The sequence below is a fragment of the Lepidochelys kempii genome, chromosome 10 (assembly GCF_965140285.1).
Source record: "Lepidochelys kempii isolate rLepKem1 chromosome 10, rLepKem1.hap1, whole genome shotgun sequence".
In the NCBI taxonomy this organism is placed as follows: Eukaryota; Metazoa; Chordata; order Testudines; family Cheloniidae; genus Lepidochelys; species Lepidochelys kempii.
In genome coordinates this window covers 78,169,764-78,309,228 of record NC_136389.1, presented here as the reverse complement: position 1 = coordinate 78,309,228, position 139,465 = coordinate 78,169,764, and the positions used below count along the sequence as shown (strand labels likewise).

The window sequence follows — 139,465 nt, the reverse complement described above, 5'->3', positions numbered from 1 at the left end:
GGCTTCTGTGACATTAATCCCTATTTGCAAATATGGCTGACATTAAAACCAATACGTTGGCATTATTATTGCATTGCAAAGTTTTACTGATTAATCAGTTAGAGTGTACCTGCAAGGGACCCGATCTGGCTAACTACAATACTTTTCCTACAGCCCTCACCCTTTCTCCCCAGTAAATCGCAGAATGGCCTTCTGCCACTATATCACATGGAACAAATAGTTATCCTACCACCTTTTCCTCCAGCGAATATGTCTTACAGTTCTTCCATGGACTGCTATAGTTAACTGACATTATCACAGTGTAACTTGGCATGTTAATTATATGTAGAACAATCAGATAAAAATAAGCAAATTCAGATTTGGTGTGTGGGATGCCCAGCACCTCTAAAACAAGGCTTATGTACCTCTTGTATTATTGTTAACAATAATAATTTAGCTATCTCACCTTTCTCCACTTGTATGATGGGGATAAATATGTCCCTGCCTCCCAGGGGTGTTTTGGACTGTGTTTATTAACACAGTCAGGTTTGTAAAGGGCTTTGAGAGCCTCAGCAGGAAGGTGCTATAGCAGTGTTGTTATTATCTACAAACACTGGGCAACACCTGTAATGTGTCTTTTTATGACAGTGGTGGATTAACACACGGGCCCCTGGGGCCTGTGCCCAGGAGCCCTGGGAAGATCTCATGATGCTAGGGCAGGATGATTTAACTGCTGCGCCCTCTGCTCTGCTGGCCAGGCTTGGGGCAAGGCTTCTTGGATGAGGCAGTGGTGGCGAGCGTGGTCAAGGGAGCAGCAGCAGCCACTGCCTCTTCCTCACCTGCTTGTTGTTTTCTTCGCGGCTGCCCACAGCTTCTCGCCGCTGCTGGTGACGGGCTCCCCCTGCATCCTCCTGCGCCTGGCCGGGACTAGGCGGCGAAGGAAGATGGGGACCACCACCTCCTCCCGCCCCAAGCTGTGCCAGAATGTCCACTCCCGGCTGGAGTCCTACCGCCCCGAGCTGTGCCACTAGGGCATGGACTGCAACCTGTACCTTAAAGTTATGAATAATAGAGTCATTTTAGCTCAGGTTAGGATTATTTCTTTTAATTAAGTTACTTTCTGGACTTGTGCCTAGTGTCTTTCAGACCTCTTCCTGTCACAGTAGAAAAACTGAACTGTAACAGGATCAATAGGTGGAAAAACATGCATAATGGTCAGGTTAAAAAATATTGGGGGAGGTGAAAGAACCATTTGTTGACCTGTGGACAACTGATTCTTGAAATGCCAGTGTTGTCCAGATGAGCTGCGACCACCTTTGTGTGCTGGTATGGATAATATCTAGCCATATTAATTTTCTATGTGGCAAAATTGAGCAGTTAATTTAGGCATAATGAACTGGGATATGATTTGCTTTCTTAGTAATGCAGTGTGTAAACACTGAATGGAGTCTTTGTATTAATGCATTTTGATAGAGTCTTATTTTTAATGGGATGTTGGGGGGGGAGGGGGAGGGGAAATGTTCTTTGTGCCCAAGGCTCCAATACGTCTTAATCCACCTCTGCTTGTATGGTTTCACATAACGAAGGTTGAGCCACGAAAACCACATCGTGTAATTTTTTTTTAAAAAACGGAGTACTAGGTTTCAGTATCTAGTTTTATTCAGAGCTCCTTTTTCATACTGATTATGCCAACAACTTGAGTAAATAAATGGAACATTCTTAAAGTTCATCTTGGGGGAAAGTTCATTCACCCTGTGTTGTAAATGGAACCAACAGCAGAGGGTGGTGTTATTTTCCAGGACTTTGAAAAACATACCTATAGGTTTCTGCTTTCCACATGATTACGAGCAGCAGAATGAATCACTGTGTGTGACTTTCAGACCGTCAGAGCAAAGAAGATCTAACTGCTGATGTGAAGTACTGAGAGGTGCTCAGCCGAGCACATCAAAGCTGCAGATGGCAAGATTTACATAAGAAACGTAATTTCCCTTCCTCCAAGAACTACTGGCTTTCTGGTGAGTTCATGTTAGGTATTTTTAAAGGAGATTTTCTTTCTTTTTTAAGTTAAAATTATGGGATTTTTTTGAGATTTTTGTGTACAGCCTACATGATATTCTTAAGAAAAGTTAGTGTATCCTTTTATCAATAAGAAAGGGACCCATATTCAAATGTTTAAGCTCCTATGTATAGAAAACCAGAATAATACTGTGATTGAAAAATGTTGTGTAGATTTGCTCCTAGATTTCCAATTATGGAAAAGTTTAAAAAGTGCCTCCCTGTTTTAATATTTTTTCCTTTAATATGTTAAACAATTTTGCTCCCAAGTGCTAAAAACTTTGGGTTGAAGTGATTCCATAGTTTAACTTTCTTGGACACAAAAACATTGGCTTCTGTTTACAAGGTATTGCACTGTGTACACAAATTTATTACTAGAGTTAGGATGAGAGTATTCAGATCCAATATCTGGGATGACATGCAAAATTTAATGCAATTAATACACAGCCATCACCATAAACTGAGTCCAGCGGAACAGAGACAAGAGAATACAATTTTCTAAGGTGCTTAATCCCAAAATTTGAGTATCGTAATTGTATTATAATATATTGTAGGATGATAGGGCAAGGAGACAGAAAGGACATAAATCATTTTTTATCAAATAGTCCACATAGATGGCCTTTCTGAAGGTTGGACTGAGCCTTTGTTGCCGGTATCAACAAGATAAATCACAGATGGGGTTGGAGGACCTTCAAGGCCTGCTGGCCAGCTGATCTAATTTGTCAATAGAGTAAAAAAATTGGCATTGCGCTTTTATGAGCATCATTGGGAGTTCTACGCCCAGACTGAGCACAACATGTCTCCTAGTAAATGGCCTAAAATGTTAATGCCCAATAAAAGTCAACATGCAAAATAAAAAGAAAGGGTATATTTGCGACATTCTGGAACAGATTTTGATTGTGCAATATGGTGTGCCCAACCGGGGGTGGGGTGGGGGGGGAATATACTCTTGTGGGCCAGATCCTCAGATCCTAATATCTAGAGCCTGATTTCACAAACTTACTCGTAAGTTGATCAGATTGGCTGTATAGGTGCTGGAACTAGAGCTGCTGACCGTGCTGCTGCATGCCCTGGCTTGAAGCAGTTTCCATCACATACAGGGTTTGCAATTTGGTTCAATGGCTCTCAGCACCCCCACAGTACAAAATGTTCCAGCTCCCCGATTGCCTGCATGCCTAAGGATTGCTATCATGAGTAAGGTTTTGCAGAACTGGGTGTTGGGTTGTATAAAATATTCACAATTAATGTGAGTCTCACCATTTGATTTTCCACATTTCATTGCAATTTAATAAACAGGGTGCAATGGCATGACAAAACCTGCAAAATTCCATAGCACCTGGTTTTGAGTGGAACCTTGAGGTTTTTTGAAATGTGAAAGTCCATGCAGATGAGCATCCGTGTTTTCTCTGACTTGCATATTTCAGTGAGAAAATCCAGGTTCTGAAAACAGTATGAAATTTTGCAGGTGTAATGTCACCCAAAATAACCTGAGGAAAAAATGTTCACCAAACAGGATGAAATATTGACCCCATTGTGCACAGGCCTGAAATTAACAAAAGCTAGGAAAATTGGGAAACTGGCTTTCTCTTTCCTGAGTTCCCCAAATTGTACCAAAGTATTAAAGGCTTCAGAGTAGCAGCCGTGTTAGTCTGTATCCACAAAAAGAAAAGGAGTACTTGTGGCACCTTAGAGACTAACCAATTTATTTGAGCATCAGCTTTCGTGAGCTACAGCTCACTTCATCGGATGGACCTCTGCACAGTGTGCGGTGTCTCCATCACAGACATCAGGAGGTGAGTCTCTAATAGGACTGCAAACTTAACTCTGAATTGGTCACGGTGCAGCTCCAGCGAGTCTAGCCCAGTGATCTAAGGCTGTATCTACACTATGAGTTAGCAGTATGATTCCCCTGTTTGTATACACACATTTGCATTGGAGCTCATTGAGCTAATGTCAGTGTACAAAGCAGTATAGCCACGGAGGCTTAGCTGTGCCGAGTACAAACCTGCCTGAACCTTGTGGGTATGTACTCAGCCTGGCTAACTGGTACCTTCACTGCCACTACCCATGCTACCATGGCTACGCTGCTGTTTAGACGCACGCTCGCTCAGTGAGAGGTAGCAGGAGGATGTGTCATGAGTGAGGGCATTGCATCCCTAACTCCTCGTGTAGACGTAGCCTTAGTGACAGCAACTATGGCTGTGGTTTCAGAGTAGCAGCCATGTTAGTCGGTATCCGCAAAGAGAAAAGGAGGACTTGTGGCACCTTTGAGACTAACAAATTTATTTGAGCATAAGCTTTTGTGAGCTACAGCTCACTTCATCGGATGCATGCAGTAGAAAATACAGTGGGGAGATTTTATATACACAGAGAACATGAAACAATGGGTGTTACCATACACACTGTAACGAGAGTGATCAGGTAAGGTGAGCTATTACCAGCAGGAGAGGGAAAAAAAAACCCAAAAAACCCCACAACCTTTTGTAGGGATAATCAAGGTGGGCCATTTCCAGCAGTTGACAAGAATGTGTGAGGAACAGTGGGGGGAAGGGAGGGAAATAAACATGGGGAAATAATTTTACTTTGTGTAATGACACATCTACTCCCAGTCTTTATTCAAGCCTAATTTAATTGTGTTCAGTTTGCAAATTAATTCCAATTCAACAGACTCCAAGGAGAGACCAGCCCCCGGCTTTTGGTTATCGAAGCAAAAGAGCCAATGATTTTAAGCATGAAATGCTGCACATCATAATACCTGTGAGAGGGCAGTTTACAAGGCTGTGGTTCAGGCTTGAAATGCAAAGCTCTCTGGAACCATATGCTCAGTTCAGGCTTTCATATGTTGGAGGCAGATAAACGGAATTCAGTGAGTTTATTTTGTGTGTGAGAGAGATGAATGAGGCTTTAAATATGGAGCTCCTGTCAGGAACATGTGGACGTAAAAGATTCCTTCACCGTTTCCATAATAGCAGGGGGTTTGCCCTAATGTCCTTTACCAAAATTTCCCCTTCTCCCACTCATGCGCAAAACACTGCTTGGTTGCTGCTCTCCACCCCAGAGGTGGTTGCTGTTCATTGGTATTTTATGGGGCTAAATCCTCTGAAGCCACTCTCCTGAATTCGCAAAAAGAAAAGGAGTACTTGTGGCACCTTAGAGACTAACCAATTTATTTGAGCACAAGCTTTTGTGAGCTACAGCTCACTTCATCGGATGCATACTGTGGAAAGTGTAGAAGATCTTTTTATATATACACAAAGCATGAAAAAATACCTCCTCCCACCCCACTCTCCTGCTGCTAATAGCTTATCTAAAGTGATCACTCTCCTTACAATGTGTATGATAATCAAGTTGGGCCATTTCCAGCACAAATCTCCTGAATTCATTGCTGTCCATGGGAGTTTGATCTGAGCAAGGACTTAAAGATTTTGCCCATAGTTTATGAAGCATTTTGGGATAAAAAATGCCATATAAATGTCAAATATTATTATTAGAACATGCTATTACACAGAAAACATCTCTTCACGATTTAAAACATTCAGTGTTGGACTTCTTGTTTGGAGGTAACATTTAGATAAGTTGCTTCCTGTGGCACACCGTAGTTTGCTTGTTCTTTCTATGGTGAATGATCTATATGTAGGCATACAAACTTAATGGAGAGTGTGGTAACTCGTACGTCCCTACAGGGGTTTCAGGGGTTTCATTCTCTGAAAGGCCGTGCTATTGTAAAACATAACATTGCAGAATCCCATTTGCACATGTACTGCCTATAGCATGACTGTCTGTCACGAGGAAATGAGCCTGCATGCTTAGCTGGCCATAAAATATGAACTTTGAATTGTTAAGACATTGTAATCCATGACCTAAGGCCAGAAAAAAGCAATCGCTAGGTGAATAACCAGTAGTACAGATTTTTCATGTAATAGTCAGCAGGGTCCTTATTAGCATTCATTGAGCAGTGTAATGTGTTGGTGAGCAATTGACCAGGGGCAGTTCTGGGGTCAGAAGAAATAACATGAGCTATTGCACCTTAAAGCAAGAGTGTGCAATGGATGCAAAAATCTCTGTGGTTATAATAGTAATTAATGAAATATGAAGACAGAGTAGCTCAGGGAATGGGATGAAGAGTCATCCCAGTGATGGGATGAAGAGTCATTTACCTAGAGGTAGGTCACAGTTCAAATCCAGAGTAGTTTGGGAATGAAAGTTTTTACCATCTAGTGGACTGAATAAATGAAGTCTCATGGGCTCATTCCAGACCTTAACAGGCAAGTATCCCCACCTCAATCCCTCCAGATGGGACTGAGGCACACTGGTGGTGGGACAAACAGGCAGAGTGAGTGTAGGAGCTGAGGACTTCTTAAGGGGCGGGTGGTGGATGCTCAGTCTGTTCAGAGGAGTGAGAGGTGCCTGCTTCTAGGAGCTACTCAAGGAACAAGAGACACCTTCCCTTCAGCCTGGTACCAGGAGCTGCCTCCTCCCCCTTCTGATAGCTGAGTTCTCCACTCTCAAGGCTTGGTCACTTCTTCTGCTTTCCTCTGACTAGCAGCAGATGCTCTCACAAGACGTATCTCTGGTGCTGAATGGCAGGGGAGCCAGTGAGGGAAGCAGCTGCCACTTGAGGAAGGAACAGAGGAAAGGAGCCTTGCTGGGAAAGGAGCTGGCTCCTAGCAGCAGGCCAAGGGGCTGCTCAGGGGATGGCAGCTCCCTGGGTGGCTCTTAGAATCAGCTCTGCATCCCATCCTGTCAGCTCGGCCTGGTGTAATGAGAAGAAAGCAGCACAGAAGTCGAAGCTGGACGTCAGAACATATGTCTGAAAGGGCCGATCTAGCAGGCAGTGGAATGGGCTGGATCTCCCATTGCTCATGTGTTTAAAATGAGACGGAAGAGAGCTCAGATGCTGGACACTGGGAAATGGACATGCTGGCCTAACATCTTTGGTTCTTCTGAGCCTGTTACAGCAGCGACATTGTTTTGCATGGATATGGGCAGTGACCTCTACTACTATCAAACTACGACAACCCAGGTTCTCAGGGTGTCAAGAAAGTATCCATAACCTCTTGGCTTTTTTACTTTCCCAGGTTTCCAAGTACCATACTTCGAAGAAGGCCTCTCCATTTCAGACTAGTACCTACAACTATGAAGTCACTCTGGATAATCCTCTTTCTACTGGTGCAAGGTAGAGTCTCTGCTTGGTGAAAGGACAGCGTACGGAGCAGCCCCCCCATACCGAGACAGCTCCTGGGCTTGGACTCTTACCCACGTCAGGCTGAGCAGGCGGCACTGACAATCAGGGCTACAAAATGAATCACTCTGGGGCTAGGTGCCCTACTTAGATGCACCATTGCTTCCCTATATCTGCATGCCCAGTTGCCACATCTGGCTTGAAAATGGGCATTGGCACCTGAAGTGGCTCTTTCAATGCCAGTCTGGCCATTGGCAAACAGAGGTTCGGTTTGAGTGTGTGCGTGCACACACGATACCTGCGTGTGTAAATATAAGTGTGCTATTGCAGTCATGTTTTACACAAGTGGGGCTCTAGCTCCTTGATCATTTGGCTGTCTACGTTCTGAGCCATGGGCCAGTTCTCCTCTAGTCCATATTGGCGTAAAACTGGAGTAACCCCAGTGACAGTTACTTCCAAATTCTGCCCTCAGTTAGGCTGTTGCGATCCCATTGACGTCAGGGTCGTTACCCGAGTGTAACCATGGGCACAATGTGACCCAAAGTCATTCATTATAGGGACGAGCTTTCTCGAACTGCCCATAGCAGAGATGTGCTAGGACTGAAATACCCAAGATTAGCTAGGAACAATAAAAGGTCTAGTAGCTGAACTTGATATTCCCCCCAATACCGAGAGAGCCAGATCACAGATGTAGCTGAGCAGTTGGGTTGTAAGCTGGGGATGTTAATGAGGACATGGATAACCTCTTCCCCCAACTGTAGAGCAGCAGCTTATAAAGGACTGCAGTGGGTTTCCTTCTGATCTGAAACACTTAGGCTCCTTAGAACAACAACAGGTTGAAATCCCAGGAGAGCTGACTCAGTCCTTCCAAGAGAGGGAAACTGAGCTCCATGCAATTCACTGCTTGTGTGGCTTTTGCATGAGTCCTGTCTGCTCCCTGTAGACATTAATAGATTGCTTGACTTGATTACTGTCTGTACCATACTTTGTAGATAACCGTCCCATCCGTACAGGATGACTGTGCTCAAGCTCTGGTTTCTTTGCAGGCACACAGGGTTTTCTCATTCAAAACGTTAAAGTCAAGCTGTGTTTACAAGCCAGCACAACAGATGAGAATTTACTTTTAGAGGACTGTAATCCCACTTCAGAGTTCCAACACTGGTCTTGGCAAGACAACTCCTTGATCAATCAAGGCACCAGGAAATGTCTGTCTTCAGATGAAGCCAACAGCGTGCGGTCAAGTCCCTGTGAAAGTGCAGCACATGCAAACTGGGAGTGTGTTAATTTCATGCTGCACTCTGTGGGCAGCATCCGTATGTACCTGACTGCAGAAAAGAATAAAGCCACTCTGACGAATACAAAAAGCCCAAGTTCCCGATGGCGAGTCAGTAGGGGGCAGAGCGTATGCGATCAGAAGCCAGGTAAGCATCAGACACCAAAAAGAAAAGACACTCACTAAACTCATGGAACGCTTGCTAATAATATGCAATGAATTTGCTGCGTTCTTGCCATCCTGTGTATCACACACAAAGGGGATCCGCAGTGTCCGCCAATCAGCTGAAAAAAACAACACTGTTCACTGGGCAGCGTCTCCCACAGATAACAAAGGGCTTTAACAAGCATGCAGATAGGTATTGATGCTATAGGCCCCATAAGGTAGAAAGTCAACTTCAGATTTCTCAGTCCCTTTAGGTAAAACCTGAGTATAAAAGAACGAGATCTGGTCTCACTGAACTCAAAGGTCAGAGTGTCACTGACTTCCTGATTTGGCCATAAGTAAGAAAACCTGACAAATAAAGATCTATATGGAGCACAGACATTTTTCTCAGATTCCTGTTCCTGGGATACTCTGAGCCACATTTTCAGCTGTAGACCCTGTTTGCAAGCTTACTTTTGTGCATGCAATGGCCTGTGCCCACAAAACCCCATTTTGCATACTTGAGTTGCACCCGCACAAGCATACATGAGAAACAAGAGAAATTCAGCCCTGTGAATCAGTAGCGAGGCTCTTCTATCTTGTGCATTTGCAATGGAAACAGATGTCCCGTCCATCTTTCTGTTTTTTCACAGCAAAGGCAGAGGGCAGTAGATATTTCGCTATGGCTCTTACCACCGCACAAATGCATGACGAGGTGGAAGGCAATCCCATTTCTGGAATGTCTCAAGAACAACTACAGGAGATGTTGTGGTTTTTCCGGACAGAAGATTGTAAGTACCATAACTTAACATGGTAGACGGCCGGGGGCTGCAGGGGAAACAAATGTCTGGTTGTGAACCTTGTTGGCTAGTGGCAGATAGCAAGGGGAGTTACTCCAGCCGTAGAGGATGGCCAGAAATGGTTTTCCTGTCCCATGAGAGTTTATGAGTTTCCAAGATTTTTTTTACTTGGGTGATTTTTAAAACCAGCTCTTTCCCACGAACAATTTCAGTGTTGATAAATCAGCCTTTTCCCAAAACATGTTTCATCAGAAAATTCCCGACTAACTCTCTCCAGAGGTAGCTGCCTATGTTACAAACCTAGGTCCTTCCCTGGCTCTGGCAGGGCCTCTAGAATCAAGAGGCAAATACCAGTGGGATGGGCGACATCTTATTACCGAGATCTCCCTTGCATATTTCTACATCCCACATGGAAACGGCTCCAGTGTGCTGACTGACCTTTCTGCCGAATGGGTCTTCCAGCCATTGGAGCAAAGGTCTGATCAGCAGCTGCTTCGGCAGAACAGGAGGCACGGATGATGCGGGCTGGGCTGAGGACATACGGTCAGTCCCACACCCACTGAGGTCAAGGGCAAAGCTCCCCTTGACTTTTGTGGTGCAGGATCAGAGTCCTAGCACCCAAGGGAAAAAGCCAGGCTATCCTGGGCTGGAGCTGGCTCCAGAGACTGGTACAGAAAACACTGGGATTAAATCCAATAAAGAGTGTGTAGAAGAGCTCAGGCATGCCATGGAGTTTGATCATCAAATATTAGCTTTTAATGGGCCAAATCCCAAAGTAAATGGAGTTTTGCCTGAGTAAGGACTTCAGGTCTGGACTGCTTTCGATTACTTGCTGATAACACACCAGGACAAATAAGTTCTCCTCTCTGCTTCAGCCCTAGACTCCCTCCTTCTCTTTGGGTAAAAGCCCACTCACCCATTTTGAGGTTTAATTCTGCCAGGTTCTTTTCACTCCTGACAAGCAGCTGCCTTGGGGTGCTCCTGAATTGGGGTACACAGCCTACGTGATGTGTCCTCAGGAGCAGGCCACGTAAGGGCACGTTAGAGGTCCTGCAAGGTCACAGGGGCTACCCTGCCTTTCACAGCACTTGTGAAATCAACAGGGGCAGAGGGCGTTTATGCATTTTGCAGGAGACATTCAGGCCCGGTTAAGTGACTAAAAACCTCCGAGGATCTGGCCCTCAGAGCTTCAGCAGATTAGGCTCTCATGCAGCAAGCTTATGAAAGAGCTAGTTTTCTTCAGGCATATAATGTACGCACGGTGGGCCAGATCCTGAGCTGATCATCCTCCGAAGCACTAGGCATGGCCATGGCTGGAGATGAGGAGGCCAGGGCCCTGAGGTGGCAGCAAGCAGTCACTTTCTCAGGTCCTTGGCTGGCTGGTTCTTGCTCACATGCTCTGGGTCTAACTGATCGTCATAGGTGGAGTTGGGAAGGAATGTTCCCTCAGGTCAGACTGGCAGTGACCTTGGGAGGGGGGTTTTCACCTTCCTCTGCAGCATGTGGGTACGGGTCGCTTTCCCGGATTACCTGGGTATAGCTCATTAACCATTTCCCTGCCAGTGCAGGGGCCTGGGACAGTGGTACACCCTCCTGTTCTTTCCCAAAGACACCCAACAGTCTAGCCTCTTGTGGGCTGTAATCTGTTGGTCTCATTTCGGTGGTTGGGTCAGTGTGCGGGTGCAGGGTGGGGCTGGTGGCCTGGGATCTACAGGAGGTCAGACTGGGTGATCTGATGGGCCTTTCTGGCCTCAAACTCTATGACTCTTTGAAGGGAGCTCAGCACAGGCCCCTTTGCACTCCCCTAATCCTGCAGCTGATCTGCACCAAACTCATCGACTCCGCACAACTTGGAGCACCCCCGACAGAACTTGGCTGTAACGTGGTTGTCAGAATGGCTCTGCACACGCTGACTTCACTTGTCAATGCTTCTCCCCGCCAGCATCCACGTGGAATTATTCCATTCTAGTCCTGTCCTTTGTGGTTCTGTTTCTGGGCCTCCTTCTTCTGGGAATAAACATCATGGCAAACAGGTAAGACACACAGAACTTTAGGGGTACAGGGAGGCTGTAAGACCCACTGCTGGGGCACAGGGGAGAGCAAGGCCATGGAGACACTGGGACAGCACCTGCAGGAGGGACAGCTGCTAAACCCTGTACAGAGTGCTCCATGGATGTGCTCCTGAGCGGGACAAGGCTGTAATCCCCTCAGTGCTTGTCCTTAGAGGCAGCCAGGGTAGGGATAACTGGGTTCCCCCTCCTTAGGTGCACAGGCTCTCTGCATGTGGAATGCCAACAGACCCCAGTCGTCAGCAGGCGGGATCGAACCTGGAGTCTCTGGAGCTTAAAGCATGAGCCTCCCACATGAGCTAAAAGCCAGCTGGCTGTTAGCTAAGGCTGTAGAGCAAAATCATTTAACTCTCTCTTTAAGTGGTCTCGGTGCCACTAGATGGGACAGAACAACTCACCCAGGACGTGTGTGGGTTACACATGCCCCCCCCCCGACACGCCCGCGCATCACCAGCCAGGACACAGCCTGTGGGATTTTGGTTGAGGAACATGCTGTTTTAAATGGGATCTTTATTACGATTGCTTTTAAGAAGAGGTGATTCAAAAAATCATTCCAGTGGGTGTCCACACAAAGACAGAACCATTTTCCAACCTACTCCAGTTCTTACTTACTCACTAGGCTGCTAATCTGAATTCACTGCAGGGCTCTAGTGACTGAAAGCTGTTGCCATCTGATGGCTGCCGAGTGGCCAGCAGAGAAATTCTTACGATTGTGTGCCAGGCACCAAACAAAATCACTTGCACATCTGAAATATTAGATCAATAAGAGTTAACAGTTTGCATTTCCATCATGCTTTGGACCTGTTTCCTGATGTACTGTGCAATGGCAGGCAGTTGTTATCCCTGTTTTACAGATGAAGTAAATGATGCCTGGAGAGGTTTAGCATCTTAATACCCCATTCCCACAGTGGAAGAAATCCCAGATCTGTGCTCTTTCCTTTAGAACAGGAAGGAAGGCCCAGTGGTCAGTTCAGTTTCTTGTTCTGCTCTACCACCAACTTCTTGTATGACCTTGGGTAAGTCACTTAGCCTTTCTGTGCCTCAGTTTCCCCATACATAAACTGGAGATAATAGCATGTCTCCAACTCACAGAGCTACTAAGAGAAAAGATCCATTTAAATAAGATTGCGAGGAGCTCAAATACTCTGAAAATTTGGGCTGAATAGGTACCTAAGATAGATGCCCCTTTGCCTCGCCTATTTAAAATAATCTTTCACACCGTTTGGTTTCTAGAGCAAAAGTAGGATTTAATCATTGTCAGATACAGCATCAGAGAATGTGTCAACCCTCATAATCCAGGTTCTGCTGGGATAACAAGTATTACACCACTCTGCTGTGCTAAAACACATTGGTCGAGTACCACAGAGCTGAGAATGAGTCTTCTCCTCAAGCAACAATCTTTGCACCACACTCAGGTTATATAATAATAAGAGTTTTCTCTTCATCTAAAAGAAGAAAGAAGCAGCAGCAAAGTGTTAGGCATTTGATTTAGACCAGGGGTCTCAAACTCGAATTACCAGGAGGGCCACATGAGGACTCGTACGTTGGCCCAAGGGCCGCTGCCCCTGCCCCCCACTCTACCCCTGCCCCTGCCCGCGTGGTGCAGCAGGGGGCTCAGGGCAGGGGGTTGGGGTGCAGGAGGGAGTGCGGGGTGCAGCAGGGGGCTCAGGGCAGGGAGTTGGGGTGCAAGAGGGAGTGCGGGGTGTGGCAGGGGGTTGGGGTGCAGGCAGGGGGCTCAGGGCAGGGAGTTGGGGTGCGGGGTGCAGGAGGGGTTCAGGTTCTGGCCCAGCGCCGCTTACCTTGAGCGGCTCCGGGGTGGCAGGGGTGCGCACCGGGGCCAGGGTAGGCTCCCTGGCTCTGGCCCCAGCCCCATGCTGCTCCGCTCCACTTCACACAGTGTCACCAGCAGCTGCTGGAGTCAGCAAGCTGGGAGCTGTGGCCCTGGGGAGAGGCGGTGGCAAACAGCTGGGGGCTGCAGGGACGGCCACTGAGAGTAAGGGGGGGCATGCCTGGGGGGCACATGACTCAAGCTGTTGGGGGAGACAAAGCTTTAAATTGTGCCCCCCCTCCCCCCAGCAGGCACCAGTTGTCTCTGGCAGAAGTCCCTAGCCCCACTACCCCTGCCCCAGGGCAGAAGCCCTGAGCTCTCCCCCACCCCCCAGTCTGGTGGATGGAGAAGGAACGGGCGGGGCAGCTCTGCGAGTTGCACTTTAACTGTAAAAGAGCTGCAGGCGGCTCACAAGCCATGGTTTGGCCACCCCCCGATGTAGACAACTTGGTGTATTATGTTTTCTCGTTGGATTCGCTGTAGTAATATAAACGGCAGCTGTGTGTGCTAAAACACTTCACTCCATTTACACGCCCGGACGCCTCTGGGGTTTTCTAACCACCATCGGCGAATGTACGCACCACGCCGAGCCGTGCATATGCCAGTTCCACACCTGCCGCACGGAAGCCTGCGGTTTCACTTCTTGATTCTTTTTGTATCCCTCCCCATTAGAAATAGGAAGATTATCCTCATGTGTGAACAAGCTGCCAAACCAGCTGAGCCGGAAGCCAAGCCACCCTTTGTGGATTTGAAGGAAGATAATAACTTGAATCCTTTCATGCAAGATTTGCTGCCCAAAGGACAAAGACCAGGGGAGGTTTTGGTTCAGTGGAAGGATGGCAGTGTTACAGCCCTGTATGCAGAGAAGTCTGAGGAGGACATGTAACCGTGAGCGCAATCCAAGTCTAGACCCCAGACAAATATTTCACCAAGTGTCATGTAGCTAAATTCATGCTGACTGGCGCTTTGAAAGTTAAGCACAGCTTATCAAAGGGAATAAAAAGAAATGGCAGAGGAGATTTCTTAGCATGAGCTGCTCTTGACTCAGATCGTCTGGTCTGGTCCCGCCGGCTTTGATGCCAATACGGCCTGATCCTTACCTGCTGCTGTCATTTGGTTCCAAGGCTACTCCTACATGCCAGCCTTGCCCACCCTCTCTCAGCTGTCACTCGCTTCCACTGCAAAACAATTATATGAGCCAAACCAGACAAGGAAAGGGGGAGGATTTTCCTACAGTCAGCCAGGGAATGCATGCTTTTAAAAAAAAACTCTGCGAAGGTTCATCGAGAAAATGCTGAAGCTAAGCAGATAGGCTGACGCCTCGTCAAAAGTTGCCTTTATTAAAATATTTTCCAAAGTAGTTGATTGAAATTGTGTAATTATAGATACATGACTTTGCAGAGAAGTGCAATTCCATACAGAAGCAGAGCAGTTACTGTCCCCAAACCATGGACAACAAGGAAAATAAAGTACATAACCTTTCTTAAGGAAAAGGGCCTGTTCATTGTGAATATTGCTCTTGGTTGAGTGTTACTGAGCATTCTCCACAGAGAGCATGGACTGGAGACACCCACAAATAATTTAAGACAAATGGAAAATATATCAATCTTATACACAAACGATTTTGTTTAAATCCACCCAGTAAAGGAGTATTCCATTGGCTAAGTCTTTGAAAAGGAACATTGCATTGTAAAAAAAAAAACCTTACTCAATATATTTTTGGTACAAGTTATTTCAGTGTGCAGGCTTTTGTTTTTAGATACCTGGAAGTGTTTATTCTGCTGCAATTATAATTTGCAATTTGCAATATTTATATTTTTCCATTTCATTTGAAAACCTCTCCTTGCTTATTGCTTAAACAGCAAAATGCAAACACTGCTGATTTGATTTGATATGCATGCCATCAGCTTTGTTTGAATTATTTAAATCACTGTGTCACTGGATGGGTAATAAGCACTGCTTTCCTTTTTCTGTATAGACTAGACTCCACCCTGTGTACATTTCTGGATTCTAGTTGCGGTTGTCCTTTCATGAGAAAGGCATACCAGTTGCAGCGTGCTAACATTCCACTAGGGGGGGCTCTGTGGTCATTAAATGATATTTATTGGCCTTGGAGCACACTGTCAACATTTTGCTAGCTTTTGCTGAACACAATACTGGCAATAAGGACTTTCATCTGCACACGCGCTGTAGCAAGTTACCTGAAATGGGATTTGTAGATCTCTAAACAATGGACCTGTTCCTGCTCCCATGGAAGTGAAGGGAGTGTTTCCACTGATTTCAATGGGAGTCACACAGGATACAAACTCTGGATTTGCAGACCAATCCAGTTAGGGCTGTAAATACATATCAGTAATTTTAGGGGACAGAACCTTAGAAGAACACTGACATTTTAAAAAACGCTGGAAAGCTAGGAAATTTTCAGTTACAGAAACCCTTTAAAAACGTCTAAAAAACCCCAAACCCCTAATGTTGGAAAGTATGGAAATTCAGTCAAGATACCCCAAACAACCTTATCTCCAACATGTATCTCTGACCACCTTCTATCCAGATTCATCAGACATTATGCCTTCACACTGCAGATCTTCAGCACTGACAACATGAGCCAAATACTACAGCTTGTCCGGAGTACAGCCATTCCATGTTGTGGTAACTTTCAAAGTTGCAAAGAGAGAGCAAGGTTCCTGGGATGTGGGAGCCCTGGGTTCATGTCCCTGGTCTGCCAGAGTCGAAGTGATCTCAGATGAAAACTCTGCTGTGAATCAGCCAGAAGCAGGACTTTAACCCAGGCCTCCCTCATCCCAGGACAGTGCACTGACAACTAACCTGCTCTCCCCCATGCCAGCTGAATGCCTTAGCCACTCGGCTGCTTTCTCTCTCTCTCTCTAAAAACTTCCGGGCGAAAGTTTTGTGAAAACCAGTATGTCTCCACAAACCATCCTGGCTCTGATGAAGTCGTATATTCCATCCAAATATTCCCACTACAGGGTACCAAACTGGGCAATACATTTGTGCCCTCTACATGATCACTGCATTTAGATACTCTGGACCCACTTATTACATGGGCTGCACTGCTTGTCTAATCAGCTAGTGTGTATTTAAGGGAGCTGATTTTTCAAGAAGTGGTGATACACACGTACAAGCAGAGGATCTGGCCTCTTGGGAGAACAATGTAAAGTTTATTTACCCTACGCACAGGGCGAGGGCATTCGGCTTCTCATCCTGCTGACGTGCCGAATATAACATAGGCTTCATCTCTCCCTCTCTCTGTCCTGCTTCTGCTATAACAAATAGCTCTACCAACACCCAGTGCAAACGCTAGGACTAATGTGCAAATATCATGTCAATACTGAGCTATAGGGACTGGACAAATAGTCAGTGATTTAGAAGGACGTTATGACAAAGTTTCAGACTCTTCTGCACTCAATCCCAGGCCTGTTCGCTGCATTCCTACCAAAGTGCTTGGCTGTAGATCTAAGGCCAAATGCATTGTCAGTAAATCATGGAAGATGGTCTGTAAGCCAATGCTGCCATGGAGATTGTCAAATATGCCACTGCAGAAGTTGGAGAAGGTTCCTCGGGATGCCATGAAATCCAGTGGCTGCTTCTTTCCCATCCCTTGGAGGGGCCAAGGCTTAAAATATTTTAAAGCCCTTCAGTAAGGTCAACGTGGGAGCTTTCCTCTTGCTTTGAGCCCGTGACGATTTCACCGTGACCAGCTTGGCTTGTGCCACGGAGGGAATCTCTTTGTAGTTGACCGTGGAGAGAGTGTTGAGCGTGCAGCTGGCCAGGCCATGCTTGGAGGCCACGGCAGTCGGGGCAGCAAGGTGTAGGAAGGGCCTCTCCTCTGTGATGAACAGCGGTCGGACTGGCAGGTTCCTCTCCATCTCCCTCCTCACTTCCCGCGCAGCTTCATGGAACACATGCTGTACAGCCTCAAACTCCAGGCAGGCAGAGACCTCGTAAAATGAGCACCCATGCTTGGCAGCTAGAGACACCCCTTCGGCTTTGGTGACCTGTCTGTCAAAGGAGAACAGGAAGGATGTGAGCGGAGCAGAGACCACAAACCATGACAGCTGATATGCACGGGCTCAGGGCCTGAGATCATCGCTCCCTCTAATGGCCAGCCTTAGCCACTACAACAGCCTGATACAAAGTGGCAGCTTATAGAGAGGGTTTGAGCGCCAGATAAAGGAATTTACGCTGTAGTACCTGATCCATTTCAGTCAATGAAAAGACTCCCATTGACTTCATTAGGTTTTGGTTTGCTTCACACTAACTACCCTAGTGCCTGGATATGCACAGCCACAATTTATTACACTGGTACCCTTCTAAAATGAGGGTTCAGGCCCCGATTCAGCCAAAACTCAACATTAAACATGTGAGTAATCCTATTAAAGTCAGTGCATTTAAGCCAATCGGACTATTCCTATGCTTAGTTAGGCATGTACTGACTCAGGGCCTTGGATGCCACAAAGTTAGGAAGTCTGGCAAGAGACCACCCTGGCTTAACCAGGAAACCTTCAATGATCTGAAACTCAAAAAAGAGTCCTACAAAAAGTGGAAACTCGTTCAAATTACAAAGGATAAATATAAACAAACAACAGAAGTCTGTAGGGACAAAATTAGAAAGACCAAGACACAAAACGAGATTAAACTAGCTAGAGACATAAAGGGTAACATGAAAACAGTCTAGAAATGCATTAGACGCAAGAGGAAAACGTAGGACAAGGTAGACTTGTTATTTAATGAGGGGGGAAAAACAATAACAGGAAATGACAGAAGTGCTAAATGACACTTTTGTTTCAGTTTTCACCAAAAAGATTAGTAGCAACCAGATGTCTAACTTAGTGAACACCAGTGAAAATGAGGTAGGATCAGAGGGTAAAATAGGAAAAGAACAAGTTAAAAATTACTTAGACAAGTTAGATGTCTTCAAGCCACCAGGGCCTGATGAAATACATCCTAGAGTACCCAAGGAACTGACGGAGGAGATATCTGAGCCATTAGCGATTATCTTTGAAAAGTCATGGAAGACGGGAGAGATTCTAGAAGACTGGAAAAGGGCAAATATAGTGCCCATCTATAAAAAGGGAAATAGGTTAACTTCAGTGCCTGGAAAGATAATGGAGTAAATAATTAAGCAATCAATTTGCAAGCACCTTGAAGATAATAAGGTGATAAGTAACAGCATGGATTTGTCAAGAACAAATCATGTCAAACCAACCTAATAGTTTTCTTTGCAGAGTAACAAGCCTTCTGGATATGGAGGAAGTGGTAGATGTGGTATATCTTATCCTTAGTAAGGCTTTTGATACAGTCCCACATGACCTCCTCATAAACAAATGAGGAAAATACAATCTAGATGGAGCTACAAAAAGGTGGGTGCATAACTGGTTGGAAAACCGTTCCCAGACTAGTAGTTACCAGTGGTTCACAGTCAAGCTGGAAGGGCATAATGAGTGGGGTCTCGCAGGGACCAGTTCTGGGTCTGGTTCTGTTCAATATCTTCATCAATGATTTAGATAATGGTATGGTGTGTACACTTATAAAGTTTGTGGACGATACCAAGCTGGGAGGGGTTGCAAGTGCTTAGGAGGATAGGATTAAAATTCAAAATGATCTGGACAAACTGGAGAAATGGTCTGAAGTAAACAGGATGAAATTCAATGAGGGCAAATGCAAAGTACTCCACTTAGGAAGGAACAATCAGTTGTACACGTACAAAATGGGTTACAAAATGACTGCCTAAGAAGGAGCTCTGTGGAAAGGGATCTGGGGGTCATAGTGGATCACAAGTTAAATTTGTGTCAACAGTTTAACACACTTACAAAAAAAGCGAACATCATTCTGGGATGTATTAGCAGGAGGGTTGTAAGCAAGACACGAGACGTAATTCTTCCACTCTACTCTGTGCCTCAACTGGAGTATTTTGTCCAGTTCTGGGCCCCACATTTCAGGAAAGATGTGGACAAATTGGAGAAAGTCCAGAGAACAGCAACAAAAATGATTAAAGGTCTAGAAAATATGACCTATGAGGGAAGACTGAAAAAAATTGTGTTTGTTTAGACTGGAGAAGAGAAGACTAAGGGGGGACATGATAACAGTTTTTTGTACATAAAAGGTTGTTACAAGGAGTAGGGAGAAAAATTGTTCTCCATAACCTTTGAGGATAGGACAAGAAGCCATGGGCTTAACTTGCAGCAAGAACGGTTTAGGTTGGACATTAGGGAAAACTTCCTGACTGTCAGGGTGGATAAGCACTTGAATAAATTGCCTAGGGCAGTTGTGGAATCTCCATCATTGGAGATTTTTCTGAGCAGGTTAGACAAACACCTGTCAGGGATTATCTACATAATGCTTAATCCTGCCATGAGTGCAGGGGACTGGACTAGATGACCTCTCAAGGTCCCTTCCAGTCCTATGATTCTATGATTAAAGTGTTATGAAAGTACTCATTAGGAACAATCGATCAATCTGTCATTGCCTTCCAACCCAAACTCACTTTTCAGAAAATCAATAGACTCTCTGTGTGTAACTGGGAAGGGAAAAACGAGAGGGGAAACCCTAGTGATTAACTGAACTCTTCTTAAAAAAGCCCACAACAGGTGTCCAACTGCCTGGCCCCTGCGGAATGGAGGGCTAAGGCCACCTCAGCTTCCCCTCCTACTCACACAAATGCTATGGGCAAGGACATTACTGGTGAAGGTACCTTAGGGGAACCACACCCAGGGGCTTGGGGCTGGCTGGATCCTGAGCCTGAGGAGATTGCTGTCTGCCCAGCAACCTCAACTGCTGGGAAGGTCGTAGCTAGCGATGGGCCTGCCCCAAGCCTTGAATACCAAAGCCCTGGATGTCCTGACCAGGAGCCAGACTTTGACCTGCTCTCTCGAACCCCTGGAGATTTAGGGACAGGCAGACCTGGACTGCCCAGGTCAGGCTCATCCATACTCATAGCTGGAAGTCAAAAGGAGCTCCCTGAAACCCACCGAGCCACTGTTGTTACATCAGACGTTGCACCTAGCACATAACAGCAGGGAACAGTCAAGCTGCTGAGCTGATGGCATTGACCTGGGTTTGTGCTGGAAATGGCCCAACTTGATTATCATATACATTGTAAGGAGAGTGATCACTTTAGATAAGCTATTACCAGCAGGAGAGTGGGGTGGGGGGAGAGAAAACCTTTTGTAGTGGTAAACACCCATTTTTTCATGCTTTGTGTGTATAAAAAGATCTTCTATACTTTCCACAGTATGCATCCGATGAAGTGAGCTGTAGCTCACGAAAGCTTATGCTCAAATAAATTGGTTAGTCTCTAAGGTGCCTCAAGTCCTCCTTTTCTTTTTGCCAATACAGACTAACACGGCTGTTACTCTGAAAGGTGTTTGATAGAGGATCTGCACCCCAACAGTGTGCCTAGGGATCTCAAGACAGGGACAGTGCCTGGACTCTGTTCAGACTCTGGGGGCTCAGAGAGGTGGGCGCAGTCTGGTGGGTACCAAAGACGGGGTGTTAAACTATATCTGTGACAGGGGCTTATCTGGACTTCAAAGGCTGGTAGGGAGCTTCGCAAGCTCCAGCTGTGATCATCTGCAAAGAGAGCAAGGTTTCCAGTAATAGCTTGGATTTACTTGCAGGTTATTGTTCTCAGCTTTACGGGGGGGTGGCGGGGGGGAGTGGCTGGCACTGGTGTTCCAGGGACACCCTGCAGTTCCTTCCAGCTTTAATCAATTCAACAGGGAAAATGTAAAACCCCTCCCTCTGCGTGCAGTGGGTTCCTGTGGTCGGAATAGACACTGGTGCCACCAGGCTCTAGAATGAGCAAGAAGTGGGGAGTATCGGCCTAGAGTAGCATGCAAGGCCAGCAACCACATCAAAGGCATTTAGCCCCCTGCTGAGAGAACCACAGGATAAAGAACTCTGCGAAAAGGAGTCAGACAACGTAACAGGAGGAGCTGGAGGAGGTTCAAATGTACGGTTACAATGCAGCCTAAAAAAACCAGCTAAAAATAACAGCAACCTCAAAATAAGCAAATCACCTTCCAGCCAGTGCCCGGACACAGGGCAGGGAAGAGGGTGGGGTATGGGGGGGAAAATGTTCGGAACAGGAGGCAAGGTCACAAAGAGCAAGGGGTGTCCTGACCCACATCTACAACTAGCAATTAGGGACTATGGGAAAATGAACAAAAGATTCAGCATTGGATTGTGCATCTTAGCGCTACAGAACAACCGAGCCATCAGAACTGAATCTGTGGGCGCCTCCCTACAGCGGGAAGCCGATCACAGGCTGCCATCCGGCCAAGAAAGGGCAGAGGGGGAGCGACAACAGGGCAATGGCAGCCAAGAGTCAGATAACAAATGCCCTGTCTTAAATATAACAGAGGGAGTGTGACTGAGTGTGTGTGTGTGTGAGAGAGTGTCTGAGTGCGCAGAAATTCAAAACAGTTAGCTAAACTCGAGTATCAGAATAAGCCCTCAGATGCAATAACGAAGGCATTTAATATAAGTTAATGGCTCTGCTTCATTTTTAAAACAGATCTGCCATTTAAGAAGGTCTCTACTGTACAACAATGGACCCTTCGGCCATTTTAGGCAGTAGCTAGCAGGATGCACATTCTGAAGCTCATAGGAGTTAAGCCCCAACAGCTGATCAGCTGCGCTCCCCCCACCCCACACACACATCTGTGAGATCTTCAGTGGATGACAGTGATGTGTGTTCCCTTCAATTCACCTTAACAGAATAAACATACATCTATCTGCCTGGCTGCCAATCCTACATCAACTATGCAGCTAAATGTTCCCCTTTCTCGGCAGAGAAAATCATCAGAAATGACAATCTCACATTCATGCTTTCAGAGCCTCCCCCAAACATTAACATCAGAGCCACGCCTCCAGCCCTTCCGCGAAACCCATTGACTTCAAGAAGACAATTAATGAGTGAGGACAGCAGCATCTGGTCCTGGGGATTCAGCCAAACATATGCTCCTTGCTGCACTTTTCAACCCAAAAGCGAGTTCATTTCTGAAGGAGAAACACTCCATGGCTCAGTGTAAAATAATATCATATTCTCAGTCCAGAGCTCAGTGAACAGGTGTTCACGTCACAGAATCACCACGATCATCGGGACTAACTTGTCCCCTTTTCTCAGCAGAGACATGCAGGCCTGGCTGGAGCCCAAACTCCCTTGTCCCCTCCAGATCAAGTTGAGCTACCTTGTCAGGGAAGCTTGCATTGCAGCTGCCCTTCTCTGCATAAAGTGAGGACTCTGGGGCTAACAATGGGGCAACTTGAAATAAATTAAAGGTTAAAGTCAGCACAGAGCGCATCTCCACGGGACCATCTGGGCTAAGCAACGTCACCCTTCTGCATGGAACAGATCGAAGATTGTTACCTGTATTGCTCCAAATCCAGCTTATTTCCCAGCAGGAGGATGGGATAATCGTGCTGAATGCCTTTCGTGTGGAGGGAAATGATATCCAGGTACTGACGGCAACCTTCAAAGCTCCTTTTGTTGTCAATGCTGTAGACGACCATGAATGCATTGGCCCAGTTGAGATAGCGTTCGCAATTCACTGGTACATCCTAGAAGAGTAACACAGGACAGCATTAGCATAGGCCCCCAGTGCCACTGTCAGAGCCCTTCTGGGGGCATTTGCTCGTCTTGCGCTTTGTACATTGTTTCAAAACTAAGCTTATTTCAAAAGGCCGTTTAAGAACAGACTTGGCTTGGCATGAAAAAGTTCCTTGTGCAACGAATCAATGATATGAAACAGCTCACGCTGCCCCGAATCAGAGCAATCAAAAGCACGCAGTGGTGGAGTCAGGTTTTCTCTCGGGCAGGCTTCCAGAAAGACTAGCCTTTCAGGCAGCCTTTTGCATTGATTCATTTAATCGGTGGGTTTTCTTTGTAACAAAGAAATTCTGTTTGTGGCAGGGAGAGCCGGTGGGAAGGCCTTCTGGGATGGACTCCAGGGGGCCTGATCCAAAGCCCAGTGGAAGGCAGTGGAAATCTTTCCATTGACTCCAGTGGGCACTGGTCTAGGCCTTGAGCATGGGGGAGGCCCATGAGAGACAGGACTATCTGTGAGCGGAGGTGTAAGGTTAAATCTACGTAGTGTCCCAGGGCACAGCAGCACCAGGACCCCCCTGTAAGTTACTGCACTATGTGTTTATCCTGAGACTTAAGCCTATGTGACCCGATTCCCCAAATATGGATGAAATACACACAGTACAAATCAGCAGAGGGGAGGGTGTGCAAAGGTGGCTTAAAGCTCACTTCTCTGTGGCCCTGATCCTGCTGCAGCTGACAAAGAAAGGCCCCCTCTCGCCGGGCCCCCTTTCGCTGGCGACGCCAGCAACTGGAAGGAGTCTGGGATCAGAGCCCCTGCCCAACTTGCGGGTCACCAGTACACAGACACGCCAGCTGGTCTTGGTTAAACATAGAATCTGGAGTTACTCCATGAGCTACAAACAATAAAATATATATCCACAAGTGAGTCACTGTCTGTGTCGCGCTGCAGAGACATCGCTGATGTATTGTACAAGTGAAATTGGCTAGCCTGGACTTGTAACGAACAACAGAACAGCCTGCCCTGGGGGCCGTGGGAGATTGGAGAGCGTTCACTTCAGTGGCAGGAGCGGCGGTCAGCACCTGGGCTAAAGCTCTGCCAGCTCTTGATGGGACAAGCAGCCCCAGTGGTGTTAGGGCCCTTTCGGGCTGGAGGTTTTTCCAAGGAGCCTCCGAAAGTTGAGCGCCCAGCTCCCACTGCACTTTGGTGAGTTCCAGGTACCACCAGCTATCTCGCCTTTATTACTCACAGTGCTCTCCTAGGCAACAGATACAAACCCTCCACCCCTAGCAGAGTTTTCACCCCAGCTGGGAAGAAGAACCAGAGATGTGAGGAAATCACTAGGGACCTTGCTATAACTATCAGTTTTATGTGGCAGGCGCCCAGATACCACAGTGACAGGCAGCAGGATAAAACCCTACCCTTGATTAACTTGGGTAGAAATAGCTGATTCGCGTAGTCAGCTACTTGTAGCTCTGACCTCCCTGCTTGCTCCTTTTCTCTCTCATGACGAGGTCGATATTCGGGATGAAATTGGCCCCTGTGCATCAGGCCAGAACAGGGCCTCCGCACTGAGGCCCCCTGGACATACGCCTCGTGCTGGCCTCTGCACAGGGGCAACGTTCACTCCTGGTGAAATGTGAGACTTCACAGCAAACCATGCAGAGACGGTTTCCCCATTCGTTTCACAGTCACCACCCCGTTCTATTGAGATCCCTGCTGCGTGCTCCACGGGGAGCAGGAGCCTGCCATCCTTTCTAGAGGCACAGAGACTTCCTCCTTCGATCCCCTGGAGAAGCCCTTCGCCATTACCTGGTCAGCTGTGTCCATCACTTTCATCAGCACTGGTTGCTGGTCCACAGTTTCTTCTGATGTGTAGGTGTCCTCTGCAAAACAGATGAGCTCTTGTGAGCGGCTGGGACGAGAGCCTTTCACATTCTGGGCCACACACTCCGGGAAGGCTGAGCCCCAGGTATTTACATCTTCCACTCAATGAAAGTGGAGACACAGGCGCCAACTCTGTGGGTGCTCTGGTGCTTCAACGCCCATGGAGAAAAACTAGTGCGTGCTGAGCACACACCAGCCACAGCTGTTCGGCGGCGCCACCGGTCAGCTGTTTGGTGGCTGGGGAAGGTGCTTGCGGGAGGGCGGAGAGCAGCGAGTAGCAGTCGGGTGGGGGGTTCGGGGGAGGGGGCGGAGCAGGGGTGGGAAGAGTCGGAGCAAGGACTCGGGGGAGGGGGCCTCAGGGCGAAGTGGGGGGTGGAGCACCCCTGGGGAAAAATAAAAGTCAGCACCCATGAGTGGAGGTCCCTGGTCCTGGCCCCTGAAGAACAGCACTGATCACAAGGCTCTAGCCACGAGATCTGCTAGCAGTAGGTGAATCGGGATGGCATAACAAGCCATTACTTCTCACTGCTTAGCACACCTCCCACACGTTCCATCGTTTTAAGCACGACTAAGACGAGTCAGTGTTGAGCTTAGCCATATAATTTGACTAGACCACGGTTATGCCTGAACGCATTGCTATTCTTTCATAGCTGCATCACCGTAGTGCCTAGAGGCATTACTCAGACTCGAAGGCCCATTGTCCTAGGTCAGGGGTTCTCAAACTGGGAGTCGGGACCCCTTAGGGGGTCGTGAGGTTATTACATGGGGGGTTGCGAGCTCTCAGCTTCCACCCCAAACCCCGCTTCGCCTCCAGCATTTATAATAGTGTTAAATATAAAAAAGTGTTTTTAATTTATAAGGGTGGGTCGCACTCAGAGGCTTGCTATATGAAAGGGGTCACCAGTACAAAAGTTTGAGCACCACTGTCCTAGGTGCTGTACAAACATGTAAAAGGATTGTCCCAGACCCAAAGAGCATACCCTTGAAGACAGGTGGCATGTGAAGGATGCAGGGGAGTGAGACGCAATGAAATCAATACAGTTGTTACCTAGAGATACATTTGCCACGTGTTTATTACTACAAAGAGACAAAAGAAGGCCCAATTATTCCCATTGGCCCCTGAAGCTAGTTGATTGGGTGGTTTCTGACAGGACTTGTGCCAGAAGTGAGTATGGAAAACAGAGCTTTTTGGACAGTTGTCTGATTGGAGATGGAAACATCCCCCGTTTTCCTAGATTCTTGGAAAACAATCTACTCTAATTGCTTGTTGGTATTTATAAAGTGCTGATCGGACTGATCTGGTCACAGGAGCAAAGTCACCGAGCTGTAACGCCAATGAAGGCAATGGCAGTTACTTCAGGGATGGTTTTGTTCCACAGATGTTACTGCCATTAGCCCATCACAGTTTCCCTGTAAAGAACACTGGGCCAGATCCTCTGGCACATATGGACACTTTGTGCCGCACCACAGGTGGATGCTGGCTGTAGAACCTGGCCCCAGGAGGGTCATCCCAGTTCAAAATGGACCCTTTGGTGGCTCAGAGTCAATCATAGACACATGCCTTCAACACGCCCTCCCTGCTGCTGTCATGTGGGCTGTGACCAGAGGAAAGAGGACATGTCTGGATGTCCCCATCTTGTGCCAATCGCTGACTGGTTTCAGCCCCCTCAGCTGGTGAAAATTAGAGCAGTCTAGAGGCTGCTCCAGCCTGGTGCAGGGGGCTGGCCCTGCATATAGCAGCCCCAGGATCAAGGGGATGGACTAGGGAGATTTCTATGTCCTTCTCTGAAGCCTCCACCCCGCAGCTGCTGCCTTCTGTTGTGAGCTCCTTGGCGATAGCCACAGATCCAGCCCATTATTGGTACAACAGCCTCCAAGGAATTTCAGTGAGATTCTCCTCCACAGTCCTGTCTCTGACCCAACAATGAGGCCTTTGGTGGCCTGCACCGCCAGCATCCCTCAGTCTCTTTTGTATTGTGCAAAGCTCTCCGTTGAGTCAACGCTTCCGCTGCACAAGTGTCCTGAGCCCTCTTTCCCAGGTAAAATAAAGGCTGTATTTTCACATACACATCTGTGTCTGCACCCACAACCAACACATGTCACATTGCATGTGTACCCATGTAGCCTGGGCCAACCTGCATTTGCATATGCAAATCAGGTATCAATGCACTCAGCTTACCCATTACACTTCTTAACAAGCCTTAAGATCTAATGTAGGCTATACTTCAGAATCCATAGAGCTCACAAGGACCTTCTGCCTACCTACCTATCACTGTAGTACCTATGGGCCATTGCATACATGTACATGCATTCTATGGTTGGCTTCTCATATGAATGGCCACACTGGGTCAGACCAAATGTCCATCTAGCCCAGTATCCTGTCTTCTGACAGTGGCCAATGCCAGGTGTCCCAGAGGGAATGAACAAAACAGGTAATCATCAAGTGATCCATCCCCTGTCACCCATTCCCAACTTCTGACAAACAGAAGCTAGGGACTCCATCCCTGCCCATCCTGGCTAATAGCCATTGATGGACCTATCCTCCATGAAGTTATCTAGTTCTTTTTTGAACCCTGTTATAGTCTTGGCCTTCACAACATCCTCTGGCAAAGAGTTCCACAGGTTGACTATGCGTTGTGTGAAGAAATACTTCCTTTTATTTGTTTTAAACCTGCTGCCTATTAATTTCATTTGGTGACCCCTAGTTATTGTGTTATGAGAAGGAGTAAATAACAGTTCCTCATTTACTTTCTCCACACCAGTCATGATTTTATAGACCTCTATCACATCCCCCCCTTAGTCGTCTCTTTTCCAAGCTGAAAAGTCCCAGTCTTATTAATCTCTCCTCTTATGGAAGCCGTACCATACCCCTAATCATTTTGTTGTCCTTTTCTTAACCCTTTACAATTCCAATATATCTTTTTTGAGATGGGGTGACCACATCTGCACAAGGTATTCAAGATGTGGGCAAACCATGGATTTATATAGAGGCAATATGATATTTTCTGTCTTATTATGTATCCCAGGGATCGACAACCTTTGGCACACAGCCTGCCAGGGAAATCCGCTGGTGGGCCGGGACGGTTTCTTTACCTGCAGCATCCGCAGGTTCGGCCGATCGCCGCTCCCACTGGCTGCAGTTCGCCGCTCCAGGCCAATGGGGGCTGCAGGAAGCAGTGTAGCCAGAGGGATGTGCTGGCTGCCCTTCCTGCAGCCCCCATTGGCCTGGGACAGCGAACCACAGCCAGTGGGAGCCGCGATCGGCCAAACCTGCAGCCGCAGCCGCTAAACAAACCGGCCCGCCCCGCCAGGAGGCTTACCCTGACAGGCCATGTGCCAAAGGTTGCCGATCCCTGATCTACTCCTTTCTTAAGGATTTCCAACAATCTGTTTGCTTTTTTGACTGCTGCTGCCCATTGAGTGGCAATTTGAAGGTAATTTTTTCCATTGAATTCTACTACTATGGTTTTACTTTTTTCTTTTGGACCCAATAGAACTCACTAGCTCCTCCACATTCTGAGCTTGATCCAGCTTCTATCAAAGTCAATTGAAAAAGTCCCTTGATTTCACTGGGAGTTTGCCTGGGCACTGTGTCAAGTGAAAATAACCTCCTGCTTCAGCTGTATCCTTCTGCTAAGTGGCCATCCCTCTTAAACCAAAAGTTGAATCTCCTTTTTAGGTTGAGTAAGAACCATCGTTTCCCCCTCAATCATAAACATTTCGACATATCTGCTAAACCTGGTTTAACAAACAAGTCTACAGTAGGAGAGCAGCATGTAGGTCATGTTTTGCTGTTAAAACATCAGCTGTCAAAATAAATCCTGTCACAAATGGTTCAGACCGGAACTGGAAAGAGTTTAACCCATTTCAGAATTAATGTGTTGCTTACTTGGCAATAGCAGAGGTTTATGTAAGTGAATGTCGCTATAAATTCATTTGATGAACTTCATCTGTTGCACATTTATTCAAGGAATGACATATCTCTGGCATGGGGGCTGCAGCTCAATGCAGGCGTTTGATCTTACTTCACCTGGGTTACGAGTTCACATCTCAATTATCCTGATGAGTTCGGTTTTGAGAAATGAGAGCAAAGGAAAGAGGTTTGCATGCTGCTGTTCGCCAGGGCTGGAAGTTTCATGGCCCAGGACAAGACTGTTCCATGCAACAAATATCAGGAAAGAGCAAGCGCAATAAGGGAAGGGCAGAATAGAAACATTCTGTTAACAGAAGGGAGAAGAGCGAGTACTGTAGGATCTCCTCTAAATTAATCAGCCAGGAGAGTTTGCCCATTCTAGCTCCTCTTGCTGACTAATATTCAGATTTCTGTTAGCCGGCAGCCATAACATTCCTAGGCAGAGGTACTTGGTAGTAACGGCCATGGGACTTCATATGTGCACAGACAGAGGGTACTTCTACACAGACAGGGGTGCTAGAACCATCTGTATCGTGGGGGGGCTGAGAGCCATTGAACCAAACTGTAAACCCTGTGTATGATGAAAACCACTTCAAACTAGGAGGTGCGGCAGCATGCCCAGCACCCCTAGTTCCAAAAGACCTGTGGCATGGCCAGGGGTGGCCTGGGACAGCTGACCTGGGCTTGCGAGGCTCAGGCTGAGAAGTAAACATGGCTGTGTAGATGCAGGATCCCAGAGCTCAGGCTCCAGCCCGATCCCAGGTGTCTACACAGCAATTTTTCAGCCCTGGTCAGCCGACCCAGGTCAGTGGCAGGTTTTTATCCCTGTGTAGACATGCCCAGGGAGTACGGCAGGCTAGTAGTCTGAGTGCAGGTGTAGACACCAGGAATTCCTGACACTTGCTCTGCAGCCTTGTCACATAACCTTTCCGCCATCATTTCTCCATCTGGAAAATGGGTCAATACTTTTCTTAACAAGTCTGTGGCCACCTAACACCACACGAGAGATGTCACTATGCTGTATGCCATCTCTTCTCGAAAATTCATGCTGACAGCAGGGATAGATTGCAATTCTTTCTCCTCCAAACACAGATGCCACTCACACTTGAGCTATAGGAAAATCTCCTGTAACTGATAGCAATAGAGGGCATATGACACACAGTCAAGCAATTCTGATCCTATCCTGTACAGAGCAGTGGTACACACATACACACTCAGAGTAGCCGATTCTTTACAAAGCTTACTTGCCTACTACACAGAGGAGTGGGAAAGCTAGTGGGCCTGATTTGCTATTGCCTTATACCAGTTTTGTGTAACTTCATTGATTCCAGTAGCATTAAACTGGTGTGAAACTGGAGTAACAAAGCAATGAATCCAGGTCAGTGTCTCCAAAGCCTTGTGATGATTACCAGTGCTAGGTATTACAATACAGACAAGAGCGTCAGTATTTTTCTCCAAAAATCCAAATAGCACAAATCAAGAACTCATCAATATATTTTCTTTTTTGGCCATCAGTAAAGGTAAAAAACACCAATTCAACTGGAAATCAAGGGTGTCTATTTCACAGTGGACCTACGGCTCAAATGCACATGTGCATATTCTGACAGGGGAGAGCATAGGCCAGCTGTCGCACAGATATGTTCAGAAAAGGTTTGATCTGGTAAGAAAAACAGAGCTATGCAGAATCAGGAGCCGGAGGCATGGTGGTGTTCTTGTCTGTTAACTTATGCTGCAATGGCTGTCTTTTTTTTTGAGAAATGGGGAAGAAGAGATTAATTGTGAAATAACAATTGTGACAATAATGAATGTTCAGCAATTGCTCCAACTAGATATTTACAGTCATATTTTTGAGAGGTTTTAAAATATGGGAGGATTTCTCTCTCTTCTCCCTTCTTTAAAAATGAGTTCTTGAACAAGATCTGAGGAAAGGATTTTTAGGAACACAAGTTGCTGAGTTATTAGGTCTTTAGTCCGTTCTTTGCTAATGGCCACAATAAATCATTTGCAGTTCTTTATGATGCCCTGGATTTGGGCCCATAAAAATAGTTGTTAATTACTCAAATAGAGATTCAGTGGAAAAAATGCCCAGAACATTTAACTGCAGTCAGTGCAAAATACAGTTATCTTCAGACTTCTGCATCTGTTGCTCATTTCTGGGATATTAGTTTTCTACCAAAGTTAACACATTCCCCAAATTGCTAGCTTGCAATTTCAGATGGAGCAGTGCACAGCTGAGACAGTGAAACACACTACAGGCCACATCCAAAAGCCACTGGGAATCTTTCCACTGACTTCTCCAGGCTTTGGAGCAGGCCTTAAGGGGAAAGAAAATAAATATGTTTGGAAGCATTGTTTCTCTGAGCAATGATGCTGCCTCTCTTAGGGCCTGACTTAAATCCTTTGAAGTCAATGGGAATCTTTCCATTGACGTTGACGGGCTTTGGATCACACACTTTTGTTCCAATGCAAACTCATTTGCCCATGTGAAGAGGGCTTTGAGTAAGCGCAGGACAGCCCAGAGGTCAGTGGATGTGTCTCCTAATTTAGGATAGTTCAAGCCCCAGATTTGCTCTCTCGGTTTTGTTACAGAGAATGTTCATTTTCATCTGTAGTACTATCAGGTTTGTTCTAGGCTGGTTCTCTGCAGCAAAATTTTGCTCTGTTTTTGTGTAGCTCATTAAAATGAATGAGTTGTTTTGGGTTTACACTCACGCGCTTAGGGATTGTTCAAAAGACGATTGCAATGAACCTGAGCCTTTCCCTGAAATCAGCCTGAGCCTTTCTAAACTCACGATTGGATCCACTCTACAATAACGAGCCAATGTGTATCCATGTGATAGGGGATGAGCAGCCTGGCGAGGATATAGAATACACTATCGAGATTTCAAGAGATTATTCATACACAGCAGATAATAAAGGAAAAATGATGTGAAGGATACAAACCCCCCTGCTTCAGGGCATCACCAACTTCTAACTAGTGGGGGTCAGGAGGAAACTTTCTCTATGGAGAGATTATCCCATCACTGCCTACTGCAGAGTACACGCACCTTCCTCTAAAACCAGTGGTGGTTGCCACTTTCAAAGACAGGGTAGGGACTAGATCGTCTGATCCAGTCTGGCAATAACTACATTGCTTTGCTAGTGTCTTTAACCGTCTTTCCCCCGTTATGAATTTTTATGAGTTTTCAAACAACTCTGGCCAAGTCCTTATTCCTGACGAACACTGTGCCTCTGGAACAGAAGCCTTTCCATGTCGCCACAGTGAACGCCAGGCAGCTACGTATTTTTCAGCTGTCCTCTGTAACTGCTTCACAGACATCTGGATGCAGACTGAGAGGGAACCAAAAATAAGACAACTTGTGCCCATTCTCCCCTAGGTGGAGGAATCCCATGTAGGAACCGGGATTCTCTAGGCGTTCTCACCGGCAGAAGTCCCTTTATTCTTTTCTCAGGGTTGGGGAGGGAGGTAGAGACTTAAACGGTGCATAGCCCTGGTGCTGACCTGCTGTGCAGGGGGAATTTTACCGCTTTGTGAAAGATCACTTTGTAAAGGGGGAACATATTCCTTGTGGCCCCCTGCTGATGAACATGAGTATAAGAAAAAAGGTTCTCAAATGCTGGGCAAAATCGTATAGTCCTTGCTCAGGGCCAAATTCCCACCCGTTTCACTGCTGCTGACTTCACTGGGAAGTTTATCTGAGGAAGACTGCAGAGGGAATATTTCTGAAATCATCTTGTCTTTTAGAGTTATTAATTGGACTAGTAATCCAATGCTACCTCCATAACTATGGAAGCTGTTCTTCGTATATTTATATATCTCTGCTGTCTGTAATGACAGTTTCAGTTTTCCTTTCTAGTCAATTTTCTGGGACAAGAGTTGTGATTTCTGTCATCTAGCCTGTGGCGAAATGACAAGCAGAGAGCAGGAATAATCCCTTTTTTCTTAAACAAATAAGGCGCACATGATCTAGTCTATTCTAATCTATTCTATTCGCTCCTCTGGCACAATGGCGCTCTCTTCAATATGGGTAAATCTCGTCTGTGAGGAAGACAGGACGTTCCCAGGGGCTGGTCTGAGACTGTGGAGTGAACTCCCCCAGGATCTAAGGACCACCCTCACTTTCCACTCCAAGTGCACAGTGCATTTTTTTGACCTGCCATCTCTGACATAATATAGAGCAACGTGCGCTTGTGCGCACACGCACGCACACAGAGACAACACCCTACCAAAACAACACACTCTACTGCCCACATTTCTCCCACGGGGGAGAGGATGAGAGAACAAACAACGTGTGACTGCGGTTAGTTACGGTTCTGAATGCCCTCCGGGAAGAGGCTCACGCACTATAATGATGAGCGTAGTATAGTAACCTACACACAACAGAGAACAGAACAGAACTGGTGTAAATCAGCGTAGATCCACCGACACCAATGGAGCTATGCCCGTTTATACCAACTGAAAATCCGACCCATGGTACCGGTCACTGACCCACAACTAGTGGGGCAGATTCTGCTCTCTCAGCGGTGTAACCCCATTGACTTGATTTATATTGGTGCCAATGATGGGAGAGTCAAGCCCATTGGTTTACTCTGAGTCTAAAGCAGATTTATCACCCAAACCTGCCTCAGAGCCACTGCTGAACTCAGAATTGACACCAAAGGGCTAATTTGAGAGTTGGGTGTGCAGTACATGGCCAAACAAGGAAAGGTGAAGCACCAATGATTGGAGAGAATGAGGAGGAATCATATATATTTTTTGGAGATAGAAAATAGAAGTTTGTGTTTTCCATGATTTCCATGAGCACTGAGAAATACAATAAAGAGGAGGCTAATTTCATCAGCACACACCCTTAGCGATGACATTCGGAAGCACCGATGTAAAGTGCCTGGAAAATGAGATTTATATATGAGAAAAGTGGTTTTCAATCGGCATTTTTCAGTGTAATTAAGTTCTCGTGGTTTTATATTTCCCAAGTGTTTAGTTGTTTTCAAAGTATCATACTTTCCCCACCCCCCTTAAATGCCATATGTATGGAAACCCTAGACCTAGGGAAGAATTACTGTCCACTTATAAAGGAAGAATGTTTTCTCATCTGCCAGTGTAGAAAGCCAGCTTGGTACCAGCTGGCTAAAGAAAGCTGCAGAAACTAACTGCTTGATTTATATCACAACAATAATAGGACAGGCACAAAAGTGTTCCCAGAAATGGCATGTAGACAACAACCAAGGGAAAAATAACTGCAAAGAAAATGTCTTACCCAAATTGGGATCATATTCACTTATAAACCTCTTGGTTAGAAACTTCACAGTCAGTGCTGTAAAAGGTGAAACAAGATTCGTTTAGTCTCAGTTTTGTTCGCCTCTGTGCAACTCAGCTTCACACCAGTAGCAAGTAGCTCTTGCAGCCACGTGCAAAGGGAAATGGACAAACTCTCCCTTGAGAAATGGTTCAAGGGCCGGTTTAGTTCTGCTCATGAAATTAAAGCATCCCGACACTTATTCTTTCCCTCGGGGTTAGGCTCAGAGTTCCCATCTGTCGAGTGATACAAACTATTACACAGTATATTTATACACACTCATTTCACTTTTGCTGAGCTGCAACACACTTTCGAAGGATCACTGATTAGATTTCACCAACACAATTCCCATAGGAGTTTTTCAGAAATGGGGTCTGAGCACAGGACTGGGAACCAACAACTTCTACACTCTAATCCCACCTCTGACACTGACTAGCTGAGCCTGCTGGAGACTGGCGTAAATCCACCAGTCAATGGCACTATAGCAACATCTACCAGCTGAGGATCCGGCTCCAGGATTCCTTTCCTCCAGCGACCCCACCGACAGAAAGATTTCACCCAAAGTTTCTCTTATCGCCAGGTGTCAAAACCAAACCAGCCCTAACTTATTACACCTTGCAACTAACCACAGCCCAGATAATGTCACTGGGCCCTCCTATCCCCAGCCAGCATGAACCAGACTGAGTTTAAAATGCACAGTAGGTACTGCCGGGAAAAGCACAGCTACATACAGCATTTCTGAGTTGGACGTTTGTTGTCCCAGGACATAGTCACAGACCCTCCATATTGTCTGAGTGCAAAGCCACGGGGAGGCTTGGGGCAGAATAAAGTCATTTGCATTAACTAGAAATTATGGGATGGCTTTTCTCATGTTTATTTACTTTATGCAACATTGTACAGACAGAAAATATGGAAGATGAGTGGCTGTACTTCCCATGTGATAATTGTGGTTATTCACTTCTGACTGCTCCCTGAACTCTGCCTACCCATCTAGCTCCACCAGGCCTTATGTTACCCTTCCAAACCTTCCATCAGGCACCAGCTGCTTATTCTTTAAAATCAACCTACCCCTTCTTCCTTCAAATGTGGAATTTCCTCCCTTGCTGCTCTCCAGTTACTCTGCTCATTTGCCACTGGCATCTGCAGATACTGACCCCTGCCATGAAACAGTAGCCAGGAAACAAAGGCTATGATTGGGCAATGCACCCCTATTCGGCAAAGCTCTTGAGGCCTGATCTGGCAATGCTGACGGGAATGGGAGCTGCAACATTGACGTCAAAGAGCACAGGGCTCAAGCCCGTAAGCGGGAGCGGAGAGTTAAACGTTTGCTTAAGAGCTCTGCTGAATGGGGCTGAACAGTAGCCTCTCCACAGCACTCCTGTGCCACTCACAACTTTCTCGCCATGTGCAGCGCAGGCTGGGCAGTACTCAGTCTGCAATAGTAAGAGGTCGAGGGGCTGACATCTTGTGGCTGGAAATGGGACCTTTCCACCACGGGCGAGAAGGTGGCTCAGCTCCCAAACCTGGAGCTCAGAAAAGCTCTCCTGGGGCGTTTTCAGATGTGTTAGCTACAATTCTTCTCCTCCCTCTCCATGGCCTGCATGGTCAGACCTGCAGTACAAAGGCCTTTGGCTTTACGGCGATGGAGTTACACAAAACACACACCCAATCAAATTGTTGATAACTCTCTCAACCAGCTTTCCTGCTCAGTAGCCTACGTATTACCTGTGGGGCGGGTAATACAAAGGGTTTACTGGCGTTCCTTTGAGACAACCTTCATAACTCTCTCACGGCTCGGCCACTCGTGTGTAACACAGCCACCCCAAACTACTGCTCATCATTTTATACCATGCTGCCATGCCGTTATGGCAGAGAGTGTAACCAAGTACATAGGACACTGGCTGGCACTTCAGAGACCTCAGATCTAGTCCCAGCCTGGTGGATGCTCTGCTGCGTGACCTTAGACATGTCATTTCTCCTTTCTGTGCATTAATTTCCCCATCTGTAAAATGGGGAGAATTATACGTATCTCCTTTGCAGAGTACTTTGCAATCTATGGACGCAGAGCACCATATAAATGGAGGTAGATAACAGGATTAGGATCATATAGTCTGTATAATATATGAAAGGAGAAAGATATATTATACATCAGGCACTTGAGACTGATCCTGCAGTCCTTACTCCCATATTCTGCTTAACTCATAAAATGATTTTTAGATTGTAAGCTGTTTGGGACCGATACCGTCACTTAGCATGTGATTGTACCATGCCTCGCACCATGGTGCTACAAATGATAATCAAAATCAATGGGTGTTTGGTCTGTGTAAGGAGAGAAGGATCCAGCCGGATATTGAGTAGATTCATTTTGCTGCTTGTTATGGGTTGAATTTAGAACGAGGCTAGTCTGTTAAGAGCAGCCACCTCTATTCACATGTTTCTCAAAGAATGCAAGAGACATTTTAGTAAGGAAGCAGCAGCTAGCTGGGTGTCAAAATTCACCCAGGGAGCATTGTGTTGATGCAGAAATTAGGTCACTTTAATCAGTTCACTCAAAGAACAAAAGGAATGAATGAAAGTCGAAGGTCTTTGCAGTTCTTTGGGTTTGGGTGGAAGGCAGAGCAGATCAGATGTTAATCACAATTAGAACAGAGCAAAACATTTTCAGTTAATAGAGAAGTAGAGAAAAAATGCATTTTCCTGAATAATTTTTCTGAAATTATTTCCACATTCAGGTCAAAGTCAAAGAATAGTTTTGACTGAAAAAGAAAATGTAAAAGGAAATCTGGAAAAGTTGAAACATTTTTTTCTGACCATTTTGAAACATTTCATTTTGACTTTTCGATTCAAAAGGGCATTTTGTTTAGACATGTGGGCCATTTAAAAAAAAAAAAGGGGGTGGGGGAAATCACCCAAAACAAAACACCAAAGTGAATTGTTTTCAGGGGAAAACCCCGCTGAAAATATCAGTTTCAGTTCAAACTGGACCAAAATTTATTATTCACTCAGTTCTAGTCAGAATTGTTTAAAGGTCAACATGTAGAAATGGCCATTCCAGAGAGAAGCAATTTCCCACTACAGATTCACCCAACTTTCCCCAGGATTTCTAGCAAACCTCTTCAGGAGCCATATCCTTCTTGCCTTGCAAGAAGTGTGTTGACTTCAATCGGAATAATTGCAGGATGGTGGAACAGGTTTTGTTGGAAAATTGGCTACATACTATAGAATCTACCAATGGCCAACAAGCGAACGCTATTTAGTTTACGCTTTAGCAGGTAGTGTAAATGCAGCCATCATGGTTACAGTAAACAGAATCTAAAGGTTTTGAGCTGTAGGTCCAACCCAGCAAGGCACTAAAGCACATCATAACTTTAAGTGCATGAGCAGTGCAGTTGATTTCAATAGGGCTATTCGCGTGCTTAAAGTTAAGCATGCACATATGCACTTTGTTGGATCAGGGCCTTAGTTCTGATCATCACAATTTCTTCTCTGTGGGGTTTCACCCATCTGGAGAAGGACAAAGGGAATGAGGAAAGTTCTGTTTTCCAAAAGCAGCTCTCCTCACCTGGAAGATTCCTGGGCCACATTTTATCCTGGATGGGCCACCTGGGTGTCTGGTGTGACTGCTGTGAAACCAGCGAGATACGTTTGGCCCTGTGATGAAGGCTCAAATACAATGGAGTTCCTACAGAACTACATTTGATTTCACCCAGACTACTCTCCCGGACAGCTTAGCACAATTGACGTTGTTCCAATGGAAGCTGTGAGGATCTGCCACTTTCATAACTTCAGGTGAATTAATGCCATATTAGCAGCACTTTGCTATGTTCACCTCCAGAATGAGCGGGCATTGGCTTTTGGTTCCCTGGGCATGATCATGGGAGGCCTGGGAACCACAGGGCAGGGCCAGGATCAAGGCAAAGCTGAGTCTCTATGGTAAATTCCCATTTATTACCAGGTGGAGCAGCGGGGCAAAGTTTTAACCCTCTTGCTTGTTTTTACACCCATAGATTCAAGGAAATAATAACAAGGCCTAGAACTTATATAGTTCGTTTCCTCTATAGATCTCATAGTGCTTCATAAAGGATCAAAATCCACACTTTACAGATGGGAAAACTGAGGCACAAAGAAGGGAAGTGACTTGCCCAGGGTCACCCAGCAGGTCAGTAGCAGAGCCAGGAATAGAACTAAGGGTCCCTTGAGTCCCAGCCCAATGCACTAGGCCACACTGCCTAAAATGAACATGAACCGAACATGTTTTACCCCAAAACCTCTCAGCCCAACCCTGGGGCTCTCTCTTGCCAGATGCATCTTTCTCTCTCTCTCTCGGTGTCACTTTCCTCTCACCTGATTTGCCAGATCCTCTGCATCCTAAGATCGCCACATTGCACTCAGGCAGCAGGCTGGGGAGGTGACGGTCAGTGGTGCTGGGGGCGGCCCGTGGCTTGCCAAACATCGAGGACATTCTCTTGCCTTTCAAAGAGAGCGAGGAGAAAGCATGGGAGCATCACAGGACTGATCACCCTATGGGGAGGAGCTCAGGTTACCGCTTGCGAGACAGAGCGACACAAGTGCTGAGTGTTATCCCCTACACCAGCTCTATCGCCCCCAACAGATTCTGCAGCACAGGTCCACCTCTGCCTCAGCGGGATCGAAGCGCATGGGGGGGACGTACGTTACTGGGGAGACAGGCACCCCCTCCTCCTCTCTCTCTCTCTCCTTCCCAGTTCTCTGCAGCAAACTCATCTTCAGCACCACCTGTCAATTTCCAAGCCCCCTTGCAGGGCACCACTAACTTCTTCCCAGCCTGAAGAAGTGAACAGCTACAGGGCTTGGGAAATCAGGGCCGCAAAGTGTCATTGGAAAGGTGCACAAAAGAAATCTCCCGTTCTTCTGAGTGCAATTTCTTTTGCATCCTTTAAATAAGCAGCGGCCCTGCAATGCTCAGCCTCCCCACAACACACACCTCCTTGCAGGAAAGGATTCACGTTAAGTTTTGCTGTGTATTTCCTTACAATTCTCCCCCTCCCCACCCCATTTCAACCAAACCCGCCATGAACACACGGAAAAGGATGCTTGCTTTCCAAAGACAAAGCTGCAACTGACCTCTACCCCTATGCCCTCCCCTCCCGCTATTAGAAACAGAAGATAAATTAGTCCTCTAACCTTGAAATCAGAGCTGGATTTTCATGAGGGACACAGAGAGGATGAGTTTGCTGGGCAGGCTTTGTTGTTTATATCCACAGATCCATGGTTTGCCCCCTACACACACGCTCACACTCACACGCACGCACACGCCTCCTCAAGGCAAGGCCAGGGCTGCACCCACACACCGAATCCAGAGGAAGAAGCCAGCCACCAGGCACCGATGAGCCGAGTGAATCATTGGGAACTCAGCGTCTGCGCCGTCCCCACGGCTGCTGGCTCCGGACCTCAGCCCCGCGCGTGAATGAATGAGGCAGGGAGGAAGAGAGCTCAGGCTCCCTGCAACTTTCGCCAGCTGAGTCCCAGCCAAACTCCTTGTAAGGAAAGCTGCTGCCTCTCTCAGGCTCCGCTGGATACAATTTCCCATCAGCACAGGGGACTTTCCTCACAGCAAACAAATAAACCTGCCGAAAAGGCCTCCAGGGCTCATGGTTAAAGGGGATAGAAACACAGCAGCTTGTGGTTCCCCTGGGGGCTTCTGTATGCTACAGTCCTGGCCCCTCACCCGGACACTGCAGCATCACCCTGCACTGGACGGCATCCATGCAGCACACTCGTTACTAATACTTCCGTTATTAATAAAGGGCGGCAGCAAGAAGCTGTTAAAAGGAGAAAGAAAAACCTCTCTAGGAACCCACCCTCTCCTCTTTCCAAGCCCTCCTCAAATCACACGGCTCCCCACGAGCCTATCAACTATTTCAGCCGCCACCCAAGGAAGTGCAGTGGCTCTGTAATAAATACATATGTATATGTGATCATGTCATCTCCTCTGCACGCTGTGCTGTCTGGGTCCAGACTGCATTATCATCTCTCGTACAGAAACACAGGGAGACCCCAGGCAAGATCCGGGTGCCCACGGTCACACAGGAAGTCTGTGGCTGAGTTAGGGATAGACCCGAGGCGTTCTGAGCTGCCGCCCAGTGCGCTACCCACTGGGCTGCCCTTCTGACCCGTAAATCCCTTCTGAAATGTAGCGCCCAAGGAGGTTTTGCTTTGGTCCACAGGAAATGTCTTGGGTAATTATGGGGGCGCTTGTCTAAATAAACTCAGAGCATCCGAAGAAAATAAGCAAGTAATAGCATGGGACTTGGTTTACCTGGACTGGGAGTGCTGGGGCGCTGGGGGAGGGGGGCAGGAACCAGGTTTTTGTTATTCGTGTGTCCGGTGTCTAGCACAACGGGGTCCTGATCTCTGTGTGGCGCCTCCAGGGGCTGCTGTAACACACAGAGTACATCAGCAGTATTGTCTCAGCTATCCCAGATGCTTTGGGAAGTGAATCTGCCCGGCCCAGTTTAATGCAGCTCAGCTGGCGTTTATATATTTTTTCACGTGACAGTTAGTTGAAGGTCAACAGAGGCCAACTTCTTCTAGAAAGTGACCAAACACAGCTGAAGACAGTAGGTCCGATTCAGCTCCCCATTAGGCCAGTGAAAATCCAGAGTGACTTCCCTGAACTCCATGGAGTTCCCCCCAACTCCGAGCTGAGTCAGGAATAGAACCCAGGCAGTCTGGCCCCCAGTCCTAACCACTAGGTCTCACTGCTTCCATTCATTCATTTGCTATAAGAGATTTGTAGCATGCCTGTTGCTGTAGCAACTGGCTGTTGCTGTCATCTCTGAAGCTCCCTGCTCCAGCAGGTTTCAAAGGGGCTAATGCGTCTGCCAACCAAAGTGCCAGCTTGGGGGCAACACAATAAGCAAAACAGAGAAACCTCCCCACCCCACCCCACCCCCCCAAATCCCCTAATATTAAACTCAAGCCATCAATTAAAAGCTAAACAAAGTCAGCTGGTGTAAATCAGAGTCAGTGGGGTAAACTGAAGTCAATGTTGCCATGGTGATTTATACCAGATTGGGATCCAGCCCTGTCTCCTTGGATCACACAGACGCGTGCTCTTGTTTGGGGATCCGTCACACAGTCCTTAGGCCTGGTCTACACCGAAAATTCAGGGCGCTCAGTGACAGCACTCAAGGCTATAACAATCCGCACCCCTGAGCACGGCAGCTATGTGGGTGTGGACACGGCTAGGGTGACAGAAGAATGCTTCCGGAGAGCTAGCTACCATCACGTGAGGAGGTGGATTACCTACTGTGAGGGAAAAAATCCCTTGCATTGCAGTAGGCTGCGTCCACACTCCGGGGTTATGCCAGCCTTGCTATGGCACCATAGCTACCCGCTATAGCTCCCCTAATGTAGATAGGGTGGCCAGGTGACCCGGGTGTAAGGGTGGGAGGGGAAAAGCAGTGAGCAATGAGGGGTGGGGGAAGAGGAGTGGACAGGGGCGGGGCCTCAGGAGGAAGAGGCGGGGCAGGGGTGGGGCCTCGGGGGAAGAGGCGGGGCAGGGGAGGTTCCAGCACCCCTACTGGAGTGTCCAGTTTTTAAATATTACCAAGTTGGGAACCCTAAATGTAGACATGGCCTTGCTCACACAGGGCTGTGAGGGATTTCATTGGGAGGGAACGCAGGACTGGGCTCCTGCTTTGGGCTCCGTTGGGACCAACAGCTCTCTTTTAATATACATCATTACAGCACTACTCTTCTGATTGCCATCCAGGAAAACAAGGGAGTTATTTTTAAACCTGCCAGAAATAGTCTGTGATCGCAACGGTCCAGCCTCTGCCTTGGAGACAGGCTCTGGTGATACTATCTGCTAGGTGCATCAGTTAGCTCTTTTTCAGTACTGGGAATCCAGAGGTCATGCTGGGACCACCATAGAGGCAGTCATTTTTTCATACTGACCTCTATTTCAATAAATATGGTAACTGGTCGTTACTGCCACTCCCATGGAAAAATGGCTCATTTTTCTAGCAGCTCACATAAAACAGTCTTATCAAAACACCCGTCCGTTAACTATAACCCATGACTGCCACTGACTGTAATTTACGGTGCAGTTAGCAAGGCCCTTACATAAACACGGCAAAGCACTGGAAAAGTCCGGTCACCAGGCCTAATTAACGCAGGGCCTAATCCTGCAGCCTTTAGACCAACAGCCCCTCCTTTGGGCCCGGCCCGGCCCTGATCGCACACTTACTTAAATCAGGAGTAGCTCCAAAGGGAGCTCCGAATCCAGCCCAGTGGGACTGCTCTTATGAGTAAGGTCTTAATGAACACAACACAGGCCAAAACTCGTTCTTGGCAGCACACACAATTCCATCCATTTTCACAGCCTTGCCCTCAGCTGGTGTGACTCAGCTTTGCTCTGGTGCGTTCAGAGCAGCAAGGCCGATTTGCAGCCTTCTGAAAAGGTGCCAGGCCTAGCATGAGGTCAAAGGAGCCAATTCTGACCTCACTCTACCTTTACATCACAGCTATTCCATTGGCGTCAATGAAACTAACACAAGCCCCCAAATGCCTCCACTCCAATCACCCCCAAAACATGGTATGGGCTACCCCCATGCTGCTTGAAGCAGCAGTAGTAGACTCTGCCGTCGTTTGGCGACTAGTCAAAGCCATTTATTAATTCATCCTCACAGCATCCCCGAGGGTAGTATTGCGCACACACCCCGGAGAGGGGTACGTTGAGGCTCAAAGAGGGCAAGTACCTCGCCCAGTCATTGTCAGGGCTGGGAAGAGAACACAGAGGTCCCCACTCCCAGAACCCTGCCCTAACCATTAGGCAACAGATTCATAGATACTAAGGTCAGAAGGGACCATTATGATCATCTAGTCTGACCTCCGGCACAACGCAGGCCACAGAATTTCACCCACCCACTCTTGCGAAAAACCTCTCACCTATGTCTGAGCTATTGAAGTCCTCAAATAGTGGTTTAAAGACTTCAAGGAGCAGAGAATCCTCCAGCAAGTGACCCATGCCCCATGCTACAGAGGAAGGCAAAAAACCTCCAGGACTTCTTCCAATCTGCCCTGGATCAAAATTCCTTCCCGACCCCAAATATGGCGATCAGCTAAACCCTGAGCATATGGGCAAGATTCATCAGCCAGATACTACAGAAAATTCTTTTCTGGGTAACTCAGATCCCACCCCATCTAACATCCCATCACAGGCCATTGGGCCTATTTACCATGAATATTTAATTACCAAAACTATGTTATCCCATCATACCATCTCCTCCATAAACTTATTGAGTTTAATCTTAAAGCCAGATAGATCTTTTGCCCCCACTGCTTCCCTTGGAAGGCTATTCCAAAACTTCACTCCTCTGATGGTTAGAAACCTTCGTCTAATTTCAAGTCTAAACTTCCTGGTGGCCAGTTTATATCCATTTGTTCTGTGTCCACATTGGTACTGAGCTTAAATAATTCCTCCCTCTCTCCGGTATTTATCCCTCTGATATATTTATAGAGAGCAATCCTATCTCCCCTCAATCTTCTTTTAGTTAGGCTAAACAAGCCAAGCTCCTTGAGTCTCCTTTCATAAGACAAGTTTTCCATTCCTCGGATCATCCTAGTAGCCCTTCTCTGTACCTGTTCCAGTTTGAATTCATCCTTCTTAAACATGGGAGACCAGAACTGCACACAGTATTCCAGGTGAGGTCTCACCAGTGCCTTGTATAATGGTACTAAAACCTCCTTATCCCTACTAGAAATGCCTCTCCTGATGCATCCCAAGACCGCATTAGCTTTTTTCACAGCCATATCACATTGGCGGCTCATAGTCATCCTATGATCAACCAATACTCCAAGGTCCTTCTCCTCCTCCGTTACTTCTAATTGATGTGTCCCCAGCTTATAACTAAAATTCTTATTATTAATCCCCACCTCCCTTGTGTGGGATTGCTTCTGTGTAATGGTTTTTGCCAAATGTTTGTAACAACTGACTCATGCTGAGAGTCCCATGCCCACTGGCTGTGCCAGTAGCCAGTAAAGCCAAAATTTGCAGCCATTCATCTGAGTGCCCTCCTGTCTGAGGGCTCTGTTCACCTTGCAGTGGAGGGGCTGGGTTTCTACACCAGCTCTGAGAGACAGGGCCAATGACCCAGATGCTCTGCTGTGTCCAATTCGTGGTAGCTGCAGCTGAGGGGGATCACAGTTATTGTCTGCAGCTCCTTCATCCTGAGCCCACTCCTATACTGGCCCAGTCCCCAGCATAGTTTAGAGCAGCCTCAGCGCTGCTCTAAACTACCCCAGCTGGCTAGTATGCGAACTGGGGATTACCAGAGTGTAGCAGGGCTCTGGCCATGCCATCTTCCTCCCAGCCTTGTGAGCAAAACAGTCCTTACACCAGAGGATGGAAGTATAAGTGTTACGTATTCCCACTCTAAGATGATCTAGGGATGCCCTCACCCTAGGGGAATGCCCAGCCAGCTGGCTCCACTGGTTTACAGCTGCTTTGCACTAGCCCAATGCAAAAGGATTGAATCTAGACCGGTGTCTTTGAGAGCGCAGTAGGGAAGTGCATATAACATCTATAAGAAGGTGTAGGGTGCCAATCAACCCATCCCTATGGTGCTTCTAGTGACTCCATCAGAGCTAGGGCCCCGAGTCCTTGCACGCTGGGAGAGCACAGACCAAGGCTGCATTTGGTCCTTGCACAGCTCACAGGATAAAGGACCCAGCTCCTAGCACCTCCAGACCCCCCAGCCCTCATGGCCCCACTCATAGCTAGCCACAGTCTATTCCCTGCCACCACTTTGCTACAGGTGGACCGAGGGAAAGACATTAGCAGCCCTTCTCTTTCGGGAAAGACAGGCTGCATGTGTTTAAAATTAATCACAGTTCAGAGCTAAGTGTTTTTTCAAACCCCAGCCCTTGCCAGGTATTTGGAGAGATAAATCACCGCAACAAAAGCAAAGACGACATGTCACAGATGCTGCTGCATGACAGAGCTGCACTAATCGTTCCTGGAGCCGAAGGGGGAAACAACTTTATGGGGCAGAGCAACATAAATATTTATATGATTCCAAAAGGTCTTGCAAAGATCATCATAAAATTCCCCTGTTATTAAGGCTTTAGGTGCTAGGGTGGAATTTGTTTACCTTACATCCTGAAACTGTGATTCTTTTAGACGCTAATAGCCTGGTGTTTTCCTTTGTCCCACGTGTGCCTGCGAGCATGAGCTAGACTCCACTGTGCTGATATCAGATCTGGCAACCTGGGTTTGCAAAAATAGCACTTTATGGTACATGTCTTTATATAGCTATTTTACCAGAATAGCAAATATTGCAAAATTGCCCGAGTAATCTTACAAACAAAATCCCTAGGATTCCCAGGGGGAGTGAAAGGTTTGCTCTTTAGATCGGTCTTTAAATTAAGCCACGATGAAGGGACCCACTAGAGGATGCTTCCAACCAAATGACTTCCTTCCTAACGCACACTGGAGGCAGCCTGGGCTGGAGGAATGAAGGAACACGTGGCAGAAGATACCAAATTCCCATCTGCTGCTGGGTGCTCTCAGGTGAGCCACTTTAAATGGTGACTTACCATATGTATTGCAGCAGCATCTAGTGACCCCCACTTGAGAGCCGGGACCCACTGTGCTTGGGGCTGCCCCTGCCCAAAGAGTTTACAATCTAAACAGACAAGGCAGACGCAGGGGAAACAGAGGTGAAGTGATTTGTCCAAGGTCACACAGCAGCTCAATGGGAGAAAGCCCAGGTCTCCTGACTCCCAGTCCAGTGCTCTATCCACTAGCCCAAGCTGCTTCTCCACTCACTGCCTCTGTTTTTTTCTCCATTCATCAGGGACAAAATGTAACCACCTCCTTCACATGGAATGATTGTGAAGCACTCTGAACATGTGCGTGTATATAAATGTTATAGATTATTATTAGGAATGTTTGGTAAGTGTGTAGGTAATGGCCTTTGACATCAGGTAATCTAACATTGACATTAATGCCAAAACTCCCATGGATGTCAAGGAAAGCAGGACTGGGCCAAACGTTTGCAAGTGGGCTTTATGCTCCACTGATCTACTAGTAGCGCTGTTATTCTGATTGCTTTCCTATCACAACACTGATTGTATCTCTGTGTCCCAGCTGTTCTGGTATTTGGGTTAATAATACAAAAAAAAATTGCAAGGGACTTTAAAAATAACATCCAGCAGTGAGATCACTTGCATGAAATTACACAGTAAATACAGACCTCGACCGCAAGCAATTATTTAAAGGACTCAAAGGGTCTTAATTCTCTGAAAGCCAGCTCCCGGACCAGATCTCAGCCGATGTAAATCAGCAGAGTTGCACTAAGACCAATGGAGGAATCTGCCCCATGTGAATCAGTGCACACATGAGCGACACACAGGAAAGACCACACATATTGCTTCTGACTCACAAAATAGGACTGGTGCACAAGATGCCAAACCACAGCAAGGGAGCCAGTTAAAACACCCAATGTCTATTCTGGTAAAGAGCACGCAGTATGTGGGGAGGGACTATCCCAGCTTTAACTGTGATAGGAGGAACCATGTGGGTGGAACATAATTAATTGTTCTTCCCATGATGTTTCCATAGTATTTGATTTGCTGTAGAGCCTTATCTTCCCCAATGCTGTCAGCACAGCAGTGAGAGCTGTGGGTCCTCAGCACCTCTTGGGATCAGGCCCCTAAACTGCACCTGCCATCTCATGGCCCTCCAGAAACAAAATTAACCTGGCCACATGGAATCACTGCCCTGCATTCTGCTGTCCACGGCACTGGTGCGGATGCCCTTGGAGGTAAAACAGCATCTTCTCTGTTCTCCATGTCTGATGCCACAACATAAACATGCTCCAAGGGGAGTCACAGGGCAAGTTGGTGCATGATCAGAATTTGGAACCTGATGCCACAGCTCAAAGAGGTGCCCAGCTGATAGCAAAGAGAAAAACACACCCAAATTCACCCCTAACATCAGAGGGCCTTGATTCTCTGCTCCCTCCAAGCTAAAGTGGATCAGAGCTGTTGAGAAAGCAGGGTACATTTTTACAGTGTTGCTGTTCTGACCCTCATTTCACTTTGTGCTTTGACTTTACTGATTTGGGGCATCCATGGCCTTCATCTGAGTTCTCCCCATGTTCTTTCATAGCACTTGGTTCCCCTTAGTAAACAGGCTTCTTCCTCGCTAGGTGGACCTTTAACACCAGGGCGAGTGAAACACACACACCTCCTGGGTGTGGTGTTCTGTCCCATCTAGTGGCACCAAGACCACTTAGAGAGAGATTATGAGTCTACTCTACACCCTTTGCTAAGAGCCAGTCAACTTCTAGCTCATGCAGTAGCGGCTCATGCACTAAACTCCAAAGGTCGCAGGTTCGATCCTGCCCGCCGATGACTGAGGTCTGTCGGTTTTACACTAGCATGACATGGAGTTATGACTGTTGTAACCAATTCTTCCCTCTTCTTTGGGTTGAAATTGACCGGGACTGGAACCAAGCCGATGGCAAACGATTAGATTGTTACAATCGCTGCATAGCAGGACCCCAACCAGAAACAACCCGATGTTTTTCTAAAAGATCAGATCTAGTTCAAACAGGAATTATTTCAGGGATGTTCTAGAGCCTGTGTTATGCAGGCAGTCAGAGTAGATGATCACAGTGATCTCTTCTGGCCTTAGAGTCTATGACCCTATGAAAACCTGCCTTATGGTTTTTGTAATCAAACCAGGTGTTTGTTTCAAATTCTGAAGCATTGAACAACATGATACAAATCAGCAGATGGGGGTCATATATGACAGCTGTTCTCTTAATAGATTACCAGGCCCCACTATACTCCAACTTCAATCTGCTGCTCTCACTGCAGACAGACCTTCTGAACGGCTACATAAAGCTGCTCAGGGAGAGAAGAAAGGTTTTGACAAGCTGGAGAGTGTAAATTATGATATATTAGAATAATGTAACAAGGCCATGAGATCTGGCTGGCAATACGTTGAGCATGGTCATTCATGACACGACTATTTTGTAGAGCATCAGAGAGAGAAGATGGGTGACAGAATAGCTTTTATTGGACCAACTCCTGTGGGTGATAGGTACAACTTTCGAGCTACAGGTCTGGAGAATGAAATCGGAGTGTCTGTCATACAAAACTATCTCCCCAAGATTGCTTTACAGAGTTAAATACTGGTAGTAATGGGAGAGAGAAGTTAAGAAGTGAGGCCTGGGGTGGGGAAGATCTGTCATTCATCTATGATCTGAAATGAGGTGGAGAGTTGATGATGTAAAGAGACACAGGAAGTCTCCGCTAAATGGCTAGAGAGGAGATTCACCCTACATCATAACGTAGCAGTGCTGGGGTTTGGATTCAACTGTGCTGTAATTTCGTGAGCTGTTCTGGCAAGATTTCGTCTCATGTTGTTTTGGCTGCATGCAAGTCTGAACCAAGAACCAAGTCCCTTTTGGATCTGACATAGACGTAAGATTCCCTAGGATTCAGGGATTCAGATCAGAACCCTCCAAAATGGAAAGGGTCCTGGACTGATAGCTGCACATCCAGCTATTGCAATTCCAGTGTCAAAAGCTTTATATGCACAAACCAGGCATGAATCTGCTCCTGCATCACCTACAAATAACATATTTTTCCCATGTAAAATGGTGTGCATTCAGTTCTGCATGTGCTGTAACAGCTGCAGTGCAAAACTGGGCAGGACAGTGCAGAAGCTGGGGCTGGAAATGTGATCCACTGTGGCTACTGGTCAGTTCTAGTGTCATTTGTTTAACCAGATACACATGCTATCATAGAATCATAGAATAGAATCATAGAATATCAGGGTTGGAGGGGACCTCAGGAGGTCATCTAGTCCAACCCCCTGCGCAAAGCAGGACCGATCCCCAATTAAATCATCCCAGCCAGGACTTTGTCAAGCCTGACCTTAAAAACTTCTAAGAAAGGAGATTCCACCACTTCCCTAGGTAATGCATTCCAGTGCTTCACCACCCTCCTAGTGAAAAAGTTTTTCCTAATATCCAACCTAAATCTCCCCCACTGCAACTTGAGACCATTGCTCCTTGTTCTGTCATCTGCTACCACTGAGAACAGTCTAGAGCCATCCTTTTTGGAACCCCCTTTCAGGTAGTTGAAAGCAGCTATCAAATCCCCCCTCATTCTTCTCTTCCGTAGACTAAACAATCCCAGTTCCCTCAGCCTCTCCTCATAACTCATGTGTTCCAGTCCCCTAATCGTTTTTGTTGCCCTCCGCTGGACTCTTTCCAATTTATCCACATCCTTCTTGTAGTGTGGGGCCCAAAACTGGACACAGTACTCCAGATGAGGCCTCACCAGTGTCGAATAGAGGGGAACGCTCACGTCCCTCGATCTGTTGGCAATGTCCCTATTTATACATCCCAAAATGCCATTGGCCTTCTTGGCAACAAGGGCACACTGTTGACTCATATCCAGCTTCTCGTCCACTGTAACCCCTAGGTCCTTTTCTGCAGAACTGCTGCCTAGCCATTCGGTCCCTAGTCTGTAGCGGTACATGGGATTCTTCCATCCTAAGCACAGGACTCTGCACTTGTCCTTGTTGAACCTCATCAGATTTCTTTTGGCCCAATCCTCCAATTTGTCTAGGTCCCTCTGTATCCTATCCCTGCCCTCCAGCGTATCTACCTCTCCTCCCAGTTTAGCGTCATCTGCAAACTTGCTGAGAGTGCAATCCACACCCTCCTCCAGATCATTTATGAAGATATTGAACAAAACTGGCCCCAGGACCGACCCTTGGGGCACTCCACTTGATACTGGCTGCCAGCTAGACATGGAGCCGTTGATCACTACCTGTTGAGCTCGACAATCTAGCCAGCTTTCTATCCACCTTATAGTCCATTCATCCAGCCCATACCTCTTTAACTTGCTGGCAAGAATACTGTGGGAGACAGCGTCAAAAGCTTTGCTGAAGTCAAGGAACGACACGTCCGCTGCTTTCCCTTCATCCACAGAGCCAGTTATTTCATCATAGAAGGCAATTAGATTAGTCAGGCATGACTTGCCCATGCTATGACATGCACCACCAGGTTCGGCTACGGCAGAGAACTCTGAAGAAGGTTGAAGGTGGCTTTGTTGGCATTTTGTTCCCCACACCCTCTGAAGACAATAGAGAAAAGACTGCTGAATGCCCTCTGGACAAGAGAGGCCTGTGGTGGGTCAGAGACTGGCAACTAATCCCACATTTAAGAAACAGCAGGATCATACGAACAGACTTCTCCACTTCTTCTCCAAAGAGAGGAACATCTTTGATAGAGGCTACTACCACCTCCAGAGATAGTAGGATCCTTCCATTTGTCAGACCTCTAGTTCCTCCTGCTTAGCCTCACTTTCCTTCTGTTGCTGATGTTGGAAATAAGGGGCATGTTTTCACAATTGAGGATAATTAGCCACTGGAACAGATTCACCAGGAATGTGGGAAATTCTCCATCATTTGGGGTCTTAAACCAAGACTGGCCATCTTCCTCAAAGGCATATTCTTGTTCAGCCACGGGTCTGTTGAACTTGGCACAGGAATTTCTCTGGCCTGTGCTATGCAGGAAGTCAGGCTAGATTATCAGGACAGTTCCCCTTCTGGCCTTAAATCTATTAATAAGATGGACCTTGCTTCATCATAAGCCTCCTGGGTGAACTGAAGTGAACTCAGAACAATTTTTTTTGCTGCTAAGAAGCAAACATTTGCTCTGCTGCCCGTGTGGATATTCCAAGCTGGAGTAATATAAGAAACTGCTGCTGCTTAGATTTGACTTCTTTTTTGGAGGGAGGGATTTTTTTTTCTTTGAAGGGAAGGTTGAAGGACACCAGCCCAGGAAGCCATCTTCAGATGAGTCCCTTTGTTCTCTTCCCAGCAGTTCTACTTAGATAAAGACTCCATTGTGCTGTTGTGCAGCAGAGCCAATAAGCCCAGATGCCCCATAAGTCATTGATTTAACTACCATCAACCGTTAGATTAAAACGTGCAAGCCAGCCAGCCCAGTTTGGAACGTCCAGCCACCTCCACATCAACATTTACCTTGGGGTGTCTTCAGCTTGATTGAAACTGACACCCCCTGCTCCTTCCATCCGCTCTTATTCCTGACCTGCTGCTTAGGGTCAGTCTCCACTAGTTATTGCTTCTGGCCAGGCACCAGGTTTTCCTTTCAAAGGAATGGTCCAAATAATCTTGGCCACAGAAAAGCACTTTCCTCGCTCTCCCATGTAATAGATCTATGTAAATCATCACTGCTCAGCCTGGCTGGAGCTCAGTAGCCGTCTAGCTGCAGGAACAGGTGCACACAATCAACAGCGTCTCATTCAGACCATGGGCCCGAAAGGCAATGAACTGCGTATAGCAAAACAAAAACCACCCCTCCCCCACCTGCATTTAGCACACCTAAGACTCCCAAACCGGCTGATAAGCATGATTTAACTCCCACAGCTACCCTCTATGACAGGTAAGTCATTTTAGCTAGCTGCTTTGAAGTCAAGGAAACTGATTTACACCTGCTTACAACAGGTCTGAATTTGACCTGGGAGACCAGATTCTGAACTGCACCTCTCAGCCCATAATAGGGGGTAAAGGTAGTTCCAAGCCACCTTTGCGCTCCACCCACCCCCCAATTCTGGGAGCCTGCTCAGACTCCAGTATAAGTTAGAGCAACCCTGGGGTCTGCTTTAACTTATAGCAGCTTCCTATTGCTCAGCATAGCTGGAACACAGAGCACAATAGATACACCCCCGCCATCTGTGACACACGCCTGCACCCATCCCAGCATGCCTGCGTGATGGAGGCTGTGCAGGGGAGTGGCAGAGAATCCTCATGCCAGCTTTGCACCAGCTGAGGAAGGTTCCTGCTCTGGGGTTATTACCTGGGGGCCGTCTCTGCCACTTGTCTTTTATGCGAATTAAGGCGACTCGGGAGTTTAGGTGGCTCGCCCAAGGTGACAGTGGCAGAACTGGGGTTAGTACCCAGGAGTCCTAACTTCCCGTTCTGTCTCTCTCTCATCAGATCAGACAGCTCCCCAGCGCGGCTCTAGTATTTATCCAGGTGGCAGCATTGTATTCCAGAGTAAAACACTATAGACCGTTGGAAGTGTTCATCCTGAAGCCTCTTCCCTGTTTTGTACACTGCTCCAGGGTGCGGAGGGACACACACGACCTTTCCTCTGGTCTGTTTCAGTTTGAGATTTTTTTATAGCCATGATTTTAGAAGTGTAGCAGGAAGCCTTTGGCAGCTGCCCCTTTTCCAGCTGTTAACTGGTCTGACGGATCCCTTTTATGCCTTTTGCCATGGCAACCTGAACAAGACATAGAAGCTGTTTGAGGAGAAAACAAAACCGCTGTTATTTTTAATGCACCAGCTCTCTTCTGGCAAGGATCCAGTGGGTTCTGAGCATAAAAAACTAATACCATGTTACTCAGAGGCACCCAACTGCACATGTGGGGCTCTGCAGAGCATCCAGGAATGGCCAGATCACATGCACTAAGTGGGGCAGAGCTGACTTTTCTACCCTCTCCTCTGCCCCATGTTTTGGGGACCAGAAAATAGAATGTCCTAGTTTTACATCTTTACAGATGTTGCTAATCCCCAATGGGTCTGGGGCTGCCCCTGCAGCAAACTGTCTCATGGTAGGAGATTAACCGCCGGCTCCCATCCAGGAGTTTGACAATCACATTCTCCAGAGCCCCTTCCCACCCAATGGAGGGGCTGTGTCTTCGAGGGTGCACTGGGGGAGGGTGCAGGGGAATGAGGCTGCTCATCCCCTCTTTATCCCATTAGAGAAAAATTTTCAGTGCTTGTTAAAGGTACTGGCTTAGGTCATGACTAATTGGTAGGCAGACACCCCAGCCCCCTGACAATCTAGGCCCATCCCCGGCCTCAGGAGGCCAATAGACACAACCATTGCAGACTGCCCACTCACTGAGAGCTTTTTGGATACAGATATTTTCTCTTGCTGGAGGGGCAGCATCCCTGTGCTAACCGTGAAGCATGGGTTTCAAATGGCCTCCGTTTAATAGCACACTAGATGGACTAGGGCATTCTATGGTCATTACAATGGTTAAAGAATGAGTCATCTGATCAACAGTGAACTGTGTGTTCTCACTTTGAACAGAGTCATCAGCAACCGAGACCAAGAGACCAAGAGACACAGGGAAAGGGAGGCACTGGACAGCAATGATATAAAGCTTTGCCAATGAACCAATAACTCACAATACATTGCACCTGCTCAGCTCCTTTCAACCCAGGGGATCTCAAAGCATGTTCAAAGGGTCGGTTAACTATTACCATCTGCATTTCACCAATGGGGAAACTGAGGCACAGAGCAATGAGGTGAGCAATTTGCTCAAATCCATGTGGTGAAACAGCGGTGGCGCCCAGAACCAAACCTGAATTTCCGGAGTCCCTGTCCCCTGCCCTGACAACTGCCTCCACAGACCGTTGGCCACTTTTCTCTCCGGCATCTTGCATATATGCTGCTTCCTTAGCCCCGGCAGATTTGAGGTGCAAGCAGCAACTACAATGCTGCCAAGCGTGACACCCACACATCTGGTGGCCCTGTCATACATTCTCACCGCACAGCTGGCTCCTGACGTGTCCTGCGGGAACGGGGTCAGGTTGCATTTGCTCCTCGCAGCTATCAGGGGTCCAGCAGCAATTGCTGTGGAGACAGCCTTCCTACCTCTCCTCTCCCAGCTCCTGGTGGGGATCTGAGCAGGCCATAGCAGCAACAAAAGCAGGAGGTGCAGGCAAAGGCGACAGGTACAGCTGGTCAGAGTAACTTAGATGGAGCCACATTCCAGTGCCGCTGAAATCCAAATGCTTTGTGAAGAGGGGTCGATTCTGCCGCAATTTCACTCTGGAAGAAAAACCAGGAAAAAAATGTTCTGTCAGTGTTAAAATGTTTTGAAATTATTTTTTCCACTTAAAATATTTTTGCTTTGCATTCTGCACAAGGACATAAGACCTGCCCTGCTGGGACAGACCAACAGTCCATCTAGCCCAGCTTCACCTCTCTGACAGCAGCCAGCCCCAGAGCTTCGGAAGGGGGTGTGTGTGTGTGGAATGGGGCAATCTGGGTGAGATCCATCCCGGCTTCTGGCAGCCTATTGTAAAGTACAATACCAAACAGAAGACAAGCAAAATGAAACGTTTTGTGTCATCAGAACACAAGTTTGGGGAAATTTTGCTTTGCGGAGAATTTAGCCATGTTCCATTTTAGTTCTGCTTCAGAAGGAAGCCAAGTCTCAAAACCCTTTGCAAAATGGAGCTTCTGTTCTCTGCACGGCGGTGATGAGGGGCTCAACATGGCCCAGCCCCAGCTCCCCAAGGACACCCCAGCGACCAGCCCCCTAGCGCCCACCAGACACACCCTTCCCCCATCTCACCTAGCAGCCATTCCACTCCAGCAGCTTCACCATCCTTGACACACTCCAGCACCCAACTGACCCCCACCTGCCAAGTTCTGCGCAGTTCCATGCCCTACCCCTGCCACTCCGTGGGGCAGAGCGTGTTGACCAGAAACATACGTCTCCATGCAAATTCTTTGCACATAGGCAAATGATTCCATTAAATAACCTGCATAAAATGCCACCCATGGAGCTGCACAGAACTTGCCAGCTTTGCAGCCAAGCATGACTCAGAGCTGGCCTGAACTCAGGTGAACTTGGGGAAGGGAACTGCAAATAAATTCTCGTCCTTTTTTGGAGGCAGAAGGCTGAAGGTTCCTGACTGAGCAATGCCAGCTCCAAGTCCAGGTGTTGACAACAAGGGGCTGTTGTTCAGGAGCAAGGCTGAAGAACAAGAACAAAGTGGGGGTGGGGGTGGGGAGGTTAGAAAAACGGTACGGCAGCCTCAGCAAAGTACCACCATGTCAGCGGATTTGGGTCAGGAACGGCTCCGACGGGCTCAGCAGAGCAACGATCCCCTGGGCGCTAATTGCCTGTGGTGATTTTCCTCTTCTTGCTCCTCCGCGCGACAGCCACAGCCTTGGTTTTTTCCCAAATTCTATTTTTGTCTCTCTCCCCTGCAGGCAGCACAAGGCCTTTTCAGGCTTACGGGCTTGACCTCTGGCTATCCCTTGGGGTCTACATCCCCGTGCCCCCACTGCAGGCTGATGCTCACCAAGAGAGGGAGGAGGCAAAACTAAAGGCATGAAAGCAGCAGGCAACCTCTGCCCTCTGCCAGGAAGGCTCTGTTGAAACTGGAACAGCTCAGCTAATGCTGTTCCTAACTGGCCTGTTGGGGGAGCTGTAGATCAGTGCCTCCCAACGCATACCGGCCCCTCTGAATGGGAGGTAAATACACTGGGCTCCCGCTTCCTTCCTTAGTTTGTGCTAGCTTGAGGTGCCACTTGGACACATGTTGTCCAACCGCAGAGTGTGTGCTCTGCTCCAAATCCCCTCTCTGGAACTGTGAGCCTGGATCAACCCAGTTCCCCATAGGCTGGAGCTGGATGGAAGGCAGCAGAGCCCAATAGGTCGAGTGGAGACAGAGGAGCAGGGGAGTTACCCTTGCAGACCGGAAAGCAGTGTTGCAGAGGGATGCTGACTGCACCCTATCTACCTACCAGCGTGTTAGGAGCACCCAGTCCCCATCTGTGCCCAGGCAAAGCTGGGGCTCAAACCTCTACCTTCTTCTTAGCGCTTCCACTCACTGAGTCGGCAAATTGGGGTTTATTTTAGCTTCTGCTTTGCTATATTGTGATCGGCATAGATGTGGATAAAACCACTAATAAGTGGGGGCAGTCATTTAAGGTTAACCTCCATTGATTTCAAAGCTCCCCCTCCAAAATATAAATCACCTAATTTCGGGACAAATTTGATTGCTAATTCCACCTTCTTGATACTCCTGGGAGACAAAAATAGAACCCCTCCCCCCAGGGAGCTTTGCAGGGATGACTGCAACCATGGCTAGGCACATAGATGTGAAATCTTCCTCCTGTATCTGTCCAAGCCCCTGAATGAAGCAGCTAGCTGGACTATGCCTTGAAGGAGGCACTGAGGTTGTACAGTGGATGCAGTCCAGCTGTCAATCCAACAGCTACTGTAATAGCAAAAATGAATGATGTGTTTTTTCACCAACGGAGCCCACTTCTGTGGAACTTTCAAACCCCAAGGCCAACCGTTCACCACGCAGACCCCACGCTGCTTTTGCATTGTCTCTCCCAATATGCAAAATTAAAATAAAAACCTGTAATAAACCATCCCTACTGCTTGTCAAACGCCCTTTGGTGTGTGTGGCCTGCGGTGCTGGCAGACGCACCGTCCCATAATTCGGGCTTAAAGACTCAGGGATTTACGGAAGTAGTTATCTCATTGAAGCTATAAAACTTACTTTTATGAGGGGGGGAAATGTACGCTCTTTCCAGCAATACAAAAAGCCACAGCTGTGGGATGAAAGGCGATGAATGAACAGCAGGATTAGAATATCTATGGTCGTTTCTGCACTAGGGTCTGGCTCTCCCCCCGGGGAGATCGCGTCAAACAGTCTGTATGCACCCAGTAGAGAAGCCGCCTTTGGAATTCCTAGAACTGGGTTTCTCAGACATTCTCCTCCTGCAGACCATATCTTAATAGAGAGATTTTCTTAAGGACACCTCCTCATCAATTCACAATTGTGCGGATTGCCTCCCCGCCAGTTTGCAGTCACATAACTTTCTTGTGGCAACTCCAGCAATCGCTGACCTGTAAAAGGTCACTTTAGGGAAGCATTGAATGTATTTTTAGCTACTTTTAAGGCATTTTAACGTCTGGAAATTAGGAAGAAGAGCCGGTACTATGTGACTAGCCAGCTCGCCAAGGATCACCAGCAGTTGCTCTGTGGACCACAGTTTGGGAGCCTCTCCTAAGACAGTGGGTCAAACACTTAACACCTGTGTGTTTCCCTGGTAGAGCACCTCGCTCCCCCAAAGAGGTAAGCTCAGTCTGTGAGCCCCAATTCTGCTCCCTGATACAGTGGTTTAATTCTGGAATAAAAACGCTGACCAACTGCACTCCCAAGAGCAGAATCTGGCCTTCTGTAAAGCACTTAGAGGTCCTCACAGCAAAGTCCAAAGTATGATTATTACAAGCATCTCACTGTATAACTATTTCTAGTTCAGTAGCATCTATGGGTCTTTAGGAGCCCACAGGGAAACCTGGCAAAGACCCCAGGCAAGATTTTCAGAAGTCACTTGTGATTCTGGGATGCCTTCAAGGGGCCTGGTGTTTAGAAAGCACTAAACAGCCAGCCTCCTAAAACCAGGGCTCTTTGTGGCCTCAAGCGGGACACACAAAAATTGAGACACCAAAAAATCACTGGTTTCAGAGTAGCAGCCGTATTAGTCTGTATTTGCAAAAAGAAAAGGAGTACTTGTGGCACCTTAGAGACTAACAAATTTCTTTGAGCATAAGCTTTCATGAGCTACAGCTCACTTCATCGGATGAATTCACTAGTTACTTTTGGAAACCTTCACCACCATCTTCCCTAGGTAACCTTCTGCCTTGGGAGATCACCTCACGTCATCCCCTGAGGGGATTTCACGAGTTACAGCTGGGATGAATTGGACCCGTCCAGTACGATTAAGTTCCACCTTTATTTGATGACCTCCCCTCCCCGCACCGATAGGCAGCTAAATGCTGCCAGTCCCTGGAGTGGCTACTCTGTGTTTCATTGGAAGCAGTGCTGCTGGTATCAGCTGGTAAGAGAGCTCCATGGATGCCAATGACAGGCTCTGCTTATGGCTTTCATTGCTGGCAACTCCGATCACATGGGCCACAGCTATCTTTAGCTGGAGGTATTTATATTACAAGTTAGCAGCGTCTTAGCTGCTGGGGAGGCTCAGAAAGCTAGCAAACAACCACAGAAGAGATAGGAACAGTGCTCTGCTTGGGAAGCGGCCGACATACTGAGAAAGGCTTTGGGTTCCATTGTGTCCTTGCCCATGCATTGAGACACCATCACCACCTGCTTCCCTGGTTCAGGTCCCCGGCATTAGAAGGCTGACTCCGGAGCAGACCATGCAGACGTTCCTGCGGGGAAGAGTGCGTATCAAAGTGGAGGAGGAGTTTTTCGCCACGGACAAGGCTCTGCTGGTGGAACACAGTGAGTACTTCCGCGCGCTCTTCCAGTCTGGCATGAAGGAGAGCACGCAAGATGAAATCCAGATCCAAGACTTGAGTGCCATGGGATTTCTCCTCATGCTCCGGGTCCTGGCAGGGGAGAGACCCGTGCTGACCTGTGAGGAGAATCTCAAGGCGGTTGAATGTGCAGCTTTTCTTCAGGTGAAGACGATGACCAAGTATCTGATTAATTCCATCAATTCCGATAACTGCATTGTCCTTTATCAAGCTGCTGCCATGTTTGGCCTGCAGGACCTTTTCCACAGTGCTGCCCTGTACATTAGAGATGGCTATTCTGATTTAGAGGAGTACTTAGACTGCCTTTCCGCTGACCTGCTGGATTACGTGGACTCCCTTCTGCCCAGCACGTTTGTCGCAGTGGGAGCCCATACGCCAACCTTTGAGTTTCTACAGGACCTTTCGAGAACCATCTGCTACCTTGATGAGGACGACAACACGTGGAAGACGCTCTCCTGCTTGCCACTGACGGCCAGCACATTCCTGGCCGGCATGGCAACACTGGATAATAAGATCTACATAGTGGGCGGAGTCCGCGGAGCGAGCAAACAAATCGTGGACATCAGCTTTTGCTATGACGTAGATGCTAACAGCTGGAGCGAGTTTCCCAGTCCTCAGCAGCTCCGGTACGACCTCACACTGACAGGTCATGAAGGTTATCTTTACGCCATAGGAGGAGAATTTGAGAAGACCTTGCTAAAGTCTGTGGAGAAATACAATGTGTCCTCCAACACCTGGACTTTTGTCGCCGATCTGCCCCAGCCAACAGCAGGTGCGCCCTGCGCCCAGGCCATGGGGCGGATATTTGTCTGCTTGTGGAAGCCACTAGACACCACGATCATTTATGAGTATGAGATCCAGAAAGACGAATGGCTTCCTATTTCAGCCTTAAAGAGACCTCAGAGCTATGGCCATTGCATGGTGGCCCACAGAGATAATCTCTACATCATGCGGAATGGGCCCTCAGACGACTTCCTGCGGTGTGTGATAGATTGCTTCAACCTCACCAGCCTGCAGTGGACAGCTTTACCGGGGCAATTCGTGAACAGCAAAGGAGCTCTCTTCACTGCCGTAATCAGGGGGGATACGGTTTATACAGTCAACAGGATGCTGACCCTCCTCTACTCCATAGAAGAGACGGCATGGAGGTTCAAAAAGGAGAAGGCTGGCTTCCCAAGGAGCGGGTCCCTACAGACCTTCCTTCTCAGGTTCCCAAGGAGAGACCACAGCATTGCCACTTAGTCAGTCCCTGCCACAAGGGGGCGCTCTAGGATACAGGAGCCAGTGAAAGCTATTTAAAAATGGATCCTCAGCTTTCTCCTTTTCTTTCCAAGCCTCCAGCTGCTCAGTAGAATTCCGTGTATAACAGGAGGCTGCAGCACCACTCGGGTCCCAATCCACTAAGTGCTTCTAGCTCCTCCTACATTTGCCCTTCCAAGGAGCCAGCGTGAGGAGCTGCAGTTCTGCTGCCAAGCCTGCTGATTGCCCTCTGCTCCTGGTTACAAAGCATTGAGCGCTCTGTAATGCTCACCCTTTATTTAACCCGAGGTTGTCCTAATGTGTCTGGAGTTTGTAGAGCCCTTAGAGACCTCCAGATGAAAGACATTTCAGAAATGCAAAATAGACAGTGTGGCCTAAGGGACAGAACACCAGACCGGAACTTGGGTGACCTGGGTTGGATTCTCAGCTCTGCCACTGGCCTTCTGGATAACCTTGGACAAGTCACTTCCCCTCCATGTGCCTCAGTCTCCCCATCTTTAAAATGGGAATAATGACATTGCCCTCCTCTGTAAAACACATTGAGATCCATGGAGCTGGGTATAGTTCGTATTGACCGAATTCGTCAAATGTTTATAAAACCATTTATTCTAGGTACTGATGGGAAAAGATCAATTATCTTGTAGAATTAAAGGGAAGAGGTTTTTTTTAAATGTAGGCACATGTTTTAAAAGGGTCATTGTTTCAGGGAAATTGAATGAAATAACTTGTAACGCTGTTTATAAGTGAGGTTTTTATACTACCAGGGAAATGCTTTTCTGGCTGCCAAACATGTACTTCGGAGTGTATTCCCTGCATTGCTCTTGAGATACCAAAGGAATATATCCATGGACCTGTTTCCAATTTAAAGCGATAGCATGGACTGGAACCAGGTACCTGGAAAGTCTCTGAAGGACAGTGTGTAGAGGGGGTGGGGAAATTATACCAGTGCGATGAAGGGAAGAAAAATTATGCTGTTCTGAATTGATTCCAATAGGATTCCAAGTGAGACAATCCAATAACTGTTAGAGCTGGACTGACAGCAGGTGGTATCTGGCACATTTAGGCTGAGAGTTGGCTGGGCGGAGTCCGAGCACTAAAGCTTGGCTTCCGATCTGACATTCCCCGCATCTTATGAGCCATTAGTGTAGGATTGTGGCTCAAAGTGGTAGAAATCTCCCAAGACCAGCTGATTTCGTAGCATTTCGGGCTGCTTCCAGCGTGGATTCTGAACCAAAACCAGGGGGTCAGGGATTGGGTCTGGAGGATTCTGATTCTGCAGATTACAAAGGGTGGGGGGTCAGGTTCAAGATCCTGTTTCGGTGCATCTCTGGTAAGAACATTTGTAGGGTGAGTCTTGAACTGGAATCATCCGGATCCAAACCCCTGCCTCATGATTTTGGTACCAGATGCGGAGCTGGAACTGTTCTATAGAATTTCTGTTTAATACTTAGGGCCTTCCTCACTCATATTAGCCTGCCCTTCATGTGCTTAACAGCATCGTCCCCAGAAAGAGCCCTCAAGAAAGGTTTACCTCTGGGAATGACAATGCAGCATCAGTCAATGCTGACTAGCTGATCATGTGACACCTTTCGGAATGGTGTTGCTGGGACAGATATTAAAACTGTGGGTCAAATATCTCCCTGGTGTAACATCATTGACTTAGTATCAGAGGGGTAGTCGTGTTAGTCTGTAGCCACAAAAACAACAAGGAGTCTGGTGGCACCTTAAAGACTAAGAGATTTATTTGGGCACAAGCTTTCATGGGTAAAAACTCCACTTGTTCAGATGCATGGAGTGACTTAGGTGAGTTACAGTAAGGATGAATCTGGCCCAGTCTGCAGCCCTGGGAATGTGGGACACTTGTGGGTGCTGGGTTCAATATTTCCTTCTCATCCCGCAGTGCTTTACATCCTGCTTGTTAACGCTCCCTGCTCTCATTGGCAAGATTGCTAGCGACACAGGGCAGATTCCTAAGCCAGTCTGGAGGGGCCAGCAGAGGAGACTGGAAGTGCCGCAGTGACCCCTCCAGCCACTTTGGGGGCAGGGTTTATCTGCTCTTGAGAAGGCCACATCCAGCCCCCCCTGGTCAGGGACACTGGTCACTGAAGTACCCGTCCCTATGGGCAGATAGAGAATACTGCTGTTACAACAGAGGAGCCTGAACCAAATCTCTCAAAACTGAGCATCCCTGGACTTGGGAGTGCTCAGAATCTGAACCCAGGTCCCAATCCACATTTTGCAAGTGGCCCCCTCTTCATAATGGGCTAAACCAGAACGCCAGATCCAAACATTCATGAACTGTGGGGTATTTGAGTTGTCAGTTCCGAGGTGGAAACCTCACTAGGTATTAATCATCAAACCTCTTTCTGACTGGTGTATTTAGCAGATGGACTCTTTGTGTTGGGCTATAAACAAGGTGGACTATGAAAGGTTAATTGGAACCATGAAAAACCCTTCTCCCTGGAATGAGAACATATGACCACTCTCATTTGTGACTTATGCCAGGTATTCAAACCAGATCTCTGGCCCAAAGGACTAACCCCCTCCACACCCTTGTACGCCAGTCAGCTCTTTCAGGCAGGCAGGCAGGATCTCACTTTCAGTTGTCCTCCTCCTCCATTTCCAGTAAGTGAGCATTACAGTAGCTGCCTGCATTCAGTTCAGTACTCGCGCACCCAGCAGCACATAGCCACAAGCTCAGTAAGAACATGATACAGGTGGACAGGCTCCCAGGCTACAATGGGAGTTGTATCTCCGGGTGGATCAGTTTCACAGCAACAGCGGATTCTGCAGTGGAAGTACAGGCAAGTCAAGAGCTGTGTGTCCCGGGAGAAATCCTGAAGTGGCCCATACGACTTCACAGTAATGGGTGTGTTAGTGTAAAGTACAGGGATCAAAATACAGCTCCCCATTCCACCCTCACTACAAATCAATGGGGTTATATGGGAGGAACTGAGAGCTGCATTTGGCTCACACTACTGGACCAGAATAGGAATGATGGGTCCAGTCCTCAGCTGATGTAAACTGGCATAGCTCCTTTGTAGTCAATGGTGCTATGCTGATTTACACCAGCTGAGGATCTAGCCCTGAAGCACCTTTATAATGGTCAGGGCATCTGGGTGCTACTTTTGTTATAATTAAACTGGCCTTGTATTGCACACTGGCCTATACTGGGCACAAGTACTTACCCTGGGGGGATTCCACTGACTTAAGTTTCTTCAGTCTTACCCCAGTGTTGCGGAGAAGGATCAGGCTCCCTGGGCCCAATTCTTCTTTCACTGTAACACACTGTAACTGTGTGAGGTATAAATGGCCCCGCTGCCTCTCCTGACATTATGGAGCAAGAGTGTGTTTTTTCCCATTTTTTGGTTTTCCAGTCTAACGCCAACATCGCTCTCATAGGCAGCCTTTTCTCTACAAGGTAGCCACTTGAGCGGTTCAGTAGCCACTGTTGTGACCATGCTTCAAATCAGAGAAGAGTTTTTAGCCACCCAGGATTTTACACAGTTGGGTATTGCCAGCCTGCAAATGGAGCTAAAATGGGGGGAAACTACTATGAGGAGCAATATGTAATCCCCATAGTATAGGCGTGAAGCTGCCTTCCTGACAGCATTGCTGAGGTGTCTTGCTGCTTGTGAAGTCTCAGGCACAGATGTCTTTATTTCCTGTCTTGTTTTCTCCTGCCTGGCTTGTCATTGCTCATTATTTTATATCCATCACAACAGAATTCTATCACCTTTCCCAATGCGAGAGCTGTGTATCCCCACACAGAAAGGCACAGCTCACGGGACAGGCTTTCGATTTGGAAGCGTGGCAATTTCAGCAGCTTTTAGTTCAGCCCCAAAATGAAAGCGTTAGCTCTTGAACCATATCAAGGTGTCTCCCATGCATCAACAGATTCATTGTCTCTAGTCACAAGTCATTACAGGCTTTGCTCTTGCAGTTCAACAGCACTTTGGCTAATGGACCAGAGAGAATAGCATGGAGGAGATGAGTCCATCTATCTGAAGAGGGGCAGCAGAGACTAGCTAAACTGCTGACCCTTTTCCCTGTCATGGAAATACTCATGCTTCCCTGGCTGAAACAAGATGTGTAGGTTCAGGATCAAAGACACGGTGCAATGTGGCTGACAGAGCCTGAATTATGACCAGAAGAGATGCACATTTACCTACTGCCCACTCTGTGCCAATGCCAGGAGAGAGGTCCTGGAGGCCACATTTAGGCTGCCAGGTAACAGATTGATGTCTAGGACCTCCATGGTAGCATTCTCTGAAATGCATCCACTTCCATGTGTAGTTAGACAAACAGAACTGCAGGGTCTCAATGTGTGGATGAGACAATAGGGTTTGGAGGAGGGATTTAAGTTTATTAGGAATTGGGGAACCTTTTGGGAAAGGAGGAGCCTATACAAGAAGGATGGATGCCACCTAAACCAAAATGGAACCAGATTGTTGGCATGTAAAATTAAGAAGGTCACAGAAGAGTTTGTAAACTAAGGGCTGGGGGAAAGCTGACAGGTGTGGAGGAGCACACAGTTCGGACAGACACATCCCTTATGGAGGATTTTTTAAAAGGGATACTCTATATCCTCGTAAAGAGAGGACTGGAATTGATAAAGTACAGGTAGGAACTGAAGAGAAACAGTCAAACCAAAAAGAGTCCCATTCAATTCCAAAATTCCAGAGAGAGTGATTCACAGGGTTGGGATCTGTACAGGGGCAGAGAACAGGGATTGGGCAGTTGTATGGGGACACCAGACACATATAGTACACTGTATACAAAGTAATTATTTGGATTCACACCATGGTTTTCAGTCAATGATTTCAAAATATTGCACAAAGCTGGGTAAGTACCAGGATCCCCTTTTTACAGATGGGGAAACTGAGGCCAAAGAAGTTAATTGATGCTCAGCATCGTTGAGTAAGGAAAACGATACCCACATCTTCTAGCTCCCAGTTCCATCCTCTAGCAATGATGCTACCTCCCTTGAGGGAGACTTGAGGAAAGTTTTATTGTTGCCTTAGAGAAGCACAGAGGCTGCCTAGTGTGAACCCCACAAGGTTTAGGGAGAGTTAGCTTGTTGACATTGTCTTATTTTGAGATCCCAAAATGAATGTATTAGTTCAGACGGTGCGCAATACATTCCCTTTCCGTAGATACAGAAAAAGGCATAAATAAGCGCTCTCAGTGGCTACCCACTGACCTGCTCCTAAATTTGAACAGCCTCTTAAACAGAAGAAAATGAGCATTTCCTGTTTGCATAACAGAGCCTGAATCAGACAGATTTAAAGCTCTCCCAAGAAGTTTCCCACACCTCAGTGCCACGATCAGGCTATTTAAAAATAAACAGAGCATCAAAAAGAAGGGGAAAATACTTCTGGAATCACTGAAATCGCGTCCGAGCATGGGAAGAAGGCCCCAGTCCCACTGACGACAAACTGGTAAGTCAATAGGATCAGGGCGGGCACTGGCAAAGGATGTGTATGGTGGTTGGCTGGGCCTAGGGTAGATCTGTGTTTCAGTTGTACAAGGAGAGGGAAGACTAGGAACTTCCCTGGTTCTCTCCGTGAATTGGAGAGGGGCCAAGGAGATGGATTTACCCTGGCCCCTCTCATTGTTAATTGTGGGCCTGAGTATCCACTGATCCCATTGACTGTGACTGGATTTTGGATGCTCAGCCCTTCTGAAACTCCGGCCCTAGCTGCATTCCAATAGCGCCAAGAGGCCCCTGCAGAGCTCAAGGCCCCATTGGTGCTTTCTGGCATTCCTGGCACACGGCTGCTGGTGCACACTCACACCCCCAACTGGTTGTGCAGATGACAGCCCGGGTGCTGAAGTGCCAGGGTTGGTTGAGCTGCTGCCCCTCGGCAATCAGCCCCATAGTGTCAAAAACTGCACCGGCTGATTATTCCCTTTTCTCTGAGACACCTGCTAAGTTGCGGGGCCAGCTAAGTCAAGGATTTCAACAGAGGACAAGGCTATTTATTCAAAAAGCCACGGTTTAGCCAAGAAGGATATACTTAGGACCTGATAAACTGGGACAGACAGAGGCTGCTGAAAGTATAAGAAAGGAAAAAATATCAGTAGAAGAGCAGTCTGGGTTCACCTTCAAACTCAAACATTCAGTGTTGTCAAAGGGACCATTATTTCCAGATACAACGAGCCAAACGTGTAGTTTTTATGCTGTACTCAGTTTCATCAGGCAGGTCACTGAACACTTAGATGTTTAATTTCCACCCCTGCTTTCCTCCTTTCTTGGGTTCTGAGGCTAAGAGCTGGGAAAATCATTACTGTATCACACCAAATTAATACCCTTTTATCTGGAGTATTTGGAGAACTGTTACCCCCCTTCTCTCTCTCTCATTTCTGCAAACCTTACACACACAGCATTGCTAGAAGAGCCCTCAGCTGGCTGGATTGACTCTGCCTATCAGTGCATATAAAGTGGTGATCAACACGAAGAGCCAAAATATTACACAACCATTTTTCCACAAATTGAGTAGACTCCTAACCCTCCATGACTCCAGAATCTAAATAGAACAGAAAAGAATGCCAGCTGGCACACCTCAAATTCTTGGATTTCTAGCTCTTGCCAAGTTCCCTGCATTTTCAAGTATGCAGCCATGTGGGTCATAACAGTTACTGCCTTTTAAAAAAAAACAACAAGGATTCCTTGTGGCACCTTAGAGACAAGTTTATTTGGGCATAACAAGCTTAGTCATGGGCTAAAACCCACTTCATCAGACGCATGGAGTGAAAAATACAGAAAGCAGTGTAAATATTACAGCACATGAAAAGATGGGAGTTGCCTTACCAAGTTGGGGGGGGGGGAATCAGTGCTAATTAGCCTCATTACCTTGGTAAGGTAATTCCCATCTTTTCATGTGCTGTAATATTTACACTGCTTTCTGTATTTTTCACGCCATGCGTCTGATGAAATAGGTGTGTGGGTGTAGGTGCCACCTAGGCAAAACTCCAGGTACGATCAGGGTCTCAGTGAGGTTGCCTTGACTCCTACACTGGAAATTTATTTTTTCCCTTCCACCATTTTCTGCTTCCAACTTTACTCTGTGCTGCAAGTTAGCATTCTCCTTGCACAGGACAGCTATCTGTGCTCATCACAATGTCGTCGGAGCACCTCATGTCATCGGAAAACCCAGCAAGGGTCCAATCCTTGTTTCTCCTGCCTCTGAACAGGGAGTTCATTATCGAGCATTTGTTCATTATTGTTCATTATTATCACTTCTTACTGGGTGGGGCCCCTCACAGCTGCTGCCTCTTTCCCTCCTGATAAAGTCGTATCAGCACAAGCAGTCCCATGGAAGCCAAGAGATCTCTGTGTAAGCAGTGACATTCACCCCTCTGCAGCAGCACAAGGCCTGTAGACCACTTTAGCCACACTTAACTGTACTTCAAAAGCTTAAGTGTTGCATGGGCCTTAACTCACCATTAGGTCATGTCATTTGGATGTCTGCCCAGAGTGAAATGCCAGATCAAACCAAGTTCAATACTACTGATGAGTTTGCACTTGCCGGTTGTGACTTTACCAAATTAAGAAACACAAAAATAGCCATCTCACCTCCACTTGGCAGAAAAGTTTCCACCTCATGATTTAGCTTAGAGTTCTGCTCATTGAAACAAGATCTACACCACAGGTGTGAACATTTCCTGCTAGTATTGTCTTAAAGTCATGCACAACACGACAAGGAACTTTCCAGCCCTCAGCTATGCACTTTCAGGATGAACATTTCAAACAACAAAGAGTTACACGGTCAGTCACAAGCATGACGTTTGAAATGGGGATGCACAAATATTGCAGGTGGCAAGAGAATCTCTAGAGTATGATTTTTACTACTTCTATTAGAGGCCCCAGTCAGGATTGAGGCCTCATTGCACAATGCACAGAACGAGTCTGCAGCAGTATCTGGTTGCAGCTGTTACCCTACCTCCTCAGAATGTTAGCATAGTTCTGCACAGGAATGCAAGGGAACTGTGAAATCCAAACATTTCCCTGGTCCAGACAGATCAGACCAGACACGTTCTGGGCAAATTTTAAAAGCCTGTTTGTTCAGTTCAAGACAAAGATGCCCAAAACACTTCATTTACTGCCTCTATCCAAATAGTCAATGTAGCTCCATTCCAACTGTGTCATGTTTTGGCCTGGAAGCAAAATGGTAAGGCTGCAATATGAATGCTTTGGTAAAGAAGTTTATAATGGAAATGCCAGTGAAGCCAATAATTATATAGCTAGGCACTATTTCTATATATTTCTGAATCTTGAAAGGTCTGTTGTGGAGGGGGGATATTGGTGATCATTACAGAGGTGTTATGTCTGCAGATTTTGCATGTATTGTTATGGCAGGATCTGGTGCCACTTTGAGTTGGTGTATCTGTGGGGAGCTTGCTTTGCTATAGAGAGACAAGGTAGGTGAAGTACTATATATCTTTTATTGGGCCAGCTTCTGCTGGTAGAAGGTATACGCATACAAGGTTCACAGAGCTTTTCTTCAGAACTGGGGAAGGTACCAGAGCATCTAAGCTAAATATAAGATGGGACACATTGTTAAGTGTAAAGGCTTCACCCATGCCATAGGAGACCATGTAAAATGAAGTGGGCAGTTAAGGGTTAGCAGGCAGTGGGGAATGTTACAAAATGTTGTAATGAGCCATAAAATCAGTCTCTCTGTTGAGTCCCTCGTTTTTAGTGTTTAGCACAGTTACGACTTTAAGTTCCCAGGCCTGCCTTTTGAAATTGTTATGCAGATTTCCTTTGAGGATGGGGACTGAGAGGTCAGATAAGGAGTGATCGCTTTGTGAAAAGTGTTCGCCCACAGGTGAGAGGGTGGGTTTGTCTTGTATAATTTTTCTGTCAGTTCATTCGGGAGGTTAGTGGTTGTCTGGTATCACCCACATGAAGCACATGTTTGGTGTTGGGGCATCTGTTGCACTGGGTGAGGTTCACCACATGCTATGATAGGCATGTGTAGGACCCATGAATCTTGAAAGGTCTGTTGTGGAGGGGGGATATTGGTGATCATTACAGAGGTGTTATGTCTGCAGATTTTGCATGTATTGTTATGGCAGGATCTGGTGCCACTTTGAGTTGGTGTATCTGTGGGGAGCTTGCTTTTGATGTTGAGCTTGGCTAAGTTAGGGGGTTGTTTGAAGGCCAGAAGAAGGGGTTCAGGAAACATTTCTTTCAGGATGTAATCCCCATCAAACATGGGTTGTAGTTGTTTGATGATACCCCATGTACGTTCCAGTGTGGAGTAGTAAGTGACAACTAGGGGCATGTGGCCAGGGAGGTTTCTTTTTCCTGTATGGAAGCAGTTTCTCCCTTGGCATTTGGGTGGCCCATTCCACAACGTGATCTACTTCTCTCATGGAGTGTCCGGGTTTAGCGAAGGTGGTTTTAAATGTGCTTAGGTATGTCCCCTAGACTTTCTCTTTGGAGCAAATTCTGTGGTATCGGTGTGCCTGGCTGCAGATAACAGATTTCTTGGGATGTCTGTGGTGGTTGCGGGATCTGTGAAGGTAAATGTGGTGATCCATGGGTTTCTTGTTTATAGTCATTTGTAGGGTTCCATTGTTTAAGCTGATCATGGTGTCTAGGAAGTTGATGCAGGTGTGGGAGTGTTCTAGAGAGAGTTGGATGGATAGGTGGTGGTTATTGAAGGTGTGGTGGAAATCTATGAGGAAGTTTAGGTTGTCTGCCCACAGGATGACAATATCATCAATGTAACTCAGTCGATCATGGTGCATTTTCTGGAAAGTTTTCCTCAAGGTGGCCCATGAAGAGGTTGGCAAATTGGGGAGCCATCCTCATACTCCTGACCCATGGCTTAGACAAAGTGTTTGTTGTGAAATGTGAAGTTGTGGGTGAGGATGAAATGGATGAATTTGGCGATGTGTTTGGGGTGGATTTCTGAGCATTGTATTTGAGACAGTCAGTGATGCTGCTGTGGTGAGGGATGTTGGTGTATAGGGAGGTGACATCCATGGTAGCAAGGATAGGGGAAGATTGTTAATGTTGCAGTGTTTCTGGAGGAAGTCGGTAGTACCTTGGAAGAAGCTGGCCCTTAGTGTGATGAATGGTTAGAAGATGGTTTATATGAGTCCTGTCCCTCAGTAAGAGTGCAGTGGCCAACTATGACTGGTTTGCTGGGGTTCCCTTATTTATACGTCTTGGGAAGCATGTAGAAGGTCCCTGGGGTGAGTTCACGGGGGAAGAGGTTGCAGAAATTGTCTTGGAAATGTTTTGGGGAAGGATTTGATGGTATCTTTAAATTTCTGTGTAAATTCTGTGTAAATTGTTTTATGGGGTCTTCGAGTTCTTTATGGTAGGGGTGTCAGAGAGTTGTCCCTTGGCCTCATAGATGTAGTCATCATGATTAAGGACTACGTTGCCACCCCTTTTGTGTGCTGGTTTGATCGCTATCTAGTGGCTGGATTTCAGGGGCTCTATAGCTATCCTTCAAAAGGCAAGTGTAGGAACTTTAATTCATAGCTCTCCTAAACACTAAAAGCCAGGGACTCAGAGATATTGATTTTATGGCTCATTACAACAATTACAAACACCCCACTGCCTGCTGATGCTTAATTGGCTGCTTCATTTTAAGTAGTAGAAATTATGCAATCACAAGGCCTTTAGTCTCAGGTCAAGGCATTTTTAATTTGTCAGTCCCTGCATGTCTCTCTCAGGTATCCTGAAAATAGCTGGTTGCTCTGAAAATGAGCCAACCCTTCTCTAGAGAGGGAGTAAAGTATCTGCATTGAAGATATTCATATCCACTTGTGAATTCGCAGAGGACATTCAATTTAGTAAACACTTTGTTGACATGATTTTATCTTTGGACTCCCATCATCCTTCCTCTCATTGGTTCAGTTGCTTTTCAATTCAAATAATAAACAGCTTTGATTTTTATATTTTTGCTTTTTTATTTTGAAATGAGATGTTACTTAGTACAAGGATGCTAAAGATCGGTAGAAAGCCCTTTTGATATGAGACCATGTATGACAAAGATAGAAAGCAGAGTGCTCCTCCAGTCATTCTGCTCCATTAACCTTTTTATAATTGCACGCATTATTTGACAACAATGTTACGAGCGAGAAGCAAGCTGTACCTCTGTTTGCATTTAAACCTCCAGTAGAGAACTAAACTGTTACAACTGGAAACCTGCCACTATTACTTGCAAACAGGCTAGTATAAACTCAGTGAAGGCAAAGTTATGTCCTATCTTAGCTGAAGTCAGTTAACACTTAACACAGTTGTCTCCTAAACTAACAGCAGCACATATAGGTCATTATGTTTTAAAATCACCTTAAGCTGAGTAATCCGCATAACCCCCTTTTTAGAGTAATTAAAATAACTATTACAGGCTTATGTAACTCATCCAGGATAGTTTAATACAGCAGGCTTTTTCCATTCCTTATAAGTATAGCCTCAAAGAGGCCAAGCAAGACAACTTCTAGCCCCCGTGGACACCTTTTCTTCCCTTCATTTGTTTTTGTCCACAGCTTTTAGATTTCCTGAAATACACATGACTAAAATACAGAGTGTCCTAGAGTTGTAACATTTAGAGAAGAAACCTGTGTTGGGATTCAGTGTGCAAGACGTGATGTCGCAAGGCAAGAATACATTGATTAACTTAACTTGTCCACAAAGCTAAAGTGAAAGTAACACTCAACAAAGTAAAACTGATGAGTCAGCTACCCATTGCCTCTATAAGCCACCTGAACATAGAACGGCCCGCTTTGGAGGGCTGAAAGGAGAATTGTTCAAAAAAGAACAGGTGGGGAAAAATCAGCTATACAAAGCCAAAAAAAAAATCTCAACACAAACTTTCAAACACAGACCATTAGGCACAGTCACCCCTTCTACCATAAGTGGGCACAAAACCATCTGCAAATTTTATTTCCTACCCAAAAGATACTGCAGTCAGAATGTTTTGTAGTCATTGGAGAGGAACACACAATGGTTATCTATTCCTTTACATCTTAATTATGTGTACTTCTCTGAATACAAAGTTAGATTTTAAACTGTTTCTTTAATCATATGTTAACGTTTTGCAAGACTTTTTTTTCCTAAAGTGACATAATCTTGGCAACAATAAATGGGATGAAAAATTCTGTCTGTAGAATGGACTTGCCTTTTAAGGACTGTGTTCAAAAATAAATGTTTGTGTAACTAAGTGAAAAACTTCTGCAAGGAAGTGAAGAAAGGAAAAGTATGTATGTGACGGATACGGCTGCAGAATTCCTGTCACACACAGAACTAACTTACTGGCCAAACTAATTTTTTTTTAAAGCATGTGTTCTGATTTGGAGACCAAGTGTTAATATGCAGATTTAGAGTTACTCACTGAAGTAGTCCCTTTGATCTCACTGGGACTACTCACATGAGTAAAGGTTTCAGAATTGTCCCTGTTTGTTTCAGTGCTTTGTACTTACAACATATATCGGTAGCTTGAGCATCTCTCCAGTAGGACAGCCATATTGCTCTCTGCAGTTATATACCAAGGGAAGGCATAAAAAGCCTAGGAATCAAAGCGATTCCCTTCTAGTCTGTGATGAACTGCGGGTTCTGTCTGTACTACTTCTGAGTGATGGATGACTTTATGACATTACTGTGTCATGGAAGCCTACTTGTACGTGGCTCCACCATGAACGAGCAGGGTTGTGTCATAGTTTCTGCTGGCCAGAGACCACGGTGAGTGAGCTGCAATCATCTATTCAAAACAGAACACCTAGGGACAACGGGTTTGTTTCCTCTAGCTGGGAGAAGACACTTCCTCCGGTTGTCTGAAGGGAGTAGGGTGGAAGTAATGGAAAGTTACCAGGGGAACAAAAAAAGTAGGTGACCCTAGTGGGAGTCTAAAGAGACTCACTGGAGGAGACTGGGCGAGAGAAACATTTTCCCCCAGATGAAGGTGAGGAAGTCTGCTGCAGGGGCAAGGTAGGCATGGGGGTGGAGGACATTGCCTGCCTGAGGGAAGACAGATGATTCCCAAAGACCCCAAGGGAAGCTTAGGCCCATGAGGGACACTGTATTTAGGAGGGTTTGTATGATCTGTACTCTCCTGTGAGCTTTATCCGTTAAGAGCATAGCAATGTTTGACTGGGCAACGTGTGTGTTGACTGCATCACAACTACTGCGAGCCCTTGAGAGAATTAACCTGTAACCTAGAAGCTTTGCACCTTTTGGGTGGACTTTGGGAGAGGCAAAAAGAAAAGGAGGACTTGTGGCATCTTAGAGACTAACAAATTTATTTGAGCATAAGCTTCCGTGAGCTACAGCTCACTTCATCGGATGCATGATGAGGCATGTGTTTAAGTACCAGGAAATCTGGAGGGTCAGTGCTGTGCCCAGAGGGGTTAGGTGAATGGTCAGCAGGTTCCAACCCTTGGAGAGGGTGCCAGATAGAAGGTCTGTGCATAGAGATTGTGCCTAGGGACCTTGAGATTGGGGCAGGGGATGAGCTCCGTTCAGGCTCTAGAAGCTTGAAATACCTCAGGGAGCCAGAGGACAAAGGCTTAAAATTCCCCTCACAGCAACCCTAGCATGTGGCCAGGCAGGGGAACTCATTAGGATCTGTGACGCAGGCATAGACGAGACAATCAAGACTTCCTGAGAAGTGTACCTGGTCCATGGCATGCCATAACAAGAGAGAGTCTTTGCCCCAAAGAGTCTACAGTCTATTTAAAACAGACAAAGCGTGGGAAAAGTTTACCTCCATTTCATAATTGGAATTAAGAGATTGTACAAGGTCCAACAGGAAGCCTGTAGCCGAGCTGGGAATTGAATTCAGGTCCCCTTGTTCTGGTCTAGGGCCTTAACATGAGATCACCCTCTCTTTCAAGAGCCGGTGTTCCAGCCCTGCTGTGACACCTCAGGAGGGTGGTAGGATATCAAGCAGTAACAGAGGGGCATTTTCTAAACAACGATATTTAAAACTATAAATGGGAACATGGGGGAGAAATGTAAGGACAGATTGTTTAACTCAGCTGAAATAGATTGCACTATGAAAGCTTTTGGAAGGACACAATGGAAAACGGTAAATATTCTGCAGCTAATTAAGGACTGTCCCTGCTAAGTTGTGCCAGTTGGCATTTTCATAGGAAAAGACACAATAAACATATTTAAGAAAAAAAAAGAAAATATCCCTTGCTCACAAGCAATTACATCTATGACTAATTCAAAGGAAAATCAAATGCTTGAGTTCATCTATGTGACAACATTATCCCTGTAATGTTGCAAAGGGCAGAGAGGTGATTTGGATCAGTTACATTCTTTGTATGTCAGTTACACCAGAAAAAAAGCCTACATCCAAATTTTCCAGATCTCAAAGACTGTGCAAAACTTGATTATTTGAGCCACCACTTCCCACCTTCTGGAATTGTGCTGCTTCTCTGCACTTTCTTCAATTGGACACAGAGCAGAATCTTTCCTTCAGTTCTCTTCCAAATTTCATGAAAATTCCTGTTCATGCAGGGCATACGTCTTGCATAAGCCATATTTCATCTTACTCGATAAACATGATATATTAGTTATCAACAAAATTACAACAGAAGCCTTTGTTCTTCTCTTACACTCAGTTAAATATTGTATTCATTTTACCTTTATCCTTTTAAATGGGAAGCCAATGTTATTAGGCTGAAATCTAGAATTTGGTTACACACTTCAGACAGGAGGACTCATCTCAAGAAAACAGGAACTAATTTTCTGGGGAAATGTCCTGCTTTTATAAAAAAAACAAACAAACAGAAACCTTTTCTGTTGGCTTGTGTTGTGTAAAGTTCACATCTGGCTATATTTGCTGGTATTGTACTGAGGAGGCCATGTTTTGCAAAGCCTTGTAAGCCATGTCCCGGTTTTTGCAGAATTTAAGCCACATGGGGGCTTGGATCCAATTCCATTTTATCCAAAACAGTGAGATAAGATAGTCAAGGTGCGCATGTGGAAAGTGGGGGTACGGAGAAAAGTTTCTGATATAAAGCCACTGCTATGGTACAGTGACAAAGCCACTTGTAATAGATGTTCACAGAAAGTGAGGCGAGAATGAGATGCAACTTTAATGGCTTATTTCTGAGGGGCTATAGTCATGTCTTTCACTAAATTAACAGCCTGCATCTAGAATGAAACTGACACACATGGGTCTATGGTGGTGGTCAGTCTAGAGATGAAAAGATGTCACTGTTACCAGAGATTTGATCCCTGTGTTCGTGTCATCAGCTCTTCAAGTGCCTTATCTCTATGATTCTCACAAAGCAGAAGAACCTCTTTGATTTCAGCTTGCTGGAAACCCATATCCTTAAATTGCACTAAAAGATGCAGGAATTCAGCTGCCTGGGGGGGGAAAAGGAACAAGAAGGAAGTTATTGTATCATTATCGATTCAAGGAGAATTCATTGTAAGGTTTCAGCAGAAGCAGCAGTATGTGAAAGGATGCAATCGATCTATATGATCTAGCAGGATTAATTACATTTAAAGAACAATGTTGAAATCAATGGCACAGAATGTGGATGGTAAAGCCCTGATTCTGAATGCTGCTCCTTACAGGTGAATTCCTGTGCTTAGGCAGGGCCCCAGGGAAGTCAATGAGGCTCCATATACTTGCAGGGGCTGCCCATGCAGAACCAGGAACAGAACAATTTGAAAACCCTGGGCCAAATTCACCACAGATAAAAGTGGACACCTGTCCACTGATTTAATGGAGTGACACCTGCCGGCACCAGTGGTAAATCTGGTCCCATCTCTCTAAAAGAGAGAAAATGTCCTTTTTCTGGACACACGCCATGGATGGAACTGACAAAGAGGCTAGCTTTTAACGGCAGGTAACAACTATTGTTTCTTTATTTCAATACTGTTTGTGATAAAACAGTCACTCACTTCACCAATTCCAAAAGGGGGTCAGTCTGGTTCTAAAGTGGCCCCTATCCAACAGAACGGTGAAATACTCCTAGTTTGGGGGAAAATTATGACTATTATCGAGTAACGAAATAGAATTTCAGTCTATATTAGGAAATAATTACATGAAAAAGATACATCAAATCAGAAAAATATACTAAGCACAAGCTGGTATTTATTTCCCCCCCCCACCCCATACCCTTCATTCTTGCACCAGATCTTTACTGGCCTCAGTATTTTCCACAGCCTCTCATCTGCAACTAAATCAGCAGAAGTGAAAGGTACAATCCTGCATGTTGTGAAATTCGGGGTTCTGCCAGACAGTCCAGACCCGAAGGTAGGTAGTGTTTCTCCTCTTCCGTGCCAGCTTTTCACACTGTTAGGGGCACCTCCCAACACCCTTGGCCAAAAGTGACTTCACACACAGTCACGGTGCCATGGCTCGGCCGTCTGGGGAAAGGAAGGCACAGAGTGGAGAGCCTGCATAGGGGCCTTGGCAACTCATTGTGGAACTAGTAGGTAGATGGGCCACAGGGGAGGCTGGTGCCCAGGCAGTATAGAATTCATCAGTGCAGGGGCTATAGAACCATAGTGTTTCCACTGCAAGGGGCGGGGGCAGTAATGGAGCCATTCACAAATACTCTGCACTCCCTGTGTGAGGCAGAGCTGGATTCCTCAACAGCTCGGTGTAGCCCACAAGGAAAGGGGTTCTGGAGGTCGTGCTGGGAGTTTGATTCAGTCCCACCTCTAATACAAGGCCTAAGCAACATGACTCTTTGCTCTGAAGGCACCTAACCTTCTTCTCCGAGTACTGGAACATTTCCATGGCTTCTTCCACCTGCCCCTCTTCATAGCCCTGTTTCAGCAACCTGTCGCAGGCACTAAGGTAACTGAGAAACTACAACAGAGAGACAACAACAAAGAAACTGAGTTAATATAACCTCAGGGAGAGAGGGTGAGCAGCAATCAAAATCTATTGCCTGTATATGAAATCTTTGATTGAAGGAGTCTGCCTGCCCACCACTCCAAAGCCCTGCAATATGGAGGCTCTGTCTTGGAGGTTGTTCTTATGATTGAGGTGTTACCAGAGCTCCTCGAGGGGATGAGGATCTTATTACCCAGAGCCAGATGTACAGGAAGGAACAAATTGTTCCATCGTGGTGGAAAATCCCTAAAGGCCTCGAGTGCAGCTTTCCTGGTTGAGAGGCTGGGTCCCCTGCTTCGTAAAATTCTGGCCATTGACTTCAGTAGAGCCAGGATTTCAGCCCTGGTGTTGTATGAGGCTTATTTATGCACACATTCCCTCAGGGTGGGCCAGATCTTCAGCTGGTGCAAATCAGGGTAGCCTGAGTAAGCTACACTGATTTATATCAACTAAGGATTTGGCCCTTTACTTAAAAAAAAAAAAAAAGTGTAAAATTGGATGTTTTTCTTAATCAGGCCTAAATTCTTAGGTGCCCAATGGTGCTAACGCTGGACTGTTCAGATTGAATTTGGGATTGGAGAATAGACTAGGATTGTTACAAGAAAAGCATGGAATATAAGTAATTTGCGCATTGTACCATTATCCCACAAGCTGGCAAAAACTGTATATTACAGCCACACTTCAGGAAACTAGGCCTTTTGTCTTTCAGTCTCCATTAAGGTCAGCTGTATTTTTGCACCAGTTTTTAGTAGAGGGAGGATCACAAATTTAAAAAAAGAGATGGGAAAGAGTCAACACAAACTTGTTCCATTCAGTCCATTGCCTAATGTTTTGTTCCTACGAGTTTTCAGTGACTCAAGCAGCAGGACTTTCATCACTTCCCTGGAGAAGATAATCATCTAAGATCTTCCCATTCTCTGGGTGTGGGAAATATGAACAAATGGAGAGACTTCCCCTCCCCCGGGGAATCCAGAAATCTGAACTCTACTTGATGTGGGGGGAAAAAAGTATTTTAAAGTTTGTTTTTTTAAAGACTGTACCATTAAAGAGCTAGGTGGTGCTGAATTCTAACCTGCCATGCTCACAGCGTCACTCCTGATGTTCAAAACTTCAACCCTCTAAGGGCTTGCTCCAGAATTCTGAGCAGAATATGCCCCTCAACCCAATGGAGGCCTGTTAGCTGTCATTACTGAAAGCAAACAGTTATTTTTGGCTTTCCTCATTGTTCTTGGAGTGCTGACAGCACAATTCCCAGTGGTATCTTATAAATACCACATAAGCCATTCACTGCCCAAAAACTTATGTGACAAACAATAAATGAAATATACAACGGTAAAAATAGCCAGGGCCAAATTCACCACTTGATGTAAGCGGGTGCAACTCCATAGACTTCACTTGAAGTTGTGTCTGTTGATGCCAGAGGAGAATTTGACTTATAATCTACAAAGTCTTTACTACTAAAAGAAAACAAGTGGCCCTCCGCCAGACTAACAGCATCAAAGCCAGTAGAAGGATTCACTAAAAGATCATAAAACTTGCTAAATGTCCAAAAAAAAAAAAAAAGCTTTCTAAAGCTAAGAAAAAAATTTGGCCGAATACTCATTTCTCCCGCAGTGCGGTAATGAGGATTAACAAGAACAACCTAAATTCACTTGCTATTATCAAATCAAATATTACAGCCTCTATTTGCTTCCCATTTACGTGAATAACTTGCTGTTTTTATTGGTCTCATGACCTTCCTTCTTAAAAAGCCAGTTCTGTTGACAATATTTCTTTGACCATTAACAGGGACATTGGCTTACAATGTTCACTGCAGAAGCAAACAATTCAGAGAATCTGACATTTTGTGTAAGCATGGTGTGGAATTGTGCAAAACAGGATGATTTCAGCATTATAAAAAAACATCAGTAAGACTAAACAAAAACAGGTTTCTAAATATTGTGACCTATCAACCTTCATGGTACAGTATAGACTAATCTTTTGCCTGTGGAGGTGGAGAAAGAATGTAGCTAGCTTATCCTGGAGGAATGTATTTAGGAACAACAAGTTTTGCATTTGGTTTTCAAGAATATTAATGCACCCACAAAACATTAGACAGGCATGTTCTCCAAAACTAAAACTAAACACATACACAGTTTTAATGCTTGCATCTATCCTAAGCTGTTCTCTCTGGGTTTTTTCCTGTGTCTTATAATAAGGTTAAGGATGGTTATAAACACCAGGTAGCCTCAGTGCGAGCGTCTTATATCAAAGAAAACTTCTCAACAGAGTTTTTATTCTGGCATTATAATCTATGGAACATACTAAGGTACAAACCAATTTTGAAGTTCTTCAGTACACTTGTAGCTTGGTAATTCATCTGTCCCCCTGCCCCCCCTTCATTATGTTACCTGTCATGCTATGCAGAACAATATTTGTTTTTTCATATCAGAGAAAAGCAATGCAATGACTCAAACAAGTTAACAAGCCCATAGCTTACACATTCACTTGAATGTATTCTCAAGATTTCCATTACAAGTTTGTTTGACCTTCACAAAAAAGGCCTTTCTCTCCTAGGCCACCAATTTCTGATGGTTCCACAGGCGGCTGCTTAAAACAGGATGCACTGTACACTGGTTTTAAGTGTCTTGCCAGCCAAATCAGAGAGCAGCCTGTAAGTTCCAGCATCACAGCCAGAGATGAAGCACAGGAATGGCATTGACTGCAAGAATAGGTCGAACCAAAATGGAGAAAAGTGATGGCTTCAAAATGAAGGATGGGGGAAAACCATTATTCTTCCCTGGGAGCAAGCTCTGGACCAAGGGTGGGGAAATCCACTGTTAAAAACTTCCCTAAAGTATTCTGTGTCACCAGAACAATAAGACAGTCAAATAAGTGGAATGACAGCAAAATTTAAAACTGACAGAACTTTTTTACACAATGCATAATCAGCCTGCGGAACTCTCTACTACAACAAAATAGTATAATTGAGGCCAAGAGTTAGAAGAAGTTTTTTTTAAAATGGGCATTTAGGCAGATAATGAGAACAGTTACATTAGAAACAAAAAACATAACAGCAGCCATACTGGGTCAGACCAAAGGTCCATCTAGCCCAGTATCCAACAGTGGCCAATGCCAGGTGCCCCAAAGGGAATGAACAAGGACTATCAAAAAGTTTTGAAGAACTGTTACTTCTGTCAGCCATAAGCCACCCACTAACTGATAGGGGTTAGGAAGAGACTTCCATTATGGGCAGGTTATTCCACAATTGTCCATCCACTTTGGAATTCTTCCATATCCCTCAGAACCATGTGATACTGGTGACTGGTGGAGATAGGATACTGGATTATATGGCCCACTGACTCATTATAGCAATCCCTATCCCTGTATGAGCCTTTTAACCATGTTCTTTTGTCAAAATTGGGGTGAATGTTGCCTCTTTAAGGCTAAAGCTTGAAAAATCTTGCTTTGGGAATCAGGGTAGTTTCTGGCAGATTTACTCAACACCATAAAGAATGCAGTGATTTTTGGCTACCATATGATGTTACTGTCAATCACCCTGCCTGTAGTTGTCAGCACCACACTGCAGCCCAACATGACACTAAGGAGCAATGAATAGTCTTAATTTTTCTTTTCTTTTTAATTTTTGGTGGAAAAATTTTTCCAGCAAGGTCTTTAGCCTAATTTGGTCAGACTTACACCGGTAATTTGAGCCTGGAAGTCTTCATAGCTAACCATTATATTTCATCTGGGCTGTGCCCCTACACAACCAGAGAGGAGAGAGGAAATCATGCTGGTGAAAGAGAGAGACCAGTATAGGGAGCAGAAGGATACAACCACATATTTAGCTAAGGGCTGCACTGGTAACTTTGTGAGAACCTGAGTGCCACAGACAATTTGCATAAAATGGAGCAGATTGCAGCCAACCTCATCTGTAATATGAAGCACTGCCTGCTGGGATGTATAGCCTCTGTGGGCTGTACCCTCCATATTAAAGATGATGGCGGCACCCATGGTCAGGAGCACACTGCATGACTCCATTAACTACATAGGGCATGTAGGCTGCACTTTGCCCACTTCTCTGTATGTGGCTTGTTTTAAGTCTTTGTGAGTAGAATAAATAACATTCACCAATTTGGATTACAGAAATACTTGCATTAAACAGCAGAATTGGTCTGGGAAGGATGATCTAGTGGATAGAGTGCTAGCCGGTCACTTGGGAGACCTAGTTCCAATTCCCTCCTCTGCCACAAAATTCCTGTGTGACGTTCAGCAAGTCACTCTCTAGGCCTCAGATCCCCATCTGTAAAATGGGATAACAGTACTTTCCCGCCTCATAGGGTTGTGAGGATAAATACATTAAAGATTGGCATGTGCTCAGATATTAGTTAGTGCAGAGAGGCATCCACTAAGATAACTATAAGTGATATGTATGCATTGGTGACAAATTAGAATATTTCATGACCCAGTATAATGCCAAGGCATTATTTGTACGTATCCAGTGACTAATCACCATTCTGAAACAAATTCTTTAATTCTGGTGAAAAAGCAAGAAATCTTAGTGGGAATTACACACTCCAGTTCTGACTAGATGAGCCACGGCGATAAATCATATTGATCCAATGACTGAGAAAAAAAAAATCTGTTAGCAAAAATGTTTCCATACCATGAACACAAAAAATCTTCACTTCAAAATAACACTGTGCTTTAGGTCACCGATGTAGGTTTTTGGTTCTATATAATAAATAGAACACTATAAAATAGTAAAACAGCAACTAGTATTACCTATGGGAATGTGGCTGAACATAATGCAAGCCAATTTTATTACTTAAAAACTGAAGATCTAAGGCAAAAATCCTGAATTACTTCAGTTCTTATTAGGACGTATGATAAACTACTACAGTTTCCCAAAAGCAGAACTGGGCGTCTCTTTTAAGACTTGGCTAGTTACCAGATGATATTGCACTAAGAAGCTTCTTACAGGATTGTTCTTTATCAAGTATTTTCCATACCATTTAAGTAAAGCAATACTGGCTCCACTAACCTGACCTAAACTTTGTCTTCCAGTCTTCTGAAGGGCGAGGATTGCTCTGCGTATCGGATAACCCAAGGCTATAACTGGCTCAATAAGGTCACGTTCCTCTTGGCTTAATGCCGAGAGGAGGTCAGCTGTTGAATCTGGATGAGTTCTGTGGGAACTTGGATGTCGCAGAGCCCCAGAAGGGGGTGGAAGACAGGAATAGGGGCTGAGGGACTGAAAAATAAACACAATACTTTATGTTCGCTAATTAAAACACATTCATTTACAAGATACTAGCATTTAGTACTATGTGGAACTATTAAAAGAATACTTTTTCTCCTCTTCTAGAACAACAAGGTAATTGTGGAGGTTCAAAAGCATCATTTTGGCATTTGTCATTTAACATAATTTCATTAGACAGGGCAACCAGAGGAAAATTCCAATAAATGGAACAATTCCCTTCTGGTTCTGTATGAGAGCGTATAAATAAATGATTACAGTACAGGTTAGCTATCATGCATGTGAATTTGTGTGTTATATATCCTGTTCAAACATATTCTAAAGTTAACTTCAAATGACCTTACTGAGATCAAAATTTATGTTTCCAGGGAAACTCTGAACAGACCGAGATGACAATGTCTGCACACTGGAAATTTGGGAAAACTTTAAGCTGTGCACTCTAAAAATAAAAACAAACAAAAGAACCCAATCTAGTTATTACGTGGGGACAGCTACAACAATTTGTCCACAGGCTCTCCCTTCAAATGAGACTAGACTTAATTAAGTCTAGGCATGGATTCAAATACAGATCAAAGGATGCTGATATGGTAAACTGATCACATCCAGCTTCTAATTCTCAGGGAATCCTGTTCCTAACTCCAATAAGCTCTTTACTTGTCGTTGGTTGGCCAAGCAGGAAATTATTATATCATCAATGAGATGATAGCCAGGTGGCGAAGACTTAAAAAAAGTGACCGTCTAAACACTTGATCTCCTATTTAAGAGTGTGTTGTGTGTATAAAGATATAAAACCATAAGCAAGAGAGAAAGACAAAGCCATCTGAGATCCTAGAAAATGTCTCATGCTGAGAAGTGCTCACCCCGTTTAGGGGCTTACGGAATACAGTATGATGTATGATAGCTGAATAGATTGGGATGATGGATAAGTAATTAAATTTAACAATGGTTTAGTTTACAAGAGTACGCATAGGCATATAACCACCCCATAATTACTCTCTCTAAATCTCATGCAAGTAAATATAACTTGAGGTTGCCTTTCATTTATTTGGTCACTGTACCTGTGGCTTTTAAGTAACAAAAGTCTGACATCTCTCAAGTAGTTATGATAGAATTTGAAAATTTAAGATGACAGAAACTGCAACATTCATTCTGTCATTTTGTGGTACTTACTCTATGCTGACATGATCAGACATTATAATGTAACTATGGAACTAGTTCATAATTATTTCTTTCCTGTTTAGACTTTTTAAAAGTGAATTTTGTGCAAGTAAGAGGTGCCAGAATTGGCAGCAGTGAAAGTTGAGGTCTTTCTACCAACGAAACAGGGACAAAAGAGACAGTTATAGTGTAGTACTTCCACCCTGAGCTGCACCTTAGGGGTGAGAAAGTAGTTTAGTCTTCATGTTCATTCAATCCATGGCATCCCTTCTGAGACTGCCAAAAGAGCGAACTGAGGAGGCAGCTGTGTGTGGGATACAACAAGAGATGGTTGCGAAATGTATTTTATTTCCTGCCAAAAATGTCAAAGAAACAAAAATTGTTTACAGTTTCAGGTTTTCATTGAAAACCAAAAAAAATTTCCGTTGTTGAAAACTGTTTTTTCATTGCCAGTTGGCAATAATCAAAATGGTTGTAGTTCTTTGATGAAAATGGAAACCGTCTCACAAAAATGTCACCCAAAAGGCATTTTTTTCATTGAAAAAAATTTTCAGCAAAAAGTTTAGACCAGCTCTGGTGAAAGCCTGTCCCCCAACCACTACTCAACTTTCCTCAATTAATTTTTTCAGTGTTTTCAGCCTCAACATATAACGAAGGCCAAATGCTTATGATTTCCTCAGCTCCTAAGTTTGGGAAATACTGCTATATAGCTTGCATTGTCCTCTTTCTCTCTCACACCACTTTACATGGGGCTGTGTGACTACTATCGGTAGCACTGACAAAGGTACACGGTATCAAAAAGCCGTATCTTACCGCAACTGTGGGTTTATGGTTTCTTATTGGAGGTATTGATCTAGCAGCAGAAGTTGTCCTGGGACTACAGCAAGGGGTAGGTGGAGGTGTTGGGGTTAAAGTTCCCATCAAGGATACATCCGAGGCAGGTCCGTATCTAAGATTTCTGCTACTTCGAGAGCGCTGGTAGAGAGAAACCGGTCTTGGAGCCAGTTTCCTTTCAACAGATGCTCTATTTAAAGGATGCACTAAAGCAGCTAACTTCTTTTTGGCTTCTTCCAACTCATTCTTCATATTATTAAATAAAATCATGGATCTTCTCTGCTTGATCAGATTTGCGGTAACTGGCTCATGGCAGCAGTTTTCAGAAGGTGGATCTAACAATACCGGAGAAGTCCTTGGTCTAAACTGGTGAACTCTGGAATGCTGAGGCATGGCGCTTTCAACAAATTTGTTATCCAAAATGTTTTCTTCTTCTTTGTTGCTTTCTTCACCAGTAGTTGAGGAATACTCATCGTCCTCAGAATACTCATTCTCTTCAGAGTACCAGTCCTCACTTTCCGTCTCAGATGGGGCACCTCTGGCTGTGGAAGGGCCATATTTCACATCAGCAGCACTTAGGCTTACACATCTCCGAACAGAGGTTGTGTGTGTCACACCATCCTTTGCTTTCCCATCAGCTCTCTCCTCGTTCTGTGTATTGATGACATAGTTTTCTTTAGGATCAACCAAAAGCAGCCAGCAAGGTGGAGCTGTTGGCACAGCACCAGTAGTAACTCCATACCAAGGAGTTTCTTGCCCAGAAGCAGCCTCAATCCAGTAAAGCACCTTTCTTTCTAATGAGAAATCATGCTGTAAAATAGCAGTAAGCAGAATAATTCAGTATTTAAAAAAAATAACCTGATGTGATGTCAGTTAAAAGACTTTTATGGGTTCAAACCTTCACTCTTACTCACCTGAGTAATGCTTAGAATAGAACTAATTGCAAGATTAAGGGGTGCAGGACTGGACACAATGGGCCACATCCTCTGCTGGTGTAAATCAGCAGAGCTCCATCTCAGGCAAGGGAGTTATGCCAATATCCACAGTCTGCCCCAGTATCTGTAATCCTGAACATAGACCTGTATCCGCCTCTCAGAAATAATTACATCCAACTCAAATAAATTCACACTGGAACTTCGGGGTTTTTTTTTTTAATCTTTGAGTAATGCTTAGAAACCAAATAGCTTCCAGAGTTGAGCTCACAATCAAAACCTTATGCTTTGTTTTAAGTATTTATCACCTACAGTACTGGGGAAGGGGAAACACAGAACTGTGGACTGAGGGTGTTGGCATAGAAGTAGAAGAGGTACTATTTTCATATACTTTGTTTTAAAATGTAAATATATTTGTGATGTAAGTCTAAAGACCTGATTGAACAAATAAATCTTATATCATGCCCTGGAGCTCGCCAGACTAGAACTCTCATGGGCTGTCAGACCACAAGTTCTGTTATTACCACTTACATACAATTAGGCCCAGTACTTGCTAGAGTTACGACTGGAGATGGACCTGAACCAAATCCCCAGAGCGAAAACACACCAAACTTTGAGGAAAGATTTTTAGATCCAATCTTGCAGCTTTTATCAAATTCAAGTGAAGAATAATATTGTTTTTTTCCAAAGTAAAATATGAAGGTCAGAATTTGAGAGAAGGAGGCAACTGGTATGCCTGTGCAAACACAAACGTGAAAATCAGGAGACTGCACACCTCTCAGCCGTCAATTACCAGTTTTACACATGGTGCATAAGGCACAGATGCAGCAATCTCCTTCAAAAAACTATTCTTAGCATATTGGAGATATTTAAAATAGGGAGCAAAGCAGAGCTGAGCAACAATGAACTAGTGAAGAAGTGCGATGTGGTTTTTAAAACTTTGCAGCTCCTCCAGGCAAGAGTAAACAGCATCAATCTCTGTTACGAAGAGTCCTACATAAGACAGGCTTGCCAAGAATAAAGTGCAATGACTCCGCCTATTGGTGAGAACTTGTGGGACATCTCTGAAACCAAAGCAGTTCTTTTTACAAAGAGGACTCCAATTAAAATCCTGTCCATCCTATGGTTGAAACTGTGCTAGCAACAACTGTAACCTAGGAAATCTGCCCTAGTGGGTTCTGGAATAACCACCACCAAAACGATAGTGATAAAAAAGTACTACAGCCAGCCAATGGGGAAAATCCACAGTAGTTTCCTATGACGGACAAAACTGTTCTAGCAATCAATGTGTGCATTTAAACACAATGTTCAACTGTAATGTGAACAGGGTCTAAGTCTGTCAGAATACACCACACTGCAGCATATGTCCTAGCCAGAGTGGGTAGTTTTGGCTGGCCAAAATTCCCTTTCAGGTCCTGGGGCACAGGCCAAAGCAGGATCTGGGCTTTGCCCTACCAATCTTTGGCCTTGTATGAGACTGCAAAAACAGGTGTCTGTTTAGTCCAGGAAAGAAATATTTCAAGGATTTTTTTTCCTTTTCAGTGGGAAAAAAATATTAAGCTACTCTTAATATCATGGATATTAATATGAGATCAAAATTAACAAAGGCTCTAAGAACAGAGACTAACCTACCAGTGTGCACATTAGGATCTCAGTGCAGTCAGGAATATCAAAGTCGGCTAAACTGATTAAGTTGGTGCCTTCCGCAGAGTCATCTTCAAAGCTCTTGGACATTTTAAAAGGTATGTCATCCAGACAGCTCATATTGTCTCTTGATATTTTGCAATCTAACAGAAAATGAGTGAATAAAAAGAAGTCTCAGTAAATTTAATGTGAAACAGTAGGGTAATAGCATTTCACATGCCCCATCCTTAAAAAGACATGAAAGGAGAGGCAAAGTAGATATATTTTAATGACTGTGAATAAAAATAATTTAGCTTTTGAACATAGTTTAGAGAGAAGTGAAAAGCACTATATGCTGCCGATTCTGGTAAAGTAGAAGAGCAGTGTCCACTATGAATAACACTGAAAATCTTAAGAACTGTATTTGGTGTCAGATACTAGAAATATTTACATAAAGGACTAAACTTTATTATTAGATGAAGGAATTTGCGATGTACACAGAATAGGGGCCAAATCTCAAGGGTTCAGGTTTTGGATGATAGAAACTGTTGCAGAACCCAAATGTGATTCATATTGAATGAACGTGTGAACACAGTTTCTTCACTTCACTCACAGAACTCAGACTGTTGATCTTACGCCCTGTAATTTTGCTGCACATGTGGACATGCCTGACCTATGACCCACACATGGTCAATGCTCAACTCTACATTAGTGACATACTGTTCTTGTGTGGAATCAGGTCTGTCCACTCACACACACACACACACACACACACACACACACACACACCCCTTATGCTCGCTGAGGAATGGACAACTAAGCTCTTGCCATGGATAATTAAAGGAGACAAAAAGAAAAGGAGTACTTGTGGCACCTTAGAGACTAACCAATTTATTTGGAGCATAAGCTTTCGTGAGCTACAGCTCACTTCATCGGATGCATACTGTGGAAAGTATAAAAGATCTTTTTATACACACAAAGCATAAAAAATGGGTGTTTACCACTACAAAAGGTTCTCTCTCCCCCCCAGGTGCCACAAGTACTCCTTTTCTTTTTGCGAATACAGACTAACACGGCTGTTACTCTAAAGGAGACAGGTTTTTTTCCATTTGCCAGTTTGCATTCTGCTAAACAGACTAAGTTCCAACGCAGTGCACATCTATACACATCCAGAACGTGCCTGGAGCCAGCTGATCTACCTTCTTGGCCCTATATTTCTAACCTCAAAAGAAGTTCTTATGAAGAACCAGCATGCAATTATTCTTTTATCCTCTTTCCAGAGAAGAGCCTGTAACTGCAACTCATTTGATCATTTGCATATGTGAACTTTCAGTTTGTTAGTTTAAATGGCTTTCCAAATCTTTGACAGCCAACAGTCCTCTCTTCTATCCACTGATCAAGTGTTCTTTTTTGATACCTATGGTAAGTGATAACTTGAACAGGTGGCATATAGTCACTAAAAGTCACCTAGACTTCAGCTGCACTTGCAGCATGATCAAGACTCATTCATTCTCCACTTCCATCCGCCACTATGTTCAAGCTTAATTCCCCACATATTTTCAGTACTCTCCATCCACTTCTCTTTCTTCGTCCCCTCACTATTCCCAGTCTATTCTCAACTGCCACATACCTCCTCACGTCATCCATCCATCCACCCACCCACCCACCCTTCTTCCTTCCATTCCCTCTCCCAACCAGAAAGCGGAGAACAGGGAAGGAACCAACTGGCAGTTCTTCTGGAGATGCAGGCTAAAATGGCATCTCAGGAAGCCACTGCTCAGCCTCTCCACCCTTTATGCAGTTTAAGGATGACCCTGGGTTGTGGGGAGGGGTAGGCAGTTTCAACCATGGACTGGTAGCCAGTGGCCAGGGAACAGTAGAGTGGAAGCACAAATAGATGTCCTCCTAGCCCAGTTGACATGACCCAGCAGCAAGGTCAGAGCTCCGCAGCACAATCCAAAGGGCTTCCCCGCACATGGTTGTCCCACTAGGGGTTTAAAGAGCAGGTGGAAGGTGACTGCTGAGATGGCACTGGGGCATCTTAACCGACGCACACAAATCCAGATGAGATTACTGGAAAGAGGAGAGAATTGCTGACATTACTATTGGGCGCACACGCATCCCTTTCTCCAGCTATGCCTCATGGGGAGAAACGCCCGCCCCTGACTCAAATGTAGCACACTCACATTTATTCCTATGAGTTATTTAAATTTAAAAAAAGCAGAATAATGAGGGTCAGCCCATACAGTTTATTTCTACGTGATTTAAAATCTCTCTCTGCCATACCGGTCATTTTTTGGAGCCCTTCATTTGGGAGGTTTTGCCCACATTGTTTTCCAGACCTTGCTATTGTGAGGGCTGAGATAACAACCACACTTCTTGTTAGAGGGATGTTGCTATTATATTATCTAGATAAACTTTACAAAGAAATCAAATAATGTTTAGTGTGGTAAAGGTTTTTTGGGGTTGGAATGGCAGGGAGAGAAGGGCGGAATCTGGTGAACTGGGATTAGTGGCATGGAAAGTATTCCTACAATAGTGCCAATAGATTTAGGCTATGAATGACTCAGTTAAGTGAAAAATAAAGATTCTGTTGCATAGGCAGATGAAGAATCCCAGTTCCCTAATGTCTTATCTATGATGGGCTGATAACGTTTTGCATAACGTTAACTGGCAAGTCTTGATAGCAAGACTTCTAACAAGACTAGGAATCTAAAGTCTGTACTTATTACAAAAAAAATCCCTACACAGCAATTGCTTATAATCTTTCTGAAAAAATAAAAAGTAGCTGGAATCATGTCAATTTTCACAAAACTGTTCTGCCCATAATTTTTCCAAATAAGAGGGAGGGTTTATTCATTAGTAAGGATAAGTACATCAAAAAAGAAGCAGAATTTATACAAAGAGGACATAGCAGCACCTATGAACAATGTGGATCTCACAAAGAAGAGGCACCTAATCAACTCACAGCCAGACTTCCATTCGTTAGGAAACAAATTTAAATACTGCTGTTACTAGACTAAAATATCAATGTTCCTATGCATAATTCCTAGGTGCAACTGACCTAATTAACATACCCAGTTTATATTAACATTACAGAAGGGTTGTTATTTGGATCGTTAATACAAGGATTATGTGCATCCAGGGCTGTAGTTGTAGCCAGATGGACAGTAACCAGCTTTGCAATGCTACACGTGTATTTTCATTAATACATTTCACGTGCAACAAGTTGGAATCCTACACAGGCATAGACCATCTGCTCCATACTTAAAAGAGGTTCAGCATAAGCTACAGCTTGCGTAAGTGTCACAGAAAAACAGAGCCAAACTGTATCTGAAAAGAAATGATTGTGAAACATTGCTCTTTCAGTTACCAGGACTACATATACTTAAGAGTCCACACTTATGTAGTCCACACTTATGTAATATTATGTTAATATTATCTTGCAGACATTGCATACTGCAGGAAGAGAAGGATGTTCCTGTAGGGTTAAATAATGAACAGTCTCTCTCTCAAAATAGGTGCAACTTCCATTATTGTCAATGGCAGTCAGGTATGTATATGGGAAAAAAAGGACATTTTGTTACCTTTTCCTAAAGAAAGATTTTTAAAAGTCACTTTTATGGATTAAATGAAGAGAGTTAATGCAATCCCTAAAGCCACTGTGAACATAACAATTGGTGTTCTGACATCTGTCTGAAATATTTGCTATCCTGGATTTGCCAAAACATGGGCTTGTCTATACACAAAAGTTAATCCACTTTAACTATAGTTAAAGCAGTACAATCCCCTTGTATCATACAGTCATACTCATATAAAAGTGCTTTATACCAGTATGGCCATTCCCATACAAGGAGAATGAAATATACTGGTGGAACTGTATTCATAGCAGGAGTTGTACTGGTATCACTATTTTGATTAAACCCCTTCCCCCATTAAATAATTATACTGGTACAAAACCTGTGCGTACATCAGACCTAAGAAGTGGTGACTACTAGAGACACACTAGATAATGGTCTGTCAGTACTACAAATATTTTCAGAGGTTCATAGCTTAGATTATAATGCCAAATGGACCATTATGATATACTATAAAAAATATATATATAACTGAGGCTTCCACTTTTAAGATTACAGGGAAGCCTGCCTGCCTAAAAAATAAAAGCAGAGTTACCAGTAAATACTAATTTATACCAAAACACACTTGTAACAAGGATTCTGAACTCATTCATCCAGTGACATCTTCACATCACTCTTAGTCAGTTTCACACTAGAGGATCCAGGTTGACAGATTAATTAATACACATCAAGTCAATTAAAAAAAGATGACACTTAGTACAGGAGTGGACAGAATGTCTTACAACTATACAAAATTGAAATTGTATTGCGACCAAACATGGAATTGGAGCCAAAGGAGCCATGAAAATTTATGATCAACCTTCTTTTGAGCCACAGTATTTTTCTAAACCTCACAAGGTAGCAGGAAAATGCCTTTCTGGACTCAGCTCAGTTCATAGGTTTCATCAGATGAGTGTTTATTTGAAGACATTCTTTTAGAATCAAACCACAAACTTGGATATAATAGTTACTAAGTGGCACAATATTTTAAGAGTTCCTCTTCAGTTGTTAGCTCAAACATCAAAACACGTGTTCTTCATTTGAAAAATCAAAATATTTTAACAAGGAAAAGGAACAGACGTCTATATGAACTATATTAAAACTACATAACTGGAGTATATTTTGCTCTATAGTATATCAACTGGCATTTTAAATTTTATGTTTATAAACAAGATAGAAGTATAAAGTTATGCGTACCTTAAAAAGAAATCATGCAGCTTTTCCCATGAAGTAGAGAAACTTGCGCTGTTTTACATACGCTAGCTGTTTATCCACTGCTCAATTCTTTAAATGCTTGCACACACAAAGTCAGGTGTCTGAGTTACGTTTCTACAATTTTAGATTATAGCTGTCTAATCAGTTAGCCTGCATCACATATCCTCTGACACAATAAGGAGCCTAACCACTTATGCTGAACATCCTCTGGTCACTCATTACCTTTTATAATTTGAGGGTGCTGCTGCCACTGTTTTTATAGAACTGAAGTTTTGTTTTAGAGCAGAGGTTCTCGAACTGTGGTCCGTGAGCTCCACTCAGGTCGTCCGCGGATAATTCCCTCTAAGGTGTACGCCTGGATGGCTGCACACAAGAGAACAAAGGGCCACCCACCTAATTAGTGGAGCTGCGCAGGCGTGGCTCCGCTAATTAGGTGCATGGACCCTGGAGAAGACACACATATAAGGTGAGGGGGTGGCCTTGGGAGGAACAGGGGGGAACAGGGGGTAGGTGTGAGGGAGCAGTGGAGTTAGAAGAGGGGGTGGGGGGAATTTGAGATGTGCAGGGCTGCGGTGGCCAGAGAAAGAGGTGACTTTCCCAGCTCCAGAGCTGTGGCTGCCAGGGAGAGATGGCCCTCCTTCCCAGCCTCAGCTCTGTAGCGGGGGAGAGATCCCCCCTCCTTCCCAGCCCTAGCTCAGGGGCTGCTGCGGTGGGGAAGAGAGGGCACATCCATTGCATTAGAAAGGTGAGACTATGAGTTGTGTGCTTTTATTTGTAGAACAAAAAAAAAAATTAGATTTTTTTTTTAATATAGTGCTTTTATCCAAAGTGCTTTACAATAGTTAGCTAACGGTACAAACATTTGGAAAGATCATTAAGTGGTCCGCCGAGACCCTCAGCAATTTTCAAGTGGTCCGCAAAAAAAAAAAAGTTTGAGAACCACTGTTTCAGAGCAAATACAATTCTAGGGTAAAGATTTCCTGTGTAACAGGAAGCTATAAAGAGCCAATTTTTTCCCCCCTTTTGTAAACCAGAAACCCTGGCATTCCCTTTAATTACTTTATGATATATATCATCATATGGTGTTTAAGGTAATACACATGGAAGCAACAATTGCTGCATTCTCTCTGGCAAAAAAGTCACACTCTCATTTTAACCCTTTCAAGTAAGTAATTCTCAGTGTGCCCATACTGACAGATCTCAACTCTGGGCACAAGTTTCAGTTAAAAATTATGAACATTTACTTGTAAAGCCACAACATAAATGATGTTGAATATGCCACTATATTTTAGTCAACCATATGCTGATTTCCTGATGCAGTTTTAGGGTGAAATGAATTTCATCACATGGAGTCTGAGTAGATACTTTCTATACAGTTGATGTAAGTGAGTTGGAAAGGTTAAATCCACTCCCTCGCGTTGGGGCCAAGATACAGGGTTGAAGCCTATGGGCTGGAATAGCAACTGCAACTCCGAATCACTTGCATAGATCTGGTACGTAGAACTAGAACCTGCATAAACACGGATCCCATTCCATGCCCCCATCACTGTCCTATATATTGGCCTGTACACAAAACAGCTGCAAAACAGAACCTTCTGTAGTGCTTAGGGAAAAGAGCTGTGGAGGTTTGCCTGTATGGCTACTCTGCCAGCAGCCCTCCCCATACTATGGAGATTAAGTGATGCAAAGGCTTGTGCTGGTCCTCTGGTCCATGGAAAATTTCCCCCTCAGAGAACAGGTATTTATGACAGTTTCCATTATTTTTTATTTCTTTAAAGTATAAAATGCACTTACAAAATGAGAGTTGTATTTTTGATCAAATTATATTTTACAAATAGTATCTACTTACAAAGAAAGCAAGTAACTAGCAAGAACAATTACAATAAATTAGACTTCAGCTTTTATTACATTTTTTTTTCTAGTAGGCTTATTTATCAAGCTATATACAGTCACATGGCTAGTCTACCTTTTTGAGCATGATGGTACAATTATGGATTGTCAAGATACTTATATTAGCACCATACCCAAATACAATGTCAATGGAACAGGTATCACATGAATATTAGGCTCGAGTGTCTAGTCTATAGGAGATTGAGCACATACAAAATTTCAGGTTTTATAAGCAAAGCGTCTCTTGGACACAGTGCAACACATGACTATCCAGAGGGGGAAAGACCTTTTCATTCTTATAAAAAACCTGAAAACAAGACTTTAAGCCCTTCATTAAGCAAAAATAACTGATTTTGAACAGGAGACAATCAAAGAGCTAGATTTTTAAAGCTGCATGCATTATTACTGCATGTATAATGCCCAAAAGCTGGCTACTAACCTGCCTGAAAGAAAGAGGCCATCTGTGGAGCTCACACTTTTTATTTGGGAAAATAATCTTAAATTTGTGAGCTACGTTTGATGTATAATGGCTAAACGGCATATCAATTCAAGTAATACTTAGCATTTTAAACTCACTATACAACATTAATCCTTGTGAGGTAGGAAATTATTCATAATTTTGCAGTTTGCTTAAATAGACAAAAAGAGCTTATTGACTGCCAAAGGCCACAAAGCAAGCCAGTGGCAGAGTGAAGACTAGAACTCAGGTTGACCACAGTGACTCTTAGAAATGTCTACACTTCTATAATTATGTGGTGTTGACTGTTTGTTTGTTTTTTGTTTTAAAAAGAGATCTGGAACTTCAGGGTCAAACCTTAGATCGAGAGTGTTCACTGACTTTGATACTACTTTTGGAATAGAAATTTGTTTCAACACTAGTTTTCTATGGAAATTCACCTCTTTTGGCGATAGTCATTCACTATCTCTACAACCAGAAGAGTTCAGAGAGAAGAGATGACTGCTGAACTGAAAGCTTACATGCTAGGGAAACAGCTAAATCTGATGTCCAACGTGAGCATTTTGATTGCACACACATGCTCTGCAAAAGTATCAGCCCACTTACAATGCCCTCAAATTGTAAACAAACTCACTCAAATCCAAAGGCTAGTTAAATAAAGGCCCATAACAGAACTGTAATTCTATAGCACCACAACATTAACAACAAACATGGCTTATACTATCTTTTACACTTGGATATTTATCTGTTAATCCAGGAGGTGGAAAACATTTTTCCCTTATTGTTTTTCTTCACGAAATTCCAACTCCAGTATCTTGCCACATGCTTTACAATTAAAAAAATGAAGTGGTGGTGTAGATTTCAAGGAAAACTTGGGACCTACCTACCTATATGTGAAATTCCTACCACTTCAGACTGACTTCTTATAAAATTATCTAACAGCAGTGGCCCAGGTGTCACTGGTAGGGAGACTTGGAAGGACCCAGCCTGGAGGGATGCAGCTTCCTTCAGGATGATCAGCTGGTACCAGATACTGATCCCATTCATGCCTTTAATAGAAAAAAAAGATTAAGATAGGCATTTGTTCTGTTCCATCTCACACACCTTAATAAAATACATTCACATACATGTTCTTTTTTCATACTGTTTCATATACAAACACATTATAAAATGTACTTCTGAATTACATCTTCAAAGCAAAAACTTGAAGATACATTTTTAAACCAACACGAAATGAGCATGAGTGAGCATGCAAGTTTCTAGCAATTATATATGGAGATTCACTACACTTTATGCTGAAGCCTACAGCATATTTAAAGAGTCAAAAGCATAATGTTCCTGAATTAAATTTAAATGACATCAATATATATTTTTTTTAAATCACGTACTTTACCCTAGTAAGTATGCTGCCTTCATTTTATAGGTTGCACCATTATACACAGTTATACAGTAGTTTAGGATCAGGAGGAGGACACGGACCCTTCATTTCCACACTGGTTTTATGGCAGCTTGGATATTGCAAGTCTATGCACTTTATAAAATGTAAAGTTTGTAAAACTTAATTTTAAACTTCCTATGAGAAGGTAAGCATGCTCCCATGTAAAAGCAGGTCAAGTGTTCCAGGAAGATTCACAAGGTTTTTTTGTGTGCAGAGGGCAGTAATATTGTTGACTTGAAAACGAGGTTTTTAGCAACCACAAGTGCGTTGGTGTGATTATATATTATGATTGTAGTGAGCTAGTGCTTTGAAATTAATATTGGGTGTGAAAGTTGCCTTAATTTATTATTTGTTTGCTTTTTAATGTTCAGGGTGTTGTGAGGAAATATATTTCAGCAATTATAACTATGTTAATGAAGTTTTTTGGGTGGGAATACATTTATGTTAGCTGAAAACGGAGTTAGGCAAACAGAGCTGCCAATTTTATAATCAAAGTCATCTGATGAGAATTCATGGTATAAACTTTATACTCTGGTGGGCAATGAAACAACAGACGATGTAATTTTATCTTCACAAATCTCTACATGACAGACTACCACCTCATTACCACTAATAAACTAAAGATGTTTGCTCTTACCTTATCTGGATAAGGGCTGGTACAGAATGCTCAGCTTGTAAATAATATTGTCTAAAGGGTTGCAGTAGATGATTAAGAGGAAACTCATCTGTTAAAACACATACATAAGAAAACTGTTCAACAAGATATGACCTTCAATATTAAAAAGTGTTAGGATCCTTAAAGGTGCCATATCACACTTGTCACGCCGTGATTACTGTTTAAAGTTATTTGCTAATTAATATATTCTTGTTACAAAAAGTATTATGGGATTTCTGATGCCTACAAGTGGTTAGGACTTTCTCCACTCTTACAAAAGACAATACTTCCAGTAGCAACCTCCCTCCCTCGGAACACACTGGTATTGGGGCTGTACTAAAAGGAGTAATGACACCTGCTGAATCACCAATACTAACGTATCAACATGTTGTGGGACATCTTCCATTTAAATACCAAATTCAGACTAATCCTGCTTGGCTTGTAAGGTTTGGTGAAATCATAGTTTGTGATACTGTGACTATACTCCTCCTACATAAAGTAATTTTCCAATTCTATGAACATGATAATGAAAGGGCATGAATGAACTTGTGTATCTTGTCTCCTGCTCTTCATAGTAATTTCAGCACATGGCAGCTTTTCCAGGCAAAGTTGTGTTTACATTTTAATCTGACTTGTTTTGAAAAAAACCTCCCCAATACTGAACTAAAATATGCAGAAGTGTACCTGGATCCCCAAATAACTTGGAATCAATGTCACGTTTTTGCTGTAGAAGCTTTTCCCTTTCTTTCTTCTGTTTCTTTTCCATTTCTCTTTTCCTCTCTTCTTCCTGTTCTCCTTCTAACATAACTCTTAATGCTCTCTCCTCAGCTTCATACAGTTCAGAGCGTTTTCTGATCAGTGTCCTCAGCCTCTGTATGTGATGTTCAAAGTCTTCATCTGCTGAGGGTGGAGGACAGACACCTATACAGACAGTGAATTAAGTTATAATTTTCAATCACAGAAATGGTACTAATTTCAGTTTCATACTGAGAGTGGAGTTTGCAGAATCTCCAATTAACTTATATCTGGTCACCCATTTTCCTCATGACTATCCTCCAATAAAATGACGTGGGTCAAGAAGGAGTTTGGAAAGAAACGTATATCATGCAGAATACTACAGTTACACACAACAATCTTTCAGAGATACTATCCTATAAGAATGGAATTTAAGGTAACTGCTCAAGCAGTATCTTCCGAATCCTCACTGGCCAGGTACTTTATTCATGACGTTTATTATTTATGTACAAAATGGTGCCGATAGTCTGGTTATTGGGTACACTCAGCACATACTGCTTAAATAAATATAACTTACGATTGTTAATAATACCACCTAATATAAAGTAATTATTCATTATTATTATTATTATTATTACTGTAAAAGTTTTATCATTGGCACATTGGGAGAATGGGAGGTGCTGATAAGTCAAAAATTCTGGTTAACTAAGAGGGAGTGAGTTTTGGTGCGGGAGGGGGCTCGGGTTGCGGGACGGGTGTCGAGGTGCCGGGTCCTTGTGGCTCCCCGCAAGTGGCGACGTGTCCCTGCTGCTCCTAGGTGGAGGTGTGGCCACTCCTGGCCAGGCAGCTCTGTGCGCTGCCTCTGCCCGCAGACACCACCCCCGCAGACACCACCGGCTACGGTCAATGCTCCTTGGTGGAGGCACAGCAACGCAGCTCTCCGCGCTGCCTCCGCCCGCAGGCACCACCCCTGCAGCTCCCATTGGCTGTGGTCACCAGCCAATGAGAGCTGCGGAGCCAGTGCTCAGGGCACGACCTGCGGGCAGAGGCAGCCCGCAGCACCGCCTGGCTGGAAGTGGCCATGCCTCCGCCTAGGGACATGTCGCTACTTGTGGGGAGCCGCCTGAGGTAAGTGCCTCCTGGATCCAGCAGCCCAAAACCCCTCCTGCGCCCCAGCCCCCTGCCCTGAGCTTCCTCCTGCACCCAAACTCCCTCCCAGAGCCCACGCACCGCACTCCCTCCTGAAATGCCGATTTATAGAGCTTTCCGATTGGTAAAGTGCCAGATAACACAGCTTTTACTGTATTAGCAAGTCATTAAGAAAGTCTCACCAACTGAACCTGTTAAATAAAGCATTTGGAATAAATGCAGGAAACCTATTGAAGTTACTAATTTGGCAGAGTCAGGAGCAAGTAAAAAGACACTGGTGCTACTGGAGAAGTCCTTATCAAAATACCTTCGGAAAACCCACTAAAGGCCTGATCCTGGGATTTGCTGAATCAGGTCTCCAAGAGCTTATTGTTCTTAGAAATATCTATTCTGCTGAAATATCCTGAGAGCAGAACAGTTTTACCCAAACAGTAAAGAGGAAAGAAAAAGACCCAAAACCAAAAAAAATACCTTGCGACCCAAGGCCCTGATCCTACAAACACTCACGCACATGCTTAGCTTTACTAGAATGAGAAGTCCCACTGATCTGTGATTTCAATTAAAATCCATGGGACTACTCACAGCAGTAAAGTTAAGCATAAAGTTGCCTTATGGGGACCTCTGCAAATAAAACCCCCAAGTGACCACCTGGGTATTGTCTACGCTGCAATTAAAAACCCACGGCGGGGCCATGTCACCTGACTCAGGCTTGTGGGGCTTGGGCTGGAGCCTAGGTCCTAGGATCATGGGAGGTGGAACAGTCCCAGCTCGTGGACACCATAATTAAACAACCCCATAGCCCGCCAGCTGCGGGTTTTTAATTGCAGTGCAGACATACCCTTTATTTACGAAGCGAGGGCACCAATTCATCTTATAGGCTATTTGAAGTCTCCATAAACTTAACAGAAGTTTTAGAGCTTGGAAGGCACCATTATCATATCCCATTTTTAGTAGAGAGTTTGTATTACACAGATAATTACACAGGGCAAGCTTTTGCCAGCCTTACTCATGTTGCGTAAGCCTTTAATCCATAACAATGAAATAGGGGTAATCATGAAGAACGGAACTACCTAATGCAAGAATGGAAAATTCTCAATATTATGGAGTTTTGCAAAATTAAGACATTTGCTAGCTATATTTGAATCCCTATATAATATTTGTCTAAAAATATTTTATTTCTTGTATTTCTGCATAGATCACAAAGTGCCAATAATTTACCTTTTCTTCCTGCTGCCTCTTTTCTCAGTTTTCGAAGCTTTTCTAAAGCACGCAGGATGTCCACCATTCTCTTTGTGTCTGCCTGTTTTTTCCTTACTTCAGATAAGACACTGTCTGCTGCAGCTTTAAGTTCACGTTCCTGTGAACAGAAGAATGTACAGAGAAAACATGAAATTACATACATGGGCAAGAATTAAAAAGAAAGCTCATATAGAATAAAGGGAAAAATAAGTGAAAACAATATTCCAATGATGGAGATGAAGTAAATCAGTCACCTGCCTATTGTGTCACTTTTAATGGAAAGAAATAAAACAGGGCAAAGAAGCCTAAAAAATTGGAGAGCAGCAGAGTAACACCAAAGCAATGGTATCAGAGGCTGCTGGTAAATTCATAAACCGTAATAAATTCTGTCCTCAGATCATCAAAATGATAGATAATGTATGTAGATTAAACAAAACTGGGATCCAAGTCCCATGGTAGGATGCACTATGGGGTAATCAACTATTTTTTGTCAAGATCCAAATGTCTTGGTGAACAAACTCCAGATTCCAAAGAAAATAATATAAAAATAATAATAATAAATGATAGTAATAAGTAAATAAAAAATTTCCTGGTCCATTCAAAAGCATCTGGTGGTCCGGATTTGGCACCCAGGGTTGATGTACTAGTTTGTAAGTAGAGCACAAGGTTAAATGTATAGGGTCAGATCTTGAAACTTACACTGCATGCTTTGTAGCATTCTAGTAACACAACACAACTGTATAGTGAGTGGATCTGGTATCCTAAGTAACTCCTTGGTGGCATAGAGTTAACATTGTGGCTCTTATGACACCCCTCTTCAGGCCCCTAATGCAGGATAAATCTTTTGCTTTAAGAAAAAAAATTATATAAATAAAATGGAGAGCTAAAAAAATGGGAAACACTTTTCCAAACTGCTTACAGTGAGAATTATGCTATGGAAATGAATGGAGCTTTCAGTTGGTCAACAACAGTATTGCCAAGCCCAAGTTTTCAGAAAAACATGGCGTTAAAAAATAATTCACTCTAGGTTCTTCTTCTTTGCCTTCTGGTTTCTAAAGCCTGATATATTAAAATTTAGCCTTACCCAGCTACATCACTCAGGGGTGTGAAACATTCACATCCCTGCATGCTAGTTAAGCTGACCTAACCCCCAGTGTAGACATGGCTCAGTCAGTGAGAGAATTCTTCTGCCAACCTAGCTACTGCCATTTGGAGAGGTGATTAACTATAACGGTGGAAAAACCCTTTCCATTGTGTAGGAAGCATCTAGAGTATGGCGCTACAGCTACACAGCCGAGCTGCTGTAGTGCAGACACGTCCTGAGCATCTAGAGGATACTCGGGTCACATTCTCAAGCTTTTCTCTGCAAGCACAAGGGCTAGAAATGTACTTTAAAAAAAAAATTTGAAAGCAAGGATTTTCACATAATCCCTTGACTCCAGGAAGTGGGGCTGTAAGAATGTTACTAAATTTCTTGCAAAATTTCTTGCAAAACTTGCAAAAAAAAAAGAGAATTATAATTCCTGGTTTTAGAGTAGCAGCCGTGTTAGTCTGTATTCGCAAAAAGAAAAGGAGTACTTGTGGCACCTTAGAGACTAACCAATTTATTTGAGCATAAGCTTTCATGAGCTATAGCTCACTTCATCGGATGCATATAATAATTCCTCACACTTCTTGGAACTTTCATTAAAGAAGGGCAAAGCATGGAAGCATACGAGCACGCCAGTGAGGTAGCTAAGGGATACAACAAGGATCAGTGCACTCTCCAATTTAGCCACTTGGTACATGGCAACACAATAGTTTAGGACAAAAAAGGAAGAACTGTGTGCAGGGAAAATTTTATGTAGACTGAATGCAATCAGCCATGTCAGGATTTGGCCAGAGCAGTGGAGTCAACGCCCACAATGGATCTTTAAGGCCTACCAATGGTCAGGACCATCTCAAAAAGCACAGCACCCCCACAGGTGCTGGAAGTCGGGGTGCTGCCGCACTCCCTGGTTTGAAGTAGTTTCGGAAACCACTTCAAACCAGGGGGTGCGGCAGCACCCTACCAGGGTTGCCAACCCTCCCGGTTTCACTGGGAGTCTCCCGGAATCGGGCTCTATCTCCTGGAGGCTACTGAAACCAAACCAGTAGATTTTAGGCTGCTGAAAGTCTGGCAGTGCAGCGGGACTAAGGCGGTCTCCCTGCTTTCTCTGGCCTGCTCCCGGAAGCGGCCAGCACATCCCTGCAGCCCCTATGGGGGGCCCCAGAAGGTCTCTGCGCACTGTCCCCGACCCAACCGCTGACTCTGCAGCTCCCACTGGCCAGGAACTGCAGCCAATGGGAGCTGCGGGGGCAGCGCCCGCAGGCAGGGGCACCACGTAGAACCCCTTGTCCCCCTCCCTGCCAGGGGCAGCAGGGACGTGCTGGCCTCTTCCAGGATCGGCATGGGGCCAGGGCAGGCAGGGAGCCCACCTTAGCCCCTCTGTGCCCACCAACCAGGAGCCATCCAAGGTAAGTGCCACCTGGCCGGAGTCTACACCCCTCACCCACTCCCGCAACCCAACACCAGCCGTGAGCCCCATCCCAGAGCCAGTACCCCAAACCCTCTCCTGCACCCAAACTCCCCCTCCCCCCCGAGAGCCTGAATCTCACACACCACCCCTGCACCTCAACCCCAGCCCGGTGAAAGTGAGTGAGAGGTGGGGGTGGACAGAGCGAGAGGGGGTGGACAGAGCGAGAGGGGATGGAGTGAGCGGGTCTCAGAGAAGGGGTGGGCAAGGGGGCGGGGCATGGGCGTTTGGGTTTCTCCGCAACAGTTGGCAACCCTATAGACAGGGTTTATAGGTTGGCTCAATGGCTCTCAGCACCCCCACGGTGTGAATGGCTCCAGCACCCCTGAGCACCCCTCCATGACAGCCCCAGGCAGTGGTACGGGGGGAGGGGGGGACGCAGTACCCGGGTCTTCTCCTCCACCTCCTGGACACACTTGGCTCGCCACTGGTCGATCCTGGCCTCCCTTTCCGCCGCCCGGGCCGCCTCCTCCTCCCGCGCCGCCTCGGCCTCCTGCTTCCTCTTGTGGAGGCGCAGCCGCCGCTTCCGCGCCTTCTCCGCCTTGCGCCGCAGCTCGCCCAGGTAGCCGGGCTCCCGCAGGGGCCGCACCCGCTCCTGCAGCTCGCTCAGCAGGGCGCGGGCCCGGGCCTGGGCCTGGGCCCAGCCCGCCTGGTCCCCGGCGGCCTCCTGCTGCCGCATGGCGCGGCACAGGCCGGCGAGCTGGGCCACCGGCCGCAGGGCCCCCGCCGCCAGCTGCCGGGCCTGGCTGAGGCTCGGGGCGCCCGGCGAGGGCGGGGGGAAGCCCCGGGGCCGGGGCCTCCTCTGGGCCAGGAACTGGGCCAGCCAGAGCTCATCGCGCTGCCTCAGGGCGGCCTCCCCCTCGGCCGCCTCCCCCCGCGGCTCGGCGCTGCCCTCGCCCCACGGCGGCGGCGGGCGCGGCGGCCAGGCCGGCGGCCCCGGGGCCGGGAACAGGAGCCGCGGGGCCGCCTCCCGGCCGAGCGGAGCCGGGCCGCAGGCGCCCCCGGGGGCGGGGAAGTAGGGGCCGCTGCCCCCCGCGGGGCGGTGGGCGGGGGGCAGCTCGGGGGCCCCCGGCGGGGGCGGCAGGAAGGGCGGCGGGGGCTGGGCTCCGGGGAAGGGGCCCGCGGCGGGGGAAGGCGCGAACAGCCCCCCCGGCGGGGGGAAGCAGCGGTACTGGGGGGGGGGCGGCGGCCCCGCAAAGCGGGCGGCGAAGGGCAGCGGCGGCTGAGCCATGAGGGACCCGGCTCTCCCGTGGCCCCGGCGCGAGCGCTTCCGGCAGGGCTGCGCCGCTCACAGCGCCCCCCGGCGGCGGGGAGGAGCCAGCACCGGGGCCGCCCCAGGAGCGGTCGGGGAAGGGTTGATGGATATGGACGCCGGGGGGGGCGGTGCCCAGCCTATGAATATTTATGAAGGGGAGGGGTCTGAGCAGAGCCCTGAGTTTAGATGGGGGGAAAGGTGAGAGGGGCGATGCAGGTGGAGGAAGAAGGGTCTGGGCAAGGGCTGTGAATACATAGATTAGGGAACCTAGAAATACGTGTGAAGGGAGAGGTGTGTAAAGGGCGGATGAATGGGCACCACTCACCCTAACCTCTTCCCCCATCCGCTCCCTTCAGCCAGTGACAGCCGAAAGCAACTGCAACAACAAAGTCATTTCTGAAACCGGGGCCCAGCCTTTCCTAACTCACCGCTACTGCTGCAGCCTGCTAGAGGCGGTCCCACATTGCAGAGAGCGCAGCGCGGAATGGGCGTGATCCCTTCCCACAACCCAATGAGACCTTGTGCTTTAACAGCAGCTCCTACTGTATTACAGGACACCTTAAACCTATCCACATCACAAGCCTCTATCTTCCTCAGCACTAGAGCTGCTCCTTATAGATGCTGGGAAGTTAGACATCGAGTTGAGCAACCAAGACCCTGCATTGCTCCAAGAGATCTGCTCTACCACACCCATAATGAGGCAAATGAAATCACATTTTCTTGCCACCCTTCTACCCCTAACGTTGTCACTCAAGCAGACACAGGGTCAGTTATTGCAAACGAGCAGAGAATGATCCTGTAGCCTGTGCACTCTGGCACCTACCAGTCAAGCACCTACCACCTCACGCAATCAGCCCTGGAGTAAGTGTAAGGCTCTACCAAGTTCACTGCTGTGACAAACATGTCATGGACCATGAAATCAGGCCTCCCCCGTGAAATCTAGCTCCTGGAAGGGAGAAGGGGTAGGGGTAGGGGCACCCCATCTGAGGGGCTACTATCATGGCCCTGGCTCCAGCTGCTAGTCTGGGAAGGTATAGGACTTACTCTTCCTATGCACAGCCATGCTCACAGGCACATCAGAGCCACCTTCCTGAACCTACCCCACTTACAGGAAGCTCTTGGGCTAGACAGCAGCCCCAGAGCTTCCTGCAGCCGCAGGAGGGTGCCAGAGGTGGAGGTAAGTCTGATCTCCCCTGTGCAGCTGGGAGCACCCTGCAGCTGGGGGAGGTACCCAGAGGTCGGTCTGATCTCCTGCAGAGAACCACAGTGTAGGCAAAGAGCAAAGCTCAGCTGGGACTAGCAGCTAGGAGTCTCTAGTTGTGGTGCTCCCAGCAGCACAGGGGAAGACCAGACCCACATTTACCTCCTGGAACCTCTTGCAACTGCCAGAGGCTCCAGTGCTGCTGCCTTCAGTACAGAAGTGAAGGTGGCAATCCTGCCCCCCCCACACAACCGCTTTGCAACCCTCCTCCCTCATGACTCTCTTTTGCATCAGGACCCCCAGGTTACACCACCAATGAGTTTTCAGATGTAAACATCTGAAAACATGTAATTGACTAATTTCCAACTCCTATGGCTATTAAATTGACCAGAATGGACTGTGAATTTGGTAGGGGCCCAAGTATATGGCATTGCCTTAATTGACTCCACCTTGGAGTTGGCCAACTAGAATCACAATGGTCAAGTGGGGCTACATAGCTGGCCTCAATACATCTGCAATGCCAGCTGCTTGAGTGCAAATTCTCTTCCCCTGACCTAACAGAGTGCAATGATCAGACTATTGCATGTGCACAGATGCAGCAGGCAACAGTAGAACGTCACAAGAAGGAGCAGAATTAATGCACAACAGAAGTAATTACAAAACATTATGTAGTATTTGACTGTTACAAGACATTTAATATAGCCAAGTCAGAAAAATACACGTGTTGACACGATTCGCTACTAGTATGGCCTTGTTTGCTTCAGAGAAGTGATCAAAAACTTGTTATAGTGTACCAGTCTACTCCCAGCTGCTTCAATATGTTCATTCTAGCCAAACTAGCAGTTGAAGAACTGCTCTGCTGTAGGTTTGCCTGGCCCAGCCACACTCCTGCTATTCTAAATCCTTTCAGCTGCAGAGTATGGATATCTATTCCATTCCCATAAACCCCATCCCCAGCTCAGTGTCCAGGAGCAGTGAAGCTGTGATTGCACAGACAGTACTAAATGAAACAGTGAGGTGAGGGTCTAATTGAACCTTTTCAGTTTCTCGATCCACAACAGTGCAGAACCGATTTGCTTTAATTTGAAACGTTTTTGAAGCCTGCTGAAAGTCTTCTCCAGCTGGTTCCTAGAATTTCCCCTCACGCATTTGTGTCCCCAGAGTAATGAACAAATAGTCAAATTTGTAAAACTCTTTGCAAAAAGCCAAATCCAACCTCTTCTCCTAGACCTTTGGTGGGGTCCATTATGCAACTCATTCCATCACAGTGCAAGGAATTGACACAGATAACTGCCACAACTGCTAATACAATGTACTTTCTCAATGGAGATGTATACACATGTAAAACTCTTCTTCCCTCTTTCCATCACAAATATTGGTTTGATGCGTTTCAAAAAAAAAAAGCAGCACTGATCTTCACTTATACCATCATTCTAGCCTTTTTATTGCTATTCTGGACACAGCATTTCATTTAAGTCTGACATTTCTCTTGGCTCAGTAGTATCCGAAGAGATAATAGAGCAAGCATTTCAGTAAGGCAATTACTGACTGTAACTGACTATACAGAAGGCAGCTCTAAAAAGGCTCACTCCCCACTATATCAACTTGAGAACAAGATTTCAAATGAGCATGAAGATGCAAGAGGGTGGCCCTTAAGAACCTATTATAATTAGGTAACTTTTTAATTAAACAGTTAGTAGAAGAAGCATTTACCTGGCAATAATAATGGGGATAACCGAAGGCAATTTATATTAAACAGATTTCATTTTCCCAAGTTACAGCTACTTTGCTTTTTTATTGTACTTTTGTTATATGTACCTTTAAATTTTAAGACTATGAAAATAGTTGTGATTAGCTTGCATAACTCCCAAAGAACCATTATTCTACTACATAGATTCAAAATTGTCTAAAAATATGTAAGTGGACTCACAACTGTGAAAGCTCAATATGTAAATACTGTATATAACTTAATTCAGCTTTTTAATAAGGATCCTGAACTCAAAACATTTCCCAGAATGCGTAATCATTTATGTGCCATTACTTAAGTCTCATATTTCATCTACCGAAATCTGTAATTCATGAATATTTGCTTTGTTTTATTCAAATGCCAAACCTATTTTTGAAGTACAAATTGTAGTTCTACTGCATTTGTTTAAACACATTTCTTGATTACACATTAAACTAAGTTGTTTAATTATTTTCACTAAAACATTTCTCAATCATTTAAAAAAAGAATTAACAGAATTAAAATTTGAATTTTCATTCTACAAAAAGGAAAATGAGGTTAAAGTTACCAAAACTGTCAGATAAGTCTATATTATAATCTACCATTGCTTCTCCTGGAAGTATCCTGAACCCTGAGAGCAGCCTTTCCTGAACCATTACTGGGTAGTTTAACTAGAAGAAAAACAGAAATTGCAACAGAAATTCTGTTGCATCTGATTAAATCTCTATTTATTGTGTCCCATTCTATACAACCATGTATGTATTACCTGACTGACTTAAACCATGTTAATTCTGAACTACGAGTGAAGAAATGAAGGCGTGGGCCAATAGAACAGTACCTGTTCTGATCTAAAACATTCACTGTATTTCTAGCCTAAAAACAGTAGGGGTGTTTTAATTAAATTAACTAGCTTGACTCAAAACTTAACAAAAAAGTCAGTATAACTTAGAGCCACATATTGCTAGGAAGAACAAAACAGCGAAGTTGTCAGCATAGATTTTAATTTCTGAAATAATCAAAAAGATACAAGTCCCTTAGTGTTTTACAAATGTTTTCCTAAAGGATCAATTTAATTAGAGTGTAAAACAAAGTTAGGGCTTTTTTTGCTTTGCTGAAAGTCTAAAACCAAGAAAAAAACCCACAAGATGCAGCATTTAAGCATGTAACTTAAAAAAAAAGCACTGTCACGTGAACAGTCTCTACTGATTACATCAAAAATACTGTACATTCACTTTACTTTCTTTCAACTCTTAATGTTATAAGAAGATAGGTGGGCAAATATCTGGCATCAAAAAACTGATGCATGATATCATGTTCCAATACTTTAAACAAAATGTACTATATAGAACATTAATATTTAAATTTTTAGGCCATTTAAAAAGTTTAAATGCACATGGTCTACTACTTCCTGTAAATTGTTTCCTTCCAAAAGAAATTCAGACTTCTGGTTCCACTTGCTTTCACAGTATTCTAAAGGATCCATTAAAACGTACATGTGATGCTAAGGTAAGTAAATAATGATATGACATTTGGTACTGCAGCCAATTATTGTAACAAGTTAGTGTTACATTTGAGCAAAGCTGCATTAAAAAGTAATAAAACATCTGATTTTTTTCAAAATCTAGTTTCTAGGGAATTTTTCATGACAAATGTAACAAGTCTCTCCAGCATCCATCTGGGTTCCAAATGGACATAAATCTAACACTGACATTTACAGTGAATGAACTTAACCCGAATGAAATATATGCAAAATTAAGTTTGCTTATCCTCTATTTTATATTAAACTTGTTTTCCCATTTGTAGAGTAACATTATTGTAAAATGTAACTATTTGCGACACCTGCATCGTTTAAGCAACACTGTCTTTGCTTTCTAGAATTGTTTGTTAAAGCACATTTATTTAAAAACTGAACAAAACGTAATGTACAATTTATATTTGAACGTTATGCTACTGAAGTCCATATAATGTCCACTGAATAAATCAAATGTGATGTTACAATACATGATCTGATTTTTTAAAAAAATATTTTAACTTTTTTGACCATGTATTATATCCAGGATAGATCCAATGCCTTCAGTATCAGACTGTAATGCCAGATAATGATCTTAAAAATAACCAAACACACTATATGCAGGAGAACATTGACACTATTTAATTGTTTGCAGCATCTGCTTGACGAGGCCAGCCTTCCTCTTCAACTCCTGAGTCATACTCTTCTTCAGAAGTATCTTTAGTCGGAGCCCTACAATTTAAAAAAACAAAAAACAAAACAGGTATTCCAGAAAGCATCGTTTCAAGTTGGATATGACATGTGTGCTGCTTTAAATACTGGTCTCAAATGTCTCTTGGGAAGGTAATTCACTGATTAAACCTTATTTACTTTCTTGAAAAGGAAAAATTATTTACATTCTTTATCACAAATTAAATGATCAGAAATAAACAGGGTAAAGTTTAACTTTCCAATAAACACTGCAGGCTCCCAGTTATTTTGCAGTGCACTTCCTAACACTTAGCGCAAGTATTACTGAAGATAACACTTCGCGCTTCAACAACCCCCTCTCTACCTGCAGACTGAGCTCCTCAGAATTAAGCCCGAATACTGATTTGATAAATAATAGTATTGTCTCCTATGATGTTTTTGGGAATCTGTCTACGTACAACTTATGACTGCCGGTTGATGATATGAAATACTTTAATGTGTTCAGCAGAGGTCTCCAAACTTTTTGCTGGCATGACACCACTTCAGTGAAATATTTCCTCATGGGACTCCAGACAGCATGGAGGATGCCATTTTGAAGAGCATGACCTCACACATGCTCATGCATGCAAGGTCATGCTGTGTGAAGCAAAATGGCATCCTCTGCATACTAGGGATTTCTGCGCCCCATCAGCTGATAGCGCAACTTCAAATCCCACAGTTCAGGAACTGCTGGTGTAGTGAGTCAGCCACCAGTTGGCAGGTGCTGTGTCATGTACCTTCTAGCTCAGGGATGGTGCTGAGTTGTTAAATTGTAATGGGTTGCCTATTCAGGCGGGAACCCATTGGGACAATAGGCTGGCTGGAGCTCAGAGGAACAGTTCCCTGAACTTCTCTGCAGGGAGGGGAAGGTGGAAAAATCACCAAACGAGACAAAGGGGCAGGGGTGAAAAGCAGGGGTTTAAAAAGGATTCTCATAGAACCAAGGGAAAGGCTTTTGGACAAAGCATTGGTCAGGAGAGAGGGGCATGCCTTTGTAACAGGGAGCTGTTTTACTGCTGGATCTACTGAGGATGGAGGAAGCTAGCTGCATTAGAGGGGGCAGGCAGAGAGACAGACACTCCATGATTTTGAGAAGCCATGTGCAGAAGAATACTGGGCACCCCAGAAACTTTGTCCTGAGACCAGAGAATGCTCTAGAGCGGTGAGGAAACTGAAACAGGGGACAGCATACAGGTTATAATGTCTAGATGTGTGTCTCTCATTCTACCCAAGTAAAAAGTAATTGTGTTTAGAAACCCTTATAAAGCCTGGGAGAGTGTCTGTTTTTTCTCACATGTCCCTGAAGAGGTGACCTGTAAAACCACAGTACCTTCCAGGTGGAACTCTGGAGAAGAATGTGCTTAAGCCATTGTGGAAAAGTTAAATGAATTCTTCACTGCACAGGATGTGAAGGATATTCCCACACCTGACACATTCTTTTTAGGGAGTGTGAAATCTGAGGAACTATCCCAAATTAAGGTGTTAATAGTTAATAATAAATTGATAAGTTAAACAGTAATATGTCACCAGGACCACATAGTATTCACCCAAGAATTCTGAAGGAACTCAAATATGAAATTGTAGGACTAACAACTGTGGTATGTAGCCTTTTACTTAAATCAGCTTCTGTATCAGATGACTGGAAGGACAGCTAATGTGATGCCAATTTTTAAGAAAGGCCCCAGAGATGATCCTGGCAATTACAGGCCAATAAGCCTGACTTCAGTACCAGGCAAATTGGTTGAAACTAGAGAATCACAGGGTTAGAAGGGACTGCAAGGGTCATCTAGTCTAACTCCCTGCCAAGATGCAGGATTTATTGTGTCTAAATCATCCAAGATAGATGGCTATCCAGCCTCCTTTCGAAAGCCTCCAGCAAAGGAGCTTTCACAACCTCCCTAGGCAGTCTGTTCTGTTGTCCTACTGTTCTTACAGTTAGGAAGGTTTTTTCTAGGATTTAATCTAAAGTAGTAAAGAACAATTATCAGACACATAGATGAACACAATTTGTTGGGGAAGAGTCAACGCTCCTTTTATAAAAGAAAATCATACCTCACCAATCTATTAGAATTCTTAGAAGGGGTCAACAAACATGTGGACAAGAGTAATGCCGTGGATACAGTGAACTTGGACTTTCAGAAAGCCTTTGACAAGGTCCCTCACCAAAGGCTCTTAAGCAAAGTAAGCAGTCATGGGATGAGAGGGAAGGTCCTCTCATGGATCAGTAACTGGTTAAAAGATAGGAAACAAAGGGTAGGAATAAATGGTCAGTTTTTAGAGTGGAGAAAGGTAAATAGCAGGGTCCCCAGAGATCTGTACTGGGGCTAGTGCTGTTCAACATATTCATAAATGACCTGGAAAAAGGGGTAAACAGTGAGGTGACAAAGTTTGCAGATGATACAAAATTACTCAAGACTGTTAAGTCCAAAGCAGACTGTGAAGAATTACAAAGGGATCTCACAAAACTGGATGATTGGGCAACAAAATAGCAGATGAAATTTAATGTTGATGTTGGAAAGTTACACATACTGCAAAACATAATCCCAACTACACATATAAAATGATGGGGTCTAAATTAGCTATTACCACTCAAGAAAGATCTTGGAATAATCGTGGCTACCATAATGTGCAAACATCTGCTCAATATGCAGCGGCAGTCAAAAAAGCTAACCTAAGTGGTTAGGAACCATTAGGAAAGGGATAGATAATAAGACAGTAAATATCATAATGCCACTATATAAATCCATGGTATGCCTATACCTGAACACTGCATGCAGTTCTGGCTGTACTAAAAAATGGAAAAATACAAAAAAGATGCATCAGAAAAGGAAAAAGTAGAGAGAAGGGCAACAAAAGTGATTACAGGTATGGAACAGCTTCCATCTGAGGAAAGATTAAGACAACTGGGACTATTTAGCTTGGAAAAGAAACAACTGAGATGGGATATGATAGAGGTTTATAAAATCATGACTGGTGTGGAGAAAGTGAATAAGGAAGTTTTATTTACCCCTTCACATAACACAAGAACCAGGAGTCACCCAATGAAATTAATAGGCATCAGTTTTAAAATAAAAACAGGAAGTACTTCTTCACACAACATACAGTCAGACTGTGGAACTCATTGCTAGGGGATGTTGTGAAAGCTAAAACTATAACTGGTTTAAAAAAATTAGATAAGTTCATGGAGGATAGGTCCATCAGTGGCTATTAGTCAAGATGGTCAGGGATGCAATCCAGTGCTCTGGGTGTCCATAAGCCTCCAACTGCTAGATGTTATGACTAGACGACAGGGATGGATCGTGTAATAATTGCCCTGTTCTGTTCATTCCCTCTGAAGCATCTGGCATTAGCTTCTATTGGAAGACGGGATACCGGGCCTAGGGCTACTTGGCCACATGGTCCCATTTCTAGTGCTTGTGCACAGGAAATGAGTCAAGAGGCCAAGGAGAGAAACAGTGCTGATGCCTACAGAGACCCCGGAAAGCTTAAGAACACATGGGTCCAGTGTGAAAGGCTGAGTACAGCAGCCTAAGTGTCCAGCCAGGGGGAACTCTACCAGTGCTGTATGTTACATCTCCAGTGCACAGAGAGGCTATGCAGCTTCCTAAACATCACACAAGGAATCTTGCCAGAAACAGGAACCCCGACTCCCAGTCCTATATGTTAAAACACAAAACTGTCTCTCCCCTCTCCACATCATCTGCTATTTATTTAGTTTGGGAAAAAAAAAAATCCAAGATCTAATAAAACCATTAAATCCCAGCAGAATTAAAGTAGTAATTTCAACAGGAACTCAGCCAACCAGACATCTACCTGCAGGAACACCTTTTTATCCCATTCCCTTCATCCCTGTGGCAAGCATACCCTCTGCCATCTCAAAAATATTATCAGACAGATGTATTTGGCAACATGCCTAGATCATCAAATTCAGCTATTTCCAACCAAGGAAGGGAGAGCAAGCTCCAGTGTCCTGGGGCCCTCACAGAGCACAGAATTTTTTTCTTTTCAGCAAATATGACACTACCATTCACTGAAATAGCCTTAGTGATATATTCATAATTTACTCATCATGCACTTTTTCCCCTCTGTTTCTAAAGAAACACACACTGGGAAGAGTTAAAAACAGAATGTAATACATTTAGATTTAATACGTAACAACAGTAATAAAAAAAATCCAAAATCACTAGTACAGAACATGCATTAAGTGCCCTATATCTACCAACTATGTATGATATCCACAAAGTCGGAAGATTATTTTTGGAACAGGTATGTGTGTAGAACTTTATTTTATTTAAAAAAACAAAAACAAAACATTTGTATGGGGCACGGATGACCGACAGGTATTAGGACAACTGTCTAGACTATTAGTCTGGTTTGGAATTGCAATTCCTATGTTACCTAATGTATCCTGGTTCTTTTTTGCCATCCACAACTTCTTTGTCAACCTCCACACACACAATGTCAGAATTGGGTACTTCAAACATGGGCTCCAGCAATAACTTTTCCTATGAGTAAAGAGAAGAAGTAAAAAAAGAACGTATACAATGCTTTGCACAAAAGTAGTTCTGAAAGTCACTTCATAATAGTGGATACCGTACTGGAAGAAATCTGACTAGCTATTGTCATTAGGAAGAAATTTACTTTGTAGATCTTAATATCCCGCCTAGAGATCCTTTTTTAGCATAAGTTGTCTTGGCAAGAAGAATACTTACATTCAAAATACATTATCTACACCTACTGAGGCCGATAATACCCCCTTAAAAAGGCTGCATACTTACCATTATAGATCGAAGACCTCTTGCACCAGTCTTTCTGTCTAGCGCCAGTCTGGCTATAGCCTTCAATGCATCCTCAGTCACAGTCAATTCACACTACATACATAAGAATACATTACACTTTGTTAAATATTTCATTTGTAACTTTCCTAAATCCACGGTTTACCCATCTTTCATTTAACAATAAATACATTTTGCAAAATAATTTGATAAAAATATTATTAAATAGCTAGTTCATTAAGTAGCACTTCTAATTTGTCTTTTGGAAATTTTACCCAAACAACGTATTCACTATAGAACAGACGTTAACAGAAGCTCTTTAATGATTTTGTCATCTTCTGCTCTTGCACCTCCCACCTTTCAGGGGGTTTTTTTGTTTTTTTTTTAAGTTTTCTTTTGGACAGGTTCTTTGAACTGTGCAAGTAAAGCAACAGGAAAACCACAACTATATACATACTAATGCTAGTGTGTATTAAAAAAACATGGGACAAATCTGCACCTAATTTAGAGGGCTGACTTATGAATGGAATAAATTATGGTTTGCAGATAATTTTCAGTTTGTTTGTATTATAGATAAAAAAAATCTTCAGTTATCTGCTTTTCAGTTGCAATTACAGTATGTTTTCTCCTACCATTTCAATATGGCTGCATATTGAGACTAGGATGCATTCAACACAAAGCAATAATGATGAATAATGGGTTATGAAGGCCATTTGCTTAGTTCTGCACCGGTGTATTTACTACTGGCCTCTTGTCTACACTACAGATCCAAACACTTGTAACAGAACCATTGAATTTAAGTACAAACCAGTTAAAATGTTTCCCTAGAAGCCATTTAATTTTAAGACAATTACTTTAAGTTTTGCCTTGCAACCACACACCAGTGCTGTCCTAAAACATTTCCATTGCAAAGCCCTCTGCCCATTCAGGGAGATTTCGCAAGACCACTTGTGCATGCTTGGACTGTAGTGGAAGGACGAGTTGAACTGTTTCAACTTGTCTTCATCCACAGTGGCACTAAACTGGTTCAGACTGAACCAATTAAGTTGTAACTAGTTATTAAATCTTCTGAAAGAATCTGGTCTAAAAAGTGTGGGAAGAACATTGGAGGCTTCTATGGGTGTGAACAGTGTTCTACAAATGCTGCAGGAGCATCAAACAATGTAAAATTTTCTAGTATAGATCAGGCTCTTGAATTAGGCACTAACAGGTTATAATACATGTTAAAAAAAGGCCAGATTATTATTTTTTCCATAGTACCAATACACCAGGTGCTTTATAGAGACAGGTATGAAGACAATGTCCCTGCAAAGGGTTTACAATCTAACTAGACAACAAACAAATGTGGGGATGGGGAGTGAAGGAAATAAGCTACTATAAAGGCAAGCTGATTTAGTGAAATTTAGCACGTGCCTTGGAACTTTTGCAGTTTCTAGAAAGAATTTCAAGCATCTCATACTTTAACACTTCTGAGGGGAAGACTACGATTAAAAGGCCTATTTCCGAGAAAGCAAATAGTGGAGACATAGCAGCTTAGGAGAAAACCCATTTCCCAAGCCATAAGCTACTCAAATCAAAGTAGCTTTGAAACCTGTTTCCAAAATAGAACACAAAAATATCTAGCTAATGGAATAACGCTAGTAATTCCATTATATCTTTAGTGAGACCAGGCAATGTTTTCCTACACTGAAGACAGATATTCTGAAAATTCAGCAATTTTACAAGAAATTACAGCATACACGGTTGGCCAAATTCGATATAGTGCTCTTAAGATATTGAAAAGAAAGAATACATTTGTACACATTTCTCATAGTTTTTTGATTACTTAAGAGAAGCCCAATAAATGTAATAAGATCTTGCTAATCTCTTTATCCCTGAAAATTTCCAAGCACTGGCAACTAATGTAGTCACTGAGGCAATGAATAGGGATTCTCCCAATGAGTGGAGATTTATGCAACTTCCATTACTTACCATGCTTTGATAAGATGAGTTTATTTTCTTTAGTCATAAAGCAGACAGTATATCTTTATACTGAAAAAGCCTTAACATGAATTCCATAACAAGGATACCAAAAGGATGTCAATTAGTAAGACAAAAAAAAAATCTAACCTTGTCCATGCTGAATAATGCCTGGTATTGAGGAACCACAGCATTTCGTGGCTCAGTAAGAATTCGTACAAGTGTTTTCTCATCCAGGCTATGCAGGGGAACCACCACAGGTAAACGTCCCACAAATTCTGGAATCATGCCAAATTCAATAAGATCTCTGGCTTCCACATGCCGCAACAAGCGATCTTTTTCTTCACTATCTTGCTGTGTATTGGACTCCGCACTTATGTTAGCGAGGTCAGCTGCTGCAGCAGCCCTTCTGCCTTTCCCCAAATTAGATGGCGTGCCAAAACCAAGATACTGCAAAATAAACACTGCATGTTCATGAAAGAGCTACAGTTACATGCTTGCTTTATATAAATCTGGTTGCATATGCATATTAAAATACACCAATGACAGCACTAAAACGGAAATGACCAATCAGCTTTAATTACAAATTAAATGTTTCAAGAATGTATGTATAAAGAGCTTTAATTTTAATGTTGTATGAATCAACAGAAACCTGTTGTAACATTTAGTTCTCTCAGCAAGGCACTAACAAATAGTGACTACTGACAGGGCATGAAAGAATTATATATACTTTTCACAAATTAAAATATGATTACATTACATACCTCGTACTAAGTAGCTATGGGATACGAGTACCCTCTAACAATAAAAAGTACTCTTCCAAAGTGAAACAGATGAACCTCTGATAAAAAAAACTACACCAAAAAGCTTTACAAATACCCAGCAAGCTGGGGTAAAAACTTTAGACATCTGCTGGAAATAGAAAACTGACCCAATAATATAGCTCTACATAGGCTTATTATGTCATCCAAAAAAGAGCAGTTGTGTGTCTCCAACTGCTGATAAATAAGGGGGATTAAATATAATATTAAATATAAAGAGTGTGTGTGCGCGTGTGTGTGTGAGAGAGAGCGAGAGTTTCCAATCCTTGCTCTCTGCTTCAAGCTTTCTGCGCATCATATCATACATTTTAAGGAAATGTGATGGTAGGACACCTCCCCAATGGAATGGTTCACATAGGTACCCCATTTTTAAAAATTAAGGGACGTTACAACACCTTCACAACTAACTTTTTAGCACTAGAATTCAGTTTTCTAGGTGCAGTTAGAGGGTTTTAAAAATACATTAGCAAAAGAGCCACTATACATTCTTTCAATACAGCTAAAAAGAGCTATTCTAAAACTATGTGTTCTCACCTTTTCATTTTTCCTCCTGCTGATGATTCTGTCAAGACCATTAAAGGCACCAGAAGCTACGAAGAGGACATTTGTTGTATCAACCTGAACTGTTTCTCCACGTAACTTACGGGAATTTTTTTCTGGAACATTTACTATTGTACCTTCTAGTAACTTTAACAAGCCCTAAGTAAAAACAGAGACGTAAAAGCAGTAAATAAAGAATCCACATTATAGCTTTAGAACAGAATGCACATCAAATCCTGTAAACCTACTCACACCTGATTCAATGAGACTGACCACCTGATTATGACAAGCAGGACTTGGCCCACAGGTCTCGAGTACTTGAGAATTTTATCAAAGGCCACATCAACAGTCAGGGGCAGAGATGGGAACTAAACCTAGATTGCTCATCTTCTACATGCCACCTCCCATATGAGAAGAATTGTTTCTAAAAATGTTTTTCAAATTTCTCCATGAGACATCGGTGATGAAGGGTTTTGGAGAAAGTGAAAAAACTGCACGTCATGTTTTTTAGTTTATGTAACTTGATACTTGAAAGCAGATAAGGATGATTTCTAATAAAACAATTCCACTGAGGGTTTTTGGGGAGGTGGACAGGAGAATGGGGGATAAGGGGCTTTTGATTAACCCTAGAATTTAATGAAATATGAATCTATACACATACAATATCTGCAACATAACAAGACAATATCAGAGACTTCATGTACTTTAACGATTTGATTTACAAGGCTGACATCAAAATAACTGCATACTTACTTGTTGGACGCCTTCTCCTCCTACATCCCGTAACTGATGAATGCCTGGCACACTGCCAATCTTATCTACTTCATCCAGAAAAACAATTCCTAAAAGCAGAAGGAACATATTTAGAGAAGATTATATTTCTCTTACAAATAGCATCTATGCACAGAGAAGAGTGCCATCTTAAAAAGAAGAGATTACTATAGCAATGTTACAGAATGCTTCATGTTACATAAGCAACTTGCTGTATAAAGGAATAACTTGTTATACCTGTTCATAATAGTAAATTAATTTTAAAAATTCTTATTAATCAATCAAATAAGAGTCAAGTATACGTACCAAGAATGCTAAATTATTAAAATGATTCTTGACACCAACTTACAGAATTTAATTGGGTCATGCATATTTTGCGGACAAACATCAGAGAACACATAGTTCAAGTTTACCTTGTTGAGCTTTTTCAACGCTGTAGTTGGCATCTTGCAGTAGTTTTGCAATAACAGATTCAATATCTTCACCTACATAGCCAGCTTGAGTCAAGGTAGTACAATCACAGATAGCAAAAGGTACATCAAGGCATTTAGCTAGAGTCTGAGCCAGCAGGGTTTTACCTAAAAATTAAAAAAAAAAACAAAAAAAACCCCCTACTACTTGTTCTGTAATATTAATAATTTACTTCTGTGGCAGTACAGAAGACCAAAAACATTTTTCCTCAATGAACATAACTAGTGTGGTATTCTTTATCATCAGACAGCTAAATTGAAGCCAAAATGTTCATATATTCATTCAACAAAAGTTTTCTGGGTCAGCTAGCTTTATCAAACAATGTATGCTGTCATCTTTTGATTCTGCCAAGTTGCATACATTTTAATGACAATCTATTACTTTGCTCAGGATTGCTATGATACATACACTACAGTTAACACAAGTTTGTGTGTTTAAATATTGGAACAGCGTGCCATATAAATGAAATGTTAAGTTATTGCCATTCATCTGTTAACTTTCAGGGCACTGTGCAAACCTCATTTGTTTATTCAGTGACATATTTTAAAAACTGAAATATAATTTTTCCTTTTTAGACCCAACAACAGCTGTGGCTTAGAAGGTGAAATGGCATCTTTTTCTAACCAGGACGTATCATCTTGAGCTTACCATGAGAAGTCTGCAAACTATGAACACATTTTTTTCTAGCTACATGACAGTTATATTTTTAACATGGTTTTAATGACAGATTAAGGGGAGAAAACTGAGTAATGAAGGAAGATTCAGTAACAGCCTTCTTCTCCCTTCCCAGCAACGCTAAGCACAGGTGGGTACAGGACCACTGAGTCATAAAATACCATGCATCAATTGCAGCTGCCATTTAGGGGTACGAATCACAGAGACTGTCTTCGCAGCTGCATTTTGTTGTTTAAAAGATTTTTTCAATTACAGCTATGCACATGGGCACTATTTTTCCTCTAGTGTTAGAGTGAATTAAAATCAAAAGAGCGATGCCTTAAAATGAGTGAACCAAAAAGGTAACAAGCAGGAAGTCAGTTCCCTATGGAGTGACTGACATGCATGTCTATTACTCACACTAAGGACTTGACAACACTTAAAATGCTGCACCATTGCAACTGCGCTGTTGTAGCACTTCAGTGCAGACACCACCTAAACTGACGGGAAGCGTTCTCCTGTCAACGTAGGTAATCCGCCTCCTCAAGAGATGGTAGCTAGGTCAATGGGAGAATTTTAGTGCTGTTCTACACCGGGGGTTAGGTTACTATAGCTGCGTCTGGCGTTCCCTCTAATTTTTCCCAACCATGTATAGAATTAATTTTGTTACGGGCACCAATATGGAGATGATGTATGACACGTGACCGTCACATTGGTGCCCATAACAAAATTCATGTGGTGGGCGTAGTGCCAAAGGGTTCGGAGCATGGGAAGGGGCTCAGGACTCGGATAGAGGGTTGGAGTGCAGGAGTGTGAGGGCTCCAGCTGGGGATGCGGACTCTGGCGTGGGGCCGGGGATGAGGGGTTAAGGGCCGGGGCTCTGGCTGGGGGTGTGGGCTCGGGGGTGAGGCCAGGGATGAGGGGCTCAAGGCTGGAGCAGAGGGTGGGGGTGGGAGAGAGAGGGCTCCAGCTGGGGGTGCGGGCTCTGGGGTGGGGCTGGGGATGAGGGACTTGTGGTGCAGGAGGGTGCTCTGGCGGGGAGACAGGACTCCCCCCAGCTCTCTTCCCCCGCAGCAGCACCTGGGCTGGTGGGGGCGGGGGGGGGAGAGGAGGCGCCTCTTCCCACTGCAGCAGCTCCGGGGCTGGGGCCACAGGATAGGTGCCCCTCCCCCATCAGGTCTGGCGCTGGCTGGGTCCGGGCCGGGCCACCCCGCCCAACCCGTCCGCGGCAGGTCCGGGCCGGGCCAGGTGGGGCCGGGGATGCGCCGCTACCCCCGCCAGTCCCCAGGCGGGTTCCTTGAGCACTTGCTCAGCACTAAATAGGCTGCTGCATGGCCGTGCAGCTTACGGGGAACTTAGGTTGCATCTCTCAGGGCTGTGGATTTTTCACACCCCTGAGAGACATAGCTATATTGAAGTAAGTTCCCAGCATTTACCAGGCCTAAGTCACTACATTCATCAATAACCTGCTCCTAAGAGGTGGGAACATCTACACAATACAACCGGACTGCACTGGGTATTCCACATCTCTGAAGATCAGGTTCCAAGTAGACACATTAATAAATATGGTTATGACATGCAAAATAAAGCACCTACAACAAATTGGGTTTAAAGAACTGATTTTCTGAGCACATAGAATTTCCTGATACTGAATTTCATCCACGCAGAGTGCGCTTTGATTTTTTTCTTCCCTACCTGATTCCAGACTATTCTATTTCCACGCTATCAGTCTTTATAGTAACTGTTGTTTTTCACTTCTAGTAGCCGAGGTATGATTCCTATAATGGATTCTAGCAAGGTATTTATATGATCGTTCTGGAAAACTGCCTGAAGCGTGCAGTACAATTGACTTTTGACCAAGATGAGCCACTCTCATTCCACAGTACGGAGGTACCTGTGGGTAACACCAGATGGTCACCTGTCTTCTTGGATTTGAAGACCTTTGAAAATATGATTTGCAGGCACCATTATCAGGATATAAAAACTGTGCATTGTACTTTTGTCTTGTAGTCCAATGATTACACTCAACATTGTCCTGTGCTTGAAAGAAATCATCAAAATGTATGCATTTGAAGTATGGCAGAGAGCAAACTGGATCAGACAGGTAGTTGGAAAGGAGGGAGGTGTAATATAAGCTGGCAGTACCCAGGTCTGAAGTGCAGAATTAAATGCTAACTTTATTCCATGGAGGAAACGTTAATTTCAATCTGTTTTTAAGTGAACTTCAACATGCAGCATGTTTCAATATAGATTTCTTGTCGTTTAGGATAAGAACATACTATACAGCGAAGACTGGAGTTTAGCATTTCTACTTCCTGCTGTTTTTCCTGTTATTAACCAGCTGCAAAAAAGAGCCACCGGAGACTGAAATTTCTTAAAACAGGACCTCAAAATCTGTCCTCGGTCTGGTTCTAGTCAATATCTTCAAAAATTATTTGGATAATGGCATAGAGAGTATACTTATAAAGTTTAGGAACAATACCAAGATAGGAGGGGTAACAAGTGCTTTGGATGACCAGATTAGAATTTGAAATGATCCTGACAAGCTGGAGAAATGGTCTGAAATAAATAGGATAAAATTCAATAAGGACAAATGCAAAGTATTATATTTAGAAAGGCATAATCAACTGCATAAATATAAAATGGGAAATGACTGCCTAGGAAGGTGTACTGCAGAAAAGGATCTGGAGCTTATAGTGGATGACAAACTAAATGAGTCAACAATGTAATACTGTTGCAAAAAAAGCCAACATCATGCAGGCATATATTAGCAGAAGTGTTGTCAGCAAGACACAAGAAGTAATTATTTCATTCTACTCAGCACTGAAAAGGCCTCAGCTGGAGCACTGTGTCCAGTTCTGGGCACCATACTTCAGGAAAGATGTGGACAAATTGGAGAAAGTCCAAAGAAGAGCAACAATAATGATTAAAGGTCTAGAAAACGTAACCTATGAGGAAAGATTGAAAAAAATGCATCTTGTTTAGTGTGGAGAAGAGAAGATTGAGGGTGGGGACATAGTCTTCAAGTATGTCAAAGGTTGCTATAAAGACGAGAGTGAAAAATTGTTCTCCTTATCCACCTAGGACAGGACAAGAAGTAATGGGCTTAAATTGCAGCAAGGGAGATTTACGTTAGACATTAGGAAAAACTTCCTCACTGTAAGGGTGTTTAAGCACTGGAGTGAACTTCCTTAGGAGGCTGCGGAATCTCCACCATTGGAGGTTAGACAAATACCTGTCAGGGATGATCTAGACAACATTAAATCCCGCCTCAGAACAGGGGACTGAACTATATGACCTATCGAGGCTCCTTCCAGTCCTACATTTCTATGATTCTATGCCATGGTTTTATTCACTCAACTGGTAACATAATAAAAATATTTTTATCTTCTGTTCCCAAAGTACTCAAAATCTAGGGAAGTGTTAAGTTACATACCTGACCCAGTTGGTCCAAGCAGCAAAATATTACTTTTTTCAAGCTTTATGTCGTCATGGGTTGAATCTAGTACTTCGCCTCCTCGTTTCTCCTGAGGCATCTGCTGGTTCACTTGTTGCTGCATTGATGCTCCTAAAGCATTACCATGGGGACTTATTCCCGCAATCTGCAGAAGTTCTGAAATTAACAATAAAAGCATTGTTTGAGAACCAGGTTTAACCTGAACTGGCAGAATCTGACACTACTGTTGAGCACGTAATTAAAATTTTAACTGATGGTTCTTGTAATCTTTCAGTAGTTTGTTCTGTGAGCCAGTAATCCTACCTAAGAAAGTACTGCAGTCTACAGACAGGATTGCAACAAACACAGTTAGCATAAACACCAAAAAAAGAGGAACTGCATTCACATACTGTATGTTTCCATAAGCAGATTTTTACATATTTGAGAAGATATTTCAAACAGAAATAGGAATTGTATAGTGACTTATCTAAAGCATTCTAGTATATTAAACAAGTGCATGCAAAATTCCTAGTCCACACACAAAGCAAGTTACCAAGTATTTTCTCCTATACATAGATATATAAAAACAAAAGGCACTTAGATACCATAATGCTGGCAAAAGTATAAGAACTTATATAAAACTGGCAAACTACTAATATACACAAAAACAATGTACAGTTCTACTCTAAAAATTGACTATATAAAAATAACTCCTAACAGATCTGTGACCCGTGAATATTTAGTGGTAAATTAAGGTCTTTATTTTTTAAACACTCCTTTATTTGTTAGTACTGCAGTGTCAACAGAAAGATGGGAGTGTGAACTGGATTCTATTCCTTTTCGTCCATCAGCAGAATTTTAACTAGTTCCAATTGCAAGGCAGAAATCTGTACTTGAAAGAAAATGGAATTGACCAGGTGTAACTAGGATTATAAATTGGTCTGCAGAAGCCTTATTACAGATGATGGATGGTGCATGAGGCAAGAAGAACCCAGTCTGAAAGTCAGCTTGCAGTTAGAAAAAATACTTTAACTTGTGAGCCGAGCAAATGTGACCAGGTGTCAATGAGACAAACATGGAACAGCACAATGCCATTTTGACAGTTACTTTTCAGAGTACAACTATGTTGTAGCAAATATATTAACATAGCATTGAAGGATTAATACTATACAAAAGTTGGCATGAGGCATTACCTACTAGGCAGTGATTCACATTTCCCTTTGCCTTAGACATTTGGCATCAGATAGAAATTCAAGGAAAATATACTGCCAATATCTCAGACTGAGTAAATAAGTCTAAACTTTCACTCTTTTTAATCAAGGTTAATTCTTGGTACAAATACTTATTTAGAAACTTGTGGGTTAACACTTTACCTGCCTTCCATGTAGAATTATATACAAGGTCAAATCCTGTCCGCCTCAGTCACAAATGCTCTTTGAAGTCAATGGACTACTTGTCTGAATAAAAGTAAGCAGGATTTGGCCCATAATTTCAACCAAGCCACCACTAAACTACTGTTCGGATGTTAATTTCAAGAGTAAATATTGCAGAGGAGGACATGAGGAGAGTTCACTTACTTGTAAATCTGTACTCATCCTCCCGTCTTCTTATTTCTAATTCTAAGAGAGAGAGGATGAAAACAGTAATATAAAAATATATATATATATTTGCTCCACCTCTTGCCCTCTTCTGAATACATTTCATGGTGTAATCAACGTCTTACAAACAAGAAATCCCCATGTTAGCTTTTATTTGTCAGATCTAAGAGCTCCCTATTTGGGACTACTTAGTCATCTAGTTTTTGAAAATGTTTGCTTTTATCTAGCATTTATGTCTATATATCCAACAAAATCAGTAAGGAGCCAATAATATATTCTTCATGCAGGTATCACATGCCACTGAATTCATCCCAAGTTTTACATGTACAATAACTGCTTGCATTTATTATAGCACCATATATGGCAATATTGCATGAGTACAGGAAAAAAGTCCACAGAGACAATATACTTTATCAGAAAAATATGAAACATTCTACAAACCTCTTGGTGTTAAAGAAGTCTGCTTTTCAACTTCTGCTTGCTGTCTCAGATTAGCTGGGATATTGTTGTATATTCTTTTGTAATGATTGTACACAGCAACTGAAAGCACCTTCTTGGCAAAACACTGACCAACAACATACTTGTCGAGGTAGTTGTAAATCTAAAAAATAAAATTAACTTAATAAATAAATAAAAATAATTATATTTCTAAGCCACCCATGCACCATCAAAGCATTACAGGGTGCCAGAGGTACAAAATTAACACAGAAGACAGATATCTAAAACTGAACAAAACCTGAGTTTAAGAGACATCAAATTCTGAAATTCTAATGCATAAAAGGAGCTGAACTCCAAGGCTTTTGGAGCACAATGTGCATGGCCCATAAATGGAGACTATACTAACTGACCTAAACAGATTTGATTTTTAAATTTTGTTTCATGGTCTGTGATATAAACTAATAAAGGTCATGGAACTAAGTATTAACTATCCAATACATAAATACAACCAAAGATTATGAAACTAACAAATTTTTCCTTCAATAAAATACTTCACTATGTCCTATAGAATACAAGCAGAAAATCTTTAAATCTGGGAGAACTAATTTATCATTTCTTGGATTTATGTCCCAATTGAACGTTTTAATTTTAAAAATCTGTATCAAAGTTTAACATTCAAATATGCTATAATGCAGATAAGCAAACTGCAGTGAAATTAAGAACCATACTTTTTTCGGTGGAGGAGGTGGCTTTTGTTGGAATGCCAATTTCACAGCTTCTGCTGCTGATTCAGGCTCTTTAATGATGCTCTTCTTTGAGTCTGCCTCTGACAGCACAACAAAAAAATGGTGACATTTTTCACACTTCACAAAACGGGTGGAAGCTATAAAAAAAAGTAAAACAAAGTGGTAAGAGACTGTTTAGACATTCATTCAACTTTCTACTTTCATGCTACACAGAACATAAACACCTGTAATAAATTTCAGAGTAGCAGCTGTGTTAGTCTGTATTCGCAAAAAGAAAAGGAGTACTTGTGGCACCTTTGAGACTAACAAATTTATTTGAGCATAAACTTTCCTGAGCTACAGCTCACCTCATCGGATGCATTCGGTGGAAAATACAGTGGGACATTCTGTTAATTCCCTCCTCTGCCTCCAAGTATATTTTAAGTTGGGATAACATCAAATCTAGAGACAATATTAGTAAATACTCTGCATTTACACAGCACTTTTCATCTGTTCACCTCAAAAGCTTTACAAAGCATTTAACAGATGGTGATATTCATACAGAGAGGCAAAGCAATTTGTCCAAGATCAGACAGTGACAGACCTAGGAAAAGAAGGCAGGTCGCTATTTCCAGTTTGGTGCTCTGCTCAGTAACAACTGTATTCAAAAGATGAAATTCACCCAAGTGTGGCAACCCCTTTCATGCTACTTGAGATATGTGGAGGGAGCATAAAAAACACAGGGAGCTCTGTAATCCTGTATGCACAGGGGAAGGCACGTAATTTGGCTCTGAACAGACTAGCACAACTGAATCCACAATACACAGAGAGAGGTAACAACTACTGGGCCTGGCCCACAAGCTGAAAAAGTAACAGTGCCCCCTTCATGTGTGCTCCCCTGCATGGAATTAATCAGGCTATCGCGAAAGGTGGACATTGGGGTCTGGAAATTTCCCATAAGACCACAGACTATACAAAACTCTGCTTTGTGTCAACGAATGTCTAATCAATTTTGAACAATTTATATCTAATTAGTATTTCAGTTTCTTTTAATGTAGTATGGCAGTATATTGAATGGCTTCAATCCAAATATACTAACTCAGTAGTGACAATTTTTCAATTAACACATTTAGACTATAGGAAAATGTGAAGTATAATAGATATGACTTCCGCTCTCCAGTGAGCAACATTTGGTTATCACTTAAAAAATTAACTAATAGTGTTCTAGATTTTTTTTTTTTGAGAAGTCATAATAAAAACCTCAAGAACAAATAATAGATTTTCTTAAGAACATTTTGCTGCCTTTGGGAATCAATTTTTAGGACAGCAGCAACTCAGACTTCAAAGGAAGACAAAAAATCAGATTCAGAAATACTTTATAATAACTTGTGGACTTGCACTATTAAAGCTATTGTCTGTTTCAGAAAAGCAAAGAAAATGGCATCTGTTCTAGATTATTTCAAAGAACAGAACCATAATCCAACATAAGTGTCAATTCCTGCTCCAGCACTTGAATGTCCTCTTAAGTGTGCCAAATAGGTGCAGTATGACCTACTTAGACAAATAACTACTCCTTATTAAAATGACCAGGTGAAGAACTCTATAACAATCTTCTGAACTTTTAAAAAGTCTCTAGAAAACAGATTACACAGCCAAATTCTGGGTAATTTTATTGTCGACCTATGATAAGAACCAAAACATTTTTGACATCGTGCTCATGCTTCCCATAGAGCAGATGTTAGGAGAAACTCATCCAACAGAAAAGATACATACGATTCAAAATTCTGTAGCTGCAAAAATAAAATTAGATTTTTATTAAAAAAATATACAAAACTGTTCATTTTAACAGATTATCGAAGTGCTGCTGCACTGTGGAAACCTCATTCCTCTTAATCCTATTCCTTTAAGCAAAGTGAACAGAGGAGATGGAACACTCCAGGGATAACAATATGAACCGCTGATATCATAGGAGGGAGGGGGCAAGTGAAGAAGAGCAAAGGTCACTCGCTTGCAAGCTACCCTCCTATGATAGTACTATCGATTGCCAGTATCACAGGAAGAGTGTGTGCACTTGCACAAGCTCAGAACATCCCGGACATCCTTATTGACTACAAGTACCATGGGAGCATTCTCCTCCCTCACATAATGCTAGCACTCAACATTAGCACCACAGAATGAACATGAATATAGGTTTCAGAGTAACAGCCGTGTTAGTCTGTGTTCGCAAAAAGAAAAGGAGGACTTGTGGCACCTTAGAGACTAACCAATTTATTTGAGCATAAGCTTTCGTGAGCTACAGCTCACTTCATCGGATGCATACTCACTCTCTTAAGCATGGGAACAAAAGGAAAATAAAGGAGAGGCATTATATTTTGCACTTTTACAGCAGCTTTCATTGGAAGATCTCAAAGTGCTTTACAAACATTAAACCTCCCAATGCCCCTCTGAGGTAACTACTTCCCCCATGTTACAGATAGGGAAAAATGTGGCACAATGGTGATTTTCTCTGAGGTCAGAGCAAGTCAGTGACAGAGCTGAGATTAGCACCAAGATCTTCTGACTAGGAGTTTCATGCTCGAACACGAGTTCATGCTCCCTCCCACAGCTGTGACAAAGGAAAATAAGATCACTTAGTTTCCACAGCAATGGTCATTTTCAAATAGGAAGGAACCAGAACTACTAGAAAACCGTGGGAGGTTGTTTTTTTGGTTTGTTTTTTTGGGCTGCTGAACACTGTCGTGATGCCTCACAGACGCTGTAAATGTAAACTTCACTTATTTTAGACTCTAAAACGATAAGGTCAATGGCAATTGGCAGAACATTTTACATCACCAGCTTCACAGAAGGTCACACTTTTTAGCAATTTCCTCAGGACAGAGGAGGTATAAGAAGCTCTGCAGATCTCCAGAGCCAGCAATAACGTTATATTAATAAGTACACACAAATGTCTATGCAATAGTTCCAGTTTCAAATAACTTCACTGGCATGATGAGGTCTGCAAACGTTTAGATACAACAACAGGTAGTGAAAAGGACGTTAAGCTTGGCTGTTGACTTGGCTCCCATGGCATGTTGAAGGCTGTGCACACTACAAGTCAGTATTTATAGTGGTAAGGTGCAAGCCATGTCACACCACAGCAGAGCATTGCATCAAGTTTTTGCACATATCATGCAATAGTATTATTTAAAAAGCTTGAATCTACACTCTGGGGTGGAGATAGTTACTACACTGCAATTGCTCTAAGAGAGCATGATGTCAAGGAAAAAGGGGCAGGAAATCCACTAATTTCCTAACAGGTTTCAACATGACAAGAAAACCCTGCTCTGGAGTATGCAAAGGGCAGGGAGTTCATCCTGGCAGAGCGAGGGGATGACAATGCCTGTTTTTAAGAGTACTCGGGCTCGAAAGGTACAGGTGGTTTTGACTTCACCTCTCAGGCATGAATTTTCATCTCACTGAGGGAAGCACTGATCACAGGATTTCCCTCCACACAGCCTGACACCTAGTGCTAGGTACAAGGAGCGTTGAACAAATGGGTAAAAACCACCAAGATCCCTCCAAAGAGCCCAAGAAGATGAGTGTGTTGGAATAGCAGAGAATCACAAAACTATTGTGCAAGGTTTGCAGCAATGTGATGAAGAAGCACATTACAAACAAGCTGCACTGGAATGTCAAGCTGTCACTCCACCACTCAATGGCTCTTTGCAACTTGATTCATTTATAAAGAAGCTATTTGACTCAATTCCATTTTAGCATTCTGTTAATCATCTCAAGATGAGTACAGAGTTAATTTGATGTTTAATTTTTTAAGTGTGTGGGGCACATACTGGATAAATGTGTTTTCCTTAGTCAGTAAATACATAATTAAAACACTGAAGATTTACAAGTCAAAACAACAGGTTTGTTTTGTCTTTTTAAAGTAGTGGCATTACAGGCTTAGCTGAAAATGAAGTTATAGTCTGTTTCATAGAATACAACCACCCATTAATGGAATGGGAATGGAACTTGGATGGGAATTTTGACAATTTAAGGAGGACGAGAACACAGCTTGCTTCCCTACAGCTATTCTGCATTCTATAGTGCAAATAAACCCAGAAAAGAAAATAAGTAGAGTAAAACAAAAACAGACTGAGTTAGGAAAAAAATGTACTCAAATTAACAGCTTGAAAGAGAACTGGAAAAAGATGTAAGGAGTCCAATGGATTCAGGAAGAAATTTTTATGTAAGCCTTAAAGGAATATCTGACAAATTATAGCAACTACAACTGATTTTCTTAAAGATCATAGTTACTAGGAATCCAATGACAGCTCTCCCTCCATTCTGTTTCTCTAACAAGCCCTAAACAAAAGAAAAGAGTTGGTTCCACTCTTACTTGTTGCAATGCTGCATTGTCTAAAAAGACTCTTTAAATCCCAGTATCTCAAGAGGGATGAGAAATTAGGAACATCCAACTGCCCAAAAGAGGCCATCCTCTCACTGTATCTTGATGCTTGAGTTCTCTCAAACTTCCATCAGCCTCAATTCTCCAGATAAGGAAAGGTAATTAGTTTTTAGTCTTATGTGCCCCATGATATCCTGGTTAGGTTCCAGTCTGGCTCTGGTCTTCTTTTTAAATTGAAAATATCTCATCAGGCAAGCTTATCTCCTACACCATAAGAGTATGAGCTTCATGGTAAGATCACTTCTAAACACAGGTTAAAGTATGTCTCTCTGTTGTCCATGGACCCAACAAGTTTGATCTCTGCTCTGAAGCAGTTCTTGGATGATGTTTCCAGCTGGATGCACAGAAACAACCCCATCATCAGCCCTGGCGTTGGTGGTAAGCTAGGTGGAGATAGTAATTTTGAGACTCAGTTTCCTGATGTCTTTGTTTACAACTGGGTGTCTTTAGAAGATGGTGAGTCAGATTAAGAATCTTTTCCTCACTTTCAACTACACCCTTTCTGTGGAAAGTCCCATATGGTGAACAGGGTCTGAAGTGTTTATTCCAGCTGTGCAATTAGGGCCGAATTTGCAGAAATTCTGAGCATATACCTTTTTAACTGAAAACAACAGACGCTGCGGGAGCTTAACACTTCTGAAAATCAGTCCCTCTTTCACACTGATCCTTTATCTATCTTGGGACTATCTTGCAACACCAAGACATGTCCTTGGGACCATAAAGTTGGATAACTGCAGTACCTTCCTATCAAGGCTTATCTGTTTACAGTTTGTTCAGAACAAAGCATCAGAAATCTGTTTTTTAGTTTAGGTATCTGTGATATTACACCTACCCTGCACTCTATACAGGGACTTTAAATTGACCTTGTTTTTAACCCTTAACAGCACGGACCTGGCTATTCATGAGACCTTCATCCTTAAGTCTTGTCAAAAGCAGCTGATGAATATTTGTGCTCTGACAACCCAATTTTTAGAGACCTCTGTCACTTGCTAGGTAAGCAAGAGTTTGTGCTTCACTCCAGTAGACCCTAAGGCATGGGATTCATGCTGCTCTACACTACTGCCTCAGCTTATCTGTCCAAAGTGCTTTTAAGTATGACTACTTTTAATCCTATAGTTGTATTCCTCTCCCCATTGCTCCTCCATTCAACATCTCTGGTGTGCTACAACCTCTTTAATCTTCTGTTCAAAAGAGTTAATTCTAAATATTTTAAACTTAATGTATTAAAATTCTTGCTGTACAGTATACCAAGTGTCCAGGGAAGGCAAAGGCTGCACTTCAAAAATAAGGTTGATCTTCAGTGGTGGTCTGGCATTTGATGTTAGAAGATTTTTTTTCCCCATTCACTGTGAACTCAACTACTCTTCTGAACACACTATGGCTCTTATTCTGGCCTACAAGGTCCAAAACATATATTTCTTCTAATATATTCTAAAATGTGGTGATTCTCTTAGTGGATCAGCAATTCATACTACTCTTCCTATTGCTTAAGAAAAAGGTTTTAATGGTAAATAAGCAAAAAATCATGCACATGCTCATTAGAAAGCCAGTTAGGAGCTGAAGTAATATTGTCTACATGAACACTTCTTCCACTAAGATACAAAATGTAATAGGTAAAATAAGCTTACATTGTTCACAATATTGCTCTGCATACTGTTGACCGAATTCTGCTCCTGATTATACTCATGCAGTTCCTCCTGATTTACAGTGTCAGTGACATTATTCTGGATTAACACCATCATAGCTGGATATTTATATGCATGGCATAAGTATCTGAAATTCTCAGTATTCAAAATAAAACTTAGCTATCGGAACAGAATGGTTAAAATTTTAGTTTGGCAATAATGTCAATGTTTTATAGAAATGGAGAATCACCCATATAAATCAGAACACAATAATCCTTTGTTAACACTTACACACAAAGGTCTCTACATGTGTGCACAGGTCTCCACACTTTGGGCACCGCAGCTGGTTTCCTCCTTTCCCCGAGCTTCCAGAACTGGACTTTTTACTGCCTCCCTCACTGACAGATTTCTAATGAGAAACAATAAAATAATATTTCAATTGTTAGTTCCAGACAATGAATTTCAGATTTGTTTCATTATACATACCACAGTATATAATGAAAAAAGTTAAAAAATCGGCAGCTAAAACTCTATTTTCAGTATTTGAAAAAAGACTTCAAACAGCTACAGTAAGAGAGTTTAAAATTTTATGCTTAAAAACAGGCTAACATTTTCCTGTCAACAAGCCAGAAGAAGCACCATGTCACAAGAGACAGAAGAAGTGACTAGTGATTTTGGATGCTCAACCTGAAATACATTTGAGACACCTGGTTTTTCAGAACATACTGGCCACCCATCCTCTCAAAAACAGGCCCTTTCAAGGTGTCTCAAAATGAGTACTCAGAAATTAAGGCATCCAAAATCACAAGTCCCTTTTGAAAATTTAGATTCTAACCACTAAGGCATCAGTTCCCAAACTTTTGAAAGCTGAGCCCCAATTTGGTAAAATTAAACTAGTTGTGCCCTCCTGCAGTCCCACGACACGTTATTAAAGGCCTATCCATCTCAACTTCTAAATTAAGGCACATCCCACATTTTGGGAAATAATAGAAATATCTTCTCTATCTCTCCCCCCCCCCCTTTTTTTTTTTTTAACATTCTTTGATTAGCAAGGAAATAGCTAACAATGCTGACACTTGAAATATCTTAATTAGCACTCACTGAAAGATGGGGCTGTCCACATCTCAAAACTATTGTTTCAGGGTCTCTGCAAACTTATATAGACAACACTACATTGGTTACGCCCTCTTTACATTTTGAAGGTTTTCTCTGTAATCATAACAGCTATAGACTGACTTTAAAAATAATTATATTCACACAGAAGCCTCTGAAAAATTAACACATCTGTCCATGCCCAATGGCTAGTCCTTTACATTCCACGAAATATCAGTGTAAGGAAAAGTTATTGAAGTACCCCATACACTTTCCAAAATCCTACTTGCTGACTAAGGAACAACCCATCAGGTAAGCAGATTCTTCAGGTGTATGATTATTAATTGCAGGTACAAGACAAAGAACAGGGTAAAACAAAGATTATAAGTAAGTTCATAAGAAGAATAGCAATTAAACATATAAGACTAAAATGAGTCTTTTCCACAAAGCACTCTTTCTTAGTTCCATGGCAACATATTACAGAAGTAATTAGAAAACCATAATATGTTTGGTTTAAAGAAACCAAACTAAGATGTAGTCAGTTTTTAAAAAAGTGTTAAAAGACTTTCAGATACCACTTCTATGTGAGTTCCTGCAAATGTTTGTGATTTTATAACCATATTTCACAATATTTTCAAAATATTTATCACACTTTTTGCTGTTTGAAAGACCCAAACAATTGGGAGAAAGTGACAATAAAAGTATTTGTGTACTGTCAAGGGCACAAACCATACAATGAAAATATTTTTCCTCTAATCTTTTCAGTTACAGTAATCTGAAGGGTAACTTGTAACAGTAGGTAAAAATTTCAGAAAGGAGTGTGGTTAAGAGATCCCTTTAAGCAATAGGTAGTGTATGCAGACTACCTTATTGCCATCGCCAGAACCATCCTTGCTCGTGCCATCTTTTGAAGCAAAGTATGCTGGTGTTTCTGAAAAACTTCTAAAAGGAATCCTTCTTAGGGACCGAGTTTCAAAAGTCCCAATTCTTCCTAAAACAGCGAGACAAGTACGACCACAAGTAATACCTGGAAATGAAACAAATCCTGTAAGTCTGTGGGACACACATCTTGCTCCCCACAATTCAAACAAACTCTTTGCATAAAATAGGGAAAATGCGCCACGTTATCTATTATTAGTTTGCTTTATGGCGTAAGAGAGAATAAGATATAGTTACCACTCTAGCTAGTATTTTACCATTTATCAGAAGACATCTGAAGTGCCAATGTGCCAGGCCTGATTTTGATTAAACTGTATAGTGATTAATCAAGGCCATGTCTACACTAGGAACGCTTTGCTGTTATAGATATACCAGTTTCTTATACCAGCAAAACACTCCTCCTACAGACACAGCTTATACTGGCAAAACTGCACTTTTGCTGATTTAGCTTATTCTAGTTCCTCACCCCTCAACCCCAAAAAAACCCCACTCCATAAAAATAACCTATTCAACGTATAACAGAAGCACAGTTTTGCAGGTTTTACACTAAGGATTTTAGTTGGCACAGTTAGGTCTGTCAGGGATCAGACCTCCTCATGCCTCTGACCACCATAGCCAGGCCGTCAGAAGCCTGTAGCGCGGACATGGCCAAATTATCAATAGTGGTTAGTTAGCAAACAGTACTACAGTTCAGCTCTCAATGTCCAAACGTCAGTTATCCAAGATAGCATCATGTCCCCACCTCAATATCTGTCATATCAAAGATTTTCTTGCTAATCCAAAATTATTTCAGGTCCCCAGCAACATTTAGGTAATTGAGGTTATATTATGCTAGTGACAGTTACAGAAAAGCGCAATCAGGATGAAAAAAAGATCAACCTTTAACATGTATTATGAAATGAGGTAACTGCAGAGATAATAATGAAATGACCTTTGAAACGTCTCCTAATCATATGAAATGTACCATGTAAGTGTCTTAGCAGCGTAGTACACTGGTCTTCATTTGGCAGAATCAGAATCCTTGACACTTACTTGTAAACATTTCCAAAAGTCAGTTTCCAGGAATTTTCAGAAGGTCAGATTTGAAGAAACAAATTCTTAAGGGGGAAATGTAGGGGGGCTATTATGTTTGGCAGCATGGCTATCTTCTATAAACAGTGGGTACAAATTTTAAATTAAATACTCTATTTTTAACTTTGACTGTTTTAAATGATTTATTTCCAACATGAAAAAAACTCATCCATTAGGCTACCCAAACTGTTGGTAGTCTTGCAATAGCCTGGGAGAAATACTCCACATGTGGGTGGTTATGAGCCCACCTACACTATTCCTACAGTTTTAGAAGCTTTTACATAGATTAAAATACAAGAAATGGTACAAAATTCAAGTAGCAATGATACATTTGAGATCTAGATTTCATGTTAGGGAGCTACTACACATAACTAGTAAACAATGTGAGGGGAATTCTAAGGGCCGACCTACAGGAAAATGCTACTTAACAATAATGATATAGCAGTATAGCATCAGCTCCTATTTTTTTATTCCAGCTAACTTTGGACTGGGGTAAGTGGAGGAGGATTGAACCCTGGGAAGAAATCTCATCCACTGAAAGTTTATCATCTCAGCAGAACCTTCTCAAGCAGGGACACACAAATGAAGAGAATATGGATGATAGGATGAGTGGAGTTGGTTTGCAATGAAACAGAAAATGATTTCCAGTAATTTCTAAGACAGTTTATCATAAATCTAAGTCTATCGTTTTAATTTATCAGGATTTTGTTAAAATAAGTTCAAAGACAGACATGTAATTTTGTTCCAATATTTGACCCTCAGAATTTTTCACTGGCTATCAATTCCCCTCAACATTACACTTTATTCCCTTAATGCACACATTTCATTATGAGAATATATTTTAAATGATTTAATAAACAACATTCTTAGGACTTTCAGCTTAAATTCTTGGTGTCCTTTGAGAGAGAGGAGGGTTTTTGAAAATGACACCTTATTACTTTAATACAAGGACAGACGACAATAAGGAAGAGTATTACACACAGACATACATATGGTCAAAGAAAAAGCCCCTGCCAACATCTGCTACTGCAAAGTCACAACCAGTGATATTGAATCAAATCAGATTTGCGGATTTTTTAAAAAAACAGTTTACTAGCAAAACACTACCATAAATTAAGGTAATTAAGATATATGTTTAAAAGGGACACTATCAACTCAAAATATATATTTAAAAAAATAGCTGTGTTTGTACTTGACCCTTAGTCCCAACCAATTGAAGATGTCTCTTGCCTGCTGCAATAAGAGAGCAAACTGAATCTAAGGGTTCCTTTTCTTTTTGTGAAGCTAAGGGAAATCATGAAACTAACTATACACAAACTGCTGTCAAATGCACAAAGTAAACTGAAAACAAAAAAAGATTTCTCTTTCAGTTACTGTAATGTTAGGGCACGGATGGGCAAACTTTTTGGCCCAAGGGCCACACTGGATTCCAAAACCGTATGGAGGGCCAGGTAGGGAAGGCTGTGCCTCCCCAAACAGCCTGGCCCCCGCCCCCTATCCGCCCCCTCCCACTTTCTGCCCCCTGACTGCTCCCCTCAGAATCCCTGACCCATCCAACCCCCCCTGCTCCCTGTCACCTGATTCCCCCGACCCCATCCACACCCCCCACCCCAACAGCCCGCTGGAACTCCCATGCCTATCCAACCCCCCCCGTTCCCCATCCTCTGACACCTCTCAGAACCTCTGCCCTATCCAACCACCCCCTGCTCCCTGACTGCCCCCCGGGATCCCCTGCGGCTGGAGACAGACATACTGCCACACTGCCCTGCATGAGCACGCGGCGGCGTAGCTGCGGGGGAGGGAGACAGCGGGGGAGGGGCCGGGGGCCAGCTTCCTAGGCCAGAAGCTCAGGGGCTGGGCAGGACGGTCCCATGGGCCGGATGCAGTCCGTAGCTTGCCCACCTCTGCGTTACAGATTACTTGAAAAAAACAGTAGATACAGAATTTGAAGTTGGTGTCCTTTCAGTAAAATATTTTTACAACACTCTGAAGTTGAAAAGCACTGTTTAAGTGGTAACACTAACAGTTAAATGTTTTGCTATTCAAACCTTGACAAGCATTACTTTAAATACCATGACAATCAATCTAAAAAGATTCTGCTGGGTTGTGATACTATTTACTGTGTGGTATTAGCTATGATACCATGGCAGTCGACACATTCTAGTTCAGTGGTTCTCACCCGGGGTATGCATACCCCGGGGGGATGCAGAGGTCTTCCATGGGGTACAGCAACTCATCTAGATATTTGCCTAGTTTTACAACAGGCTACATAAAAAGCACTAGCAAAGTCAGAACAAACTAAAATTTCATACAGACAATGACTCGTTTATACTGCTCTATATACTACACACAGAAAGGGGTACAGCAGTCTGGAAAGGTTGGGAGAAAGTTGTTGGCAGAGCATTTCAGGGCACCCTGCAAGAATTATCTTTTTACCCAGGCTGGGTTTAGGAGGGTGTAAATAGGTTCAGAAGGAAAAGTTAGGTATCACCAGTATGAGTTGGTTAGATAGGAAGAAGGCTTTTCATGATACAGAACCATCTCGCAAATTTCAAAATTGGTTATTTTGGAGAAAGTTTATTGTACATGTACCTAAAGAGTAAAATAGGAAGAAATTTACTGCACCCATTTCCATAAAATGTAAGTAATCATAAAGTGCAATTTTCCAAGAATATTCCACATTCCAGTCAAATACCTGGTTTATTTCCACTCCACATTTTAGTCAAAACCTGAACAATTCAACCTTCCCCCGCCTCTATTTCACCTTTATAGCAAAAATTTATTTTGAAGAAACTTGTGATTAGTTAAAAATAATCAATTCAAAACTGAAAAGCTTGTTGATACACAGTAGAGTATGTTTTGCTAAATCCTTATGTGTACTGCATGAAAAATAAAATCTTTTACTCAAGCGATTGCTATGTTTGACAGCAGCTATATAATGTGCAATACCACTATCTCAGTTCTTCGTACTATTCCATGGTATCCGAGTGCCTCACAATCTTTTAATGTATTTATCCTCAGTATCCTAGTAATGTAGGAAAATTATGTTATCCCATTTTAAAGATGAGGAACTGAAACACAGACACAAAAGTCACACGTGGAGTCTCTAAATGGAGCAGGAGATTGAACTCAAGTCCCAAACTAGCACCCTAACCACCAGACCATCCTTGAATTTTCTACCATTTGCAGGGTTAGATCCATCAGTGACTGCAACAGGTGCCAACCACAAGCACCTAGGATACTGGATAAGAGTTGCAGGCATTATTATATGGCAAAATGTGAATTGTCTCCTCTACAACTATTACAGGAAATTGGACTCAAAAATCATTTTTTGTTACTCTGAAATTTCTAGTTTTTCATTTCTCTTTATAGATTCAATTTACATTATGTATTTTGAATAAAGAAAAACACTGGATATGCTGTTTATAGAAAATACTTGATTCAGATACTGACAAGAACTTTTTACCTTTTAAACTTTATTTGCTTTTAGAGGGTTCGTGTAAGGTAGAGAGTTCACAGTTGAAAGTATTGATTTGAACCTCCCAGTGTAGGTCATGCTGGACTGGCAGATATGGAATCGGCTAAATGGTTCACCGCAATGTAATGATTAGCCCTTGTTGAACTACCACATTAAGCTATTGTTACTGAGGTTGACAAAACGCTGTGCCCACTACACATGCATTAAACAGGCACTGGCAGGTTTAAAAATCCTTACCTGTGATACTATCACCACCTTACACTATTAACATTTATGTTCCTTAATTCTTGCATTTCTAGTTTAAACTATGAAAATAAACTTGAAGGTACTTGCCAGTCAGTCACAAGTTTATTCATCAACATGATGTTCCATTCTCATTAGTAATTAAATATTTTAAATCCTAAAACCCATTTGCATTTTCTCTTAATACTAGTTTTGTAAACCTTTCTTCTAGCCACTCAATATACATTTAGGCCTGAACTAACCAAGTGGCCTTTTGGACTTAAAAAAAAGAAAGAAAGAAGAAGTGAAAGAGTAAACTATTGCTTGATTAAGGACCCTACAAAGGTTGAACACCACAGAAGTCTGGTTAGAATGCCACTGGCTGTAAGAACCAGAAATACATTGCACATAGTGACTTGAGGGAGGTGATTTCTTTCAGTAAAGCCTAGACAGGAATTAATAGGAGTATCCCCAACACTGCTTCTGCACTGACCCACAACAAAGCCAGCTAGATGGAGATTTAATATCTCTTGCCAATTGTACATTGGTTCTACGACAAATCCATTTCAAGTGAGCTATCCTACAAACATGTTTCAATGCTTGAACTCTTGCTATAAGCATGTTTGGTACTCTATAGTTCAATGACAGGTATGCTTCCTACTCCCCCCACCCCCTTTCTCCAAACTACCCTCTTTACAAGAGCCATCGACTGGAGCTATACAAAGAAACAAAAACCAAGTTAGATCCCTCATTTCAGACCCGACTCCAGCCCCACCATTGAGCTTGCGATACCTCCCGTTCGTAACTAGATTATGGACACCGGGAATGTAGAGTCACGAAGCCCAGGCTAGAGAGCGATCACTGTGGCTAACGCAGGGCACCCCGCTTCCTTTGGGCCTCCCTCCACCGACACTCCTTATCTGGGGGGCGATCGCCCCGTCGTTTGGAAAATACTGAACAGCGGCTTAGTCCTTGGTGTGACAGAGGATGCAGCGGGGCGAGGCACAGGCAGGGCAGACGCGTGAGAGCAGCCCCCCGCCGAGCGCAGGGCTGGGGCTGGGTGCTGGGGGCGGTGCAGCGCCGGCAGCGGGGACCTGGGGGGTGCGGCCGGGGCTCAACCCCGCAGAGACACGGGGAGGGGGTGTTCGCCCCCGTCTCCGCGGGAGGATCCAGGCCAGGGCTCGGGGAGGAGCGGGAGCCCCAGCGCGGGGGGCGCTCACTGGGGCGCGGTCCGGACGACGGTGATGCCCCCCCCCCAGCGGACTCAGTCCCACGGGGCGGGGGGGGGGCTCTCGGCCCGGACCTTGCAGAGGGGGGCTCGGCGGGAGTTGGCATTCAGGGCTCGGTCTCCGGGGAGCGGGGGAGCAGGGTACGCCCCGGGGGCCGGTCTCCGGGGAGGGAGTACCCGGCCCCGTCTCTCTAGAGGACCCCGGGCAGTGGGGGCTCGCAGGCGGGCGGGGTCATTACCTCTGTGCGCGGAAGGCAGTGAGGAGCCGAGCAGCCGCGCGGCGGCAGCAGCGCAGGTGTTACAGGCGGCCATGGTCCCGCTCGGCCTCAGCGCCCCGCACCTGCTCACTAGGCCTCCGGCCCGCAGCCTCCCGCGCCGCCCCCCCTCACACGGCTGCCGAGTAAACACCGCCCCTCCCCCTCCCCTTCCTTCCCCTCCCTTCCCCCAACTACCGTCACCACGCTCGGCGCTTGTGTGTCGTCACGGCCAGCGAGCGCCGGCTCCCTGCGAAGCAGCCCGTGCCGGCCCGCACTGCATCTTGGGACACGTAGGCCGGCGCGCTAGGAGTGACGAGCTGGGCGGCCGGCGGCGACCCACTGCCTCGCTGGAGCGTTGCATGCCGGGAGCTGTAGTTCAGGGGGACTTTGCATGCCGGGAGTTGTAGTGCAGGTGGGGGAACTGGCAGTGGGAGAGTGGCAGGGGTGGTGAGGCGCCGCCTGTTGGCAGACACCTTGTGATGCTTTGGGTCAACCTGCTGATGTAGGGAGAAGAGGGATGGTGCCCGGGTGTTGCCGGCGTAGCGACTGTGTCACTAGATTTAGGGACGTTTTGGTTTCCCTAGCGAGGAAGGAAGTGTCACGGCGTCGGTGACAAATCTCACGACTTTCACTGCCCATGACAGCATCACTCACAAGCAGCAGCTCTGGTGTGAACAAAATCCATTCCACGCTCTTCTCACTACGTTCTGTTGCCCTAGTCCCATGTCCTAGTCCAGGGGTCGCCAGCCTGGGCCTGAGAAGAAGCGAGAATTGACCCATGTCCATTGCCAAAGAGCCACAGTAATACGTCAGCAGCCCCCCATCAGCTCCCCCACTCCCCCGGCTCCCGGCGCCTCCTGCCCACGGGCAGCCCCATCGATCAGCGCCTCCCCATCCATCCCTGCACCTCCCGATCAGCTGTTTCGTGGCATGCAGGAGGCTGGGGAGGGGGAGGAGCGAGGGCACGGCAGGCTCAGGGGAGGGGGCGGGAAGGGGTGGAGTGGGGGCAGGTCCTGCGGCAGAGCCAGGCAGTGAGCACCCCCCCGGCACATTGGAAAGTTGGCGCCTGTAGCTCCAGCCCCGGAATCGATGCCTGTACAAGGAGCCGCATATTAACCTCTGAAGAGCCGCTTGTGGCTCCGGAGCCCCAGGTTGGCCACCCCTGTCCTAGTCGGAAGAAAGCACATTCCAGGGTCTTGGTTGCCAGAGAGGCTGTGAATGAGAGCAAGGGTTTGAGCAGAGCAGTAGTTCTCAGCTAGGGTTATGTGTACCCCTGAGGACACGCAGAGGTCATCCAGGGGCACATCAACTCATCTAAATATTTGCCGAGTTTTACAACAGGCTACATAAAAAGCACTAGTAAAGTCAGTACAACGCTAAAATTTTGTACTGCTCTATCTACGGTACACTGAAATGTAAGTACACTATTTATATTCCAATTGATTTATTTTATAATTATACGGTAAAAATGAGAACGTCAGCAATTTTTCAGTAATAGTGAGCTGTGACACTTTTGTATTTTTATGTCTGATTTT

General features: G+C 44.2%; 5 protein-coding genes across 15 annotated transcripts; 2 read left to right on the top strand and 3 right to left on the bottom strand.

Annotated features, from left to right (window-relative positions):
* Positions 1 to 954: 954 nt before the first annotated feature.
* Positions 955 to 15,046, top strand: SLC51B (SLC51 subunit beta). Of its 2 annotated transcripts, XM_073304330.2 has the most exons (7): positions 955 to 1,067; positions 1,860 to 1,994; positions 7,113 to 7,210; positions 8,263 to 8,637; positions 9,287 to 9,424; positions 11,376 to 11,466; positions 14,003 to 15,046. In XM_073304330.2, exons 3-7 carry the CDS (start codon positions 7,171 to 7,173, stop codon positions 14,214 to 14,216), a joined length of 858 nt encoding a protein of 285 aa, XP_073160431.1. In that variant the 5' UTR covers positions 955 to 1,067; positions 1,860 to 1,994; positions 7,113 to 7,170; the 3' UTR covers positions 14,217 to 15,046. The 2 variants fall into 2 exon arrangements, 1 of the variants encoding a protein (XP_073160431.1); XR_012154098.2 differs by lacking the exon at positions 955 to 1,067 and having other exon boundaries at positions 1,868 to 1,994; positions 11,250 to 11,466.
* RASL12 (RAS like family 12) lies at positions 13,665 to 39,774 on the bottom strand. 5 transcript variants are annotated; one of them, XR_013636453.1, is made up of 7 exons: positions 39,160 to 39,774; positions 38,341 to 38,466; positions 33,958 to 34,014; positions 24,712 to 24,785; positions 22,722 to 22,912; positions 15,532 to 17,350; positions 13,665 to 14,508 (listed from the first exon to the last, which is right to left on the bottom strand). XR_013636453.1 is itself a non-coding variant. In XM_073304332.2 (6 exons), exons 2-6 carry the CDS (start codon positions 38,456 to 38,458, stop codon positions 16,966 to 16,968), a joined length of 825 nt encoding a protein of 274 aa, XP_073160433.1. In that variant the 5' UTR covers positions 38,459 to 38,517; positions 39,160 to 39,774; the 3' UTR covers positions 14,549 to 16,965. The 5 variants fall into 5 exon arrangements, 3 of the variants coding, with proteins under 3 accessions (XP_073160433.1, XP_073160432.1, XP_073160434.1); XR_012154099.2 differs by lacking the exon at positions 13,665 to 14,508 and having other exon boundaries at positions 14,549 to 15,666; positions 16,785 to 17,350; XM_073304332.2 differs by lacking the exon at positions 13,665 to 14,508 and having other exon boundaries at positions 14,549 to 17,350; positions 38,341 to 38,517.
* An 18,246-nt stretch (positions 39,775 to 58,020) lies between these two features.
* KBTBD13 (kelch repeat and BTB domain containing 13) lies at positions 58,021 to 59,382 on the top strand. Its single transcript, XM_073361495.2, has one exon. The coding sequence runs from the start codon at positions 58,021 to 58,023 to the stop codon at positions 59,380 to 59,382; it is 1,362 nt and encodes a 453-aa protein (XP_073217596.2).
* A 14,551-nt stretch (positions 59,383 to 73,933) lies between these two features.
* PDCD7 (programmed cell death 7) lies at positions 73,934 to 102,240 on the bottom strand. 3 transcript variants are annotated; one of them, XM_078854678.1, is made up of 7 exons: positions 95,273 to 95,360; positions 94,085 to 94,246; positions 86,028 to 86,182; positions 83,443 to 84,273; positions 81,256 to 81,465; positions 76,104 to 76,205; positions 73,934 to 74,746 (listed from the first exon to the last, which is right to left on the bottom strand). In XM_078854678.1, exons 2-7 carry the CDS (start codon positions 94,242 to 94,244, stop codon positions 74,597 to 74,599), a joined length of 1,608 nt encoding a protein of 535 aa, XP_078710804.1. In that variant the 5' UTR covers positions 94,245 to 94,246; positions 95,273 to 95,360; the 3' UTR covers positions 73,934 to 74,596. The 3 variants fall into 3 exon arrangements, with proteins under 3 accessions (XP_078710804.1, XP_078710805.1, XP_073160428.1); XM_078854679.1 differs by lacking the exons at positions 73,934 to 74,746; positions 76,104 to 76,205; positions 81,256 to 81,465; positions 83,443 to 84,273 and adding exons at positions 95,975 to 96,211; positions 98,393 to 98,531; positions 101,354 to 102,240 and having other exon boundaries at positions 86,102 to 86,182; XM_073304327.1 differs by lacking the exons at positions 73,934 to 74,746; positions 76,104 to 76,205; positions 81,256 to 81,465; positions 83,443 to 84,273; positions 86,028 to 86,182 and adding exons at positions 95,975 to 96,211; positions 98,393 to 98,531; positions 101,354 to 102,240 and having other exon boundaries at positions 92,655 to 94,246.
* Positions 102,241 to 104,098: 1,858 nt separating this feature from the next.
* CLPX (caseinolytic mitochondrial matrix peptidase chaperone subunit X) lies at positions 104,099 to 138,085 on the bottom strand. 4 transcript variants are annotated; one of them, XR_012154097.2, is made up of 15 exons: positions 137,913 to 138,085; positions 131,602 to 131,762; positions 129,935 to 130,052; positions 123,581 to 123,735; positions 122,856 to 123,015; positions 122,394 to 122,435; positions 120,817 to 120,993; positions 116,669 to 116,833; positions 116,238 to 116,326; positions 115,479 to 115,643; positions 114,274 to 114,573; positions 112,168 to 112,260; positions 111,788 to 111,894; positions 109,442 to 109,617; positions 107,288 to 107,392 (listed from the first exon to the last, which is right to left on the bottom strand). XR_012154097.2 is itself a non-coding variant. In XM_073304324.2 (14 exons), the coding sequence occupies exons 1-14, from the start codon at positions 137,983 to 137,985 to the stop codon at positions 107,302 to 107,304; spliced, it is 1,896 nt and encodes a 631-aa protein (XP_073160425.1). In that variant the 5' UTR covers positions 137,986 to 138,085; the 3' UTR covers positions 104,099 to 107,301. The 4 variants fall into 4 exon arrangements, 3 of the variants coding, with proteins under 3 accessions (XP_073160425.1, XP_073160427.1, XP_073160426.1); XM_073304324.2 differs by lacking the exon at positions 109,442 to 109,617 and having other exon boundaries at positions 104,099 to 107,392; XM_073304326.2 differs by lacking the exons at positions 109,442 to 109,617; positions 116,669 to 116,833 and having other exon boundaries at positions 104,099 to 107,392.
* Between the last annotated feature and the right edge of the window lie 1,380 nt (positions 138,086 to 139,465).

Excerpts from the sequence above, each read along its gene's own strand:
- PDCD7 (XM_078854678.1), bottom strand. The coding sequence starts at position 94,244 with ATGAATGGGATCAGTATCTGGTACCAGCTGATCATCCTGAAGGAAGCT. Across the intron at positions 76,206-81,255 it reads GAAGACAAAGTTTAGGTCAG|TTTCTCAGTTACCTTAGTGC; the intron begins GTTAGTGGAGCC and ends TCTCTGTTGTAG. Across the intron at positions 74,747-76,103 it reads TCCAGTACTCGGAGAAGAAG|GCAGCTGAATTCCTGCATCT; the intron begins GTTAGGTGCCTT and ends TTCCCCCCCCAG.
- SLC51B (XM_073304330.2), top strand. The coding sequence starts at position 7,171 with ATGAAGTCACTCTGGATAATCCTCTTTCTACTGGTGCAAG. Across the intron at positions 9,425-11,375 it reads GTTTTTCCGGACAGAAGATT|CATCCACGTGGAATTATTCC; the intron begins GTAAGTACCATA and ends TCTCCCCGCCAG. Across the intron at positions 11,467-14,002 it reads ATAAACATCATGGCAAACAG|AAATAGGAAGATTATCCTCA; the intron begins GTAAGACACACA and ends CCTCCCCATTAG.
- RASL12 (XM_073304332.2), bottom strand. The coding sequence starts at position 38,458 with ATGTCCTCGATGTTTGGCAAGCCACGGGCCGCCCCCAGCACCACTGAC. Across the intron at positions 34,015-38,340 it reads CAGAGGATCTGGCAAATCAG|CACTGACTGTGAAGTTTCTA; the intron begins GTGAGAGGAAAG and ends CACCTTTTACAG. Across the intron at positions 17,351-22,721 it reads CTGGATTTGGAGCAATACAG|ACAGGTCACCAAAGCCGAAG; the intron begins GTAACAATCTTC and ends CTCCTTTGACAG.
- KBTBD13 (XM_073361495.2), top strand. The coding sequence starts at position 58,021 with ATGCAGACGTTCCTGCGGGGAAGAGTGCGTATCAAAGTGGAGGAGGAG.
- CLPX (XM_073304324.2), bottom strand. The coding sequence starts at position 137,985 with ATGGCCGCCTGTAACACCTGCGCTGCTGCCGCCGCGCGGCTGCTCGGC. Across the intron at positions 123,016-123,580 it reads CACCTCCTCCACCGAAAAAA|ATTTACAACTACCTCGACAA; the intron begins GTATGGTTCTTA and ends TTTATTTTTTAG. Across the intron at positions 122,436-122,855 it reads GACTTCTTTAACACCAAGAG|AATTAGAAATAAGAAGACGG; the intron begins GTTTGTAGAATG and ends TCTCTCTCTTAG.